The sequence below is a fragment of the Oncorhynchus masou genome, chromosome 30 (assembly GCF_036934945.1).
Source record: "Oncorhynchus masou masou isolate Uvic2021 chromosome 30, UVic_Omas_1.1, whole genome shotgun sequence".
NCBI classification, from domain to species: domain Eukaryota; kingdom Metazoa; phylum Chordata; class Actinopteri; order Salmoniformes; family Salmonidae; genus Oncorhynchus; species Oncorhynchus masou.
The window spans coordinates 54,006,377-54,124,971 of NC_088241.1; the positions used below are offsets into that span (position 1 = coordinate 54,006,377).

Genomic DNA, 118,595 nt, shown 5'->3' on the forward strand with positions numbered 1-118,595 from the left:
ATTTGTATGATAAGGCCATTTTTACATTGTGGATGTGATAACTAGTGGAAACCACGGCTTGTAGACAGTGGAATGGAATCCTATGCAGCGCGAAGCCTGCCAGGGCAAATTATGTTCCATCGTTCTACGATGTTCAGATGACTGGCCTGTTGGAATCGCCAAAAGATCCTAGCTCTTGTAGTGAGATCGAGACAGAATATACGTTTTTTTGTTGCCTCTATTCAGAAACAATGAGAAATGTGTATCCACCAAAGAGAAAGATGGGTGGAGAGAGAGATGCCGCGTTCAAAACAACTGGTAACTCGGAAATCCCCGACTTCAGTGCGTTCAAAACAACTGGGAACTCGGGAAAAACGAGCTCCGATTGGGGAAAATCGATTTGAATGGTCATCCAACTCGGAATTCCATTTTGGGCACTCGGGTCTCATACTGGAGCTCCGACTTTCCGACCTGAAGATCACTGACGTCATGATTTGATCACGTATTTTATTCCGATTGCCCAGTTGTTTTGAACACGTCAAAAGAGGGAATGGGGCGGGGGACCACACATAATTTGTGTGCAGTCCTCCTGCACTGTGCGTGGTGCTGTGCTGTCTCGCCCCTCTCTCTCTGTCTGAGCGTCACAGTTCTACGCTACAGTAGGTTGCTCTCTCTCCATTCCTCCCATCTGGCGGACTGACTGGCCCATCGCAGTTGTCTCTCTGGTCGCCCTGAGCAGTCTGCCGACACACAGACCCCTGGCAGGTATGAAGGGATGGAGGTAGTGAAGGGAGCACAGGGGGGGGGGACCCTATGGTTCGTAAGTTATTTATATTAAACATAAACTCACATAAGCGTCTCTGGAATATTCGTAGCATATGTTTCACACTCGTGTTTGAACCATCCGCGTTTGACTAAGATACGGTACTTTCTTTAGCAGGTTTATCACCAGCGAGGCAAAGGCATGCATAGAATTTATCGGGGCTGATGTTATGACGCGCTTCTGTACAATACACTTTCTGCGCTCTCTCATACCAGGAAGTGGAGCGCGCAAGGTGTCTCGGGCACGCCCCCTTTACCCTACTGACTCATTTGCAATGTTGTCCTGAAACGCAGATCAGCCTTCCTTCTGTGACAGAAGGAGGAGCCTATAGATAAACTAACATGCGTTTTCTCTTCGCTGATGGACAGAGAGAATAGATTTGGCTACATGCGTCACAGCTGGTTTGGGGTAGGCCTCGGTATGTAGGCTACTCTTGGTGGTTTTGGATAGAACATTTCACCACAGCCACATTTTTAATAGGTTGGAATTTTCTTGGCAGGATTATTTGTTGACAAAATAGGCTATGCATCATCATCATCATAAACATGATTAAAGGCAAGGCACAATAGTCTCCAGCAGCTTGAGAAGCACTCTCAAGTCTAGACCCAGATGTTTGCATCTGTCGTGCTTAGGTGACACCTGCTGATGAGATGGTCCCCATATATCTCCATTATAAATGAAGTCTTAGGATTAGTGAGTTTTACCATTACTTTGGTACAACAACTTGAAGTGCATATGTCTAATGTTTAACGGTCTGTGGAAAGATTTTGACAACGGTACCTGATTTCTCTAACGGTGGTTAACTACTTACAATGTGGTCAATCATCAACTACATTGTAAAACAGAGACAGCGGTCTGATACTGTGTGTGTGTGTCCTCCTGCAGTGTGCTGAAACCTAGAGGGATGGAGACAGACCCTGCCTTGGAGACATGCACTGAGAGCAGAGCAGAGACAGGGGGAGAGGAGACACGAGAGGGACCTATCACGAGGCCCAGCCCCCTGTCCTCCAATAGGTCTACAGCTGCTCACACTCCTACAGCACTCACCTCTACTCCCCCTCAGCTTACTTCCTCCTGCCCTCCTAAACTCACCCCTGCCCCCAATCCCTCTTCTAGTACACTCATCCTCACCCCTACATTCACACCCTTTTCTTCCTCTACACTCACCCCCAATCCACCTAAACTGACCCCCACCCCCTCACCCCCACCCACACTCACCCATAAAACACTCCCTACCCTCACCTCTACAGTCCTCAACCCCACCCCAACATTTACACCTACTTCTCCCTCACTTACTCCCAACCCCCTCACCTCTAAAATACTCACCCCCAGACCTACTCTCCCCACACTCACACCCACTCTACCTACACTCAAGCATTCCTCGTCTCCCTCCCCTACTAAACTCACTCACAAATCTGCTCCTCTCCCCCTCACTCCCCCCACCCTCACCCCTAATGCCCCTCTACTCACCCCCTCTCCCTCCCCTCCCTCCCCCACTGTATCTGCCATCCCTTCTCTGCCCCCCTCTGTAACCCATGGCAAAATGTCCTTTGCTCCTGGGCCTTCCTTCTTCCTGACCAATGGGAATGCAAGGCCACCCACCACGCCCACCTCTCCACCAATCACGCCTTTCCATACCCCAGCCAGCAGACAGGTAACTGACCAAATAGAAAATGAAACAAAAGCAGCACACTATGTAACCAGCCACACACACTCTCACATACTCACACAGACAACCACGTCCCTTCCTGGATCAATTGGTTTACATTCCTTTAACCAAGAGTACAGTATTCAAAATACCCCCCTAAAAATACCTCTCCCTTTTTCAGGTCCCTCTTCCTCGCCCCCTGGGTACGCCCACTCTGGTGCAAGCAAACCAGAGCATCTCGCCTGTTAGACCGAGGGTATCCCAGCAGGCCTTGCTCCTGGGTCGGAGTCCTTGTTCGAGCCGAGACCAGATGCTGCTCAGGGCCCAGATGGTAACAACACACACACCAACAACTCTCAGTCCTACTTCTACCAACTTCAAACTCCTGAAGCTTAACCCTGAGACTGGCCTTTTTCAAGCTTCCTCAGTTCAACATTCCTATCGTTCTCTCTCTTTCTCTCTCTCTTTTTATGTCTGTATTCTGTCTGTCTATCTGTCTGTATCTCTCTCATTCTTAGCTGATTTTCACCTCTACGGTACAGCCTGTCTCTTCCTCATCCTCTCACCCTGCCTCCGCTCAGGTGAGCAGTTCAGCAGGTGTGTGTTAGGTGTGTGAGAGGCCACTAGTGTAGATTGTGATTGTCTCACAAGTTTAACTACACTCCCTCTCCCTCTCAAACCCCACTCTCTCCCTCTTTCTTTTCCTCCTCTCTCCTCCTCTCTCCCCCTCTCTCCTTCCCTCCCTCCTCCTTAGCTCCAGAGTCTAACCCTGCGCCCCTCTGCTCCCGGCACTCTCACAATCCCCCTCTTTACGTCTCAAACCTCCCTCCCCCTCCCTCTCTACTATCTCTCGTCCCCTTACACCCCTTTTCCCCCCTCTCCGGCCACGCACCCAGCCCAGTTCCATGGCAACAGACAGACAGACCCCAACTACCCGGCGCCTCTCAGTCCCGCCTCCAAGTGAGTCATAAACATGTGATAAGAGTAGAATGTTCAGGGAGACTGAGGTGTGATTTATAGTGTGTCCAATAAAACCATTCAATCCCTCGCTCTTTTTCTCTTCTCTCCAGCTCTCTACACTTCTGTGCGTTCTGTCCCTCTGAGACCCAGACTTCATTCTCCAAACGGCCACAGAGTGTTGCCCCCGAGACACAGCCCCGTCATGCGACCATTTGCTGCTGCTGCTGCCCATCAGGCCCTACCCATCAGACAGTGTACAGTACCAGCCACCAGTCTGTCATCTCAAAGCCCGCCCACACAGTCCACCCCTGGCCAATCGCAGCTCAACTCAGGCTCTAGGCCCCTTCCCTTGGGTTCTTCCTGTTTTGATCGGTTACCGCCGGCATCAAGGCAGCTGCAAATGATTGCCCTCTCCTCTGGCTCCACCAGCCGCTTCAGCAGCCAAACACGGCCCGCGGCCAACACACACACCCCAGCTTCTGTCCAATCAAAGTGTCTGGTTCTTGAGTCCCCACCTCCTCAGCTCGATGCCCAACCACAGAGGACTTCTGACCATGCCTCTCCCCCTCCCCCCTCCTCCATCCACAAAGCCAACTCACCCCTACCATACCCCCATTATCAGGCCAGACACATTCAGTCAAAAGCAGAAGTGGGTAGACAGGGAGTAAGGGAGGAGAGAGAGCGGGTGGGGGGAGAGGAAGAAAAGATGGGGGAAATTGAAGCGGGGCAGAGGGATAAAGAGAGGGTGGCAGGAGAGAGAAAGGTAACAGGAGAGAAAAAAGGTATTGTTGAGAAGAGAGTGGAGATGGAGGGAGAGAAGGAGGACCAGAGAGATAAAGAGGAGGACCAGAGAGATAGAGAGAAGGAGGAACAGAGAGATAGAGAGAAGGAGGACCAGAGAGATAGAGAGAAGGAGGACCAGAGAGATAGAGAGAGGGTGGGAGAGAAGGGATTGCTGACAAGAAAGGAGAAAGGAGAGGCTGGAGGAGAGGAGGAATGGATGGAGAGAGGTAAACAATATGAGAGACTGAGACAGATGACAGGAATAGAGGAGGAGGGGGAGGAAAGGATGAAGATAGAGGGAGAGGAGCAGAGAGAAAGGATGGATGTAGAGGAGGAGGAGCCGGGACAGAAAGGAGAGAAGGAGGTGGGGACTACCACTGACGAGGACAGTCCGATAGACCCTCACCCCAATGCAGACCCGGCTACTCAGAATCACATACACTTTGATGCCCCCTCACACACACCTCATAACCCCACCACTCAGAACGACCACCCCCCCCCCCCAGGTTACCCCATAGACCTCCAGAGACCATTGGACTGTCCCATAGAGCGACCCCCAGACCTACTCCACAAGGACCAAGAGGACTTCTGTGACAACATATCCACTCAGTCTGACAACCACTCAGGTACCAGGGTCTCTCTGCTGTCCTCCTGTCCCGCACACCATTTCCTTTAGCCTTGGCCTATTAATGAACTCGAAACTAACTTTTGAAACACTAATGTAACAAGTGTTGTGAACTCTTGCTCCTCTCTCTTCCTCCCCCCAGTCTTGTCCAGTCTCTCCTCCCAGTCTCCCCCTGCCTCACCCTGCCTCACCCCTCCATCTGACTTCCCTCCTCCTCTCCTGCCTGTTAGCCCCTCCCGCTCAGAGACCCTCAGCCTATCACAGAGCCGCTCTGACACCCTTAGCCTATCAGAGCGCGAGCCTTGGACACAGAGGGTGTGGCCAGAGGGCGGAAGGCGTGTCTTAACTCACCTGGTGGAGGGCTTCATCATACAGGAGGGGCTGCAGGCGTTCCCGGTAAACACACACACACACACATTTTAGAGTAAAGTATATGGTGTCATATACTTATACATTAACAGTATATATAACCTGTGTGCATGCGTGTGTGTACCTGTGCAGGTGAACCGCTCATCTCTGTTGTTGGGAGGACAGGAGGGTGTCTCCCAGAATGGGAACACAGAGGGGGCGGAGTTATTACCATTGACAGACACACCAGAGCCACCGGAACATTCCAGTGAATCAGAACGAGTGGGTGTGGCCACAGATGCCCCGCTGACAGGTAAGCCACCTTAATCTCCTGTTTCTGAATCAATATTTGATTCAATATTCAGTTAAATTCTCCCTCTGAATCCAAACTTCACTAGGTACCAGAGAGAGACAGAGGGGGGTGTTACAGTGTGAGTCTTGTGGGAAGAGAGGCCATGCCCACTCCTTCCACCGCTCCAAAAGATACTGCTCCACTTCCTGTGCCCGCAGGTGAGTCACACTCCCATAGGCCGAACACAGAAACAAGACCATGACAGATGAGGTATTCTCTCTGTCGAGACACAGCATAGTCTATTTACTAAAGGTGTACAGTACACGCATTCATAAACACATCCTCATACACAGGATGTGGTCAGGTGTTGGTGCTCAGACAGGATGTGAGATATGAGAAAATTTTAACCCCAGAGTGCTCAGAGAAAGGACACATCATCTCTCTCGCTCTCTCTCGCTCTCACTCTCTCCTCTCTCTCTCTCTCTCTCCTATCTCTCCTCTCTCTCTCTCTCTCTCTCTCTCTCTCTCTCTCTCTCTCTAGGCTTAATTTAGGGATGTCTAAACGTTTGCGTGCTCTGAGTGCAGGCAGCCAGCCAGAGGGGCGGCGCTCTGAGATAAACAAGGAGGAGTCTGTTCCTGGGAAGCCCCTCTTACTGCGACTGGTCAGTTACAGTTACAACTCAGACATTGCTTTTAACAAATAGGTCACTCACTCCACAGTGATACAGGTTTGATGCTTGTTATAACATGTTATAACATGTTATAACCATTTATACGCCTTTATAAATCAAACCTAGCTGTTCACACATGTTCCATCTCCTGTAACATTATCTATTTTAGCCCCGCGAAATATGGAGCGCCCATCGCCGTGACTACGAAGGGGAAGAAGGGCATGCTGTTCCCATAACAACCAGGCTGGAGCGCAGAGCTGCACGGAGGGCAAGGAGGGCATCAGAGCCAGCGATGACCCCTAGTAACCCCACCGTGACCTCTACTGAACCCACACCTGCACAGTGGAGTGTAGAGCAAGTCTGGGACTTTATACACACACTGCCAGGTAAAACACATATACAAAAGGATACACATTCACCCATCTCCCTGCTGTAGGTTGTTGGCAGGTTATAACCTGTGTGTGTGTGTGTTTGTTTTAAATTGTGGAGAGGTTATAACCTATAAGTGTGTTGTTTTTAGGTTGTGGGGAGGTTATAGCATGTGTGTGTATATGTTGTGGAGAGGTTGTAACGTGTGTATGTTGTTCTTAGGTTGTGGGGAGGTTACAATCTGTGTGTGTATGTTGCCTTTAGGTTGTGGGGAGGTTATAACCTGTGTGTGTATGTTGTCTTTAGGTTGTGTGGATGTTGCAGAGGCATTCCGTGTTCAGGAGATAGACGGCCAGGCCCTGCTGCTGCTCACTGAGGACCACCTGATGACCAGCATGAACATCAAACTGGGACCAGCGCTCAAGATCTGTGCCCACATCAACACACTCAGACACACATAGAGAGGGAAAAAGGGAGGGGTGGGGGGACGGTCTAAGGCACTGCATCACAGTGCTTGAGGCGTCACGACAGACCCGGGTTCGTTCCCAGGCTGTGTCACAACAGGCCTTTGACCGGAAGTCCAATAGGGTAGCAAACAATTGGCCCAGCATTGTCCGGGTTAGGGGAGGGTTTGGCCGGCGGGGCTTTACTTGGCTCATCCTGCTCTAGGGACTCCTTGTGGCGGGCCGAGCGCCTGCAAGCTGACATCGGTAGTCAGTTGAACGGTGTTTCCCCGACACATTGGTGGGTGTTAATAAGAAACACGGTTTGGTGGGTCATGTTTCGGATGACGCATGACTTGACCTTCGCCTCTCCCGAGCCCTTTTTGGACTTGCAGCAATGTGACAAGATCGTAATTGGATATCACGAAATTGGGAAGAAAAGGGGGTAAAAAAAAACAAAAGAAAAAGTGAGGGAAAATAGTGATTGATAGATGGGAGAAGAGAGAGAGGGGAGCGGAGAAGGGGGGAAAACAAGAGATCAATTCAAGAGATTATCAACTGAGAGCAATCAGTGAGAGAGGTAGGGGGATTTTCTTATATTCTGTTGTGTCTATGTATATATTTTACAATGCAGTCTATTGGTTGTAAATCTTAAACATTTTCATGAAGGATTGTAATATACAGTATGTATTTGTCTGTTTGATCATTATTTTAGAATGTGGTGTCAAATCTGTTTTGATTTTACACAGCTGATACACAGATTTTTTTGTATCACTGTGTGGAAAATAAGGTCTTAACTAAAGAAATGATTACGTTTTATATATGATCTGAGAAAAAAGTTAGGTCTTGTTTGTCTCATAACCATGTCGTTTTGTGAGATTTCTTAATTTTTTTCTCTTATCCTTCCTATTCAAACTCTGTAATAAATGAAATTAACTTATGCACATTGTTTTATTGCCTGGGTATTGGTATTGTGATATTTTGTAGTCACAAATTACCCATCTCACTACTAACTTCGGCCACTAGATGGAGTTGATCATTCAGGTTTGCTAGTCGATAGACTGCATTATTCGTGTGGAAACAATGATCAAGATAAATGAAATATGAATTAAATAAAAAACTATGCAAAATATTAATATCACTGATGCTTCTCTGGAGGACCATGTCTAAGTTCAGACATGACAACAATTCTGAAGCAGCACGGCCGTATTATTGCTAAATCAACCCGTGTTTATGCCAAATCAATCAGGAGCCAGAGGGAATTTCAACACTGCTGAAGTTTGTTTTTAAGACTTAAACTGCATCATAAATCCTGAAGAACCCCCCCCCAGAAACACACAGCAGTTTACCATCTTAGCACCCATCGGTCTCTGGTTTACATTAGCCACCCCATACCTTCTTCTGATTGGCTGAAAGTTTGGTGTTTGAGACTTTTTTCCTGTACTATAAAACTCAATCTGCACATTTCTCTGAAGTTCCCTCTCGCACTGTTGGACCCAGGTGGAACTATAGAACTTAGAACCTCTCCGGAATGTATTAGTCATTTAATTAGTGATGAATTGGTTTTAATGTATTTATTCTCTCACATTTTACTTGGTTCATTTATTAGTTCATATTTTTCGACATTTTTCACAGACCTATATTTTGGGTTAGTTCAGTTTTTTCCCCTGGATTTAAAAAAATAATTATCTTCTTTAAAAAGAAAGTGATTTATTTTTGATTGCGCATCCCTGTGATAGTGTGTTTCATGGCACATGTGTGCAGACAGCTGAGTGGGAGCGGGGCCAGCTTTGCAGGCTGGGTAGGTATCATCATCGCCACGGCCACCAACGACTGGGTGCGCACCTGCGACTACACTGTCACCACCTGTGTGCGCATGGACGAGCTGGGCGCGCGAGGCCTCTGGGCAGAGTGTGTCATCTCTCCCTCACTCTACCACTGTGTGACGCTCAACCATATCCTCACACTGCCAGGTGAGAGAGAGAGAGTGCACGTGTGTGTGTGTGTGTGTGCAGATGGGCCACATCTGTAGCCAACCTGCAGACCTCAATAAAAGTAAGTCAATAAAGGCTTACTGAAAACTGCATATCTCTTATGTTATTTCTGTGTTTTCAACAATTTATGAATGCAAAAGTCAACATTTTAAAAATGTTTACCGGCAGGTATTGCTGTGATCTCTCTCTACCTCTCCCTTCCCCCTCCAGCATACATCCAGACATGCCGTGCTTTGATGGTGTGTGCGTGCCTAATGGGGCTTCCTGCGATGGGGCTGGTGCTGATGGCCATGCCCTGTGTCAGACTCGGAGATGAGATCCCAGCTACCAAACTACGCCACGGCATGGTCGGGGGTGCTCTCACCTTTATCGTGGGTGAGTGAGACACAAAGACACACACATTCCACATGCACATATACACAACCTAATGTTATCCTATATGGATTAATTATGCTGTGTGAGGCTATGGGATGATTTGGGACCGGATCATGGTTGTCAGTAGTTACCACAGCCACAAAGTCAACATTGGCTAAGGTTTAAAATCAGATTTTAAGAAGAGAAATTTAAGAAATAGGCTTATGACTTTGTTGCTGTGGTAACTAGTAACGACCTCAGATCACCCTCTCTCTTCCTGCTTCCTGTGTCGGACAGGAAGTCCCAGTCAGCAGCCTTGTGACTGACAGACTCCGTTGGGGGACAAAAGCTGACTCAACTCTCTTTCTCTCCTTCCTCTCCCTCTTCCTCCTGCACTCTCTCTCCCCAGCTCTCTGTGGATTGGTGTCGACCATCTGGTTTCCTATTGGTGCTCACGCTGAGGAGGGTCTAATGTCATTCGGCATCTCACTGTACACCGGATGGGTCGGCTCCGCCCTCTGCCTCCTGGGGAGCTTCATGATTTTGTGTTGCTGCGGTGACGACCCCTCGGCAACCCCCCAAAGGCAGCAGAACAGCTACTATTACTCCAGACAGGCAGGGGGTGCCGACACGCCCATCAACCTTGACACTACCGCCGTAGTCACAGGCAACCACGCCAAGAGCGCACATGTGTAAGAATGTGCATTTGTGAGAGTTGGAGTTCTAGGCCAACTACATTGAAGACATATGCCAGATCTAACAACGCCTGCATAGTTATTTAACATACACTATATATACAAAAGTCTGTTAACCCCCCTTCAATTTAGTGGATTCGGCAATTTCAGCCACACCCGTTGCTAACAGGTGTGTATAAAATTGAGTACACAGCCATGCAATCTCCATAGACAAACATTGGCAGTAGAATGGCCTTACTGAAGAGCTCAGTGACTTTCAACGTGGCACCGCCATAGGATGCCCCCTTTCCAACAAGTCAGTTCATCAAATTTCTGTCCTACTAGAGCTGCCCCGGGCAACTGTAAGTGCAGTTATTGTGAAGTGGAAATGTCTAGGAGTAACAATGGCTCAGTCGCGAAGTGGTAGGCCACACAAGCTCACAGAACGGGACTGCCAAGTGCTGAAGCGGTTAAAAATCATCTGTCCTCGGTTGCAACACTCACTACCGAGTTCCAAACTGCCTCTGGAAGCAACGTCAGTACAAGAACTGTTAGTCTGGGAGCTTCCTGAAATGGGTTTCCATGGCCAAGCAGCCGCACACAATCCTAAGATCACCATGTGCAATGCCAAGCGTCGGCTGGAGTGGTGTAAAGCTCGCCGCCATTGGACTCTGGAGCAGTGGAAACTCGTTCTCTGGAGTGATGAATCACGCTTCACCATCTGGCAGTCCAATGGACAAATCAGGGTTTGGCTGATGCCAGGAGAACACTACATGCCCGAACGCCTAGTGCCAACTGTAAAGTTTGGTGGAGGAGGAATAATGGTATGGGGCTGTTTTTCATGGTTTGGTCTAGGCCCTTTAGTTCCAAAGAAAGGAAATCTTAATGCTGCAGCATACACTGACATTCTAGACGATTCTGTGCTTCCAACTTTGTGGCAACAGTTTGGGGAAGGTCCTTTCCTGTGACAGCATGACAATGCCCCCATGCACAAAGCGAGGTCCATACAGAAATGGTTGGTCGAGTTCAGTGTGGAAGAACTTAACTGACCTGCACAGAGCCCTGAACTCAACCCCATCGAACACCTTCGGGATGAATTGGAACGCAGACTGCAAGCTAGACCTAATCACCCAACAACAGTGCCCGACCTAACTAATGCTCTTGTGGCTGAATGGAAGCAAGTCCCCACAGCAATGTTCCAACATCTAATGAATAGCCTTCCCAGAAGAGCGGAGGCTATTATATCAGCGGTTAGAGGGAGAGAGGGGGATGGAGGGAGAGAGGGGGAATGTAGGGAGAGAGGGGATGTAGGGAGAGAGGGGGATGGAGGAAGAGAGGGAGGATGTAGGGTAGCCTAGTGGTTAGAGCATTGGACTAGTAACCGGAAGGTTGCAAATTCAAGCCCCCAAGCTGACAAGGTACTAATCTGTCGTTCTGCCCCTGAACAGGCAGTTAACCCACTGTTCCTAGGCCGTCATTGAAAATAAGAATTTGTTCTTAACTGACTTGCCTGGTTAAATAAAGGTAAAAAAAAAAGGGGGGACCAACTCCATATTAATGCCCATGATTTTGGAAGGAAATGTTTGACGAGCAGGTGTCCACATATGTTTGGTCATGTAGTGTATCAGCTAACCACATCATATGATATTGCAATCTGGTGCCCAACTGCGCAGTCGATGACATGGCACCTAACTATTGGTTGAATTCAATGTAGTCGGGCAGGAACTCGAATAGAAGGTAACGAAGGGTGTAAACTGCAGAGAATTTATAATCCACCATCTGGACATTCACATGTCTGGCCTGACATTGACCTCATCCTGTCGATGGAGACTTCACATCCTCTCAGACAGGAATCTGTCCAGGTTGCACCGTCCTCCTCACCTTTTCCCTTCCTGTTCACTAGAATTCCACTCTTCATCTCCACTACTGATGTTCTGTGTTCTAGTGTTCCAGTGTTGTAGTGTGGTGAGGGACAACAGACAGGCGTTCTCTCCGAATGATTCACTTTATTCAATGTTTTACTGACAGTTTATCAGGCAACAGCAAAACACAGATCACTGTCACTCTTTCTTCAGACATTACACTCTTCGACAATAAATATTTTCATTTTTGAATTATCATCTTATCAAACTCTAAAACTATTTTCAACCAACTCATCCATGCAACACCAGAGGTGTCAGAATATGAGGTATTATGAGAGCAGGCTTCCTCTAGTATAATTGATTGGTTGATTGATTTTATGCAAAGCCTGTTGGATGTTAATAATGCAGTTTTAAATAAACAAATCTGTATGTTTGTGATAGTTACACTTTCCAACCAGAAAACTCAATATGTAAGAGTAATCTCTGTAAACGGGAATAAAGTTTATTCATTCACTCCCTCATTAATGAATCATCTCATCTGTCCATCCCCTGCATGATGAGGGGGTTTCTCTTCTCTCGTCCCGCTCTCGCTTCCCCTGAAATCGACCCTCTAGGCATTACTGTAGATCTAAGAGGATTGGATAGGTATAATATTTTGCCCTTTGATAGTCCAGGTGGAACCATGGCCATATTGATCACCTGTCCTCTCAGGTCTACTCTAGTGCCTTTGGTGTACATTGTAAGGGGCGGGGCTAGGGGTTGATGAGGGATTCAGGAGCCCTTCCTCTCCTCTACACTCTTTCAAAAAAAGGTTCCAAAGGGTTCTTCGGCTGTCCCCATAGGAGAACCCTTTTTGGCTCCAGGTTGAACTCTTGCGTGTTCCATGTAGAACCCTCTGTGGAAAGGGTTTTACATGGAACTCAAAAGAGTTCTACCTGGAACCAAAAGGGGTTCTTCAAATTGTTCTCCTACTGTATGGGGACAGCCGAATAACCGTTTTAGGTTCTAGATAGCACTTTCCTTTCTAAGAATGTAGTACCAAGGAAGTGGGTGTGTTCCATTGCAGCAGTCACTCATAAGAGGAGCCCTCAGTTTCCTGTGGATCTGTGTAGCCCTGATTGGTTTGTCCCTGGAACTATGTAGCCTTGATTGGTTTGTCCCCTGGGTCCCCTAGTGGAGCTCTGAGGGCCAGAGTAGTAACCTGATTGATTCTGATACTGGGAGCAATCTTCATACTGGTTTTTGTCCTGGTACTGGGATCTTGGCCATCTTGGTTCCCATCTTGATACTGGTTCTGATCCTGGTTTTGCTGTTGGTAGTGGTAGCCTTTCTCCACTTACAGTCCTGGTAGCACCCCTCTTCCTGGTTGCCCTGGAGGTTAAGGTTGTTGTCAGGGGAAAAGGTGTCATTGAGGTGATCATCATAGCGCTGGTAGGTGCTAGCATGAGCCAGTCCCTCTCTGGTGCTGATCTCCAAGGAGCTGTTCCATATCCTATAGCAACCGTATAGCAGGATACCAAGAGAGACAGCCCATAATAATATCACATCCTATAGAAACTGTAGATTAGAGCAGCTAAAAAGAGGAGGGGGAAGGAAGAAGAGGAGCAGAGGATGGATAGAAAAATAAGGGGAAAGAGATGCATGTGGGTGGAGGGAGAGAGGGGGGATGTAGGGAGAGAGGGGGGATGTAGGGAGAGAGGGGGGATTTAGGGAGAGAGGGGGATGGAGGGAGAGCGGGATGGAGGGAGAGAGGGGGATGTAGGGACAGAGGGGGATGGAGGGAGAGTGGGGGATGGAGGGAGGAGGGGGGATGGAGGGAGAGAGGGGGATGGAGGGAGAGAGGGGTGATAGAGGGAGAGAGGGGGATAGAGAGAGAGAGGGGGAATGGAGGGAGAGAGGGGTGGTGATGGAGAGAGAGGGGGGATAGAGAGAGAGAGAGGGGAGATGGAGGGAGAGAGGGGCGATGGAGGGAGAGAGGGGGTGGAGGGAGAGAGGGGGATAGAGGGGAGAGAGGGGGGATGGAGGGAGAGATGGTGATAGTGGGAGAGAGGGGGAGAGAGGGAGAGAGGGGGAGAGAGGGAGAGAGGGAGAGAGGGGGGTGGAGGGAGAGAGGGGGATAGAGAGAGAGAGGGGGATGGAGGGAGAGAGGGGTTATAGAGGGAGAGAGGGGGGATGGAGGGAGAGAGGGGGGATAAAGGGAGAGAGAGGGGGTGGAGGGAGAGAGGGGGGGATAGAGGGAGAGAGGGGGATAGAGGGAGAGAGGGGGATGGAGGGAGAGATGAGGATAGAGGGAGAGATGGGGATAGAGGGAGAGAGGGGGTGGAGGGAGAGAGGGGGATAGAGAGAGAGAGGGGGATAGAGAGAGAGAGGGGGGATGGGGGAGAATGGGGTTATAGAGGGAGAGAGGGGGGATGGAGGGAGAGGGGGAGATGGAGGGAGAGAGGGGGATGGAGGGGGCAGTGTGTGTGTGTGTGTGTGTGTGTGTGTGTGTGTGTGTGTGTGTGTGTGTGTGTGTGTGTGTGTGTGTGTGTGTGTGTGTGTGTGTGTGTGTGTGTGTGTGTGTGTGTGTGTCTGACCTGACAGTATAGAAGCCACAGCAGCAATGATGAAGGACAGGATCACTCCCAGCCCTGTCATCTCCTTGGCAACCAGCCCAGCAGGACCCTACCCAGCCCACCCACCTATGTGATATCATCGCTGAACTCTGACCCTGACCCATGGAGGGGGCAGTGTGTGTGTGTGTGTGTGTGTGTGTGTGTGTGTGTGTGTGTGTGTGTGTGTGTGTGTGTGTGTGTGTGTGTGTGTGTGTGTGTGTGTGTGTGTGTGTGTGTGTGTGTGTGTGTGTGTGTGTGTGTGTGTGCATGTCTGACCTGACAGTATAGAAGCCACAGCAGCAATGATGAAGGACAGGATCACTCCCAGCCCTTGTCATCTCCTTGGCAACCAGCCCAGCAACCACGTACATCCCCGTGCCAATGCAACTCCCCACCCCTACCGACACCAGGTCAGCTGTCGTCAGGACCCTACCCAGCCCACCCACCTATGTGATATCATCGCTGAACTCTGACCCTGACCCATCCTGCCAACAGGTTTGGTCCTGAGCAGGCGGGAGTACAGGCTGTAAGGCACTGCCTAATGACACACACCTCAGCCATTCTGACATAGCGGTGGGAACAGGGGAGGGGTATGTGTGTGTTTCCTCCTTAATCATTATTTCCCTCTCATTTAGGGATCTCTCTCTGTCAGTGGTGGAAAGTACTGAAGTAAAAATATTTTAAAGTTCTACTTAAGTCTTTTTTGGGGCATCTGTACTTTACTCCATACATTTTCCCTGACACCCAAAAGTACCCATTACATTTTTTATGTTTAACAGGACAGGAAAATGGTCCAATTCACACACTTATCAAGATAACATTGTTTATTATTTCTCCAAAACACCGTTATTTTATAACAAGCCATAGAATGTTGGTTGCAATTTCAGTTAAATCCACCAGAAATGACAGAACAAACAATACAACAAATATTATGGTTAAACTCAAATATACTAATTGGTTAAAAAAAACATAATTTAAAAAAAAGTCTAATCTTTGTAAATGATATCATAAATAGGACTGGTGTTGTCACACATGGAGCTAACAAACATATATGGAAATGTCTGCTCTACCCAAAATTACAACCAGAATGCCAAGAGTGTGCAAAGCTGTCATCAAGGTAAAGGGTGGCTACCTTGAAGAATCTCAAATATAACATATATTTTGATTTGTTTAACACCTTTTTGGTTACTACATGATTCCATGTATTTTTTCATAGTTTTGATGTCTTCACTATTATTATACAATGTAGAAAATAGTCAAATAAAGAAACACCCTGGAAAAAGTAGGTGTGTCCAAACCTTTGACTGGTACTGTATATAAATATATATTTACAAAAAAATACAGTGCATTCGGAAAGTATTTTTTCCACATTTTTCCACATTTTGTTACGTTACAGCCTTATTCTAAAATAGATCAAATAATTATTTTCCTTTGTCAATCTACACACAATACCCCATAACAGGCTTTTAGAAATGTTTGCAAATGTATTCAAAATAAAAAACAGAAATACCTTATTTACATAAATATTCAGACCCTTCGTTATGAGACTAAATTGAGCTCAGGTGCACCCTGTTTCCATTGATCATCCAAGAGATGTTTCTACAACTTGGAGTCCACCTGAAGTAAATTAAACTGGACATGACTTGGAAAGGCTCCACAGTTGACAGTGCATGTCAGAGCAAAATCCAAGCCATGAGGTCGAAAGAATTGTCCATAGAGCTCCGAGACACAATTGTATGGAGGCACAGATCTGGGGAAGGGTACCAAAACACTTCTGCAGCACTGAAGGTCCCCAAGAACACAGTAGCCTCCATCATTCTTAAATGGAAGACATTTGGAACCACCAAGACTCTTCCTAGAGCTGGCCACCCATCAAACTGAGCAATCAGGGGAGAAGGGTCTTGGTCAGAGAGGTAAGCAAGAACCCAATGGTCATTCAGACAGAGCTCCAGAGTTCCTCTGTGGAGCCTCCTGAGTATCGCTGTGGTCTAAGGCACTGCATTGTAGTGCTAGCTGTGCCACTAGAGATTCTGGGTTAGAGTCCAGGCTCTGTCGCAGCCGGTCAGAGAGGGAGACCCATGGGCGGCGCACAATTGGACCAGCGTTGTCCGGGTTAAGGGGAGGGTTTGGCCGGCAGGGATGTCCTTGTCCCATCGCACCCTAGCAACTCCTGTGGCGTCCGGGCGCAGTGCACGCTGACACAGTCGCCAGGTGTACGATGTTTCCTCCGACACATTAGTGTGGCTGTCTTCCGGGTTAAGTGGGCATTGTGTCAAGAAGCAGTGCAGCTTGGTTGGGTTGTGTTTTGGAGGACACACGGCTCTCGACCTTCGCCTCCCCTGAGTCTGTACCGGAGTTGCAGCAATGAGACAAGACTGTAACTACTAATTGGATATCACGACATTGGGGAGAAAAAGGGGTAATTATAAATCAAATAAGTGGAGATGGGAGAACCATCCAGGATGACAACCATCTCTGTAGCTCTCCACCAATCAGGCCTTTGTGGTAGAGTGGCCAGACAGAAGCCGCCCCTCAGTAAAAGGCACATGACAGCCCGAGAGCCACCTGAAGGACTCTTAAACCATGAGAAACAAGATTCTCTGCTCTGATGCAACCAAGATGGAACCTTTTGGCCTGAATGCCAAGCGGCAGTGACTGGGAGACTAGTCAGGATTGAGGGAAAGATGAACAGAGAAAAGTACAGAGAGGTCCTTGACAAAAACCTGCTCCAGAGCACTCAGGACCTCAGACTGGAGCGTAGGTTCACCTTCCAACAGAACAACGACCCTAAGCACAGCCAAGACAATGCAGAAGTGGCTTCGGGACAAGTCTCTGAATGTCCTTGTGTGGCCCCGCCAGAGCCCAAACTTGAACTCGATCAAACATCTCGGGAGAGACCTGAATATAACTGTGCAGCGATGCTCCCCATACAACCTGACAGAGCTTGATCTGCGGAGAATAATGGGAGAAACTCCCCAAACACAGGTGTGCCGAGCCTGTAGCGACAAAGGTGCTTCAACAAAGTACTGAGTAAAGGTTCTGAATACGTGTGTAAATGTAATATTTTAGTTTATTATTATTTATTTTTTTACCCCTTTTTCTCCCCAATTTCGTGGTATCCAATTGTTTTTAGTAGCTACTATCTTTTCTCATCGCTACAACTCCCATATGGGCTCGGGAGAGACGAAGGTTGAAAGTCATGCATCCTCCGATACACAACCCAACCACGCCGCACTGCTTCTTAACACAGCGCCATCCAACCAGGAAGCCAGCCGCACCAATGTGTGAAACACCGTGCACCTGGCAACCTTGGTTAGCGCGCACTGCACCCAGCCCGCCACAGGAGTCGCTGGTGCGCGATGAGACAAGGATTTCCCTACGGGCCAAACCCTTCCTAACCCGGACGACGCTAGGCCAATTGTGCGTCGCCCCACGGACCTCCAGGTCGCAGCCGGTTCCGACAGAGCTTGGGGGCCAACCCAGAGTCTCTGGTGGCACAGCTGGCGCTGCAGTACAGCGACCATAACCATTGCGCCACCCGGGAGGCGAGTTTAGTTTTTTTTATATACAATACCGTTCAAAAGTTTTGGATCACTTAGAAATATCCTTCTTTTTTTGAAAGAAAAGCAACATTTTTGTCCAACAAAATAACATCAAATTGATCAGAAATACAGTGTACATTGTTAATGTTGTAAATGAATATTGTAGCTGGAAACGGCAGATTATTTTATGGAATATCTACATATAGAATATCTACAGAGGCCCATTTTCAGCAACCATCACTCCTATGTTCCAATAGCACGTTGTGTTAGCTAATCCAAGTTTTTAATTTTAAAAGGTTAGTTTATCATTCGAAAACCCTTTTACAATTATGTTAGCACAGCTGAAAACTTTTGTACTGATTAAAGTAGCAATAAAACTGGCCTTCTTTAGACTAGTTGAGTATTTTTTTTTTATTTCACCTTTATTTAACCAGGTAGGCCAGTTGAGAACCAGTTCTCATTTACAACTGCAACCTGGCCAATATAAAGCAAAGCAGTGCGACACAAACAACTACACAGAGTTACACATGGAATAAACAACTGCACAGTCAATAACACAATAGAAAAAATCTATATACAGTGTGTGCAAATGAGGTAAGATTATGTAGGTAAGGAAATAAATAGGCCGTAGTGGTGAAGTAATTACAATTTAGCAATTAAACACTGGAGTGATAGATGTGCAGAGGATGAATGTGCAAGAAGAGATACTGGGTGCAAAGGAGCAAAAAAAAAACAATAAAATAAAATAACAATATGGGGATGAGGTAGTTGGATGGGCTATTTACAGATGGGCTGTGTACAGGTGCAATGATCTGTGAGTATCTGGAGCATCAGCTTTTGTGGGTTCGATGACAGGCTCAAAATGGCCAGAAACAAAGAACTTTCTTCTGAAACTCGACAGTCTATTCTGGTTCTGAGAAATGAAGGCTATTCCATGCGGGAAATTGCCAAGAAACTGAAGATCTCTTACAACGCTGTGTACTACTCCGTTCACAGAACAGCGCAAACTCTCTCTAACCAGAATATAAAGAGAAGTGGGAGGCCCCGGTGCACAACTGAGCAAGAGGACAAGTACATTAGAGTGTCTAGTTTGAGAAACAGATGAATCACAAGTCCTCAACTGGCAGCTTCATTAAATAGTACCCGCAAAACACCCGTCTCAATGTCAACAGTGAAGAGGCGACTCTGGGATGCAAAAATGTTTAAAAACCTGTTTTGTTTTCTGTGTAGATTGATGAGGGAAAATCGGGGTGGATGTCCCTAAACCGAGGGCTAATGTGACTAGAATGATGTTGTATACAACAGGTTAAATTCTTGTGAATCTAACTGCAGTGTCCAATTAACAGTAGCTATTAAAGTGAAAAAATACCATGTTATTGTTTGAGGAGAGTGCACAACAACAAAAACCTTTTATCACGGTTACTGGTTTGATACATTCACCTCTGAAGGTAAATAATGTACTTATATTCAGTAATCTTGCTCTTATTTGTCATCCTGGGGGTCCCAGAGATAAAAAGTAGCATAGTTTTGTGTGATAAAATCCATTTTTTTGTTCAAATGTAGGAACTGGGGTCTACAGTTTGACCCCACTGCTGTCTCTGGCTCCACACCCACCCCGCCCGGCCATCTAGATGTGTGAAAGTTAGTGCATGAGGTAATGATCCATCATGTATGACATTCCTGGGAGAGTGTAAACTTACATTTTTATTACCATAGCATTTTTGTATGTTCTCTATAGTTATGTACTTAAAAATGTATCAATTGACCAATTCGGCACATTTGGGCAAACTCCTGGCAGACCTGATACAAAATATTGTGCAGTAATGGAATTCTTCACTGGACTGGTCCGAAACTTTGCACACACACTGCTGCCATCTGTTGGCCAAAATCTAAATTACACCTAGACTCCGACCTGAAAGTACGGCCTTTCTCTTGCATTTCAAAGAAAGAAAAAAACCTGCATGTTTTTTGTTTGTTTTTTCTTTTAATAGATCTGTTTTTCTCCTACATTTATTTCACATTTCCACAAACTTCAAAGTGCTCCTTTTCAAATGGGGTCAAGAATATGCATATCCGTGCTTCAGGTCCTTCAGGTCCTGAGCTAATTTTGTCAAATTGAAAAAAATTGTACGATCCCGAAGCAAATCAATTTTAGAATAAAGCTGTAACCTAACAAAATGTGGAACAAGTCAAGGGGTCTGAATAATTTCTGAATGCACTGTATAAAGGGGTTGGAAATTTTGCAGACAATTACTTTGATGGAAAAAAGTAACATCCCTGGTCATCCATACTGCCTCTGATCTGGCGAACTCCTTAAACACACAAGCTTCGTTTGTAAATGATGTCTGAGTGTTGGAGTGTGCCCCTGGCTAGCCGTAAATGATGTTGGAGTGTGACCCTGACCAGCCGTAAAAAATAATTAAATGCTGCTGTCTGGTTTGCTTAATATAAGGAATTTCTTGTCTGTTTTGGGCACTAATACGTGTCACATATCAGTTTGCAAACAATGTAAAAAAATAAAAAATAATCATTGAGTTAATAAAACCGCATACAAACACAGTCTCTGTTTTGCTTTCTTGAGTAAAGCAGCTCCAAAATGCAGATGTTTCAGCCTAGCTTAGTGTGTTTCTGTGGTGGTGGGGCAGCAAGCGGAAAATATGGAGCGTAGGGTTAGTAGTGTCCTTTAGTTGCGCCGTGATTGGCTCAGTGTTCTGTCACTCATCGGAACACTATGTCACCTCCAAATCTAAGGGTAGAGCTAAAACATTCAAGCCTCTTGGGTGCTGCCATAGGGTTACATTAAAAGTACCCATCCAATAAGGCTAAGGTCATTGGTCACAGGTACAATTACGTCAAATCATGTTATATCTACAGTAGCTTTGATTGGACTGCTCAAGGACAGTCAACATCATACTTTCAAAATCTTGTCTTGCAGTCATCATCATGAATCAAGTTGACAATCTACTGGCAAATCCTTTTTAATCCTTGTCATATGAAGAGAAATTATGAAGAGAAATTATAAATAAAATGTATTGGTGCTCATCAGCCATTGGACAAAAACATTACACAACAAGTTGGATATCACAAATTCAACAATGAGTGGTTTGGAAGGAATCCATGACAGTGGCTAATCACTAGCCTGCTATTCAGTGGAGTGGTATGTGGTCCCAAATCTGGGATTAAGGGTCTCTTTTCCAAGTTTAAAATGATAAACATTAAACATTTGCCATGCTGTCAATGAAGCATGATTTGTGCCGTGCTCAAAAAACTTAACTAGGAACTGCGAAAACTTGACTTCAGTGAGTTCAAGACAACTGGGAAGTTTCGACTGGGAAAATACGTTTTGAACTGTCATCCAACTCGGAATTGTAAATCCGGCCTATTTCTAGAGCTACAACCTGAAGATCAATGACGTCATTATGATTCGACCTTGTTTTTCCCCTGAGTTCCCAGTTGTTTTGAAAGCACCATAAATCCAGAGAATGCCACTCTGATGACAAAATTTGCCCACGAAGGTCCACCGCAGCACCTTCCTGTTCAAGTGAGCACAGCACAACAAAGTGAGTCCAAAAATGTATTGTATGCTGCTGCATAAATTATGTAATATGCCAGGGAGATATGTATACTGTAGCTAAGAAAGTAACACTAAGTGTATGTTGTGTATTAAGATGTTAGTAGCCCATGTGTCTCACCCTAATAATTTGGTCTATTTTCCCCTCTTAATTTCCCCTACTGTTCTGACTTGGTGGTGCTCATGTAGCCTATTACCTGTTTCAGAGAAATTAAATCATAGAATTTTGTAAGCGCTTTCATTGTCTGCTTATATGTTCGATTTATTTATCCTACGGTTCTGACTTGGTGTACAGGTAGAACACTGTAAGAACGTCCCATGTTCTGAATTATGTCACCTTACATTTCAAAAGTGCAGAACAAATAGTTATTGTGACTATGTCCGTCCTAGCTCGCTCATTAATGTCTTAATAGAAATTACGGATTGACTCTTATCTGCTTGTCGTCCCTTTATGCCATAGTTTGTACATTTAATTTGTTAGTGGAAACCACATTTGTTTAAGCAAGTCAGCCATATCAGCTATGTTTTTCTAAAAGCAGTAAATGAGGCTGAATGAACAGTTTCGCTGCCAGACAAGGCTCCACTGATAGCCTGGTGTAGCAATGGTAAGGTGTTGGGACTGCTGTTGGGACAGCTTTATGAAGGCCCTAACAATTGGTGGGTACAGTTTGTCACCTTTAAAGTTCAATTAATGTATTGTTTAGTGTTGTGTAGTGGCTTTTCTGGCATAATTTTTTTTTTGCCCCGTGCTAAAATTACCACTGTTTCCCTGTCCTCTGTAGAGAGCAGCCAAGGACAAACTAGAAGTTATTCAGAAGCCGGTCCATATGATCAGAAACATATATATTATTTATCACCAAGGAGACAGACAGCCTGGGCATGTGTATCTGCGTGGAGCTGCCCAGGGCCCAGATTCACAAAACCTTTTAAAGAAGAAATTTCTTCTTAACTGCCATTTTTTCCTTAACTGTAGACCTAATTAATTCGCAATTCAACGGCTCAGACACGAGAGGTATGTGGCAGGGTCTACAGTCAATCACGGACTACAAAAAGAAAGCCAGCCTGTCGGGGACCCCAATGTCTTGCTCCCAGACAAACTAAACAACTTCTTTGCTCGCTTTGAGGACAATACAGTGCCACCGACACAGCCCGCTACCAAAACCTGCGGGCTCTCCTTCACTGCAGCCAACATGACTAAAACATTTAAACATGTTAACCCTCGCAAGGCTGCCAGCCCAGACGGCATCCCTAGCCGTGTCCTCAGAGCATGCGCAGACCAGCTGGCTGTTTTGTTTATGGACATATTCAATCAATCCCTATCCCAGTCTGCTGTTCCCACATGCTTCAAGAGGGCCACCATTGTTTCTGTTCCCAAGAAAGCTAAGGTAACTGAGCTAAACGAAACTCACTTCCGTCATCATGAAGTGCTTTGAGAGACTAGTCAAGGATCATATCACCTCCACCCTACCTGACACACTAGACTCACTCCAATTTGCTTACCGCCCCAATAGGTCCACAGACGACGCAATCACAATCACACTGCACTCTGCCCTAACCCATCTGGACAGGAGGAATACCTATGTAAGAATGCTGTTCATCGACTACAGCTCAGCATTTAACACCATAGTACCCTCCAAACTCTTAATTTAGCTCGAGACCCTGGGTCTCGACCCCACCCTGTGCAACTGGGTCCAGGACTTTCTGACGGGACACCCCCAGGTGGTTAGGGTAGGAAACATCTACACCCCACTGATCCTCAACACTGGGGCCTCACAAGGGTGTGTTCTCAGCCCACTCCTGTACTCCCTGTTCACCCATGACTGCGTGGCCATGCATGCCTCCAATTCAATCATCAAGTTTGCAGACGACACTACAGTGGTAGGCTTGATTACCAACAACGACGTGACGGCCTACAGGGAGGAGATGAGGGCCCTCGGAGTGTGGTGTCAGGAAAATAACCTCATACTCAACGTCAACAAAACAAAGGAGATGATTGTGGACTTTAGGAAACAGCAGAAGGAGCAACATCAGCAGAGGGAGCAACATCGCCCTATCCACATCGAGGGGACAGTAGTGAAGAAGGTGGAAAGTTTTAAGTTCCTCTGCGTACACATCGCGACAAACTGAAATAGTCCACCCACACAGACAGCGGGGTGAAGAAGGCGCAACATCGCGTCTTCAACCTCAGGATGCTGAAGAAATTTGGCTTGTCACCAAAAACACTCACAAACCTTTAGAGATGCACAATCGAGAGCATCCTGTCGGGCTGTATCACCGCCTGGTATGGCAACTGCTCCGCCCACAACCATAAGGCTCTCCAGAGGGTAGTGAGGTCTGCACAACGCATCACCGGGGGCAAATTACCTGCCCTCCAGGACACCTACATCACCCGATGTCACAGGAAGGCCAAAAAGATCATCAAGGACAACAGCCACCCGAGCCACTCCCTGTTCACCCCGCTATCATCCAGAAGGCGAGGTCAGTACAGGTGCATCAAAGCAGTGACTGAGAGACTGAAAAACAGCTTCTATCTCAAGGCCATCAGACTGTTAAACAGCCATCACTAACATTGAGTGGCAGCTGCCAACATACTGACTCAAATCTCTAGCCACTTTAATAATTTAAAAAAGGATGTAATAAATGTATCACTAGTCACTTTAAACAATGCCACTTTATATAATGTTTACATTCCCTAAATTACTAATCTCATAGGTATATACTGTACTCTATACCATCTACTGCATCTTGCCTATGGCGTTCGGCCATTGCTCATCCATATATTTATATGTACATATTCATATTTATTCCTTTGTTGTTGTGAAATTGTTAGATTACTTGTTAGATATTACTGCATGGTCGGAACTAGAACCACAAGCATTTTGCTACACTCGCATTAACATCTGCTAACCATGTGTATGTGACCAATAAAATTTGATTTGAGAAGAAAGTTAAGCAAAGTTGTTATCCCTCAAAAAGGTTATTGGAAATGTTCTTGCGTTATTTCTTATGTTTCTCCATAAGCAAAACGTTTTTAAAACATTTATTCTTGAAAATAAAGTTATTGAAAATGTTATTAATTCCAAGACAGCTAAACCCTTGCCTTAAACTAAGGGCAGTGAGAGAAAAAGCCCATGAAAGCAATTGAAAATGTTTAATTCACTGACAAACTTAATCTGAAAGTTTCAATATTGATTATTTTAAACCCAAGAACATGTTTTAGAATTGTAATCTCAGTAAGAAATATTCTAACATGATTGCCATTGATATTTAGAATGGTTGCCTAGCAACACACATCTTAAGAAGTGTAATGGCTCTCGTGGGTTGAAGAAGGAGACCAAGGTGCAGCGTGGTAGGCGTTCATGATTTTTAATCAACTGAACACCGCAACAAAATAACAAAGTAGAAAAAACAAAAGCGCACAGTTCTGTCAGGCAACAAAACAGCTAAACAGAAAATAACTCCCCACAAAACCCAAACGGAAAATCACAATTTATATATGATCCCCAATCAGACAACAATAGACAGCTGCCTCTGATTGGGAACCACACTAGGCAAAAACAACAAAGAAATAGAAAACATAGATTCTCCCACCCGAGTCACACCCTGACCTAACCAAACACAGAGAATGTTTTTATTTTTTTATTTTACCTTTATTTAACTAGTATTTGTGGACTGCCCCCAGAATTAGTTTTTCTCTTCCAGTGACTGTGGCTGAAGCAGAGAGGAGCTTTTCAAAGCTGAAGCTCATCAAATCCTACCTGACCTCCACCATGTCACAGGAAAGCCTTAGTGGCCTTGCAGTGACACGCAGTGTCAACCAATGAACCAAAGATGCGTGAGGGAGAGCCTAAATCCAATGTACACAATTCCAAGCAGGAAAACCCTTTCAAAATCACTTGTTCAACAACTGTACGAGACAGTTATTCTTTACATTAAAAAGTTATACTTTAAATGCAAATGTTTAATAGCATTCTTTTTCATAGCAAACATAAATTTTCATAAATACATTGTGGTTAAGGTAGAGTATTATTTCACTTAATAATTTAATTGGAATTGTTTTAACACCAATTATAGAAAAACTATTGCAAACTGTTTGACTTGAACAAATACAAAACATGTATTTTTTAAAGAGCCATTTGGGAGCCAAAAGTGCAGTCTCTTTTTGGTGAGCTGAGCCGAACGAGCCGGCTAACTGAAAAGAGCCGGAATGCCCATCACTAGTAGTGAATGGAAACACCAACTGATGCTTCTCATTTACAAATCCGTTGAATTATTATTATAATATTTTTTTGTAAATCAATTCAAAATATATCATATACAAAAACAAACAGAGTACACAACAGATTATACAAACAGTATACAAACAGGGGAATAAAGACAATACATTATATAAAGACCTTGTAAAAATATAAAACATTGAAAGTTTTGATTGCTTTTTTGTTATGAGAAGAAATTGTTTATATATTGTTCCATTTCTTTCTCAAAAAAAATAAACAGGTTTATTTCATTTACATTTATAATATGGAATTTAGCTAAAATAACAATGAGATTGATTAAGAAGAAAGGCTTTGCATATACTTAACTATACTTTGTTAAAAAAACAAAACAAACGAATATCACATTTTTCAAGTAGGGAAAAATGTGCATATGTATATGATCTAAAACAATCTACAGATACTGTATCTTGCCACAGCTTCCGGGTATAAGAGCAATACCAAAATAAAAAATAAAAGCAGTCTCCGGTTATTCATTACAGAAGGTACAAGAAACATCAATGTCTATTTTTGTTTGAACTTTTCAAGATAATGTTTAGTATGGTAGCACTTGTGGAATTAATTTATAAGAAACATATTTAAACGTATTAGTTAGAAGAAACCTCAGAGAGAGAGACCAAACGTTTTTCCAATTAATATTACTTAAAAGGCCATTCCAGAAAGACATGACATATGGGACTGAAACAACATCACTTTTATTTTTTTACCTTTATTTTACTAGGCAAGCCAGTTAAGAACAAATTCTTATTTTCAATGACGGCCTAGGAACAGTGGGTTAACTGCCTGTTCAGGGGACGACAGATTTTGTACCTTGTCAGCTTGGGGATTGGAACTTGCAACCTTTCGGTTACTAGTCCAATGCTCTAACCACCACCATAAATAAGGCACATCTGGTGAAATATCTGTCTCATTAGTTGTCTCGTTGTTCTATCTGTGATTCTGAGGTCGTAACAGTAGGTGCGGTAGTGGGAGAGAGCGAGAGAGATACAAAAAATAATGTAAAAATAAGGTATTTGGACTGCAGCCAGTGAGAGAGAGAAACAGGTTGACGGAGAGTCGAAACAGCTGGCCTGGGTCAAGGTAGCACGTCTGGTGAGCAGGAAACATGCTAGCTAACAGTGTACATCGCCCGAAATACTTTTGAAGAGATGGGGAACTCCGCTGGAATCGTATTAACGCCCATTGTGTACGTTGCACATGCTACCTCAATGGGCCACGCGGTGCATTCTGGGCGATTCTGGGACTAGGAGGGCGCAAGATCAAAAACCCAACATTACAATGAATTTCGTCGACAATAAGTACAACATTACTAATATTTTCAAAAAATGTCACATTAACTTTCTATCTTTAATATTGTATGTCTTTGGAATCGTGATATTACGTACATTCGAGTAGAATAGGCAAGTTAATCAACTCGTACCCTGACTTTGAAAATGGATTGCGTAACGCCGAATGACTACGTGAAGGCGATTGGTCGACAGTCTGCTGGGTGGGACGTTATACGTTGTTCCGCCATTAATTTGCAACTGGGATTTATAACTCCTGTCTCTAATATTTCTGACATATCTAACAGGACGAGCGCTAGCATAGCTAACAAGTTAGCATGAAAACACGGTTAAAACCAAAATACACTTTCCCATTATGACAAACTACATGTTAATAGGTTGTACATTTGTTAATACAAATCCTGACAGTTTGGACGGAATTATATATTTTTAAAAATTGCTTTTAACTGGGCAAGGAGTGGAGAAGGACTTCCGATCTACCATTAATTCCAGAAAATGGTGCGCAAAAATAACAGAGAAGATGGGGTGCAATATCGTCAACCAACCACAGGATGTTAGTCAATTACGCATAATTAAACTATAGATATATTTTAACAGGAACTCAGTAACATTAATTGAATTTGTGAAACTAACTAATTTGGGCAATCTTCCACAAATACAACAGATATAGGTTCTTACTCTGTTACACAAGGGGTGTGTAGACTTTCACTATTACAGATGGACACAAGCTAGTGGGAAGTTGCAGGGTGAAATGGGCATTCCTGAGGCAGTGTGTTTTATCCACAGCAGATGAGAGCAGATCAGCGAGGGGAATCAGGACCAGATACACCCATGCATCCACACACACAACTAACCAGGTATCGAACCCAGGTCCCCTCAAAACAAGCTGTTACTGTGAACGGTTCCACACACTAGTTTCCAACACGACAAAGATCACTAACACATGTACACACGCACATATACACACTCTCACAGATGAAAGGGTGGGATCAGTCCCAGGAAAACATTGCTCTGCTCCTGGGAATATAAAGCATTTACTGACATTCTGACACATCAGCCAAGGTAGACGATTATATAACATAACAGCTTAATAAAATTCACTGCCAATCTAACATATCGAACACTATAAAGGATAGAGGAGCTAACTGCTACCACATAGTGAAGAGGAACGGAGAAAGGGAGCTTCTCACCGTTTTGTCCAGATCATAAACTACATGGCCAAAAACCATGGGCATTAATTGGTCGCCCCTTTGCTGTATAACAGCCTCCACTCTTCTGGGAAGGCTTTCCACTAGATGTTGGAACGTTGCTGCCTGGACTTGTTTCCATTCAGCCACAAGAGCATTAGTGAGGTCGGGCACTGATGTTGGGCGATTTGGCCTGGCTCGCAGTTGGCGTTCCAATTCATCCCAAAGATGTTCGATAGGGTTGAGTTTAGGGCTTGTGCAGGCCAATCAAGTTCTTCCACATCGATCTCGACAAACAATTTCTGTATGGACTTCGCTTTGTGGACAGAGACATTGTCATGTTGAAACAGGAAAGGGCCTTCCCAAAACAGGTGCCACAAAGTTGGAAGCACAGATTCTTCTAGAATATCATTGTCTTGTAGGGTTAAGATTTCCCTACACTGGAACCAAGGGGCTTAGCCCGCACCATAAAAAACTGTCCCAGACCATTATTCCTACTCTAAAATTTACAGTTGACACTATGCATGGGGGCACATAGCGTTCTCCTGGCATTAACCAAACCCAGATTCGTCCGTTGGACTGCCAGATGGTGAAGCGTGATTCATCAATCCAGAGAACGCATTTCCACTGCTCCAGAGTCCAAGCGAGCTTTACACCACTCCAGCCGACGCTTGGCATTGCGCATTGTGATCTTAAGCCTCTGTGTAGCTGCTCGGCCATGGAAACCCATTTCATGAAGCTCCGACAAACAGTTATTGTGCTGACATCGCTTCCAGAGGCAGTTTGGAACTCAGTAGTGAGTGTTGCCATTTTTATGCGCTTCGCTCTTCAGCGGTCCCGTTCTGTGAGCTTGTGTGTCCTACCACTTCGCGGCTGAGCCGTTGCTACTCTTATACTTTTCCACGTCATCATAACAGCACTTACAGTTGCCCGGGGCAGCTCTAGCAGGGCTGAAATTGGCAAACTGACTTCTCGGAAAGGTGGCATCCTATGACGGTGCCACGTTGAAAGTCACTGAGCTCTTCAGTAAGGCCATTCTACTGCCAATGTTTGTCTATGGTGACTACATGGCTGTGTGCTAATGTGAAAGGGTGTCTACATACACTATATATACAAAAGTATCTTGGCAGCACAATGGGACAACAGGAAAACCACCTGCGGTTTTGAATCGGACTCAAGCAAAGATGGTATGGTAGGGTTTGTGCTCTGCTTATAGTATGATAATCACATATCTTCATAGAGTAGAGCAGCAGTGAGGTTATTTATTTTACATTGTAAACCTTCCAGTTTAGCCAGCATTGCCATTAGCAGATCTCAGATGACTATAACACTATAACAGCAGGGCAGGATGCAGTAACACAGCGTCTGGTGACATCAGGTGGACATACTGGGAATTACACCTATGATTGTGATCTGAGAAGTTCTGTGACAATCATTTCTCACTGAACTTCATACTTCATTGAAACAGTCATGCACCCACAACATATTCAAGCAGAACACACCAGGGCTGTTTTGTTGATCTAATTTATTCTCCCATCAAAACTAGAGACAAATTGAAGTTTACAGTCTATCCAATGACAAATACAAATGTCTCTCACAGAAGACTTTCCCTCTTTTTTTCCTTTTACCTTTATTTAACTAGGCAAGTCAGTTAAAAACAAATTCTTATTTTCAATGACGGCCTAGGAACAGTGGGTTAACTGCCTGTTCAGGGGCAGAACAACAGATTTGTACCTTGTCAGTTCGGGAAACATGGCTCACTGGGTTTGAACTTGCAACCTTCCGGTTACTAGTCCAACGCTCTAACCACTAGGCTACCCTGCCACCCCGACAAACAAGTGACAAGTGTGATGGACTGGCCAGTCTCCAGTCCTGCATGCTGGGGCAGGTGGGCGGAGCTTGGCTCGACTCGTCATTGTCCTTTTCCTGGCTGATCTGGAAGTATCTCAGCTCTTAAGTCTCCTTGTCTGACAACACGACTCTCAACCAATCACGGAGGTTGTTCTTCTTCAGGTACCTGTGGACCAATGGGAGAGGAGGAGTTTGATGTCAAAGGGGAGGAGTACACCTCAGACCTGTCCTAAAGGGTTGAGGTCAGGGAGTTCCTCAAACCTACTCCTAGTTAAAAAAGGCACACTCAATGGAGTTATTAGTAGTAGTAGACTATCGACACCAATAGCTTACCTCTTGGAAAGCTGGTTCTGTGACGCGGAGCTTGTTTTTCAGAAGGTTGATCTTGACTACATTTGCCAGATTTCCTGTCTTGCCATTGACCTTTACCCTCTCGTTGAGAAAGGTTTCCTGTTGGAAAGAGCAGTGACTAGGGAAGGGAACCCTAGTCAGCTAGGGAATGTTACCATAATCCACACACAGAGTTAGACAAACACTACAGTAGCCCTATGGTGTCTGGTGAAGCGGTGCTGGTAACTTACGAAGTTGGCAGAGTCCAGGATACTGTACTCCACAGGGTGGGTCAGGCCCAGTGTGAACCCCCTTCTTGGCGCTTTTGACCACAGTCTGTATCTCCTGCTTCAGCTAATGATTCTCTCCCTCAACGTCAGCAAGACAAAGGAGCTAATCACGGACTAGAGAAAAAGTAGGGCCGAGCACGCCCTCATTCACGTCGACAAGCTGTAGTGGAGCAGGTCGAGAGTTTAAAGTTCCACGGTGTCCACATCACTAAGGATTGATCACGGTACCCATACACCAACACAGATGTCAAGAGGGCAAAACAAAGCCTTCCCCCTCAGGAGGCTGAAAAGATTTGACATGGGCCCTCGGATCCTCAAAAAGTTAAACAGCTGCACCATTGAGAGCATCTTGACTGCATTATAGGGCTGGGCGATATACACTGCATTCGGAAAGTATTCAGACCCTTGACTTTTTCCACATTTTGTTACGTTACAGCCTTATTCTCAGATGGATTCAATATTTGAATGAATTATCAATCTACACACAATAGCCCATAATGACAAAGCAAAAACAGATTTGACATTTTTGCACATAAAAAAACAAACAGAAATACCTTATTTACACAAGTATTCAGACCCTTTGCTTTGAGACTCAAAATTGAGCTCAGGTGCGTCCTGTTTCCATTGATCGTCCTTGAGATGTTTCTACAACGTGATTGGAGTCCACCTGTGGTAAATTCAATTGATTGGACATGATTTGGAAAGGCACACACGTCTATATAAGGTCCCACAGTTTACATTACATGTCAGAGCAAAAACCAAGCCACGAGGTCGAAGGAATTGTCCGTAGAGCTCCGAGACACGATTGTGTCGAGGCACAGATCTGGGGAAGGGTACTGAAACATTTCTGCAGCATTGAAGGTCCCCACCAACTAAGTGGCATCCATCATTCCTTGAGCTGGCTGCCCGGCCAAACTGAGCAATCGGAGAAGGGCCTTGGTCAGGGAGGTGACCAAGAACCTGATGGTCACTCTGACAGAGTTCCTCTGTGGAGATGGGAGGACAATCATCTCTGCAGCACTCCACCAAATCAGGCCTTCTTGGTAGAGTTGCCAGACGGACGCAACTCCTCAGTAAAAGGCACATGACAGCCTACTTGGAATTTGCCAAAAGGCACCTAAAGGACTCTCAGACCAGAGAAACAAGATTCTCTGGTCTGATGAAACCAAGATTGAACTATTCAGCCTGAATGCTACATCTGGAGGAATCCTGGCACTATCCCTACGGTGAAGCATGCTGTGTGGATGTTTTTCAGCGGCAGGGACTGGGAGACTTGTCAGGATCGAGGGAAAGATGAACGGAGAAATGTAGTGTCCTACCCGAGAAGCGTCAAGGCTGTAATCACTGCCAAAGGTGCTTAAACAAAGTGAGTAAAGGGGATGAATACTTATGGAAATGTGATATTTACGTTTTTTTTTTAAAGTTATACATTTTCACCAATTTCTAAAAAACAGTTTTTGCTTCCTCATTATGGGGTATTGTGTGTAGATTGAGAGGGGAAAAACTACTTCATCAATTTTAAAATAAGGCTGTACCGTAACAACATTTTAAAAAGGGGTCTGAATAGCTTCCCATTTACACCAGAAATCAGTATATAATGCTCAAGTCGTTTTCCCAATGGCGGGAAGGCAGGTGACAAGTTAAGGTTCAAAATAAGCGCATAGTGCTTATTTTGGACAGATTTAAATTTTCCTTTCACCCAAGCCCCTCCCTCTATCACTTACAACAACAAAGATGGGTGATCACTTATTCCTCTATGACAAACGGTTTCAACTCGCTATTCACATTTCAGGTTTGGTCCAACAGAATCGGGCATATGGACTAGAGGTCGACCAATTACGATTTTTCAACGCCGATACCGATACCGGTTATTGTAGGACCAAAAAAAGCTGATACCGATTAAAATCGGCAGATTTTTAAAAATGTATTTGTAATAATGACAATTACAACAATACTGAATGAACACTTATTATAACTTAACATAATACATCAATAAAAATCAATTTAGCCTCAAATATTTATGAATCATGTTCAATTTGGTTTAAATAATGCAAAAACAAAGTGTTGGAGAAGTAAAAGTGCAATATGTGCCATGTAAATGTAAAAAAGCTAACGTTTGAGTTCCTTGCCCAGAACATGAGAACATATGAAAGTTGGTGGTTCATGAGACTTCAATATTCCAAGGTAAGAGGTTTTAAGTTGCAGTTAATATAGTATTTATAGGACTATTTCTCTCTATACCATATGTATTTCATATACCTTTGACTATTGCATGTTCTTATAGGCACTATAGTATTGCCAGTGTAACAGTATAGCTTCCGTCCCTCTCCTCGCCCCTACCTGGGCTTGAACCAGGAACACATCGACAACAACCATACTCGAAGCAGCGTTACCCATCGCTCCACAAAAGCCGCAGCCCTTGCAGAGCAAGGGGAACAACTACTCCAAGTCTCAGAGCGAGTGACATTTGAAACGCTATTAGTGCGCACCCCACTAACTAGCTAGCCATTTCACATCGGTTACACCAGCCATTAGGCTGATAGGCTTGAAGTTATAAACAGCACTGTGCTTGCGAAGAGCTTGCAAAAAACACCTTGAGGATTGATTCTAAACAACGTTTGCCATGTTTCGGTCGATATTATGGAGTCAATTTGGAAAAAGTTTGACGTTTTGGTGACTGAATTTTCGGTTCGTTTCGGTAGCCAAATGTGATGTACAAAACGGAGCGATTTCTCCTACACAAAGATTCTTTCAGGAAAAACTGAACACTTGCTATGTATCTGAGTCTCCTCATTGAAAACATCCGAAGTTCTTCAAAGGTAAATTATTTTATTTATTTGGTTATCTGGTTTTTGTGAAAATGTTGCGTGCTAAATGCTACGCAAAATGCTAAGCTAGCTTGCAATACTCTTACACAAATGCTTGATTTGCTATGGTTCAAAAGCATATTTTGAAAATCTGAGATGACAGTGTTGTTAAGAAAAGGCTAAGCTTGAGAGCAGGCATATTATTTTCATTTCATTTGCGATTTTCAGAAATCGTTAACGTTGCGTTATGCTAATGAGCCTGAGGCTGTATTCACTATCCCGGATACGGGATGGGTAGTATCAAGAAGCCAAGCTAACGTAAACTAGCTAAACCTTGACTACAAATGAATGGGGAGTAGTTTTATACTTTATTTAATAATATAAACACATAAATCACAATGAAATGCATTATATAGCACAATGTAAAGTAATTAACACATTTTGTTAAGTAAAAGTGAAATTAACGATTTTTTAAAAAAGTTCAGAAGAGCTCTTTTCACATACCGGTGCCATGTTGAGTGATAAGAGTATAAAGGTAGTTGCGGTGATCTTACACCTATTTACGCAGGCCCCTTACCTAATATGGTCATCGTTCTGTGAATGGCATTCCAAATTGGAATGTGGGATATTCCACAGCAGGGATCATCAACTAGATTCAGCCACCAGACGATTTTTTCTTGGGCGTATAAATCAGGGGACCGGAACAAAATTACAAATAATTTGTAGACCGCAAATTGACCACAATACGCAAAAACGTGTTTGACTGAAACAATCTGTTTAAACATTGCTTACGTTTGTATATGATCACGTGTCTCTATTAGGTGTGAACAATACTTGGTAACAGATTTATTGAATTAAAATCACTTGGAACTGATTTCCTGGTGGGGTTTTTTCTAAAGTCTTTTATGTCCAACCCAAAATAATCGTAATATTTTTGCGCTCAGAAAGCTTGCGGGGGGGAGAAAACCACCAGCGGGCCATCAGTTGGGGGACCCTGTTATACAATTCCATTTTCACTATTCCGCAGTACACTTATAATGGATGAAATACTATTCCATACATTTCATTTCTTTAGTCATAGATCACTCGTGTTTTATAGTTGTGAAATTGACCATTATCATTTACCATGAATGAGATACTATATTTTAACTTTGCATCTATTGTGACAAATCTACTAATGTACTATTAGTGAGGAAAATAGAGGCTTTCACTGGTTATTGGTTGTGATGGCATTGCCTTTAAAAAGAAAATCCACTCCAAAGGCCAAATTGGGTCCAAAGAGCAGCCAGAGAGTGCTCACCCAGACTGGAGAGAGTGGTCAATCATTGACAGCAGGGCCAGGTTAAGAAATCATAGGCCCCAGGGCTTCATTTTTTACTATTTTGAAATCTTTAAAACACAAAAACAGCTGCAACCTACCATTGAAATATAACCCATAGATGGCAGTTCCCATTCCAAGTCAGGACTGGCATCCATTGCTACTGTACCCCTTGAGTTTAATAGTCAAATTACCAGGGTAAGAGGTTACAAAACCCTTCTATGGATTATGTCTATAGCCACAATACAACTCTAGGCATACCGGTAACTGCCAAAATAAGGTAAATACCTGAGTAAACTAGGGATATAAAGTATATATTATGGCGTGGGGTGCATTTTCCTGGCATGGTTTAGGCCCACATGTAGAATCTATGCCAAGGTGCATTGAAACTGGCAGCTCGTGGTGGCCCAACACCAATTTATGCTGGTGTTTCGTTTATTTTGGCAGATACAGTATATATATATATATACAGTCGTGGCCAAAGGTTTTGAGAATGACAAATGTTAATTTTCAAAGTCTGCTGCCTCAGATTATATTTTGGCAATTTGCATATACTCCAGAATGTTATGAAGAGTGATCAGAAATGCAAATGAACTGAATCCCCAAATAACATTTCCACTACATTTCAGCCCTGCTACAAAAGGACCAGTTGACGTTTTGTCAGTGATTCTCCCGTTAAAACAGGTGTGAGTGTTGACGAGGACAAGGATGGAGATCACTCTGCCATGCTGATTGAGTTCGAATAACAGACTGGAAGCTTCAAAGGGAGGGTGGTGCTTGGAATTATTGTTCTTCCTCTGTCAACCATGGTAACCAACAAGGAAACACGTGCCTTCATCATTGCTTTGCACAAAAAGGGCTTCACAGGCAAGGATATTGCACCTAAAAACAACCATTTATTGGATCATCAAGAACTTTAAGGAATATGGTTCAATTGTTGTGTAGAAGGCTTCAGGGCACCCAAGAAAGTCCAACAAGTGCCAGGACCGTCTCCTAAAGTTGATTCAGCTGCGAGATCGGGGCACCACCAGTACAGAGCTTGCTCAGGAATGGCAGCAGACGGGTGTGAGTGCATCTGCACGCACAGTGAGGCAAAGACTGAGGATGGCCTGGTGTCAAGAAGGTCAGCAAAGAAGCCATGTCTCTCCAGGAACAACATCAGGGACAGACTGATATTCTGCAAAAAAGGATTTGGACTACTGAGGACTGGGGTAGTCATTTCCTTTGATGAATCCCCTTTCCGATTGTTTGGGGCATCCGGAAAAAAGCTTGTCCGGAGAAGACAAGGTGAGCGCTACCATCAGTCCTGTGTCATGCCAACAGTAAAGCATCCTGAGACCATTCCTGTGTGGGGTTGCTTCTCAGCCAAGGGAGTGGGCTCACTTACAATTTTGCCTAAGAACACAGCCATGAATAAAGAATGGAACCAACACATCCTCCGAGAGCAATTTCTCCCAACCATCCAGGAACAGTTTGGTGACGAACAATGCCTTTTCCAGCATGATGGAGCACCCTGCCATAAGGCAAAAGTGATAACTAAGTGGCTCGGGGAACAAAACATCAATATTTTGGGTCTATGGCCAGGAAACTCCCCAGACCTTAATCCCATTGAGAACATATGATCAATCCTCCAGAGGCGGGTGAACAAACAAAACCCCACAAATTCTGACAAACTCCAAGCATTGATTATGCAAGAATGGGCTATCAGGGCCATCAGTCAGGATGTGGCCCAGAAGTGAATTAACAGCATGCCAGGGCGGTTTGCCGAGGTCTTGAAAAAGAAGCGTCAACTCTGCAAATATTGACCCTCTGCATCAACTTCATGTACCGGTCAATAAAAGCCTAAGACACTTATGAAATGCTTGTAAATATACTTCAGCATTCCATACTAACACCTGACAAAAATATCTAAAGACACTCAAGCAGCAAACTTTGTGGAAATTAATATTTGTGTCATTCAAAACTTTTGGCCACGACCGTACACAAATCTGTTGACAACCCTTCAAATGAGTGGATTCGGCTATTTCAGCCACACCCGTTGCTAAGATATATATATATATATAAATCGAACACACTGCCATGCAATCTCCACAGACAAACAGTGACAGTAGGCTGGCCTTAAGAGCTCAGTGACTTTTAACCTGGCACCGTCATACACAGAATTGTATGCTGTAGCATAAGATGCCACCTTTCCAACAAGTCAGTTCGTCAGATTTCTGCCCTGCTAGAGCTGCCCCGGTCAACTGTAAGTGTTATTGTGATGTGGAAACGTCCAGGAGAAACAATATCTCAGTCGCAAAGTAGTAGGCCACACAAACTCACAGAACGGGACCGCTGACGCGCGTAACATGTGAAAATCGTCTGTCCTCGGTTGCAACATTCACTACCGAGTTCCAAACTGCCTCTGGCAATAGGTCTAGCTGATTGAGTTGCGGCTGTCAGTGAAAAGCACCTAGATTCCAGAAGATAATGTGTCTTGAGTATAATATTTAAACGTTGCAACAAGAAAAGGGGAGGAGTGTGGCAAAGATATGGCACAGCTGTCTCCCGCCAATTCTTGTGCATTCATTATTTCATCCCATGATTTTGGAATGATATGTTCAACAAGCAGGTGTCCACAAACTTTTAGTCAGGTAGTGTACACAGTATGTAGTATATTTTGTATTTTTCTGCCCAAAAACCGTATGTGGTCACCTGCTCGTCAAACATCTCATTCCAAAATTACAGATATATGGAGTTGGTCCCCCCTTTGCTGCTATAACAGCCTCCACACATCTGCGAAGGCTTTCTACTAGATGTTGGAACATTACTGCGGAGATTTTCTTCCATTCAGCCATAAGAGCATTAGTTAGGTCGGGCACTGATGTTGGGTGATTAGGCCTGGCTTGCAGACTGCATTCAAATTCATCCCGAAGCTGTTTGATGGGGTTGAGGTCAGAGCTCTGTGCAGGCCAATCAAGTTCTTCCACACCAATAGACAAAGCATTTCTGCATGGTCCTCGCTTCTTGCACGGGGGCATTGTCATGCTGAAACAGGAAAGGGCCTTCCTCAAACTGTTAAGATTGGAAGCACAGAATTGTATGCTGTAGCATTAAGATTTCCTTTCACTGGAACTCAGGGGCCTAGTCCGAACCATGAAAAACAGCACCAGACCATTATTCCTCTTCCACCTAACTTTACAGTTGGCACTACGCATTGGGGTAGGTAGCGTTCTCCTGGCATCAGCCAAACCCAGATTCGTCCGTCAGACTGCCAGATGGTGAAGCGTGATTCGTCACTCCAGAGAACGAGTTTCCACTGCTCCAGAGTCCAATGGCGGCGAGCTTTACACCACTCCAGACGACGCTTGGCATTGTGCGTGGTGATCTTAGGCTTGTGTGCAGCTGCTCGGCCATGGAAACCCCTTTCAAAATACTCCAGTTTTTCTGCTGATATTGCTTCCAAAGGCAGTTTGGAACTCGTTAGTCAGTGTTGCAACAGAACAGTCTTGTGCAACTGAGAACAGCCTTGTTTTATGCGCTACACCATTTAGCGGTCCCCTTCTGTGAGCTTGTGGGGCCTACCACTTCACGGCTGAGCTGTTGTTGCTTCTAGACATTTCCACTTCACAATAACAGCACTTACAGTTGACAAGGGCAGCTCAAGCAGGGTAGAAATTTGACAAACTGACTTGCTGTGAAGGTCGGATCCTATGACGGTGCCACTTTGAAAGTCACAGAGCTCTTCAGTAAGGCCATTCTCCTGCCAATGTTTATCTAATGAGATTGCATGGCTTTGTGCTTGATGTTATACACCTGTCAGCAATGGGTGTGGCTGAAATAGCTGAATCCACATATGTGTCTATATACTACCGGTCAAACGTTTTAGAACACCTACTCATTCAAGTGTTCGTTTATTTATTTATATTTTCTACATTGTAGAATAATAGTGAAAACATCAAACTATGAAATAACACACATAGAATCATGTCTTACCCACCCAAAAAAGTGTTAAACAAATCATAATGCATTTTATATAAGATTCTTCAAAGTAACCACCCTTTGACTTGATGACAGCTTTGCACTCTTGGCATTCACTCAACCAGCTTCATGAGGTAGTCACCTGGAATGCATTTCAATTAACAGGTGTGCCTTGTTAAAAGTAAATCTGTGGAATTTATTTCCATCTTAATGCATTTGAGCCAATCAGTTGTGTTGTGACAAAGTAGTGGGTATACAGAAGATAGCCCTATCTGGTAAAAGACCAAGATGCGGCAGGGTAGCCTAGTGGTTAGAGCGTTGGACTAGTAACCGGAAGGTGACAAGATACAAATCTGTCCTTCTGCCCCTGAACAGGCAGTTAACCCACTGTTCCTAGGCCGTCATTGAAAATAAGAATTTGTTCTTAATTGACTTAACTAGTTAAAAAGGTTAAAAAATAATTTAAAAGTCCGTATTATGGCACGAACCACTCAAATAAGCTAAGGGAAACAGTCCATCATTACTTTAAAACATGGTCAGTCAAAACGGAAAGTTTCATCACGTACAATCGCAAAAATCATCAAACGCTATGATGAAACTGGCTCTCATGAGGACCCCCAAAAGGAATGGAAGACCCAGAGAATAAGTTGAGTTTCCAGCCTCAGAAATCGCAGCCCAAATTAATGCTTCAGAGTTCAGGTAACATCTCAACATCCACTGTCCAGAGACTACGTGAATCAGGCCTTCATGGTTAAATTGCTGCGAAGAAACCACTTCTCAAGGACACCAATAATAAGACTTGCTTGGGCCAAGAAACATGAGCAATGGACATTCTACCTGTGAAAATTCTTTGGTCTGATGAGTCCAAATTGGAGATTTATGGTTCAAACCAGTGTCTTTGTGAGACGCCGTGTGGGTGAACAGATGATCTCCGCATGTGTATTTCCCACCGTAAAGCGTGGTGGTGCTTTGCTGGTGACACTGCTATATTTAGAATTCAAGGTACACTTAACCAGCATGGCTAGAACAGCTCTCCGCAGCGATACACCCTCCCATCTGGTTTGGGCTTAGTGGGACTATCATTTGTTTTTCAACAGGACAATGACCCAACACACCTCCAGGCTGTGTAAGGGCTATTTGACCAAGGAGTGATGCATCTCCCGACCTCAACCAAATTGAGATGTCTTGGGATGAGATGGACCGCAAAGTGAAGGAAAAGCAGCCCAAAAAGTGCTCAGCATATGTGGGAACTCATTCAAGACTGTTGGAAAAGCATTCCAGGTGAAGCTGGTTGAGAGAATGTAAAGTGTGCAAAGCTGTCATCAAGTCAAAGATTGGCTATTTGAAGGATCTCACACAAAATATATTTAAACAAATTTAACACTTCTGGTTACTTAATGATTCCATGTGTGTTATTTCATAGCTTTAATGTCTTCACTATTATTGCACAATATAGAAAATTGTAAAAACCCTTGAATGAGTAGGTGTTAACTAAATACACTACCAGTCAAAAGTTAAGCAATAAGGGTTGTGGTAGGTATTTGGCCAATATACTACGGCTAAGGGCTATTCTTACACGCAATGCAGAGTGCCTGGTTACAGCCATTAGCCGTGGTATATTGGCCATATCACAAACCCCTCAGGTACCTTATTGCGATTATAAACTGGTTACCAATGTAATTAGAATAAAAATAAAAAAGTTGTCATACCCGTGGTGTACGGTCCACAGCTGTCAACCAATCAGTATTCAAGGCTCAAACCACCCAGGCTATAATGCATACTCTATATATTTCCTTTTTTAGCTTCCTATTGGGCCCCCCACAGGCTTGAGCCCTGTTAAGCACCTGCATTCATCCGATTGACACTAAAACAGCAGGGTCATGGTTTTACTGATGTAATGGGTCTGTATGTTGCCAATATGCTTACTGAGTGACCTAAACACACCAACCTTGCATATAGAATAATTTGGTAAAGGAAAAATGTATTAGTCTAGTGTTAGAAACCTGGACAATGAGTCAGATCAGTCTGAGAGCATACAGATGTGTACAATTTTATGCGTGAGTATACATTGTGTGAAGAGAATGAATGAGTTCTCTTCACACTGCAGTGGCAGGCATTCAGGCAGGGTGTGGCCCAACAGCCATACAGGCCCCTGCAGGGACAGGGCTTCATCCTGGCTCAAACCCAGACACTGCTGCTCAGTCATGGAGTCTTAGCTGAGCCCTTAACACTGGTATCTGCAGTGCTTTGCCTCTGTTGCAGTGTACTCTAGTCTGGGCAATGGGCCAGACCAGAGGAAGCAACAGTGTGAGTACTTCACTGTGTGTCAGGTATCAAACCCAGGCTGTACAAGTCCCTCAAAACAGCTTTAGCAAACTGCCCTAAAAGATAAAAGGTCAAGCAGTCAACAGTGAGGCTTCCTCTATCAAAGCCTACAGCATTCTACTTACCAGACCGGGCAAATTGAAGACAAGGCCACATTACAGGATGTGCCAGATGCCAGGGATCAAATTGATACACTGAACAAAAATAAAAACGCAGTCTAACCAAGATTTTACTTAGTTCATAAGGGTTACCGTCAATTAAAATAAATCCATGGATTTCACATGGTCAGATACCTTATAAATAATACTTTTAAAAAAGTAGGAGTATAATATCCCCCACTCCTCTTCAATGACTGTGTGAAGTTTCTGGATATTGATGGGAACACGCTACCGTATGTCGAGCCAGAGAATCCCAATGGGTGACGTCTGGTGAGTTTGTAGGCCATGAGAAACTGGGATATTTTCAGCTTCCAGGAATTGTGTGCAGATCCTTTGCGACACGGGGCCATGCATTATCATGCTAAAACATGGCGGTGGCGGATGAATGGCACGGCAATGGGCCTCAGGATCTCTTCAAACTACCATCGATAAAATTCAATTGTGTCGTTTCTTATGCCTGCCCATAACATTGCCGCAGGGGCACACTGTTCACAACGTTGACATCAGCAAACTGCTCGCCCACATCATACACGACACCTGCCTGGTACAGGTGAAACTTTGAATCATCCGTGATAAGCACAATTGTTCAGCGTGTCAGTGGCCAACTACCAACTTTAGTTAGTTACAACGCAAGTTAGGGCAAGCACGCAGATGAGCTTCCTTGAGACGGTTTGACATTTTGTGATGAAAATTTCAGGTTGTGCAAACCAAGTTTCAGTGGTCCGGTTGGTTGGTCTCAGACGATAATGCAGGTGAAGCAGACGTGGAGGTACTGGGCTGGCGCGGTTCTGCTTATTTTGTTGTTGTGAGGCCGGTACACCATACGACCAAACTCTCAAGTCATTGACTTGGCTTATGGTAGAGAAATGGACAATCAAGTCTCTGGTGGATATTCCTTATCAGCATGCCATTCACAATTTCTGTAGCATGTAACTAAACTGCACATTTTAGTGGCCTTTGTTCCCAGCACAATGTACCCTTGACATGTCACCTGTCAGATGGATGCATTATCTTAACAAAGGAGAAATGCCCACAATTTTAGAGAAGTAAGCTTTGTGCATATGGAACATTTCTGGGATATTTTATTTCAGCTCATGAAACCAACACTTTACATTTTACGTTTATATTTTTGTTCAGTGTACTATGCATATACAGAGTAGCATACCATATGGTTCCAGGCAAATTCGAGTGCAGAGTTCCCAACCAAAGCTCAAACCTATCCATTTCTGTATCATACTTTTTTACTTCAGCCAGGCATTGGGACAGTGGAACATTATAGCGAGAAAACAAACCACAACTAAGAAAACATTCTATTTCTTTTAACTTTATTTTTTGTCATCTCCAGTCAGGTGACAAAGGCCTCGAGTGAACAAAATAAGTTTGCAACTCCACCCCCCCTGCCCTCATACACACCTCACTGCAAACTGCCTTCCAGAACATTCCGGAAGCCCACGCTGCCACACCAACACCTCAGACTCGACTATTATGGGATGCCCAGGGCAGCCGGGGCGGGGCCAGGTTGCCGTGGTGACAATAGAGGTAAGCGCACAGGGCCCTCAGCTTCCTAAACAGACAGAGCGGCATTGACAAGAGAAATCACTGAAGTTTGGTTTCATATTTAGCATCTTCTCTAATGTTCTCTTTCTCGATATCGAAGGTTTATTTAAATGCTAGGGTGGGACTGCCACCATCGTTCGTGGCTTGGGAGAAAAGCATCTGAGTTGTCTGATCTGCCAGAGCAGAGGCCATGCTGGGAAGCAGCAGTAAGGCGGCCAGAGAGGGACAACCCCAACGGAGTTGGACAGTAAAAGGGGCCTCCAGCCCCCTCCTCCCACCAGTCAAAAGCCCCCCCCCAAAAGGCATCAGACCTGTTCTATTCAATCTAAGTAATATAAAAAAATAATCATACAAAAAGCTGGATCCCATCATTATTTTAAACATTCTGGAATGTGTGGCAAGACCAAAACATCTCGAAGGCAAAAATAAACAGGAATGAGGAAGTCAAAAAAGAAAATCTATATTTTGAAAGTATTTTTCTTTATATAGTAGATTATGTATAACTAAACCTCAGTGATCCGGCAGAATGCCACCCAACAGCGAGCAAGCCGCTGTAACGGTGGGACAGTCCGACAGCGTCGGAGAGAAAACCAAAAAACGAGAAAAAAAGGAATCACAACAGAATGATTGAAGTTGTCTGAAGGCCGTCGCTTTGGTGACAGAATAACCAATAAGAATGCTAGACTGGTTGTGGGTGGAGTTTGTTGCCTGGGCAGCCCAGTCTGGTCTTTCTATTTGCCACCGGTCATCTGCTTAACGGCCACAGCACACTCCTCCCCCATAGCGGCCAGCACAGAGACCTGCAGGCAGAGAAATGGTTAATATTCTTCATAGGCACCACTCAAAATAAACTGTCAAACGTTACAACACCCCAGCCAACATTGTGCCAGCCACACTCACCAGGATATCTTCACCAGCAGCAAACTTCTGCTCAATCTCCTTGCCCAGGTCTGAATCAGGCACACGCAGGTCCTCCCTCACATCACCATTGTCACCCATGAGGGACATGAACCCATCAGTGATGTTCAACAGCTGAAAACAAACAGGTTACAGTCAGACAAACGCACACTCCAAGTGGTCTTAATGTCAGCCAGGCTGTGCAGATAAGGAAATAAGCAGAAAACTGCACGACAATGTGTGAGATTAGTATGTTAGAGAAAATGTGCATTTGTTATGTTAGCAATCGCACCAGAGGTTTGTGATGTGATCACTCTGGTGTAACAGCCATCTCCAAGGAGATCTCTGTAGCATGAACCATTCACACTCACGCCACGGGTATTGGCACAGTGCTGGGTGATCGTCATGCATTAACACGGGGCAACACTTCAACACCAAATTCACAGTAAAATGTAATCAAAGTGTTAATAAAAACAAAAAAAGGTGACATTGCAAAGGGGAAAATTACTGTGACCCAATCAAGGGCCAGTGCTGACAGCAGAGGCGCAAGCTGTGGACACATTGTTCCCAGAAAGAGAAAGCCATTGTGATCAGCACAACAGCATTACTCCCAAGGCAGTTGAATAATGTACCAAGAAACTATGAGGTCACCCAATCGACCAGGCGTAAGCCTAACACATACAAGCGCATTTGATTATGCTTTGAGGCCTAAGTCACCCCCCCAGGTAATGTAGCAAAGTACGTAAACACTGTCAACACGTCAATAAACAAAGGGTCGTGAACAGCAACCATCAAGTGCATTAAAGCTCAATAAATACAAGCTCCACGGACTAGGATGACATCATGCCTGGCCGATCAAGACCATATGGCCAATCATATTGCGCCACCTCACAGGTGACAGCAGGCCAGACTGGGAGCGTGTAGAGCCAGTCTCACTACTCCACACTGAAAACTGACCATCTACAGGACTGCCCAGGGAGCCTTCTAGGAAAGTGTCTAGCCTTATGACGGTGGTTGGTTTGACAGCCAATGACTGAATAGTGTTGAATGGATTTGCTAGTCTCTTGGAAAAGTAGTGTCCTGATCATAATGCCTAATTCACATTATGAATTAGTACTGATTCTGGTATCATTCCAACTATGCGGGAACAAGTGACATGGGGCATTTTCCCCCAAATCTGTCCTGGCCACCTCGGTGCGCCATAGCACTACACAGCTGATTAAAAAAATTCAAACTTGATGAGTTGGTGATTTGAGTCAGCTGTCTTGGGAAAACACCAAACTGTACCCCACGTTTGGGGAAACCCTGGCATAGGGGAATGAGCACTGACAGGAAGTGAGGTCACACTAGGCAGGAAATTCACTTTGTTCCACCAGCCACTGTGGCAGGTAGATGTAAAATCTACAAGCCATGCCAATTATTTTATCCATAATAACACCGAAACAGAAGTAGTAATGAAGTATATCGCGCAAGTCAGTTTCATTTTGACCCCAGTCTTATCCAATGCTAAAATAGTAAGAAGTTGAATGATGTTCTACAACTGAACAGCCAAGTGCCTGCCCTGTCACAAAATGCTGCGTGATACAGATTTATTAGTTCAGGTCTCTAACAATGACATTTATTGAAAGAGTACTTAACTTCTTGTTGACTGGGGGGCAGTATTGAGTAGCTTGGATGAATAAGGTGCCCAGAGTAGAGGTTGACCGATTAATTAGGGCCAATTTGAAGTTTATTAACAAACGTAAATCTGTATTTTTGGACACCTTTATTTAACGAGGCAAGTCAGTTAAGAACAAATTCTTATTTTCATTGATGGCCTAGGAACGGTGGGTTAACTGCCTTGCTCAGGGGCAGAACGACAGACTTTCACCTTGTCAGCTCTGGGATTCAATCTTGCAACCTTACAGTTAACTAGTCCAATGCTCTAACCACCTGCCTCTCATTGCACTCCACGAGGGGCCTGCCTGCAAATGCAGTAAGCCAAGGTATGTTGCTAACGCATCTTATAAAAGAAATACCCATAATCACTAGTTAACTACACATGGTTGACAATATTACTAGTTTATCCTGCGTTGCATATAATCGATGCGGTGCGTATTCCCGGAAAAGGACTGTCCTTGCTCCAATGTGTACCTAACCATAAACATCAATGCCTTTCTTAAAATCCATTCACAGAAGTATATATTTTTAAACCTGCACATTTGGCTAAAATAAAGTGTGTCACTTCTCTTGCGTTCATTGCACGCAGAGTCAGGGTATATGCAACAGTTTGGGTCACCTAATTTGCCAGAATTGTGTGTAATTATGACATAACATTGAAGGTTGTGCAATGCAACAGGAATATTTAGACTTTTGGATGCCACCTGTTAGATAAAATACGCAACAGTTCTGTATTTCACTGAAAGAACAAATGTCTTGTTTTCGAGATGATAGTTTCCGGACTCGACCATATTAATGACCTAAGGCTCGTATTTCAGTGTGTTATGTTATAATTAAGTCTCTGATTTGATAGAGCAGTCTGACCGAGCGATTGTAGGCACCAGCAGGCTCGTAAGCATACATTCAAACAGCACCTTCGTGCATTTTTGCCAGCAGCTCTTCATTGTGCTTCAACCAATGCGCTGTTTATGACTTCAAGCCTATCAACTCCCGAGATTAGGCTGGTGTAACTGATGTGAAATGGCTGGCTAGTTAGCGAGGTGGGCACTAATAGCGTTTCAAACATCACTCGCTCTGAGACCTATAGTTATTCCCCTTGCTCTGCAAGGGTAACGATGCTTCGAGGATCGCTGTTGTCGATGTGTTCCTGGTTCGAGCCCAGGTAGGGGCAATACTAAAGTGCCTATAAGAATATTGAATAGTCAAAGGTATATGAAATACAAATGGTATAGAGAGAAATAGTCCTATAATAACCACAACCTAAATCTTCTTACCTGGGAATATTGAAGACTGATGTTAAAAGGAACCTCCAGCTTTCATATGTTCTCATGTTCTGAGCAAGGAACTTAAACGTTAGCTTTCTTACATAGCACATATTGCACTTTCCCTTCTCCAACACTTTGTTTTTGCATTATTTAAACCAAATTGAACATGTTTCATTTTTTATTTGAGGCTAAATTGATTTTTATTGATGTATTACATTAACTTAAAATAAGTGTTCATTCAGTGTTGTATTTGTCATTAAGCACCTCCACAAAAAAGGCTGATTTATCTGTATTGGCTTTTTTTTGGTCCTCCAATAACTGGTATCGGCGCTGAAAAATCATAATCGGTTGACCTCTAGCCCAGAGTAAACTGCCTGCTACTCAGCCATAAAAGCAAGAATATGCATATAATTAGTATATTTGGATAGAAAACACTGAAGTTTATAAAACTGTTTGAATGATGTCTGAGTATAACAGATCTCATATGGCAGACGAAAACCCGAGAAAAAAATCCAACCAGGAAGTGGGAAATCTGAGGTTGGTTGTTTTTCCAACTCATTCCCCATTGAAGATAGTGGGATATCGGTCACGTTGGACTTCAGAGTCTTTAGAACCGGGTTTGATGCTTCTACTGTGAAGTGGGGCCGAATGAGGGGAATGAGTCAGAGGTCTGGTCATGTGAGTTACCTCGCGTTCCATTGCTTTTCTACAGAAAAGGGAATTCTCCAGTTGGAACATTACTGAAGATTTATGATACAAACATCCTAAAAATGTATTCTATACTTAGTTTGACATGTTTCTACGATCTGTAATATAACTTTTTGGACTTGTCGCCCTACCTTTTGGCTAGACTTGCATGCGCGTTTGGATTTGTTTACCAAACCCCCTTACAAAAGAAGCTATTTGGACATAAATTATGAACTTTATCGATGGATTCCTGGGAGTGCATTCTGATGAAGATCAACAGTAAGTGAATATTTATAATTTCTGACTAATGTTGACTACACAACATGGCCGATCTATAGCTGTTTGTCTGAGTGCCGTACTCAGAATATTGCATGGTGTGCTTTAACCGTAAAGTTTTTGAAATCTGACACAGGGGTTGCATTAAGGAGAAGTATAGCTACAATTCCACGCATAGCACTTGTATCTTTTATCAATGTTTATTATGAGTATTTCTGTGAATTGATGTGGCTCTGCTAAATTACCACATGTTTTGGAATTACTGAACATTACGCGCTAATTTAAAATGAGATTTGATATAAATATGCACTTTATCAAATAAAACATACATGTATTGTGTAACATGAAGTCCTATGAGTGTCATCTGATGAAGATCCAAGGTTAGTGATTCATTTTATCTCCATTGTGCTTTTTGTGACATATCTCTTTGGCTGGAAAATGGCTGTGTTTCTCTGTGACCTAACATAATCGTTTGTGGTACGTTAGCTGTAAAGCCTTTCTGAAATCAGGCACCGGCTGGATTAATGAGAATTTTTTCTTTAAAATGGTGTAAAATACTTGTATGCTTGAGGAATTTTAATTACGAGATTTGTTGTTTTGAATTTGGCGCCCTGCACTTTCACTGGCAGTTGGCGGGACATTACCGTCCCGAAAATCCTAGAGAGGTTAAGGTGATATTTAAAACAAATAAAATGTAGGTCAACAATTCAATTGGAGTGTTATAATAAGAAATTACTGAAAGCTAATCAAAACATTTGTGTTCCATGCTCAAAATTCCACTAATACTCTTTCAGGGCATATCGACCAATTTCTACATTTAGGCTTTTAATAAAATGACCAGTCACCAATGTGGCTGGTGAAATAGACATCACAACATTGCCAAAAATCTACCCGCTTTTCACACTGACCTGGAACTCATTCCTCTTGATGTGGGGCACATCCATGTTGTGGGTGGAGGGGCACATGTCCTCATACTTCTTGTTGGTGAAGATGTCAATGCCCACCATGTTAACCTAAAAGAGGGATACACATCAACTTAGAGAACAGAGTTTAACTACACCACTAATAACAGTCATAACAAGTTAAGTAAAACCTAATTTGATGAGTCAAGTTATGCTTGGAAAATTCAGACAAAGCATTTTTGGGTCAATTACTGGACAACGAAAGTACACCAGAAGTCTGTTCCCCACAAACTCCCTAATACTGATGCTGCTGGACATTGCCACAATGTAGCAGAGGCATCCCTAGGGAATGTAGTATTTGTATGCACGTCTAGGCAACCCCCTACCTTGGCGTGTCCGTGCTTTCCGGTCTTGGAGGTGGACATTTCCACAATCTTACATGGGCGTCCCTTTAACACCACGTGACCGTTCTTTCGCAGGGCAGAGCACTGCATAGGAATGGTGGCGGAGGCACCAGACTCTCCGGTGGTGAAGTCAAGTTCGGGATCTGCCATGGTGCGATGGATTAGGGGGTACTGCAGAGGAACACATGTATCCATTATATCAGGCAATTACAGCAACAGCTCTGCCAATTTATTTCCATGTATGAATACTAGGGCTGTCAAAGTCAACGAGTAAAACATTAACGGCATTAAATCTTTGGACGTGGTTAAGCGCATCTCCATTTCTTCAATGTACGGACCCTTTAAAAAAATACCAACCCCCAATATACAGACGGTAAATTTAGTTTATTCTGCCCATTTGGAATTTTGCAAAAGGATTGACTATTCCACATTTAACACTACATGGTGATGATTTAGGGCCACAACATCCGTTTGGTGTGTAGGCACTGGGCTCCCGAGTGGTGCAGAGGTGTAAGGCACTGCATCTCAATGCTAGGAGTCACTACAGACCCTGGTTCGATATCACAATTGACCCAGCGTAGTGCAGGTTAGGGTTCAGCCATCATTGTAAATAAGAATTTGTTCATAATTAACTTGGCAAGTTAAATAATGATTCTGATGTATGTTCTGTCTACAATAAAATAATGTCAGAATATTTTCAGTGTGTTGGGGTTATAGCCTAGCCAATTCTAAATGCCACTAACAGTTCACAAATAACCTACGTGGAACAGACAGGAGGCATTTATTTCTGAACTGCAGCTAGTTGGAACATTTCCCTACTTCAACCAGTCCATTCTGAATTTGGCAAGGAATGTAGCTTGGTTATCTTATCCGTAGGCCTAATGGGAGCAGTTGCAACTGAGCGAGTGACATCAAATGCGTTTTGCAGGATGACCAGCCTACATTTTTTGTACTTGACGCACATGTGAATAACTTTTAACCTAGCTCGTTGGAGTCTGTACCTCTGTACCATTGAACAGCAAATAAAACGGAGCTGAAAATATTGAAGGCATGGGGTACTCGGAGTGCCCAGCATTGCGGACTGCTCCATAGACAATGAATGACTTCCGTCAGAACCCATAGAGTTCACAAATGTGGTGGACATTAGCCGTGAGACGGGGAAATGCTTGTCTATTTCGGTGTGCATCAAAAACACTAGTCAACGCAATGCAAAAATATATGGGGTCAAAATTGTCCTCATTGGTCATGCAACCACAAAGCTATTCCACGAAACAGTTTCACTAGTCTGGTTAAAGATAGTTGACATCAGTTCCCGTACTCATGTCCATTATAACCAAAATCGTGGGAATAATGGACGTCCCAGCACACGTGGACCTCAGTCAAATTTAACAGGCGACTGCCAACCCATTTCACAAACCAGCCCTAAAGACTGGATCAGGGCCCGACCTGGTCATGTTAACGATCATCCCCACGCCCTGTCCACGTGTCCCAGTTTGGCCTGCGCCTCTGTTCGCGAGGCAGAACCGGAGTTTGCCTCACGTCACGATGAACCTGCCGCATTATAGTGCCCCGGTAAATAACGGAGGCCTGGCCCGGGACGCTCGCAGCCGACCTGACAACATTTATTATCCATGTTGGCTAGACAACTTCCTGCGCTAACGTCAGATTGCTAATGTGATTCACACAAGCACCAGCGATACCGTTCAGCCAACTTCACACAAGTTTGGATAGGTTAGCAGAAAGAGGCTAACAATAAGCTAGTTAGCTCCTGGCCCGGCCTACACGCTGTGTATTTTTTGTAACTAGCTTTGAGAATCAACTTTGGGAGAGAAAAAAAAACACCGACTACGGTTTATACAAGACAATGTTAACCACCATACCAAATAGTATTGATTAACGAGAGACACATTGGATTATAAATAGAAGCATTAATGTATTAGCCAGCTAACCAGATGGCTAAATTAGATTGAAAGACGCGATAGTTTGCTAGCTAGCGTTACTAGTATGACGACAATGCCATGCCATAAGCAAGAAGTTAATTGTAAAAACCTTCGGGGTAATTTTAAGTCATCACAACTTCCCAGATTTGTTTTACGAACACATTGCATTACCTAGCCAATTAGCTAACGTTAGCTAGCTAACGTTGCAATTAGCAACCTCATCACAATACTTTGCCTAAACACAAAAATGTTATTTCGAAAGTGATAAAACACTTAATTTAACAAAGATGCCAACTGTTTATTTTATCTCATGTCAATGTAACGTACATTACAACATTGTTAGTTTTCCTAGGGCAGTTAAACATTCGGCTAGTTTAGCAGGCTAGGCTAGCAAGTCATGACTAGCAACAGCCAACAAGCGCGCAGAAGGCCTCATGCCTCTTTTTCCATTAGCGTAAAATCGGTGGATTCAGAAACATGAGACCAACACCCTGTCGCCGAATGCACCTACACTCGTTAGGCAAACTTAAAATTGACCTTTGCTTTCCACTACCAAAACCTAAAAGGAATCTGTCCAGTCAAAAATAAACTGACATAAAACTACTAAAAGTTATCAATTTTCCCCCGTGAACAGAAGCACGCTGCATGCACCACTTACCTTCCAAGAAAAAGAAGAACAGGACTGCGCAAGCGCGACCAATTTAACTGCGGCATACGTAGACAGAGGAACATTTATATGGTTTCCGTTAAAGCGGTAGTCCAAAGATTTTCGTCTGTGTTCTCCCAACATACCCCTATAATAAAACATAATGCTATGGTCCTAATGTAGTGTTCAGCCAATACTGCAACATATATGGTTCCGTAGTGTGGGGTTAACGACAATAAAACAGCAAAGTACCTACAAACTAGGATGACAACTGTTTGCTGAAGACGTTCCTGAGTGGCCTAGTTATACTTAAATAGGCTTGAACATCTATGGCAAGACTTGAGAATGCTTGATAGCCAATGTTATACAACTTGACAGAGCTTGACAATTTTTTTAAAGAATATTGTGAAAAAAATTGTACAATCCAGGTGTGTAAAGCTCTTAGAAACCTACCCAGAAAGGCACAGCTGTAATCACTGCCAAAGGGGATTCTAACATGCATTGACTCAGAGGGTTGAATACTTATCAAATCAAGATATATATATATTTTCTTAAATATATATATATATGTTCACATTACAGATTATTTTGTGTAGATCGTTGACAGAAAATTACAATTACATCAATTTTAATCCCACTTTGTAACACAACAACATTTGGAAAATGTCAAGGGGAAAACTTTCTGAAGGCACTGCATGAATCTAGATGAAAGGGAGTATAGGCTCCAGGGTTGGGGTTAATTCCATTTAAATTCCAATGAATTCAGAAAGTGAACCAAACTCCAATTTAAAAAAATTAAATACTAATTGAAAAGCATTAAAGAGAATTGGAATTTTAGAGTACTTTCAGAATTGACCACAGCCCTGGTAGGCTCATAATAACAAAATAATTTTATGATGAGAGAGAGAGAGGAGTACAGACAAGATATTTCACACACAGCTCATGTTTAACTTATTTTATTTAAGAAAAAACAGCACATTTCTAATGCATGTTGTCATTTGGAAACATGAAGTGTGTGAATAGGTTACATGGAAAAGTCAAACAAAATGGCTCCAGTCACATTAATTAATCACCATCAATAATCACATGTATCCATGCTCATCACCCATACATCCTCCCTCTGTACCTGTGTGTCTGTCATGGTGACACAGAGAAGTAACAGCAGAAGACTAAAGAAGTCAGTAGCTAGTGCTCTTTATTGCTAAACACTCTAAGGAAGCTAGGATCCAGTGTACAGATACCATCCCAACATTGTTCCCTTATAATCAATGTTTAATCCAATTCTACTCACTTATATTTAAAACATACATATTTGTGATGCACCAAACTAGGAGGCCCAAAGTCTAAAGAACCTGTAAGTAGGCCTACTGCAGTGTGCCCCGCATCCCTCTCCCCACACCTCCACATGCAGACAGACAGAAAAGAACGCTAGAAAAGTGCTCTCAGACCAGTGGGTCGGTCCTGATCGGTACGGAGAACAGCCTCCTCTGATATGCTACTGCTTGAGTACTGGCACCTCTTACAGAACATTGGCTCTAAAATATGTACTATAGTCTCTTGTGACAGCCTTAAAAGCTGAGATTTGGTTCTGGGTGTCGAGATTACCTGTACTGAAGAATTTAAATAAGTACTGGTACCCATTTCATTCCACTTCAAGCACTTTGTCACAAAAACACAGATCATGGAGGTGAAGCACCTTGGGTAGTTTACCATACACAGCTAATCCCATGGAGCCAAAGACAGAGCCCTCTATGACTCCAGATCTACGTACAGCAGTATTGACATAGGTTCTAATTCAAGAAAAAAAACATGAAAATCACAACTGAGAATAGCTCTCAAACAAGGAAATCATATGGATCCTCAACAGAGCAGGACATCATCCCAATATTTAGTATGTCACAGGTGCTTGTTTCTTTGTGTGTTGTGTGTGTGTGTGTGCTATGGAGCTGAACATGGGGGACAAAGGGGCAGGGGGAAATCATGTGGCCAACAGTGTGAGATAGGACTGCCATGTACTTTACATGTCAGACACAGACATCCAGACACAGAGTGAGAAGTAAAGCAGCGGAGGACGTCTATGTAAAATCATAATCATGTCTCTGTACAAGGACAGTTACGCTTAAACAACACATACAGTGGGGAGAACAAGTATTTGATACACTGACGATTTTGCAGGTTTTCCTACTTACAAAGCATGTAGAAGTCTGTAATTTCTTATCATAGGTACACATCAACTGTGAGAGACGGAATCTAAAACAAAAATCCAGAAAATCACATTGTATGATTTTTAAGTAATTAATTTGCATTTTATTGCATGACATAAGTATTTGATCACCTACCAACCAGTTAGAATTCCAGCTCCCACAGACCTGTTAGTTTTTATTTAAGAAGCCCTCCTTTTCTCCACTCATTACCTGTATTAACTGCACCCGTTTGAACTCATTACCTGTATAAAAGACACCTGTCCACACACTCAATCAAACAGACTCCAACCTCTCCACAATGGCCAAGACCAGAGAGCTGTGTAAGGACATCAGGGATAAAATTGTAGACCTGCACAAGGCTGGGATGGGTTACAGGACAATAGGCATGCAGCTTGATGAGAAGGCAACAACTGTTGGCGCAATTATTAGAAAATGGAAGAAGTTCAAGATGACGGTCAATCACCCTCGGTCTGGGGCTCCATGCAAAATCTCACCTCATGGGGAATCAATGATCATGAGGAAGATGAGGGATCAGCCAAGAACTACACGGCAGGACCTGGTCAATGACCTGAAGAGAGCTGGGACCACAGTCTCAAAGAAAACCATTAGTAACACACTACGTGGTCATGGATTAAAATCCTGCAGCGCATGCAAGGTCCCCCTGCTCAAGCCAGCGCATGTCCAGGCCCGTCTGAAGTTTGCCAATGACCATCTGGATGATCCAGAGGAGGAATGGGAGAAGGTCATGTGGTCTGATAAGACAAAAATAGAGCTTTTTGGTCTAAACTCCACTCGCCGTGTTTGGAGGAAGAAGAAGGATGATTACAACCCCAAGAACACCATCCCAACCGTGAAGCATGGAGGTGGAAACATCATTCTTTGGGGATGCTTTTCTGCAAAGGGGACAGGATGACTGCACCGTATTGAGGGGAGGATGGATGGAACCATGTATCGCGAGATCTTGGCCAACAACCTCCTTCCCTCAGTAAGAGCATTGAAGATGGGTTGTGGCTGGGTCTTCCAGCATGACAACGACCCGAAACACACTGCCAGGGCAACTAAGGAGTGGCTCCGTAAGAAGCATCTCAAGGTCCTGGAGTGGCCTAGCCGGTCTCCAGACCTGAACCCAATAGAAAATCTTTGGAGGGAGCTGAAAGTCCGTATTGCCCAGCAACAGACCCGAAACCTGAAGGATCTGGAGAAGGTCTGTATGGAGGAGTGGGCCAAAATCCCTGCTGCAGTGTGTGCAAACCTGGTCAAGAACTACAGAAAACGTATGATCTCTGTAATTGCAACCAAAGTTTTCTGTACCAATTATTAAGTTCTGCTTTTCTGATGTATCAAATACTTATGGTCATGCAATAAAATGCAAATTAATTACTTAAATCCAGAAAATCACATTGTATGATTTTTTTGTTTTAGATTCCGTCTCTCACAGTTGAAGTGTGCATATGATAAAAATGACAGACCTCTACATGCTTTGTAAGTAGGAAACACTGCCGATTTTGCAGGTTCAAATACTTGTTCTCCCCACTGTAGTTGACTGGAGTACCAGTCTAGAGGGGGCGGGTTATTGATTCCAGTGATTCAGACGAGGTGAACACACACACACCTAACAGTGGCAGTTTAATTCTGTACTGTTAGCAGGGAAGACAAGTCACACATGCACGCGCACACTTTCATTCTTGCACACATGTTCAAAGTCTGATACTTCACACTAAACACGATAAAAACATTGTAGAAACCATTTTCTCTACTCTGTAGAAAGCCTTATAGTATGAACATGATGGTCTTTCTCTAAATTATCCATTAGATATCATAATCAAATGCTTTATCATATTTACCCTACGGTTTCTTGGAAACAACCCTCTTTTCCTCTAACCTATACCCCCTGCAGTATTCAAAGATCTGACAGGACTAGATAGGAGAAAGCAAGATGGCTGCCGACCCAGGTTCAAACACCAGTCGGTCACACTTATATTTAAACGGTCATTTCAGATCTATGACTGAAGAGGTAAGGAATTAGTGGATGGAGTAGGCTCATTGCTATTACATACCCACATCAGTAGTCTCATCATTGGTTCAGTAAACACAGACACCCTCCTCAACTCTCTACTACCTTTGCAGGTAGTGTCAGACACAGTATCCTAGGAGACTAAATGTGATTAAAGTTAACGGTTTGAGATTCATGTGGTCATTCCACCTGGCCATCTAAAGCTATTTTGAGTACATTTACACCCCCACCCCCAGTTTAAGGTATTGACTGACTATAACATGGTAGGTCTCATTTTGGAAAGTTAAATCTTTCCAACCACGCATTTGTCCAGTCAGACTACACCTGTGTATTGCCTTAGTTTAGAAGTCAAAAGTGATGGCAACAAGTGGAATAGGTGTCACTATGCAAATGTAGAGGAGCAGGTCAACGAATGGAAGGGGGGAAGAGATGAGAGAAGAGGTGGTGTAGGAGGAAGCCTGACAACTAACCAACCCAATCGTCTGTCTCTCCATCACTCCTCCCTCTCTTGCAGTCTTTAATATGAAGAAGCATGTCACATTTTTTTATGAAATTTCTACAGGAGGAAGATGAACTTAAACTCAGACTGCTCTCATCATTCTCTCCATCTCCTCCTTTTCTCTGTCCTCCATTGTTCCGTCTCAGTGTAAGAGTGTCTGATAGGGAAGCAGCTCCGTTTCAGATCATAGAATGTGTATTTACAGATGTGAAACACACAGAATATAAATATGCCAAATAGATTGAATGTAAAATAGAAGTCACAGAGAAAGAGGGGAGCACAGGTGAACTAGAACAAGAATGACAAGAGTATATATATTTTCTGTGACCACCGGTGACAATATTTGTATTTTTTCAAGTGTTCCTGCAGTCAAGAATCTACACTCAGGCCCACCTCGTATATACGCACACAGGTCAGGGGTCATGACAACACCATCAGTCACTGACCCCTGACCCCATGAGGGAGACTACACCAGCACCTCTTGTCACCACCTCCCAAAAACAAAACACTGAGGCTACATCCAAAACGGCACGCTATTCCCTACTCTGGCCAAAAGTATTGCACTCTATAGGGAATATGGGCCATCTTGGACGGTGCCTGAGAGAAACTAAACGCACCACAGATAGAGTGTTGTCTGAGCGTATCTGGAAAGTTGTTGGAGAGCTCCTCTCTAGTTCCTCTGGTGGAGGGAGGTTACTGCAGACGTCTGGCTGGCTGGCGATGAGAGTTGGACGGAAGACGGTTTTTCTCTTCCTCCCGTCTCCACTGAGCTGCCGCCACTCTGTGTTCACTCATCTGTCTCAGTTCTCTCTTTTCATCCCTCCATCCTGTCCTCTGGTTAGGCATGTACAGTATGGAGGGAGGATGTAAGGAGGGGTTGCCAGGGTTACCAGTTCATCATAGAGCTCCGGTTCAGGGTCATGAAGAAGACTTGGCTGCTGCCGCCGGAACGCACAGAGGCGAAAAACACCTGCACGCAGCACAAAGCATCATGGGAAGTGAGGAGAGTAAGCATGTGTGTTGGCTTATAAATTTAGGTTTTGCAGCATGTGTGTGTGCTCTTGTGCTTGTATACATGTACATGTGTTCGTGCTAACACACACCTTGTCGTTCCTCTCCGACAGGAACTTCAGTCGCTGAGCTCGCTTGTGCATGAAAACTCCGTCGAGGTGTCCCGTCTCCACGGAGCGGATCTCAATGGCCTTCTCTCCCCAGCCCATGATCTGGTTGGAGTGGATGTAGGCTGGGGGAAGGACAGGGACACACAGACAGGGGAATGGACAGGAGAGCACTCACTCAAACCAGTCACAGATCACACCCCTAGGCCACGCCTCCGGGAGGAAATCATTGCAGCAGTTTCTGTATCTCATTCTGAACGACGGATAAAACTCAAACACCTGAGCTGTCCACCCCGAGGGGGGATGGGGAGGGAAGTTTCATACAGACCCAGGGATAACACTAATAAGAGAGATGCCCAGATTTATGGGGGCATAGTCAAAGTCAACCGTAGAGCGCTACTGGGAGAGAAGGTCATCTGAGGGTCATCTATGATGACTCTGGTATAGTGGTTTGACGTGGACGGTAACCCTGCCCTGGGTTTACCCCTGGGTGGTTGTACTGTAGCAGATATTCTGCAGGTGACTGATGACTATGCTGTGAGGATGGTTACAGTAGTAGCAGCATGATGATGATTGGGTGATTTTACCTCCCAGTTCTGTCATCCAGCTCCTTTGTGCTCAGGGAGTGAGCTGGCCAACGGACTGGATTGTTAGTGTGTGGGTGTGTGTGCCAGTCCGTGTGTGAATGTGTATGTGTGTACTGGTTTGTATTGGGTGGCTTGGGGCTGTATGTGTTTATATAGTGAGTGGGTTGGGGCCGGGGTGGAGATGCCTTTAAAAGAACGAGACAAACTCAGGGGTAGAAGTTCCTTGGAACTGAGTGCAGTCTCAAAATACAACAACACAAACACAGTGTTTCAGACAAAGACAGAACGAGCCAAATGAAAACAGAACTAGTCAACCAGACAGACATGATAAACTGAGGCTTGGTATTAAGTGTGGAGAGACAGAAGAGAAGCGGAGCTGATCTGAAGGGATCAGAGGGATCTATCAATACCCATTCTAGATCTAGTGGGATTAAAGCAATAAGATCCTTGTTACTGACCCTGAGCTTTATAATTAGTTGAGATGTGATGTGCGTCGTTAATAGATCTGGGTCAAATACTTGAGGTGAGCTTGATTTAGCTTGGACCTTACGCCGTTGGAGCTAGTCCATGGCACAGAGGAAATGTAATCAAGCGCATCTCATGTACTTGAAAGTATTTGTCGTATGTACCCTGAGCGTACAAAACATTAAAGACACCTTCCTAATATTGAGTTGCATGCCCCGCCCCCCTTTCCCACAGAACAGCCTCAATTCGTCTTAATGGACACCACAAGGTTTCGAAAGCGTTCCACATGGATGCTGACCCATGTTGACTCCAATACTTCCCACAGTTCTTTCAAGTTGGCTGGATTTCCTATGGGTGGTGGACCATTGATACACATGGGAAACTGTTGAGCGTGAAAAACTCAGCAGCGTTGCAGTTATTGACACAAACCAGTGCGCCTGGCACCTACTACCATAGGTACTTAAATAGATGACTTGCCTATTCACCCTCAATGACACACATACACAAACGTCTCAAGGCTAAAAATACATTTTGAAATCTTTATTCTGTCTCCTTGCCTTCATCTACACTGGTTGAAGTGGACTTAACAAGAGACATTAGTAAGGGGTCATAGCTTTCACCTGGATTCACTTGGTCAGTCTGTCATGGAAAGAGCAGGTGTTCCTAATGTTTTGTACTCAGTAAATAAAGAAATGTATTTGACATGCATACATAAAAACAAACAGAAAATGTCTCCATCCAAAGAGAGGCAGGTAGACGTATCCTAGACCCAGAAAGACAGATAGATAGATCCTACCTGGATATACAGGTAGATACAGTTGAAGTCGGAAGTTTATATACACCTTAGCCAAATACATTAAACAATTATTTTTTTATTTTATTTTTTTACAATTCCTGACATTTAATCAGTAACAATTCCCTGTCTTAGGTCAGTTAGGATCACCACTTTATTTAATGTCAAAATAATAGTCGAGAGAATGATTTATTTCAGCTTTTATGTCTTTCATCACATTCCCATTGGGTCAGAAGTTCACATACACTCAATTTGTATTTGGTAGCATTGCCTTTAATTTTTTTTAACTTGGGCCAAATGTTTCAGGTAGCCTTCCACAAGCTTCCCACAATAAGTTGGGCGCATTTTGGCCCATTCCTCCTGACAGAGCTGGTGTAACTGAGTCAGGTTGTAGGCCTCCATCCTCGCACACACTTTTTCAGTTCTGCCCACAAATTTTCTATGGGATTAAGGTCAGGGCTTTGTGATGGCCACTCCAATACTTTGACTTTGTTGTCCTTAAGCCATTTTGCCACAACTTTGGAAGTATGCTTGGGGTCATTGTCCATTTGGAAGACCCATTTGCGACTAAGTTTTAACTTCCTGACTGATGTTCTGAGATGTTGCTTCAATATATCCACATAATTTTCCTCCTCATGATGTCATCTATTTTGTGAAGTGCACCAGTCCCTCCTGCAGCAAGGAACCCCCACAACATAATGCTGCCACCCCCGTGCTTCACGGTTGGGATTTTTGTTCTTCGGCTTGCAAGCCTCCCTCTTTTTCCTCCACACATAACAATGGTCATTATGGCCAAACAGTTCTATTTTTGTTTCATCAGACACGAGGATATTTCTCCAAAAACTACCGTCTTTGTCCCCATGTGCAGTTGCAAACCACAATCTGGCTTTCTTATGGCGGTTGTGGAGCAGTGGCTTCTTCCTTGCTGAGCGGCCTTTCAGGTTATGTCGAAATCAGACTCATTTTACTGTGGATATAGATACTTTTGTACCCGTTTCCTCCAACGTCTTCACAAGGTCCTTTGCTGTTGTTCTGGGATTGATTTGCACTTTTCGCACCAAAGTACGTTCATCTCTAGGAGACAGAACGCATCTCATTCCTGAGCGGTATGACAGCTACGTGGTCCCATGATGTTTATAATTGCATACTATTGTTTGTACAGATGAACATTGTACCTTCAGGCATTTGGAAATTTCTTCCAAGGATGAAACAGACTTGTGGAGGTCTTTAATTGTTTTCTGAGGTCTTTGCTGAATTCTTTATATTTTTCCATGATGTCAAGCAAAGAGGCACTGAGTTTGAAGGAAGGCCTTGAAATACATCCACAGGTATACCTCCAACTGACTCATTTGATGTCAATTAGCCTATCAGAAGCTTCTAAAGCCATGACATAATTTTCTGAAATTTTCCAAGCTGTTTAAAAGGCAGTCAACTTAGTGTATGTAAACTTCTGACCCACTGGAATTGTGATACAGTGAATTATAAGTGAAATAATCAGTCTGTAAACAACTGTTGGAAAAATTACTTGTGTCATGCTCAAAGTAGATGTCCTAACCAACTTGCCAAAACTATAGTTTGTTAACAAGAAATTTGTGGAGTGGTTGAAAAACAAGTTTTAATGACTCCAACTTAAGTGTATATAAACTTCCGACTTCAACTTTAGATCCTCGACCTGGAGAGACAGATCATAGACCCAGAGAGACAGGTAGACAGATCCTAGAGCCGGAGAGACAGGTAGACAGATCATAGACCCAGAGAGACGGGTAGACAGATCATAGACCCAGAGAGACAGGTAGACAGATCCTAGAGCCGGAGAGACAGGTAGACAGATTATAGACCCAGAGAGACGGGTAGATAGATCCCAGACCCAGAGAGACAGGTAGACAGATCCTAGATCCGGAGAGACAGGTAGACAGATTATAGACCCAGAGACGGGTAGACAGATCATAGACCCAGAGAGACGGGTAGACAGATCATAGACCCAGAGAGACAGGTAGACAGATCCTAGAGCCGGAGAGACAGGTAGACAGATTATAGACCCAGAGAGACGGGTAGACAGATCCCAGACCCAGAGAGACAGGTAGACAGATCCCAGACCCAGAGAGACAGGTAGATAGATCATAGACCCAAAGAGACAGGTAGACAGATCCCAGACCCACAGAGACAGGTAGACAGATCCCAGACCCAGAGAGACAGGTAGATAGATCATAGACCCAAAGAGACAGGTAGACAGATCCCAGACCCACAGAGACAGGTAGACAGATTCATGTACAGGTAGATATCCATTAGATTTCAGTATCATCTGGTTGTCAATCAAACAACACAAAAACAACATGAATAACATAAAGTAGCAGACAAACAGACACAGAAACATTCCTCCCTGTGCTGAGGAGGGGCAGTACTCTAGGGGTAAGGAGTGTGAGAAGTCCAGGTCGAGGGGCATCACTTGTAGGAGCATGCAGAGTGTCTGTAACTGTCAATCTATGGGTTGCAATTGTGTGTGTTATTATATTGCATTTGGAAGGGGATTGCTACATGTAAAACTACTATGAGGTATTTGGTTGGGGGTTGGAGAAGAGCAGGGGTTGGTGTGCAGGGGTTGGAGTGCAGGGGTTGGAGTGCAGGGGTTGGAGTGCAGGTCTGGCGTTATGGGCGGGCCTTAGGGGGCCTGGCCCACCCTACCGCATCTCCTTGCCCGTCCAAATAAAATATTGAAATATTAATAATTTATTTCACAGAGACGCGCACCGACAGAAAGACATTAATTCAGTCCAATTGTGCATCACCTCATGGGTCTCCCGGTCAAAGCCGCCTACGACACAGCCCGGGATCGAACCTGGATATGTACTAACGCCTCAAGCACTGCAGTGCCTTAGACCGCTGATTGTTTATTTTTTGAGTAATTCTCCATAACACATCAGCAGGTCTAGTAGATGTACCGTTAATCCCCTGTCATTTGGTTACATGAATTTCTGTTAATGTATTAATTACAGTCATTTACCATAATCATTATCAGACAGGAAACGTTGTTTGCAGAGTTCACAACCTGCTACACTTGTGAGAAACAAGTTTTGGTTTATTTAATAACAATTACCAGATTTGTCAATTGTTTTTGTTTGGAGTGCTCCATGTGAGCAATGAGCATGTGTCTGGTTTCTATTTCCTGATAAAGTTGAGGGAGCGCACGTGCCTGAGCACACTCAGAAGTAGGCCTACCTGGCCTGCTGCGTGCAAAAGTAGTTAAGTATATACCCATTTGGCATTGTCTGATTTCTGATTGTCTTCACTCACCACGTCCACCACTAATAAACAGCTTCTCAGTCATTTTTTCTTCATCTCACACAGTAAGTCAACAAAGTCTGTTTTTGTGAATGACAGTTTCTCAGTATTTGAAAAATCTTTCCAACACTCCCGGCCTTGATAATCACTTGATAATCTGTGTAAAAGAACAGAATATATTGATCTGATTACTCCATATTATCCATGGGATCCCGAGTGGCCCAGCGGTCTAAGGCATTGCAACTCAGTGCAAGAGGCGTCACTACAGTCCTTGGCTTGATTCCAGGCTGTATCACATCCGGCCGTGATTGGGAGTCCCATAGTGCGGTGCACAATTGGCCCAGCGTCGTCCGGGTTTGGCCGGTGTAGGCCGTCATTATAAATAAGAATTTGTCCTTAACTGACTTGCCTAGTTAAATAAAGGTTAAATAATGAAAAATATATATAATAATATATCCAGTGGAAATGTCATTAAAAAAATAGCTGTCTGTCCCGAGCTCAATGGCACAGGAAACTCTGAAGACCTGGAATAGGTTAGTTGATATAATGTTGCACCATTCCCTAGAGACAGCTTGGGGCTGGATCCAGTTGATGATTTGATACAATGTTGCACTTCACCAGCAATAGCTCAAGTCAAGACAGATTAAAAAGGGAGGCAGAGAGGCGGAGTAGAGAGATGTTTAATAGTCGACTTTAGGCCAATGTATTTTACTTAGTTGACGATTAAGTTATAGGCTTATTGCATTGGCCTGAAGACGATATCTGAGTTCAATGCTCTCATTTCTTTAGCCGCCAGTGTATCAACGTGTCCATATGGCAGAGGCTGCTGCTCTCGCCTTTTTGAGTTTTTACTTGTAGCTTTTTATTCTTTTACTTCAGATTCATGATTGACCCTGTAACACTGATTTTGAGAGACAAAAACGTTGTTATTGAAATGAAACTATTCCACGAAAATGCGCATATAAAAAGAATCATAACTGGCATGCAGATCGGTAGAGATGGTAGGATAAACTCGAAACTCACAAGCTGCCTATGGTTTTCACTATAACACTCCTAAAACAAATGGTGAATATGCAAGCGCATGCACATATAGGAGGTCCAGTGAAGAAATGTGCCCGCCATTAGAAACTCATTCGTTCTGGCCCTGGTTGGGGAGCAGGGGCTGGAGCTGGCCCTGGTTGGGAAGCAGGGGCTGGAGCTGGCCCTGGTTGGGGAGCAGGGGCTGGAGCTGGCCCTGGTTGGGGAGCAGGGGCTGGAGCTGGCCCTGGTTGGGGAGCAGGGGCTGGAGCTGGCCCTGGTTGGGGAGCAGGGGCTGGAGCTGGCCCTGGTTGGGAAGCAGGGGCAGGAGCTGGCCCTGGTTGGGGAGCAGGGGCTGGAGTTGGGGAGCAGGGGCTGGAGTTGGGGAGCAGGGGCTGGAGTTGGGGAGCAGGGGCTGGCCCTGGTTGGGGAGCAGGCGCTGGAGATGGCCCTGGTTGGGGAGCAGGGGCTGGAGCTGGGGAGCAGGGGCTGGGGAGCAGGGGCTGGGAGCAGGGGCTGGGGAGCAGGGGCTGGGGAGCAGGGGCTGGGGAGCAGGGGCTGGGGAGCAGGGGCTGGGGAGCAGGGGCTGGAGCTGGAGTTGAGTCTGGGGTTGTAAACTGAAAAGACTAGGAGTCCTAGCCATACAAGTGGATCAGTGGGGGATAGAGAGGGAGTATAGAGGGGTAGTGCATGGTTGTGCGGAATAGTGAGGGAGAGGGGTAGTCAAGGTAAAGAGACGGACTAGTGAGAGGTATTGAGGGGTGTATTTTATGAACCAGTGAGAGGCATAGAAGTGTTTGTGAGGGTGGCAGTGAGAGTTTTGTATATAGTGTGTGTGTGACCTACCAACAGATGTAGGCATCTCTCCCCACTGCAGCACCACGTCTTTAGTGATGCGTCCGTAGGTGTTGACATAGACGCCCTCGTCCTCGTAACACAGCAGCATCTCCATCCCGTCGGTCCGCGGCAGCACCACAATGGCATGGGGCGTCACCTGACTCTGAATCTGCCAGGGGCGATAGATACCACACAGTGGAGGGGTGGGGGGCTGGTGTCAGCCTGGCTGGCACAGAACATGACCCCCGCAACTCCTCTACCTCCAAATCTCTCTTTCTAGCCCTTCTTTCCCTCCCTCCTTGTCTTGTGGCCAGCTCCCCACCCCCCTGTGCGATGAGAAACTGCTGCAACAATGGAATCTCCCACTCCATCAGTCACACAATCACCATGGTAACACACAATGTCAACAAAACAGCCTTGTCATGGTTTCAACAACATAAATGGTAACCGTCATGGTATTTGAGCCCTGAAACCAGAACCGCCACACAGTAGGTACGGTTACCATTTAAAAGGTAGTAGTTCAGAGGGAAACCATCTTCTCACCACCAGTACAGAAATCAGATGTTACCTGGTTCAGTAGTCCTTCTCTGACCACGCACGCACACACATACACACGCATGCACACGCAGCCTTACGTGGGAGGGGATGTAGATGTCATACGGGTTGCCAGAGTCGACATCGATTACATGAAACCCAACGCTGGAGCCATAGATGACCTTTAACCTCTGACCTTCCTCCACTGTCAGGTCAACCAGCTGGGGGCGGTGCTGTAGGTCAGTGAACGACTGACAGACAGAGAGAGAAAGACAGTGGGGAACAGAGAGAAAGATAGACATTATTGAGAGAGATACTGTGGAGAGCATTCAGCTACAAAATGTCTGCTGTGGCATCACCCAGGTGAGAGTAGGTAGGAGCTACAAACTGGTAGGGGAGGAATTAAGATAATAAGACAATATTTCTGTGTGTTACCTTGAAGGCCATGAACTTGTGGTAGGGTTTGGGTGCCCAGGCGTAGATCTCCACTGAGTTCTTCAGGGCGATCACCAGAAACTTGATCCTCTCATACTTCACTGGAAACACACACACAGGAGAGTCAATCACTTGTGTTAGTACCCGGTGATAATGCCTTGGCTTTAGCTTAATGGGCTAATGCAACACACAGACACCCAGGGTTAAACGTCATGCCCCCAGTTCACACACATACCGACTTTGTAGTGTACGCAGCCCTCCAGCTCTCCTACAGTGACCCAGCCCTGCTTCTTCTCCACCTCGGGGTCATTGTGTAATATCCTGTTCCTCAGCCAGGACAGGTAGTACACACGCAGCTTATTCTTCTTCCCTGGAGGAGGAGAGAGAGGTTAGAGGAGAGAGAGGGGAAAGGAGAAGGGAGAGAGAAGGAGGGGAGAGGAGAGAGAAGGGAAAGGAGAAGGGAGAATGAGGGGAATGGAGGAGAGAGGGGAGGGGAGAGGAGAGAGAGAGGGGAAAGGAGAAGGGAGAGAGAAGGGAAAGGGGAGAGGAGAGAGAGGGGAAAGGAGGAGAGAGAGAGAGAGAGAGAGAGAGAGAGAGAGAGGGAAAAGGAGAAGGGAGAGAGAGAGAGAGGAAAGGAGAGGAAAGGGGGAGGAAGGGAAAGGTCTTAAACCTGTTGGCTATTCGAGAGTGATCATAGAATCTGAACAAAGCAATGCTACAGGCCTCCAGCTCTTTAGGAAACACAAGTCTGCCTTTTGGGGCCAGACAGTTAAAAACCACAAAGTCAAAAACAGAAGAACACCATAAATCTTACTCGATGGGGCCACAGAACCCTTTGTTAAAGTCTAACTGTGTTCAAGTAGCTGTCTTGCTGCAGTCAGCCCTACCAGATATGGTGACCAGGACGTTGAGGCCCTCCAGAACGTCCATCTGTTGGAAGCGTCGGCGGTTGATCAGGTTATACACCTTCCCCTGACCACTGCGGTCCAGCAACATCAGACCGTTCTCTGTCCCCACCAGCAGGTTCACACCTAGACACACACATTTTAAATACTTTATTTGAATCCACAAATCACATTACAGTCAAGAACAATTCCAAGATTTCATAGGTCATGGATATATGGACACTTATAGATACAAAAGTCATGGACACAGAAAGCACCTTCCAACACACACACACACACACACACACACACACGTGTGTAAACATATATAACGTACATTTCAAGTGTCTTACCCCAGAGAGCAGCACACAGTATCTCAGAGTTGAAGCGCTTCTTGTATTTGCGTATCTCAGGCGTGTCGCTATGAGGTCGTATGTTGGTCGGGTTCACGTTGACCACACTGATCTTTCTGGCCTCGTTCAGTCTGGCCTGCTCCTGCTCCTGAAGCAGCAGCTCATTTGTAAAGAGAGCTGCAACCACAGGATAACATTATACTAATGTTCACAAAACCTTTCAAACAGGACACCCTGTACAGTATGTTCACACAACATTACAACCTTAGAGCAACATTCATAACCTCCTCCTTCCTAAGCAATTTACTGGCAACAAGAGCTCGAGCAAGGATGACAGAAGATTGACAAGATAACTGACTCACCAGAGGCAGAGTTTTCATCATCATCATCGGTGGGGGAGGTTCCGTAGACTCGTGGATCAACGAATGGCGTGAAGGAGGAGGACTTGGAGCCACTCCCACTGCCCATGCCATACTGCAAATCAGAGAGAGAGGGGGTGGGATCAGGATCTCAGAGCATTATAGGTAGGGTTCAGAGTTTTCCCTGAACATCTAAACAAGAAAAACTCCAGGCCCTAATTTCTGTCCTGAGGTAACAGGGTGCCAGGTGGTGAGAGTTTTCAGCATACACTTATGGGTTGCCAGAGCAGAAATTGTGTTGAGCAACATTAGGCTTGGTTTGCCATGCAAACACACAGCATGCAGAGAGAGCAGAGAATGTGTCCAGCAAAAAAGGAAGAGAACATATGGAAGAAATGGTTATGGACTGGGTTAAACTAGGTTAGAGTGGGTTTAATCGCGAGCCAGACAGACTCAGCGTCTAGGTCTAAGTCAGACTTGACAGAGGGTGAGTTTTTTTGTTTGTTTTAGTACAGGATGCAGAGCGAGCACAAGGGCACAAAGCCACAGGGCTAGGTAGCCAGCAGATCCGACCCGCTTGCTTACAGCTGCATTAAGGTTGGACAGGCTTCCTGTGTAGATTAAGACACCACAGAGCTGGTGCGAGATATGGCTCGGACAGTGCCTGAATTCAGGGACGAGAAATGCGTTGTCCTCCGAATTGTCCCATTATCCCAAATGTTACTCCGAGAAGATTGAACGACTGCTACTGTGACTGGCACCTGTTGTCTTTCTCTCCTCCGTGCTGCAGCGACCACGACAGAACGTCAACGTGTTTATTGCGCTGTCCGTGTTCGCAATGGACTAGTATTATCAGAGAACCTTGGAGTTTGCCAAAAAACAATAGGTTATTCTGGTTGGAAATTTTACTCTCCTGCTAGGTAAAAATTAGTGCCACGGCAGATTAGGACAAGATGTGGTGTTTTGTGCTCGTGCACATAAGTACATAACCCGACTCCCCCCGCCATTAAAATTAATTCCATCTGAACATTCCAGGGCCGGTCTTTGCCGTTCTGCCGGCATAGGCGAGCCCAAAAGATGAAACCCCCTGCAAAACTAGACTCGTCCCAGTAAGCAAAATTAAGTTGAAAATACTTTTAAAATAAGTATTTCCCAGACTTTGAACTTACATGGAACCCAAACCGGCTACGCGCGAGTGCTATCGTGCATACATTTATGTTGTCCCACTACACCAAACGTGATCACTACACGCAGGTTAAAATATCAAAACAAACTCAGAACCAATGACATTAATTTGGGGACAGGTCAAAAAGCATTAAACATGTATGGTAATTTAGCTTGTACTTGCTAATTTGTCCTATTTAGCTAGCTTGCTGTTGCTAGCTAATTTGCCCTGGGATATAAACATTGAGTTGTTATTTTACCTGAAATGCAAAAGCTCCTCTAGTCCGACAATTAATCGACACATAAAACAGCCAACCGAATCGTTTCTAGTCAACTCTCCTCCTTCCAGGCTTTTTCATCTTTGAACTTATATGGTGATCAGCATATAAACTTTCATAGTATTACCACGATGACCGGCAAAACAGTTCGTCTTTCAATCACCCACGTGAGTATAACCAATTAGGAGATGGCACGTGGGTACCTGCTTCTATAAACCAATGAGGAGATAGGAGAGGCAGGACTTTCAGCGCGATCTGCGTCAGAAATAGAAAGGAGTTCTATTTTAGCCCTTGACATGGCGCGTGCGAGCAGTGTGGGTGAATTAATTGAATAACATGGATTTCTAAATTCATTTTGCGACGCGCACGCGACGTGTCTGGTCTGGTCTGGTCTGGTCAGCATGTTAGGTTAAATTTAGGTTCTGAATGAAAGGTGAAAAGGTATTTTCTGTATGTTTAAAATACATATTTTCCAGGATGCTGAAAATGTATCTTTTCCGGACGTTGAAATCAGTTTAATTTTTGGTTCTGAATGAAAGTTGAAAATCCTTATTTTCCTGATGTTGAATTCCCTGCCCTTGACTAAGTGGGCAATGCTTATCAAAGATCGGCATCAGCCCTCACCAAAAGAGCCCACAGGTCACTGGTTGAGAGAAAGTGTCATTGTTTTGGGGCAGAATTTGAGGTTTTGTGTTGTTGTTGGATGTGTTGTTGCTGCCTAATGAGTGGGCAGGCCGTGCCTATAGCATATCCTAATCACATCAATAAATTGGTTATAACAAACTCTGAACACCGTAACACATATGAACTCAAAATGGATGCAGAGGACGTGACAAATAAACTTGAAACTGGGGAATATTTTCCAGGTTGCTCAGGAGGTAAAGGGGAAGTCCGATGAGTGGAATAAATGTGACTAGAAATGTGACAAGCCCTGCGTGCATATTATGTGTGACTAACACGTGTTGTATAGATTACAATAGAATTTGTCTGACCATTTGGAACAATGTAAACACTAAATAAAGTATAAGCGTACCAGAGAGTCTGTTAAAATGTTGTTGTTTTGTTAAGCCTTTATTACAGCAAAGACTAAACAGTCGCATTCATTCATGAATGCAATTTCCGAAATGGAACAGGTTTATTTATTGTTTAAGCTAATTATTCAAGGAGATCAAGAAAAATATGAGTTTTTATTATTATAAATATTATTTTTCAAACAATTTGAAACAGTGTAAACACAAAATAAATTAGAAATAATTCCAGAGAGGCTGTTCTAACAAAGTAAAGCCTTTATTACAGAGAAGATTTAAAAACAGCCAAATTTGTGAAATTGCTGTGTGAAGCGTGGTGCTCATGGAATCAGTAGGCTATTAAACACACACTCAAACAGGCAAGATAAACAGGATCTGTCTTACTTCTGTAGATATATTGATGATTTATTAAGACAGGCACATTTAACAGTTAGGCTATTGATTATAGACCTACTTAAGTTCTGGTTTCCTCTCTCCTCACTTTTCTTAGGCAAAAAGGCAAGGGCTGTATTGTCATCTCCTCATTCTGCTGCTGCCTCCGGCATTGTTCTCAACACTGATATGCTGGTTAACTTTGCTATTATGCACATAGCAAAATGGGCTAGGAAAAGGCACCAATTCAACAGAGCACTGATGTGTTTCATAACCGCTGCCGGAGACCACTATCCAACATGGGAGAAAGCGCATTTGTTATAAAATAATGTTATTTTTTTATTAGTGTTGCACCATTGTTTATGTAATATAACCATATACAATTTCAGTAGCACATGTCTTAAAGCGATGGACTTTGCCATCCCCACGGCCTCCACAATGGATCAGTCCACACAGAGCGAATCAGACAGGTGTCTTGTACACCATGATCATTATTATATATTTTTTCTGCTCGACTAAAGAAATCTTGGTCAGCCAACAGCCTATCGACCAAATAATCGACCAGTCGACTAAAAGGGGTCGTCCCTAGTTGGGATAATGGGACAATTTGGAGTACAACGCATTTCTCATCCCTGGATTTGGTTACGTTTCTGAGCCATATCTCACACTGGCTCCATCCATGGTTTCTTAATCTACACAGGAAGCCTGTCCGACCTTAATGCAGCTGTAAGCAAGAGGGTCGGATCTGCTGGCTAGGGAGTAGGGAGCTTGTGTGTACAGGGCTAGAATGTAGGGGGCTTGTGTGTAGAGGGCTAGCAAATAAGGGTGTAGGGTGCAAGGGCATAAGCAGTTAGGGTGTAGGGGTCTAGTGAACCTACTTTGGGGTGGCTGCGCCCAGAGCCATCGCCAGGGGAGACCATGGGGGAGGGGCTTTGCTGCACCAGATCGGGCAGATTGGCGTTTCCGGGGAAACCGTTGCTGTCGGCGAGAGCGGAGTTCCGCCTCCTGTCCCCATAGGTCTGGAACAGAGAGAGAGTGAGGGCCACTCTACACACTGATCTGTGTTCAGATGAATCTATTTCCTTGTGATGGATTTGTGATTAAGGTAAGGTTGGAATCTAATGGTTAAGGTGAGGTTTAGGGTTTGGAGGTTCATCTGGGTCTGTCGTTAAGGTGGATGTTCTGCCGTTGATGTGGAAGGTGGGTAAACCCAAAGGATTGAAGAAGCTGAGCGACGGCTGGTGACAATGCAGAGACTCATTCTACACAGACAGACACACGCAGAGCCGAGTGCATGCCAGGATGCTGAGTTGTGTATTAAGCAAGCAGAGCGGAGCCCAGGGGTCAGGGGTTAAAAGTGAAAGGCGACTGACCTCTCTCATCATCAGGGTGCTGTCTTGGGAACGGTTGCCGTAGGAATCATTATGTCCTCCCATCACACCGTACACCTCACCACTACTCTGCCCCGCAGCCGGCCTGACAACACACACACACGTTTAAAAAACTAAAAGATGCCCTATGCAGACATCGCTCTGCCATTTCCTGGTTGCTAAAATTCTAATAGTAATTTAAGTTTGTGTAGAAAATCATTGTCACATTTAAACCACTGAAATATGGTTTCCAGAACCAACAAAATTGTATTTTCAACTGTTTGAAACTGGTGTACAAAACCCAAAGTAAAAGAAGCAAATAGTGCACATACTGTAGAAAAGATCTACAGCTTTTTAGACTTGCTTTCAATGGAATTACAGATCTATAACTCACATTTCTATGTGGATTTGGTCTGGTTGCCAAAAAGTTACATATTACAGATTTAAGATACATAGCTACAATAAAATAAATGCATGTATTAAAATGCAAATACACACACACACACACACACACACACTCACATGATGCGTGGGATGTCGCTGACAGACACAGAGCCGTCGTTACTTCCTCCCTCTCCCTCCTCGTCACTCTGTGACTCGTCACTGGATGAGGAGTAGTCCGTCACCTTGACGGGCGGGCGATTAGGCTCCTCCCCCTGACGCAGCTCCCTCAGCTCCTTGGCTAGAGCCGTCAGGTCCTGGAGGTGGAGGTCAAAGGTCAGTAGAGGATATTATAAAAGGTCAGCACTCATGTCGTGGGTGCAGTTACAGTTGCTTTGATTTATGGGGAACATTCTATTGGCACAACATTTTAAACATTTTTCAGCGGCTAACTCCTTCCTCAGAGTGTGAGTGAGGAACAATGAGGATTCAGTCAGGATGGAGTCAAGAAAGGTCACTAACAGAAGGGTTAGGGTCCTGGGAACTCAACCCTTATGGTCAGTGGTTAGAGGTTATTTGTTATCTGTTTAAGGGGAAACACAGCTCCAATGCTCCCCAGTCTGCCTGTCACACGGAACAGGTAGGGCAAAACAGGTGAGCTAGAGGAGAGAGGGGCGTGCACAGGGCCGGATTAATGTAGGGGCTTACCGGGGATGAAGCCCCTTGGCTCAGGCCCGCGGGGGCCCAAGAGGGAAATTACGTTGTTTTTATTATTATAATTTTATCCAACCAAAGAAGTCCGCTCTCAATGTTCAAAATACATCAGAAAGCATCATTTAGCCAACAGAAGATTCTTTATTGTTTTTTAATAATGGTGGTTAACTTTATCACAAGCACATATAGGTATTGGTCAAAATTAAGGAAAAACCAACACAAAGTGTATTAACATAAAGTGTCTTAAAAGGGTGTTGCGTCACCACGAGCTGCTAGAACAGCTTCAGCATAGATTCTACATGTGGACCTAAACCATAACAGGAACATGCCCCCCACACCATAACATATACCTTGTATACTTTGTTTACACAAGTGTTGTTTTCTTTATTTTAACAGATACCAGTACGCCAACAGTCGGCAAGGCTACAGTTTGGGCAGCATGCACACCATATATAGGTTACAGCTTGTTGCGTTGTGGCCATAGACATATAATTCATAGAAGGGTATTGTAACCCCTTACCCTGGCAATTTGACTGTTAAACTCATTGGTACAATAGCAATGGATACCAGTCCTGACTTGAATGGGAACTGCCATCTATGGATTATATTTCTATGGTTGATTACAGCTGTCAGTTTGCCTTTTTCAGATTTCAAAATAAAATGTCAGGAAAAATGTACAGTTTGGAAAGAAAATGCCCGCTGCTGAAAAAAGATGACTAGTCTGTCTGTAGAACCAATATAAACATTAGCTAACAGCAGCACTGGTTCTCAAAGTAGCTTATCTTGAGATAGGCTACTGCCACCCCTACCATGTCACAACACAGCATTAAGGAAAGAAATTCCACAAATTCACTTTTAACAAAGCACACCTGTTAATTGAAATGCATTCCAGGTGACTACCTTGTGAAGCTGGTTGAGAGAATGCCAAGAGTGTGCAAAGCTGTCATCAAGGCAAAGGGTGGCTACTTTGAAGAATCTCAAATATAAAACATATTTAGATTTGTTTAACACTTTTTTGGTTACTAAATTAATTCATATGTGTTATTTCATAGTTTTGATGTATTCACTATTATTCAACAATGTAGAAAATAGTAAAAATAAAGAAAAACTCTTGAATGAGTAGGTGTGCCCAAACTTTTGACTGGTAATGTATATTGCCTCCTAATATTGTACAATCTGTGTGTTGCTTCATTGACCTGGGCTATTGTTTGTCTAAATTAAAGACCAGATTGATCTCAGTTTGTTAGTGTCGGAGAAGCCACTCATTTCTGTCATTTGTGTGGTATTAAAAAATGTTCAGTCAATGTCTTCTGTCATGAAAATGACGAATTGCATGAAGTACGTTTTTAATTAAAATGCCAATTTTTTGGTGCACATGCAACAACAAAAATAATCTTGTGAGAAAATGCCTCTGCTCAATTAATAGCCAATGCCACATGGCAAACATTAGTATGGCTTTATTTATAAAGGGTATTTTTCTTCAACAGTAAATTCAACACACATCGAATTGCATCTTGGTGCACAGACTTGTTTACACCAAATGATGTGTGTGCCGGGAAGGGGAAAAAAGCCTCAGGGCCTATGATTTCTTCATCCGGCCCTGGGCGTGCATGTGAAAAGAGGGGACAGTGTGGATATGAGCGTGCACATGGGGATCAATAGATATCTTACCAACTCCTCCTGGATGATAGAGGTGGAGAGAAAATAGAGAAAGACAGAGAGTGAGATAGAGAGGCAATAAGAGAGAGAAAAGGGGAGAGAGATGTAAGAATGAAGCTATAACTACTGCATGGATACACAAACCTTTGTACTCCAAGAGAAAGATTGAGAGAGAGAGAGAGAGAGAGAGAGAGAGAGAGAGAGAGAGAAGGCTGTGGCGGTTATGACATTTTGTCAGCCGTTTGTCATGCAAAAGACTGCCAGTCTTATGTTAATTGACTGTTATTTAACAAACATGTTTAGCATTTCCAGGCCTTCACTTATACAAGCTACCGATGTGTGCCTTTGGAATATCTACATTTTTAAAAAGGCTAATAAATGCACAAATTTGTTTACATCCCTATTAGTGAGCATTTCTCCTTTGCCAAGATATTCCATCTACATGACAGGTGATGCATATCAAGAAGCTGATTAAACAGCATGGTCATTACACAGGTGCACTTTGACTGGGAATACAGATAAACTCAGCAACAAAAAAAAGAAACGTCCTCTCACTGTCAACTGCATTTATTTTCAGCAAACTTAACATGTGGTAAATATTTGTATGAACATAAGATTCAAGAGAATCTGAGACATAAACTGAACAAGCTCCACAGACATGTGACTAACAGAAATGGAATAATGTCTCCCTGAACACAGGGGGGGGGGGTCAAAATGGACAATTTCGGGAATCTTTTATCAGCTCATGAAACAGACATGTTACATGTTGCGTCCATATTTCTGTTCAGTGTATTTCAGAAAAACAGAATATGAGTTGGCCTACTGTATGTTATCTGGCTATGCACCATGCCATAGGCTGTAGACAAGATATGCTTATAAGTCCCGTGCCATTATTATATATTATATGATTTTATAGTAAGTAATATAATAACTTAGCTAAATAAAATAGAAAGTATGTTTTCCCATTCCGGAGCGAGTGTGCATATGAAGTGGCTATGTTGAGCGTAAAAGTGATCATTTGAAACAGGTCCTATATGTTTTTTAGAGTTATTTGCCAACTTTATTTGTGAATGATACAAGCCATAGAATATCTTATGAATCAAAACATATATGGGCTGCATGACGCGTCTGGCTATTGATGATTTGAGAAAGTTACAAAATAAAAAAGCTTTCCTTCCATTCCTTGCCTCCGGCTGCTCACGCTGTTCTCTCATCAAGTGATCATATTTTCACCCATCAGACTATTCTCAATTAAAATTTGTCTCCACTAATATGTAAAAGTGGTTTCGATTTAGAATGGCCCATTATGAAATGGGCAGGAACAAAGACAGGGGGGAAAAGGACGACAACAGTATGCACTCGAATAGCGAGGCCGATTTATCGCTTGTTCGTTTTTCAATCATGCAGGCTCTTCTGGTTATTTCACTCCAGGCATCAACCACTGTTTGAGGAGCAGCCTCTCGCTGGGCGACAAGTGATATTCATCCCAAACTGTATGCCATGGGCTCTCCAACCCTGTTCCTGCAGCTATCTAGTGTTCTGTATGCCATGGGCTCTCCAACCCTGTTCCTGCAGCTATCTAGTGTTCTGTATGCCATGGGCTCTCCAAACATGTTCCTGCAGCTATCTAGTGTTCTGTATGCCATGGGCTCTCCAACCCTGTTCCTGCAACTATCTAGTGTTCTGTATGCCATGGGCTCTCCAACCCTGTTCCTGCGGCTATCTAGTGTTCTGTATGCCATGGGCTCTCCAACCCTGTTCCTGCGGCTATCTAGTGTTCTGTATGCCATGGGCTCTCCAACCCTGTTCCTGCAGCTATCTAGTGTTCTGTATGCCATGGGCTCTCCAACCCTGTTCCTGCAGCTATCTAGTGTTCTGTATGCCATGGGCTCTCCAACCCTGTTCCTGCAGCTATCTAGTGTTCTGTATGCCATGGGCTCTCCAACCCTGTTCCTGCAACTATCTAGTGTTCTGTATGCCATGGGCTCTCCAAACATGTTCCTGCAGCTATCTAGTGTTCTGTATGCCATGGGCTCTCCAACCATGTTCCTGCAGCTATCTAGTGTTCTGTATGCCATGGGCTCTCCTGTTCCTGCAGCTATCTAGTGTTCTGTATGCCATGGGCTCTCCAAACATGTTCCATGTTCCTGCAGCTATCTAGTGTTCTGTATGCCATGGGCTCTCCAACCATGTTCCTGCAGCTATCTAGTGTTCTGTATGCCATGGGCTCTCCAACCCTGTTCCTGCAGCTATCTAGTGTTCTGTATGCCATGGGCTCTCCAAACATGTTCCTGCAGCTATCTAGTGTTCTGTATGCCATGGGCTCTCCAACCCTGTTCCTGCGGCTATCTAGTGTTCTGTATGCCATGGGCTCTCCAACCCTGTTCCTGCAGCTATCTAGTGTTCTGTATGCCATGGGCTCTCCAACCCTGTTCCTGCAACTATCTAGTGTTCTGTATGCCATGGGCTCTCCAAACCTGTTCCTGCAGCTATCTAGTGTTCTGTATGCCATGGGCTCTCCAACCCTGTTCCTGCAGCTATCTAGTGCTTCTTTTGGGAAACCACGTGAAATCTGTTGGGGAACATCAATAGTGGCATGTTTCACAAAAAAAAATATTTGATTAAACTGTTGACAGTCCCTCTCTCTGCACACTAGAGAACGGAATGAAGGAGAGAGGGGAGGAGATGGAAACGCATGGTGAGATATTTCGTAGTTAACGGTAATGGGTCAATCTATTATGAAAATACCTTATTACTAGGCTATTAAAAATTAAATACATATTCACTATAGGCTGAAAGCTGCAAGCTACTGTAAGCTGCCCTGCACAATCAATGAACTAAAAGCATTGTCTAGGCCTATACGTTCTCTCCCAGACTCATGGATAGAAAGTTTGGAGCGTAGCACAAGGTAACCAAAGGTAACTCAAAGCCGATAACTAGAATATGTTCAATTTAGGAGTATAGGCTCGACCAATAATGCACCAAAGACATCTTAAATCAGTAATTAAAATAAAATTCTGCCGTGCGTAATATGCGACAGACTAGGGTTCTCCAACCTTTTGTAGCATGAGAGCTACTTCTAAAAAATTGAACATGTTGCGAGCTACTTATTTTTTTCTAGCTTTCAAATAGGCACTCTTCTCCCCTGCACATCTTATTCAGCTCCTTAGTGCGCTACATTCTCTTGTACACTGTTTTCTGTCAATAGACCTGGTAAAATAATGGTTATTAAACAACTCTAAGGGGGGGGCCTATAAAATCTGTTTTATATTTTCCCAAATTATGTTTTTGGTTATATTTTTCCTGGTTTTATATTTTTATTTTATTCTCAAAATTACAATTTCTCGCAGAGAAACAATGAAATTGGATGTTCCGAGGCCATAACAACACTTAAATCACATCAGAAGACCATTTATTGGGTGTCTGAAAGAACAGATTTAGATTGAGTATAATCCCCCTTTAATTGCACATCTGGCCCTTTATTTGTGCATCTAGCCTTTGAGGAATGTGCCATCTAATGTGCTGGTCTATCGATGGTCCTGTACTGCTGCTGCTCATTTCATGGTAAAGTTTGCAAATAACATATTATATACTTATGATATACTTCCTCCAATTAAGCCTACTTTACAGTTAACCTTTAATTGAGAAGGTTTTGGGGAAAAGTATTTCTGTCAAACCACAAGAAGGTTATCACATCAACTGGCTACATTCTTCAAAGTTGACATGATGACAACTTAACACACTCTTAGCATTATCTCAACCAGCTACAGCTACTGGAATGCTTTTCCCAACAGTCTTGAATGAGTTTCAACATATGCTGATCACTTGATTGTGATTGTCTTGTTCAAAAACAAATTATAGTCCCACTAAGCACAAATCAGAAGAGATGGTATATCGGTGCATAATGCTGTAGTAGCCATGTTGTTTAATTGTGCCTTGAATTCTAAATAAAATCACTGACAGTGTCACCAGCAAAGCAACATCACACCTCTTCCTCCATGCTTTACGGTGAGAAACACAAATGCTGAGATCATCCGTTCACCTACTCAGCGTCTCACAAAGACACAACGGTTGGAACCAAAAATCTCCCATTTGGACTCCAGACCAAAGGACAGATTTCCACCGGTCTAATGTCCATTGCTCATGTTTCTTGGCCCAAGCAAGTCTCTTCTTATTATTGGTGTCCTTTAGTAGTGGTTTCTTTGCAGCAATTCAACCATGAAGGCCTGATTCACAGTCTCCTCTGAACAGTTGATTGTTGACATGTGTCTGAACTTGAAGCATTTATTTGGGCTGCAATTTCTGAGTCTGGTAACTCTAATGAACTTATAGTCTGCAGCAGAAGTAACTCTGGGTCTTCCATTCCTGTGGCGGTCCTAATGAGAGCCAGTTTCATCCTAGCGCTTTATGGTTTTTGCAAGTGCAATAGGGCTGGCTATCTTCTGTATAGCACCCCTACCTTGTCAAAACACAACTGACTGGCTCAAACGCATTAAGGAAAGAAATTCCACAAAATAACTTTTAACAAGGCACACCTGTTAATTGAAATGCATTCCAGTTGACTACCTCATGAAGCTGGTTGAGAGAATACAAAGAGTGTGCAACGCTGTCATCAAGGCAAAGGGTGGCTATTTGAAGAATCTGTCATTATTTCATAGTTTTGACGTCTTCACTATTATTCTACAATGTAGAAAATCGTTAAAAAAAAGAAAAACCCTGGAATGAGTAGGTGTCCACACTTTTGACTGGTACTGTATATACAGTGCCTTGCGAAAGTATTTGGCCCCCTTGAACTTTGCTACCTTTTGCCACATTTCAGGCTTCAAACATAAAGATATAAAACTGTATTTTTTTGTGAAGAATCAACAACAAGTGGGACACAATCATGAAGTGGAATGACATTTATTGGATATTTCAAACTTTTTTAACAAATCAAAAACTGAAAAATTGGGCGTGCAAAATTATTCAGCCCCTTTACTTTCAGTGCAGCAAACTCTCTCCAGAAGTTCAGTGAGGATATCTGAATGATCCAATGTTGACCTAAATGACTAATGATGATAAATACAATCCACCTGTGTGTAATCAAGTCTCCGTATAAATGCACGTGCACTGTGATAGTCTCAGAGGTCCGTTAAAAGCGCAGAGAGCATCATGAAGAACAAGGAACACACCAGGCAGGTCATAGATACTGTTGTGAAGAAGTTTAAAGCCGGATTTGGATACAAAAAGATTTCCCAAGCTTTAAACATCCCAAGGAGCACTGTGCAAGCGATAATATTGAAATGGAAGGAGTATCAGACCACTGCAAATCTACCAAGACCTGGCCGTCCCTCTAAACATTCAGTTCATACAAGGAGAAGACTGATCAGAGATGCAGCCAAGAGGCCCATGATCACTCTGGATGAACTGCAGAGATCTACAGCTGAGGTGGGAGACTCTGTCCATAGGAAAACAATCAGTCGTATATTGCACAAATCTGGCCTTTATGGAAGAGTGGCAAGAAGAAAGCCATTTCTTAAAGATATCCATAAAAAAGTGTTGTTTAAAGTTTGCCACAAGCCACCTGGGAGACACACCAAACATGTGGAAGAAGGTGCTCTGGTCAGATGAAACCAAAATTGAACTTTTTGGCAACAATGCAAAACGTTATGTTTGGCGTAAAAGCAACACAGCTCATCACCCTGAACACACCATACCCACTGTCAAACATGGTGGTGGCATCATCATGGTTTGGGCCTGCTTTTCCTCAGCAGGGACAGGGAAGATGGTTAAAATTGATGGGAAGATGGATGGAGCCAAATACAGGACCATTCTGGAAGAAAACCTGATGGAGTCTGCAAAAGACCTGAGACTGTTATGGAGATTTGTCTTCCAACAAGACAATGATCCAAAACATAAAGCAAAATCTACAATGGAATGGTTCAAAAATAAACATATCCAGGTGTTAGAATGGCCAAGTCAAAGTCCAGACCTGAATCCAATCGAGAATCTGTGGAAAGAACTGAAAACTGCGGTTCACAAATGCTCTCCATCCAACCTCACTGAGCTCGAGCTGTTTTGCAAGGAGGAATGGGAAAAAATGTCAGTCTCTCGATGTGCAAAACTGATAGAGACATACCCCAAGCGACTTACAGCTGTAATCGCAGCAAAAGGTGGCGCTACAAAGTATTAACTTAAGGGGGCTGAATAATTTTTTGTGATATCCAATTGCGATCGAATTACGATCTTGTCTCATCGCTGCAACTTCCCAATGGGTTTGGGAGAGGCGAAGGTCGAGTCATCCGTCCTCCGATACATGACCCACCAAACCTGCCCACTTAACCCGGGAAGCCAGCTGCACGAATGTGCTGTTCAACTGATGACCGAAGTCAGCCTGCAGGCGCCCGCCCCGCCACAAGGAGTTGTTAGAACGCGGTGAGCCAAGTAAAGCCCCCCAAGGCCAAACCCTCCCCTAGCCCAGATGTCACTGGGCCAATTGTGCGCCACCCTATGGGACTCCCGGTCACGGACGGTTGTGACATAGCCTGGGATCGAACCCGGGTCTGTAGTGACGCCTCAAGCCCTGCGATGCAGTGCCTTAGACCGCTGCACCACTCGGGAGGCACCATGAAGTGAGTTTTAAAAGGACAATGCTGTTTTGATGCTAAGTATTTTTGATGTGTTTTTCGATTGCATTAGCATTGCTGTCAGAGTGGTTAGATGGACAACAGAGCCCTGAGAACCAGACCATTAGGACCTGATGGTCGTTAGTGAGTTGAGTACTAACAACGCATGTCCTGAGCGCACAAGAGGAGATTACCGTGACTCAATTTTACTGCCGGTATGGTGGTAATATGGTCACCGCAACAGCCTTAGATGGGGGGGTGGAGAGTAAGTAAATATCTGAGTGGGTGAATGAGTGAAAGAGCTAGGAAGTGAACAGGGGAGAGATGGAGAAAGGGGGAGGAGAAATGCCACTAACCTCATCTACAGCTCTCTTATAGCTCTAAAGAAGTTGGAGAAAAACGCAGAGAGGAAAGAGGGAGAAAATAAAAAAGGAATGTGGGAGGGACAGAGACGAGAGAAGATGAAAGAGAGATGAGACATGTATTGGTTAGTTCAGAGAAGAGAATGGGTTGTGTTTTTCTCTGTGTGTCTGTACTTACCGCAGGCCTGCTAGGTCGTGTCAGCGTCACATCTCTGTTTTCTTCTTTGGTCTCCTGGGCCGATGCCCCAGAACCCTCCGCTTGATTTGCCCCTGTCAACCAATCACATTCTGCTCACTAAATAGTCAACCAATCACATCTTCTCTCTGACTGTATAGAGTGTTAAGGGTTGAAACATTTACAGTAACACACATGGGAATCTGTGTGGTGGTGTGTGTGTGTACCTCTTTCGTTGCTGCCCCCCTTGGAGGAAGGGGTAGAGGAGCTGGAGGAGCTGCCACTGCTCTTCTTCTTCAGGGGAGTTTCCATTGGGACATCAGTCCTCCGCAGGTCTGGGTTACTACAGCAACACACACAAACAACATTAAACTGCCTGATTCACAAAGGAACATGGAGTGTGTGTATAGTATATGTGTGTGTGTGTACCTGGCCCGTATCAGGTGTGCTCCAGCTTTAGGAGCAAGGCCCGCAGGTCCGTTCCCAGGAGAGTTCTTCCTGACCAGGGCTGGAGAGATCGACGTGGTCCTCTGGGGCACCTACACACACACACACACAGGTTTGTTTTAATATCCTTGTGAATACCAAAAAATTGATTCCCCTTCAAAACCCTGTTTTCTTTAACCACTAACCCTGAACCGAATTCTAAAATAGTATTTTTCTTGTGGGGACTGGCGAATTGCCCCCACTTGTCTGAATGTTACTTGTTTTACCATCCCTGTGAGGACTTCTAAGTCCCCACAAGGATAGTAAAAAAACAAACAACACACACACAGAGAGAGAGAACCAATAACAATCAGTTAGAAAAGGTCTAAGTGGGACACAGAGTGTCTGAGTAAATCATATACTGTATTCTCAATCGCAAACTAAGTTTGCTAAACTAACAGTTGAAGTCGGAAGTTCACATACACCTTGGCCAAATACATTTAAACTCAGTTTTTCACAATTCCTGACATTTAATCAGAGTAAAAATTCCCTGTCTTAGGTCAGTTTGGATCACCACTTTATTTTAACTTCTTATGGCTGCAGGGGCAGAATTGAGTAGCTTGGATGAAAGGTGCCCAGAGTAAACAGCCTGCTGCTCAGTCCCAGTTGCTAATATATGCATATTATTATTAGTATTGGATAGAAAACACTCTGAAGTTTCTAAAACTGTTTGAATGATGTCTTGAGTATAACAGAACTCATGTGGCAGGCAAAAACCTGAGAAGAAATCCAAACAGGAAGTGGGAAATCTGAGGTTGGTCAATTTTCAACCCAGCCCCTATTTAATACACAGTGGGATATTGGTTATGTTGCAATTCCTAAGGCTTCCACTAGATGTCAACCGTCTTTAGAAACTTGAATGAGGCTTCTACTGTGGTGTGAGGCCGGATGAGAGCTCTTTGAGTCAGTGGTCTGGCAGAGAGCCAGGTCCTGGTCATGCGCATTTCACATAATAGCGACCTGCGTTCCATGGCTTTTCTACAGACAATGGAATTCTCCGGTTGGAACGTTATTGAAGATTTATGATAAAAACACCCTAAAGATTGATTCTATAATTAGTTTGAAATGTTTCAGCGACTGTAATATAACTTTTTGAAGTTTTCGTCTGACGTTCGGCTAGACCTGTACGAGCGCTTGGATTTGTGTACTAAACACCCTAACAAAAGTAGCTACTTGGACATAAATAATGGACATTATTGAACAAATCAGACATTTGTGGAACTAGGATTCCTGGGAGTGTATTCTGATGAAGATCATCAAAGGTAAGGAAATATCTATAATGTTATTTCTGATTTCTGTTGACTCCAACATGGTGGATAATTTTGTTTTTTTTCTGAGCGCCGTTCTCTGATTATTGTATGGTTTGCTTTTTCCGTAAAGTTTTATTGAAATCTGACACAGTGGTTGCATTAAGGAGAGGCATATCTATATTTCCATGTCTAACAATTGTATTTTCATCGACATTTATAATGAGTATTTCTGTAAAATTATGTGGCTCTCTGCAATATCACCGGATGTTTTTGGAACTAGTGAATGTAACAAACCAATGTATACTGAGATTTGTTTATATAAATATGCACTTTATCAAACAAAACATACATGTATTGTGTAACATGAAGTCCTATGAGTGTCATCTGATGAAGATCATCAACGGTTAGTGATTAATTTTCTCTCTATTTGTGCTTTTTGTGACTCCTCTCTTTGGCTGGAAAAATGGCTGTGTTTTTCTGTGAGTTGGTGGTGACCTAACATAATCGTTTGTGGTGCTTTCGCTGTAAAGCCTATTTGAAATAGGACACTGTGGTGGGATTAACAACAAGATTACCTTTAAAACGGTATAAGATACATGTATGTATTTAAGGAATTTTAATTATGAGATTTCTGTTGTTTTGAATTTGGCGCCCTGCACTTTCACTGGCTGTTGTCATATCGATCCCGTTAAGAAGTTTACATCCACTCAAATAGTATTTGGTAGCATTGCCTTAAATTATTTAACTTGAGTCAAACGTTTCAGGTAGCCTTCCACAAGCTTCCCACAATAAGTTGGGTGAATGTTGGCCCATTCCTCCTGACAGAGCTGGTTAACTGAGCCAGGTTTGTAGGCCTTCTTGCTGCTTGCTCGCACACGCCATTTCAGTTCTGCCCATACATTTTCTATAGGATTGAGGTCAGGGCATTGTGATAGCCACTCCAATGCCTTGACTGTGGTCCTTAAGCCATTTTGCCACAACTTTGGAAGTATGCTTGGGGTCATTGTTCATTTGGAAGACCCATTTGCGACCAAGCTTTAACTTCCGGACTGATATCTTGAGATGTTGCTTCAATATATCCACATAATTTTCCTATCTCATGATGCCATATACTTTGTGTAGTCCATCAGTCCCTCCTGCAGCAAAGCAGCCCCACAACATGATGTTGCCACCCCCGTGCTTCACGGTTGGGATGGTGTTCTTCAGCTTGCAAGCCTCCCCCTTTTTCATCCAAACATAACAATGGTCATTATGGCCAAACAGTTCTATTTTTGTTTCAACAGACAAGAGGACATTTCTCCAAAAAGTACAATCTTTGTCCCCATGTGCTGTTGCAAACCATAGTCTGGCTTTTCTATGGCGGTTGTGGAGCAGTGGCTTCTTCCTTGCTGAGCGGCCTTTCAGGTTATGTCGATATAGGACTCATTTTACTGTGGATATAGATACTTTTGTACCGGTTTCCTCCAACATCTTCACAGGGCCCTTTGCTGTTGTTCTGGGATTTATTTGCACTTTTCACACCAAAGTACGTTCATCTTTAGGAGACAGAACCCGTCTCCTTCCTGAGCGGTATGACGGCTGCGTGGTGATAATGTTTATACTTGCGCACTATTGTTTTTACAGATGAACGTGGTACCTTCAGCCATTTGGAAATTGCTCCCAAGGATGAACCAGACTTGTGGAGGTCTACAATTTTTTTTCTGAGGTCTTGGCTGATTTTTTACAATTTTCCCCATGATGTCAAGCAAAGAGGCACTGAGTTTGAAGGTAGGCCTTGAAATACATCCACAGGTACACCTCCAATTGACTCAAATTATGTCAATTAGCCTATCAGAAGTTTCTAAAGCCATGACATTATTTCCTGGAATTTTCAAGCTGTTTAAAGGCACAGTCAACTTAGTGTATGTAAACCTCTGACCCACTGGAATTGTGATACAGTGAATTCTAAGTGAAATAATCTGTATGTAAACAATTGTTGGACAAATTACTTGTGTCATTCACAAAGTAGATGTCCTAACCAACTTGCCAAAACTATAGTTTGTTGAAAAATGAGTTTTAATGACTCCAACTTAAGTGTATATAAACTTCCGACATCAACTGTACATAGTGATTTGAGATAAACAAAGGTAAGGGTCCACAAAAGTTCTGAGACATTGTATTCCAGCCAAAAACAAACAGACATTGTCATGCAGACCTTAGGAGGTAGGTCTAGGTCTGTTCGTAGCCAGGAGCTGCGGTCCAGTTTGTCGAGGGGGGGAGCGAGGCGGGGAAGAGGTATAGAAGGAGGGGTGTCTGAGGTAGGGTCAGAGTTCTGGCGGGGCATGGGGGGACGGCCGGAGGAAGGGGAGGGAGACAGGCCTGTGACCCCTGCAGGGTCGTGGAGAGACTGGGACCCAGATAGACCATGGGACTTCACTTGCACCAGGTGGGCCATCTGACAAGACCAGACCAGGACCAGACCATAACAGACCAGAGGAGCAGGATCATACATCAGCACCAGGCAGGTAGAGGAGCAGGATCATACATCAGCACCAGGCAGGTAGAGGAGCAGGATCATACATCAGCACCAGGCAGGTAGAGGAGCAGGATCATACATCAGCACCAGGCAGGTAGAGGAGCAGGATCATACATCAGCACCAGGCAGGTAGAGGAGCAGGATCATACATCAGCACCAGGCAGGTAGAGGAGCAGGTGTAGAGGAGGAAGAGAGGAGGAGCCGGAGGAGAGGAGAGGGGAAAGAGGTGGGAAAAGTAGAGGGGGAGGGGAGTGGGGAAGGAGGTGAGGAAAGTAGAGGGGGAGGTGAGAGGGGAAGGAGGTAAGGAAAGTATTGGGGGAGATGAGAGGGGAGGGAAGTGAGGAAAGTAGAGGCAGAGGGGAGAGGGGAAGGAGGTGAAGAAAGTAGAGGGGGAAGGAGGTAAGGAAAGTAGAAGGGGAGGGGGAGGGGAGAAGAGAAGGAGGTGAGGAAAGTAGAGGGGGAGGGGAAGGAAAAATGAAAGGAGGAGAAACAAACATCATAAAGGGTAAACGTGCACCTACATATACTGTACACATGCACCCACACACTTCCACTCCCCCACACACACACACCTGTGGTTCTACGGGGCGGTGCATGGGGGGTGTTCGGGCCTGCTGTATGCCCCCACTGCTGAACGACTCTGAGCGGGGGGGCAGGGATGGATCAGAGATACGGTTGGACACTTTATGTTGCAGTGCTGGAGAACTCTGTCTGTTCAGCTTGGAACGCTCTTCCACCTGCCACACACACACCCACACAAAGTTAGAGCACAATCATTTATATTGGCCGTCAGTGACAGATTTATCATTGTATGTTTGTGTGTCTTGGGTGACGTGTGTCAAACCTCCAGTTTCCCTCAGAGCCGTTACCATGGAGGAGAAGCCCAGAGACAAACCTGGCTACAGTGTGCATGTGTGTGTGTACATGCCGGTGTGTGTATGTGTACCGGTGTATGTACTGGTGTATGGGCATCCAGAGGGAAGCAGATACACCCATGTGTGTTGAGACAGATATAGCCACGGTTGGCCTACATCAGCCCACAGTGGCCACTGGGGGGCAAGCCTGGTGGTGTGTGTGGCCTGGATCTAGGCTAAATCAGGAGCTGCAGTGTGTCCCTGAGAGAAGCCTGGTGCCTGAACATGAAGCAGACTAAAACACTCAGTTTGAAGAGCTGAGATTCTGAAGGAGACTGATCAGTCGGGTGTAAAGACTAGAGGAAGAGAGAGATGGGAGGAAGGGGTTCATGGCACACTTACAGACCATAATCTAGAAATGACAAGTCTGTTAGTCTCTGAAAGTACATCTATGACCATTCTAAAAGATGCCAGGCACCAGAACTTAGAGAGGGAAAGAAGTTGTTGTAGAAAACACCAGCCACCATTCTAGAACATAGAACATTCCAGGCAGGGTTTTTTCAGGAGTCCGTCTCCTGGTGCAAGGGAAGAGAAACTGGTTAATAGGGACAGGAGAGTCATGTCCAGAAGAAAGGAGGTTAGGAAAAGAGAGCTTCCCCAGACACACCAGTCGAGTAATGTTAGTCCACCTCTGGAGAGAGAGAGGGGAAGGAAGTGTGTTAGACAAACAGGAAGTGGGTATGTCTCCCTGACTGACCAGTCGACCTGGACTCCTCCCCCTAGACTCCTGGACTCTTCCCTCAGGGCTCCTCCTTCTGGCCTCGGGATGAAGCAGGATTGGATAAGAGGGGGCAGGATCAGAGGTGCAGGACACACGTATACACGGAACAGTCACATTATGGCCTTCAGATTGGGGGAGCCTCTCCCTGGAGTGACTTGATTGGGCGGGGTAGGAGGGGGGGCGGGAGCGGGGGTTGTAACCAGGGAGCAGGAGGAGGTGTGATAGGCTGGCGTCTCCAGGCAGGTTAAAGGAGTGGTGCTTCTTGGGAGGTATACGGGGGGAGTTACTCTGGGCTCGACGCATCACCTAGAGACAGGGGGCATCATACAGAACATCACACACACACACACACACACACATACATACATACATACATACATACAGGTGGACATACTGTCAGTTCACACACACATTACCATGGCAGAACCTGAACAAAACTTTTCAAACACATAAACCAGTAGAGGATCTGTCCATGACGGAGACGCTGTGTGTGCCTGAGTAAGAGAGAGACATAGCAACGCTACAGGGCTCCAATTCTTCAGAAAACATCAACCCTGCTTTTGGAAGCGAGAAAGAGAAAGACAGATCATTGTAGGAGACGATGTCAATGTTTCAAACTATACTACTGGTGTAACCACATGAACTGAACCCATGTACAAGTGCTGAGTGTATCAACAGTACCTCCTTGGCCCAGGCAGGTTTGTCGTTATTGGGGGCTGTGTCTTTGTAGTGGTACAGCTGTTTGTTGTCTTGTGGCCGTGGCTCCTGCTGCTGCTGCTGTAAGGACACTAGGTAGGCTCTCTCCTGCTGCAGCTGTCTCTGGAGACGCTCTGCCTGCCGCTGCTCCTCCATCTGCTTACGCTTGTACTCCTGTAGTTACACACACACACACACACACACACGCTCACGGTTTACAAGGGGAGGAACGCAACGGCACAATGTTTATGCTGGCGCCACAATAGAATTATGGGGTTGTTGTGGAGGCTCTACTGAGATGTGGAGTAGGAGTAGAGAGCTATGGGGTTGTTGTGGAGGCTCTACTGAGATGTGGAGTAGGAGTAGAGAGCTATGGGGTTGTTGTGGAGGCTCTACTGAGATGTGGAGTAGGAGTAGAGCGCTATGGGATTGTTGTGGAGGCTACACAGAGATGTGGAGTAGGAGTAGAGGGCTATGGGGTTGTTGTGGAGGCTACACAGAGATGTGGAGTAGGAGTAGAGAGCTATGGGGCTGTTGTGGAGGCTCTACTGAGATGTGGAGTAGGAGTAGAGAGCTATGGGGTTGTTGTGGAGGCTCTACTGATATGTGGAGTAGAGAGCTATGGGCTTGTTGTGGAGGCTCTACTGAGATGTGGAGTAGGAGTAGAGAGCTATGGGGTTGTTGTGGAGGCTCTACTGATATGTGGAGTAGAGAGCTATGGGGTTGTTGTGGAGGCTCTACTGATATGTGGAGTAGAGAGCTATGGGGTTGTTGTGGAGGCTCTACTGAGATGTGGAGTAGGAGTAGAGAGCTATGGGGTTGTTGTGGAGGCTCTACTGAGATGTGGAGTAGGAGTAGAGAGCTATGGGGTTGTTGTGGAGGCTCTACTGAGATGTGGAGTAGGAGTAGAGAGCTGTGGGGTTGTTGTGGAGGCTCTACTGAGATGTGGAGTAGAAGTAGAGAGCTATGGGGTTGTTGTGGAGGCTACACAGAGATGTGGAGTAGGAGTAGAGAGCTATGGGGTTGTTGTGGAGGCTCTACTGAGATGTGGAGTAGGAGTAGAGAGCTATGGGGTTGTTGTGGAGGCTCTACTGAGATGTGGAGTAGGAGTAGAGAGCTATAGGGTTGTTGTGGAGGCTACACAGAGATGTGGAGTAGGAGTAGAGAGCTATGGGGTTGTTGTGGAGGCTCAACTGAGATGTGGAGTAGGAGTAGAGAGCTATAGGGTTGTTGTGGAGGCTACACAGAGATGTGGAGTAGGAGTAGAGAGCAACAGGGTTGTTGTGGAGGCTCTACTAAGATGTGGAGTAGGAGTAGAGAGCTATGGGGTTGTTGTGGAGGCTCTACTGAGATGTGGAGTAGAAGTAGAGCGCTATAGGGTTGTTGTGGAGGCTCTACTGAAATGTGGAGTAGGAGTAGAGAGCTATGGGGTTGTTGTGGAGGCTCTACTGAGATGTGGAGTAGAAGTAGAGAGCTATAGGTTTGTTGTGGAGGCTCTACTGAAATGTGGAGTAGGGGTAGAGAGCTATGGGGTTGTTGTGGAGGCTCAACTGAGATGTGGAGTAGCAGTAGAGAGCTAGATAGCCATGGTGAAGAAGTGGCATGTCTCGAGGGAGGCCCACAGCCCTGTCATAAGTGGAAGAGTTGAGCTCGTCTTCTCATCACCGTCCATGATGAGCCTGTCCTGCACTGCTACTCCCTCGACAAACTTTCCTAATCCCATTCCCCATAATATTTTACTAGAAATGCTGTTAATAAATGTTGTAGGTTAAAACTATGTCTTAGACAGTCAAGCTTTGCAAACAAGCTTTGCAATCTGTGCGTCCTGCTCAATTATTCAAGTCACCAGCCTCGACTGGTGTTGAACCATGTTATGGTCCCCCTAAACTGGGTCCGTGCCCCACCTTGGCCACCCCATTTAAAATGGTATGGCCCCCCTAAACTGGGTCCGTGCCCCACCTTGGCCACCCCATTTAAAATGGTATGGCCCCTCTAAACTGGGTCCGTGCCCCACCTTGGCCACCCCATTTAAAATGGTATGGCCCCCCTAAACTGGGTCCGTGCCCCACCTTGGCCACCCCATTTAAAATGGTATGGCCCCCCTAAACTGGGTCTGTGCCCCCTTGGCCACCCCCACCTTGGCCACCCCATTTAAAATGGTATTAAACTGGGTGGTCCACCTTGGCCACCCCATTTAAAATGGTATGGCCCCCCCTAAACTGGGTCTGTGCCCCACCTTGGCCACCCCATTTAAAATGTTATGGCCCCTCTAAACTGGATCTGTGCCCCACCTTGTCCACCCTATTTAAAATGGTCTGGACACACCACTGAGTAAAGAGTTAGCAGTGATAGGCTGAGGACTCAGGGATGATTGGTCAAGGGTGAGAGGTTACCATCAGTAGAGCCTGCTCCTGGAGTAGTTGTTGCTGTAGAATCTCCAGCTGTCTTTGCTCCTCCTCCAGCTGCCTACGGATATACTCCTAACCAATCACAGGCCAGATAGCCAGGATATCAGCCAATCAGAGCAGTAGGAGAGCAGCCATGTGAGTCATCAGAGCAGTCGGAGGAGGCAGAAATAGAGTGACGCGGAGAGAGGAGGAGAAAGGAGAGAAAAGAAGAAGGACAAAGAAAGAGTGAGAGGTTGTACACAGACAGATTAAGGATAAGTTATGCTGAAAGAGAGAAAGAACCAGAAGTAAAGATTAAATCCAACATAGAAGAGAGGAGACGTGGTAAGAGGGATAAAAGGGAGAAGAGAGAGAGAGGGTGAGAGAGAGTCTTAGTATTGAATCAAGTGTGTAAGATTAAAAAAACAAGATGTTTTAGAGACTGAAAATTACACGGAGAGAAAGAGAAGCGTTAGTGAAACAGAACCATCCGGATCCTTGACCCAGACCCTTACTACACCTGGCCTGGGACATGTAGCTTCATAACACCTAAATGTCAGCCCCATGACTGGTCTATGTTAAGTCTATATCTGGACTGCAAAATAGCTCTGACAGAATGGGGTGAATCCTAGTTGATGTGAGTGAGAGAGTGTGAGAGAGAAGAGAACAGGAGAGGAGAGGAGAGAGAGGCGAGAGAGTGTGTGCACACTTGAGTGTTACCTGTGTGTGTACCTGTTCTCTTTCTGCGTGCCTCCTCTCCTCATCTCTCCGTAGTTGTTCCATCTCTTCATAGCGTCTCCTCTGCTCTCTCTCCTGTTGCTTCCTCATCTCACGTTCCCTACGCTGTTGCTGTTGGAGAAAGAGAGAGATGGAGGGAGTGAGAGAGAGAAAGAGAGAGACAGAGAATGAATGTTGTAGGGTGAGCATCTTTTTATATAGGTTTTCAAAGCTGGCACCAGATATGTTATCAAGCTGAGCTGTGCTGGAAAATGCAACGTGAACAGAAAGGATCTGAGACAGCAGAGTAGGGTTCAGGTGTGCATCATAGATCATGCTGCTCTTCCCAACAGCGCTCTACCTCCTCCAGTCTCCTCCTCTGCTCTTTCTGCTCCTCTATGCGTTTCTGTCGCTCTGCCAACAGGAGGCGTTTGTGTTCTTCATTCTGCTGTTGCTCCAACTGCTGCCTCCTCAGAGCCTCAGAACGCTCCTTATTGGCCAGCTGCAGCCGCAGGAAGTCCCGCCTCAACGTCGACTCCCCAGGGATGTTGATGATGGAGCTGGACAAGGACGAATGAGAGAAGGGATAGGAGAAGGAAGGTTGATGAGCGTAAATCTCATTTGGAAGCAAATACGCATGCACACACCAGCGCATGTATGCACAAGCACAGAAAAAAACCACAAGCACCCAACCTTGGCTCCCCCATGTCCCGTTCCTCCTCCTCTTCCTCACTCCCACTGTACTCATACTCGGTCTCATCTGTAACACACGGTTAGAAACACACACATTAAGCAGTTACAAACACACGTCAATAGCCAACACAGTGGGATCTGAGCCCTCTGTTGTATGTCTCACCCCTCTCTCCGCGTTTCTTCTTGGTTCTGTCGATGTGGTCCTTCAGTTGGATGCGGACCTGTCGTTCGTTGGGCAGCTCTCTGATGAAGGGGTGCTTCAACAGCTGCTCTGTGTTGGGTCTCTGACCATGACTCTTCACCAAGCAACTCTCAATGAACGACTGGAACTTCTTAGACCTGAACGCACACAGTGATAACATAGTGAATGCTTGTGTGAATGTGTGTGTGTGTTTTTGGTAACTCACCACTTCTTGGACTTGAGTCTGGGGGCGGGGTTCCTGGGGATCAGGAAGAGAGCCCTCATTGGGTGCATGTCACACAGTGCTGCAGAGAGGAAAAGAAAGGGTTAACACCAGAGCCTTGACACAAACACACACAATACCCATCTCAAGATACCCCCAATAACAAACCACAACACCTCCAACCAAGGCATACAACGTCTGATCGTGTCTAATGTCACAGTGTGGTGCCAGCCTGTGTTGTGGTTGGCGCTGGTACTTACGCGGTGCTCCTTCTGCCATCTCTATAGCCGTAATACCCAGAGACCATAGATCACTCTGAGAGAGAGAGAGAGAGAGAGAGAGAGAGAGAGAGAGAGAGAAAGAGCAAGAAGTTAGGAGGGATGGAGGAGATGACATGGGAAAATACCCCTGAAACAAGCACACTTATATACACACAGTCTGCTAAGGTACCTTGAAGTCGTAGGTGGCCTCAGGGTTTTCGTCGCAGGCGATGACTTCAGGAGCCATCCAATAGGGCGTTCCTATAAACGTGTTCCTCCTCCCCACAGTACGGTCCAACTGAGCACTCACACCGAAGTCCACTGGAACACACACAAGTTTAAACAGTTTGCTTGCTGTCTGCCTGTCTGTCTGTCTGCCTGCCTGTCTGCCTGCCTGTCTGCCTGCCTGTCTGCCTGCCTGTCTGCCTGCCTGTCTGTCTGCCTGTCTGTCTGCCTGTCTGTCTGCCTGTCTGTCTGCCTGTGTCTGTCTGTCTGCCTGCATGGCTGCCTGCATGGCTGCATGGCTGCCTGCATGTCTGTCTCACCCAATTTGACCTCTGCGTTCTCTGTCAGCAGGACGTTCTGACCCTTGATGTCTCTGTGGATGACCTTGTGTTGGTGGAGATGGGTCAGACCCTAGCAATAGCGAGAGAGATAGAGGTTGGTAATTAGAAGACATTATTTCAGTAGGTCTCATTCCAAATGTGTTGATTGCATTAGTTCTAGATAGAGGGTGGTACCCTGAGGATCTCTCGGCAGATGTAGGCAGTCCACTCCTCCTTCAGAGAGTTCCCCTTGGTGTTCTTAATCAGATCTGTCACCGAGCCTGCCCCACAGAACTCCATCACCAACTACAGAGAGACAGAGAGAGACACGGAAAGAGACACAGAGAGATGAACACACACCAAACTGAACAGAACTGACAGTCATGCACACATGCAAACACGTACATACCCATAGCTGGTCGTCGATACCAGGCGGGTTCTTCTTGACGAAGGCACCGTAATAGGTAGCAATGTTCCGATGGTGGCTGTACTTCTTCAACATGTTGATCTCTGCTTTAATCTCCTCTTCCTCATCCTGGAACACACACACACCTTATAGTGATACAAACACAGTTGAGAACAATTTGGGATAGCTTTCTTTATATTTATGTGTGTGTGCGCGCACGTGCGTGCATGTGACTTACGCCAGTGACGTCCATAACTTTGATGGCCGCAAGCTGGCCTGTTTTGACATGCCGACCCTGAAGAAAAGAGAGAGAGAGAGCGAGAGAATCTGAAATAAATCAGTTTTGCCAACATTAATTGCCATTGCCAACATATAATCTGTGTGTTTTGGTCCCAGAGCCACAGGCTGTCGCCCAGCTCTCAGCCTGACCAAGATGGCTGACCGGCCAGCCGGCCAACACAAACGAGCATTGACAAGGCTCCATCTAGATCTGCTGTATATCAGCTGCCAGCAGAGGCAGCTACTTTACACTAGGGAAGTTAAATAATACAGAAAACATCACGTAAGATAAGATGCGGATTGAGTGTTTGACTTTTATAGAGAGGAACAATTCCCACATCACTGCCGAAACACATAGAAACACTTCCTCATGGTAGCCTAGCAACAGGCCTGGCACGTTGTTAAGTCACAGGGATTTTTACACTGTGGTCCAGACAGGCAGACATGTGAGCTGGGGTTACAACACACACAAACACCATATCTGTTTCCTAGTATTGCATCAGACACACTGAATGTATTTGACAGGCAGAGAAGCTGAACCAAACTGTTAAAAGTCACTCTTCTGTTCTCGACAAGGTGTTGAAAGTGTTCCACAGAGATGCTGACCCATGTTGACTTCCACAGTTGTGTCAAGTTGGCTGGATGTCATTTGGGTGGTGGACCAATCTTGATACACATGGGGAACTGTAGAGTGTGAAAAATCCAACAACCGGTGCGCCTAGCACCTATTTCCATACCCCCGTTCAAAGGCACAATCTTTTGTCTTGCCCATTCGCCTTCTGAATGGCACCCATACACAATCCATGTCTGAATGTCTCAAGGCTTAAAAATCCTTCTTTAACCTGTCTCCTCCCCTTCATCTACACTGATTGAAGTGGATATTACAAGTGAAATGAATAAGGTATTACCTGGATTTACCTGGTCAGTCAATGTCATGGAAAGAGCATGTGTTCCTAATGTTTTGTACACTCAGTGTATAACATAAAATAATACTTGAATCAATAGACATCGAAATGGATAAAACAGAATTGAACTGGATAGAGCGGTAATGTGTGTGTGTGGAGAGAAAAGGACAGAATACTCCCTTTATAGGTGTCCTGAGGCATAAAAACACTCATTGGTTCAGACATGCCTGACATTCCTGATCTGTTGGAGTACTTTAACTCTACTGATTAGACCCAACACACGAGAGAGAGAGAGACACAGACAGAGACACAGACAGAGACACAGACAGAGACACAGACAGAGACACAGACAGAGACACAGACAGAGACACAGACACAGACACAGACACAGACAGACAAAAACAGAGACAAAAACAGACATGGAGAGATAGAGGAAGAGAAGGACTGAAGGGGCTATGAGACCGACCAATTTGTCTTCCAGTGAAAAGATAGATAACATGGAAACAAACAGGCCTACAGCTTCACACAAACCTACCCATCTCTGCCTGACAAACAGTGTGCAACTGACTCCCTGTACAGCCAACCCTGGCTGCAATCTCACAAGTTAGCTTACAACAAGTGCATCAGAGCGATCCGACCTAAAACATTACATTTACATTTAAGTCATTTAGCAGACGCTCTTATCCAGAGCGACTTACAAATTGGTGAATTCACCTTCTGACATCCAGTGGAACAGCCACTTTACAATAGTGCATCTAAATCATTTAAGGGGGGGGGGGGGGTGAGAAGGATTACTTTATCCTATCCTAGGTATTCCTTGAAGAGGTGGGGTTTCACATCACTGGCAGAGAAAGCAAGTGCTTTTGGGGCAGCAGGTAACCTAGTGGTTAGAGCGTTGGGCCAGTAACCAGCAGGTAGCCTTGTGGTTAGAGCGTTGGGCCAGTAACTAGCAGGTAGCCTTGTGGTTAGAGCGTTGGGCCAGTAACCAGCAGGTAGCCTTATGGTTAGAGCGTTGGGCTAGTAACCAGCAGGTAGCCTTGTGGTTAGAGCATTGGGCCAGTAACCGAAAGGTTGCAAGATCGAATCCCCGAGCTAACAAGGTAAAAAACAGTTGTTCTGCCCCTGAACAAGGCAGTTAGCCCACTGTTCCTAGGCCAGTTAACCCACTGTTCCTAGGCCAGTTAACCCACTGTTCCTAGGCCAGTTAACCCACTGTTCCTAGGCCAGTTAACCCACTGTTCCTAGGCCAGTTAACCCACTGTTCCTAGGCCAGTTAGCCCACTGTTCCTAGGCCAGTTAGCCCACTGTTCCTAGGCCAGTTAGCCCACTGTTCCTAGGCCAGTTAGCCCACTGTTCCTAGGCCAGTTAGCCCACTGTTCCTAGGCCAGTTAACCCACTGTTCCTAGGCCAGTTAACCCACTGTTCCTAGGCCAGTTAATCCACTGTTCCTAGGCCAGTTAACCCACTGTTCCTAGGCCAGTTAACCCACTGTTCCTAGGCCAGTTAGGCCAGTTAGGCCACCCACTGTTCCTAGGCCAGTTAACCCACTGTTCCTAGGCCAGTTAACCCACTGTTCCTAGGCCAGTTAACCCACTGTTCCTAGGCCAGTTAACCCACTGTTCCTAGGCCAGTTAACCCACTGTTCCTAGGCCAGTTAACCCACTGTTCCTAGGCCAGTTAACCCACTGTTCTTAGGCCAGTTAACCCACTGTTCCTAGGCCAGTTAACCCACTGTTCCTAGGCCAGTTAACCCACTGTTCCTAGGCCAGTTAACCCACTGTTCCTAGGCCATCATTGTAAATAAGAATTTGTTCTTAACTGACTTGCCTAGTTAAATAAAGGTACACATTTTTTTAAAGTGCAACCGAGTGCATCGATACCCGGGCCCTGTCCAAAAACAACCCCTAGCACCAAACCCATTGTTTCTTGGAGATTGAAGAGGTAAGAAATACCAGCTACACTTTGTGTTTTCAGATCTACACAAGTGCTTGGGTTTAGGGGCCAGGAGTTGATTCTCAACTGGGCCCTGAAGTGAAAAACATGTCGCCAAATAAAACTCATCAGCTCCTCGCTGTTAAGCTCTAACAGGTCAGTGGAAGGTGGCACCACAAAGTGGAATCCACAGGTGCAACATCGCAACACTTCCGGGAATGCTTGGAAAGCAGACAAAACAGTGGTTTGGGGTTTGAGAAGTCAATAAGAGAAGTGAAAAATTCTTCGTTAGTTACTCATTTTCTCGATTGCCACACTCCAAAAGATACAGCAAATTTGTATGTACACTACTGGTCAAAAGTGTTACACTTTTTTGGTTAATACATGATTCCATGTGTTTTTTAATAGTTTTGATGTCTTCACTATTATTCTACAATGGAGAAAATAGTAAAAATAAAGGAAAACCCTTGAATGAGTAGGTGTCCTAAAACTTTTGACCAGTAGTGTACACGTGTGTGGGTTTGCATAGTACGTGCATCATTGACGATATGAGGAATATGAGGAATCTGAGGAAAATGCAAGCAAACACACATACAGACACACACAGCACTGCCATGGTCATGTTGGGGCTTGATCCAGGTACTGCAGGTAAGATCATGTTGTAACGACCTGCCTGTAATGAGCCTCTCATCTCACCCAGCAAGACTAAAGGCTGTCAAAACACACACACAAGAAATGGCAGAACCAGCTTCTGCTGTTAACTCTTATATTATTCAACCGTGTGTGTGCATGCTGTGTGTGTCAGTATAAGGCTGCAGGACAGACAGCTTAACATGTTGACGTGAGACAACCGTTAGACCAGATAACGTGCTTCTACTAGAGGTCAGCATGGCCGATTAATTAGAGCCAATGAATTAGGGCCGATTTCAAGTTTTCATAACAATCGCTAATCTACATTTCTGGATGCCAATTATGGCCGATTACATTGCACTCCACGAGGAGACCACCTGTTACAAGAGTGCAGAAAGGAGCCATGGTAAGTTGCTAGCTAGCATGAAACTCACCTTATAAAAAACAATCAAACTTAACATAATCTCTAGTTAACTACACATGGTTGATGATAGTACTAGTTTAACTAGCTTGTTCTGCGTTGCAAATAATCAATGCGGTGCCTGTTAATTTATCATTGAATCCCAGCTTACTTCGCCAAACAGGTGATGATTTAACAAGCGCATTCCTGAAAAAAGCACAATCGTTGCACCAATGTACCTAAACATAAACATCAATGCCTTTATACTACTTCTGGCGCCGACAGAGACGGCCACCTCGCTTCGCGTTCCTAGGAAACTATGCAGTTTTTTGTTTTTTTACGTGTTATTTCTTACATTAGTACCCCAGGTCATCTTAGGTTTCATTACATACAGTCGAGAAGAACTACTGTATATAAGATCAGCGTCAACTCACCATCAGTACGACCAAGAATATGTTTTTCGCGACGCGGATCCTGTGTTCTGCCTTACAAACAGGACAACGGAATGGATCGCATGCAGCGACCCAAAAACGACTCCGAAAAAGAGGGAAACGAGGCGGTCTTCTGGTCAGACTCCGGAGACGGGCACACCGTGCACCACTCCCTAGCATTCTTCTTGCCAATGTCCAGTCTCTTGACAACAAGGTTGATGAAATCCGAGCAAGGGTAGCATTCCAGAGGGACATCAGAGACTGTAACGTTCTGTGCTTCACGGAAACATGGCTCACTGGAGAGACGCTATCCGAAGCGGTGCAGCCAACGGGTTTCTCCACGCATCGCGCCGACAGAAACAAACACCTTTCTGGTAAGAAGAGGGGTGGGGGCGTATGCCTTATGGCTAACGAGGCATGGTGCGATGAAAGAAACATACATGAACTCAAATCCTTCTGTTCACCTGATTTAGAATTCCTCACAATCAAATGTAGACCGCATTATCTACCAAGAGAATTCTCTTCGATTATAATCACAGCCGTATATATCCCCCCAAGCAGACACATCGATGGCTCTGAACGAACTTTATTTAACTCTTTGCAAACTGGAAACCATTTATCCGGAGGCTGCATTCACTGTTGCTGGGGATTTTAACAAGGCTAATCTGAAAACAAGACTCCCTAAATTTTATCAGCATATCGATTGCGCAACCAGGGGTGGAAAAACCTTGGATCACTGTTACTCTAACTTCCGCGATGCATATAAGGCCCTGCCCCGCCCCCCATTTCGGAAAAGCTGACCACGACTCCATTTTGCTGATACCGGCCTACAGACAAAAGCTAAAACAAGAAGCTCCCACGCTGAGGTCTGTCCAACGCTGGTCCGACCAAGCTGACTCCACACTCCAAGACTGCTTCCATCACGTGGACTGGGACATGTTTCGTATTGTGTCAGATAACAACATTGACGAATACGCTGATTCGGTGTGCGAGTTCATTAGAACGTGCGTTGAAGATGTCGTTCCCATAGCAACGATTAAAACATTCCCTAACCAGAAACCGTGGATTGATGGCAGCATTCGCGTGAAACTGAAAGCGCGAACCACTGCTTTTAATCAGAGCAAGGTGTCTGGTAACATGACTGATTACAAACAGTGCAGCTATTCCCTCCGTAAGGCTATCAAACAAGCTAAGTGTCAGTACAGAGACAAAGTAGAATCTCAATTCAACGGCTCAGACACAAGAGGCATGTGGCAGGGTCTACAGTCAATCACGGACTACAGGAAGAAATCCAGCCCAGTCACGGACCAGGATGTCTTGCTCCCAGGCAGACTAAATAACTTTTTTGCCCGCTTTGGGGACAATACAGTGCCACTGACACGGCCTGCAACGGAAACATGCGGTCTCTCCTTCACTGCAGCCGAGGTGAGTAAAACATTTAAACGTGTTAACCCTCGCAAGGCTGCAGGCTCAGACGGCATCCCCAGCCGCGCCCTCAGAGCATGCGCAGACCAGCTGGCTGGTGTGTTTACGGACATATTCAATCAATCCCTATACCAGTCTGCTGTTCCCACATGCTTCAAGAGGGCCACCATTGTTCCTGTTCCCAAGAAAGCTAAGGTAACTGAGCTAAACGATTACCGCCCCGTAGCACTCACTTCCGTTCTTCATGAAGTGCTTTGAGAGGCTAGTCAAGAACCATATCACCTCCACCCTACCTGACACCCTAGACCCACTCCAATTTGCTTACCGCCCAAATAGGTCCACAGACGATGCAATCTCAACCACACTGCACACTGCCCTAACCCATCTGGACAAGAGGAATACCTATGTGAGGATGCTGTTCATCGACTACAGCTCGGCATTCAACACCATAGTACCCTCCAAGCTCGTCATCAAGCTCGAGACCCTGGGTCTCGACCCCGCCCTGTGCAACTGGGTACTGGACTTCCTGACGGGCCGCCCCCAGGTGGTGAGGGTAGGTAACAACATCTCCTCCCCGCTGATCCTCAACACTGGGGCCCCACAAGAGTGCGTTCTGAGCCCTCTCCTGTACTCCCTGTTCCCCCACGACTGCGTGGCCACGCACGCCTCCAACTCAATCATCAAGTTTGCGGACGACACAACAGTGGTAGGCTTGATTACCAACAACGACGAGACGGCCTACAGGGAGGAGGTGAGGGCCCTCGGAGTGTGGTGTCAGGAAAATAACCTCACACTCAACGTCAACAAAACTAAGGAGATGATTGTGGACTTCAGGAAACAGCAGAGGGAACACCCCCCTATCCACATCGATGGAACAGTAGTGGAGAGAGTAGCAAGTTTTAAGTTCCTCGGCATACACATCACAGACAAACTGAATCGGTCCACTCACACAGACAGCATCGTGAAGAAGGCGCAGCAGCGCCTCTTCAACCTCAGGAGGCTGAAGAAATTCGGCTTGTCACCAAAAGCACTCACAAACTTCTACAGATGCACAATCGAGAGCATCCTGGCGGGCTGTATCACCGCCTGGTACGGCAACTGCTCCGCCCTCAACCGTAAGGCTCTCCAGAGGGTAGTGAGGTCTGCACAACGCATCACCGGGGGCAAACTACCTGCCCTCCAGGACACCTACACCACCCGATGTTACAGGAAGGCCATAAAGATCATCAAGGACATCAGCCACCCGAGCCACTGCCTGTTCACCCCGCTATCATCCAGAAGGCGAGGTCAGTACAGGTGCATCAAAGCTGGGACCGAGAGACTGAAAAACAGCTTCTATCTCAAGGCCATCAGACTGTTAAACAGCCACCACTAACATTGAGTGGCTGCTGCCAACACACTGACACTGACTCAACTCCAGCCACTTTAATAATGGGAATTGATGGGAAATGATGTAAATAGATCACTAGCCACTTTAAACAATGCTACCTTATATAATGTTACTTACCCTATATTATTCATCTCATATGCATACGTACACAAATATACTGTACTCTATATCATCGACTGCATCCTTATGTAATACATGTATCACTAGCCACTTTAACTATGCCACTTTGTTTACATACTCATCTCATATGTATATACTGTACTCGATACCATCTACTGTATCTTGCCTATGCTGCTCTGTACCATCACTCATTCATATATCCTTATGTACATATTCTTTATCCCCTTACACTGTGTATAAGACAGTAGTTTAGGAATTGTTAGTTAGATTACTTGTTGGTTATTACTGCATTGTCGGAACTAGAAGCACAAGCATTTCGCTACACTCGCATTAACATCTGCTAACCATGTGTATGTGACAAATAAAATTTGATTTGATTTGATTTAAAATCAATACAGAAGTATATATTTTTAAACCTGCATGTTTAGTTAAAATAAATTCATGTTAGCAGGCAATATTAACTCGGGAAATTGTGTCACTTCTCTTGCGTTCAGTGCAAGCAGAGTCAGGGTATATGCAGCAGTTTGGGCTGCCTGGCTCGTTGCGAACTGCGTGAAGACCATTTCTTCCTAAAAAAAGACTAATTAATTTGCCAGAATATTACATAATTATGACATAACATTGAAGGTTGTGCAATGTAACAGCAATATTTAGACTTAAAATATGGAACAGTTCCGTATTTCACTGAAAGAATAAACGTTTTGTTTTCGAAATGATAGTTTCCGGATTTTACCATATTAATGACCTTAGGCTCGCATTTGTGTGTGTTTATTATAATTAAGTCTATGATTTGATATTTGATAGAGCAGTTTGACTGAGCGGTGGTAGACAGCAGCAGGCTTGTAAGCATTCATTCAAACAGCACTTTCCTGCATTTGCCAACAGATCTTGTATTGCTTGAAGCACAGCGCTGTTTATGACTTCAAGCCTATCAAGCCTAATGCCCAAGATCTGGCTGGCAATACTAAAGTGCCTATTAGAACATTCAGTATTCAAAGGTATATGAAATACAAATGGTAAAGAGAGAAATAGTCCTATAATTCCTATAATAACTACAACCTAAAACTTCTTACCTGGGAATATTGAAGACTGATGTTAAAAGGAACCACCAGCTTTCATATGTTCTCATGTTTTGAGCAAGGAACTTAAACGTTAGCTTTTTTACATGGAACATATTGCACTTTTACTTTCTTCTCCAACACTGTTTTTTTGCATTATTTAAACCAAATTGAACATGTTTTATTATTTATTTGAGACTAAATTGATTTTTATTTATGTATCATATTAAGTTAAAATAAGTGTTCATTCAGTATTGTTGTAATTGTCATTATTACAAATATATATATATAAAAATCAACCGATTCATCGCTATTGGTTTTTTTTGGTCCTCCAATACTCGGTATCGGCTTTGAAAAATCTTAAATCAGTCGACATCTAGTTTCTACGGACGAGCTTAGCTAGCCAACATTGCCATAACGTCGCCTACAAATGGGATCAGGGATTTCTATTGGAAAGCAGTTTGTGCCCATCTTCATACTATACTGTCTTTGGTGACAGAGCCCAAGTGGGAGGAGTCCTCAGGCACGCTGTAGGTTGAGAGTGTGGTGAGGGGTGTGTCTTACCTTGTAGACCTGCCCGTAGGTTCCATTTCCCACCAACTCCACTAGCTCAAATATACCAGCAGGGTCCTGCAGGGAGCAGAGAGCGGGAGAGTAGGAGAGAGGGAAGAGAGAAGAGAGAATAGTTAGTCAAGCATTGAAACTCTTTACTCAAGAATTCAGATTCTGTGGAATCTGACCACCCACACACACACACACAGTCGGACCTGAGATCTATAGCGCTACACTGTGACTACATAGACTCATAGAGAGTGTGTGTATGTGAAAGCGAGAGAGGGGAAGAGAGCAAGAGAGAGAGATTGAGAGAGATAGGGGCAGAGCAGGGGATAGTGGAGCTGAAAATCAGCCACATACTCCCAGATGGGATTTGCAAAAAAAAAGGGACATTATTTTTTATTCAAGGTCAAACAGAAGCACTTCTAAACCTAGAACACTGCTCTAGAGACAGATTGACATCTACACACAACCTCTCTGTCTTTTAACTAGCACCACCACACACAGATGTCTCCTCACACGTGTGTGTGTGAGAAAGGAGAAAGCATTGGAGTCATGGCTTGGCGTGAGTGTGTGTGTATGTGTGCATTAATAGCAATGTCAATATGAATATTGTGCAAATTTTCTTGCTTCATACCACTCAAGTTATGAGGGTGTCTGGAAGTTGATTCATGTATTAGTCTCCTCATTTAATCTTTGATCTCTAAATGGCCCTTGATATAAACAACTCTCAGGGAGTGAAGCCACTAACCCCCTAGTCACTAACCCTCTAGATGAGAGCATTAGATAGAGATTATGGGTGCTATTAACGGCTGGCGTCTAGCCCCATGCCAGGTTTGTTAATTTACCTGTCTTATATCAGCTCGCTTACGCTCAGATGGGAGGGGCGGAAATATTTGGGGTGTATCCTTAAAAACATGAGGCAGTGCTGATGGGGATGTTTAAGACCAACCAAAACTGGTTTTAGCGGTAACACAGTTGGTTATGGCATGAATTTTGACAGAGAAACGCAGCCTATCCCGCTGTGACGTCCATATAACTATAGTAGCCTGATGTAAATGGTATTTTATTTGATTATTTGATTACAAATCAAGCATAGCCTCCCCTCTCCCCACATTATTTTAGCCAGCAAGGTCCCGTTTCGGATATGCATAAATCCCCCCAAACCATGGTGTAGGTTACGTGTCAATGCCCATCATGAAAGGAGAGAGAACCTTAACCTTATTTATAAATTATCTATAACGTAAAAAATGGCTTGTTTTCCGTTTCATATGTTCAAAACCCTCCCTTAGGGCTGCTATAAAGATGGCTGGTTCAACAGCAGTGACTGTCTTTTTTTATCCTGGTGGTTTTATGATGTCATTACATTTTACATTTATTTATTGTTGTTGAAAACTAAAAAATAAAAAGACTTGTTTTTGTTTAATTTTATTACAACCAAACTTATTAGAATGATTCCCCGTCCTGGTATTATGGTGACAACGTCCGCAGCACTCTTGCAATGCAACTTCTGGAGATGTGTGAACGTGATCTGATCTGTAATATGGTTCAGATTATGTTAATAAACATAGGCCTATTTGCAAGCAGTATAACGGTGTGTGGGCATTCTCCCATTTTATTTATATTGGATCTTTGTCCAGCTACTGTGAAAGTTTGGATGTGTGTAAAATCTTCCATAGTCATGCGTTGTTTTAATATTATATGCCCATGGGGAGAAACTATGGCGCCTGTAAGTGTGACATAGCCTACTTTGTTTAGAATTTAATTATAATTATTTGTTCTCTTTTTAGGCCTTATTAATGAATTGAATCTTGCTGATTGACAATGTTTGACATGTCCATGCTCAGCCATAATGTAATTTACAGTAGGCCTAGCCCCTATATCAGTGCTAATACTATTGAAGCCATGAAATTACTTAGACTGCAAATGGGTTCAAGTTAACATATTTAGCAAAGATAGGTCTAAATTTTGATACTTAATTTCTGTAAACTATAACGGACTAAACTTAGAATTGAAGTTGATTCCAAGGCAATACATAAAAGACTGTAAATACACAACTTAAAGAAACCACACTTGGCCATGGGGCACGTTCTGATTGGGCAGTGAGGGGCCAAAGTCGACACACCCAGAAATGGCTTATTCATGAAAACACATTGCAACGCAATGTGCTTCACAGGAAAAAAAATAAAAAACTATAAATAAAAATATTTACTTCACAACAAACATAATAGGACAAAATACTAAAGAATAACAATATAAACTGAATGACTAAAATACACCCTAAGGAAAACCAAGCTAAAAAGGTGTGTTCTAAGATCTCTTTTAAATATGTCCAGTTTCGGCCTCCCTCAGGTTCACTGGCAGGTTATTACAGAGGCTGGGGGCATAGTAACTAAAGGCTGTCTCTCCATGCCTCTTGGTCCTCGGCTTTGGGAAAGTTAAAAGGCCAATGTCAGAAGTCCTGAGTGACCTACTGTGTACATAACTCAAAAGTATGTCTGATATGTATTGGGGTGCACAATCGTGGATTGGTTTAAAAACCAATTGAGGAAACTTAAAATCAATTCTAAAACTAACAGATAGCCAGTCAGAGCCCTTAAAACCGGTGTAATGTGTGCTCTCCCTCTGGTCTTGGTCAGTACCCGTGCTGCAACATTGGGTATGTTTTGCAGTTGACCAATGGCTTTCCTGGGCAGACCAGACAGGGGAGCAATACAGTAGTCAAGCCTGCTTGTAATAAAAGCATGGATGAGTCTCTCTGTATCAGCCTGAGAGACAAACAGATGCACCTTGGCAATGCACCTCAGGTGGTAAAAAGCTATTTTTGAAAAATTCCTAATGTGTGATTTGAAATTGAGTTCAGAATCTGAAATGACACCTAGGTTTTTTACTTGGCGTTTTATCTTTATTGCCCATAAATTAACATTTAAGTCATTTAGCAGACGCTCTTATCCAGAGAGACAGCCTTTAGTTACTATGCCCCCAGCCTCTGTAATAACCTGCCAGTGAACCTGAGGGAGGCCGAAACTGGACATATTTAAAAGAGATCTTAGAAAGAACCTTTTTAGCTTGGTTTTCCCTTATCCAAATTAAAATGTGCGGCCAGAATCTCTCTCTGTGCTTTCACTCCAACAATAAGTATCTCGGGCTTGTTTGGATTTAGCTGAAGTTGTGAGCCATCTAAGTATTTAAATCCCGAATACAGTCTAATTTATCAATGGTGACATAGAAATGTAAAGTTGTGTATCATCTGCGAACAGTGATAATTAATTCTGTGTTTATTTTTATTTTTTTACCCCTTTTTCTCCCCAATTTTGTGATATCCAATTGTGATCTAATTACAATATTGCTTCATCGCTGTAACTCCTCCAGAGCATGACCTGACAAACCGCGCTTCTTAAAACTTCTTCAGGATCAGCGTCCCTTCAGTGCGTTATGTCAAGATCGCAGATTTTAGAGAAACAACAAATATCGGTACATATAAGTGTCTTATATCGGCTGAAAGCTTAAATTCTTGTTAATTTAACTGCACTGTCCAATTTACAGTAGCTATTACTGTGGAAAAAGTCCATGCTATTGTGAGGAGAGCTCCTAACAACAAAACACTTTATTCACCGCGATAAGTTTAATAATTCACCTCTGAAGGTGAAATGGATACTTACAGTTGAAGTCGGAGGTTTACATACACTTAGGTTAGAGTCAATAAAACTTGTTTTTCAACCACTCCACAAATTTCTTGTTAACAAACTATAGTTTTGGCAAGTCAGATAGGACATCTATTTTGTACATGACACAAGTAATTTTTCCAACAATTGTTTACAGACAGATTGTTTCACTTAATCACAATTCCAGTGGGTGAGAAGTTTACATACACTAAGTTGACTGTGCCTTTAAAAAGCTTGGAAAATGTCAGAACATTGTGTCATGGCTATAGAAGCTTCTGATAGTCCAATTGACATAATTTGAGTCAATTGGGGGTGTACTTGTTTATGTATGTCAAGGCCTACCTTCAAAACTCAGTACCTCTTTGCTTGACATCATGGGAAAATCAAAAGAAATCAGCCAAGACCATGGGACCACGCAGCCGTCATACCGCTCAGAAAGGAGATGCGTTCTGTCTCCTGTGAAAAGTGCAAATCAATCCCAGAACAACAGCAAAGGACCTTGTGAAGATGTTGGAGGAAACGGGTAAAAAAGTATCTACATCCACAGTAAAAGGAGTCCTATATCGACATAACCTGAAAGGCCGCTCAGCAAGGAAGAAGCCACTGCTCCAAAACCGTCATAAAAAAGCCAGACTATGGTTTAGTCTGGGGACAGATTGTACATTTTGGAGAAATATCCTCTGGTCTGGTGAAACAAAAATAGAACTGTTTGGCCATAATGACCATCGTTATGTTTGGAGAAAAAAGGGGGAGGCTTGCAAGCCGAAGAACATCATCCCAACTGTGAAGCACGGGGGTGGCAGCATCATGTTGTGGGGGTGCTTTGCTGCAGTAGGGACTGGTGCACTTCACAAAATAGATGGCATCATGAGGTAGGGAAATTATGTGGATATACTGAAACAACATCTCTCAAGACATCCGTCAGGGAAGTTAAAGCTTGGTTCCAAATGGACAAGCATACTTCCAAAGTTGTGGCAAAATGGCTTAAGGTCAACAAAGTCAATGTTTTGGAGTGGCCATCACAAAGCCCTGACCTCAATCCTAAAGAAAATTTGTGGGCAGAACTGAAAAAGCGTGTGCGAGCAAGGAGGCCTGCAAACCTGACTCAGTTACACCAGCTCTGTCAGGAGGAATGGGCCAACATTCACCCAACTTATTGTGGGAAGCTTGTGGAAGGCTACCAGAAACGTTTGACCCAAGTTAAACCATTTAAAGGCAATGCTAACAAATACTAATTGAGTGTATGTAAACTTCTGACCCACTGGGAATGTGATGAAAGAAATAAAAGCTGAAATAAATAATTCTCTCTACTATTATTCTGACATTTTACATTATTAAAATAAAGTGGTGATCCTAACTGACCTAAGACAGGGAATTTTTACTTTGATTAAATGTCGGGAATTGTGGAAAAACTGAGTTTAAATGTATTTGGCTAAGGTTTATGTAAAATTCCGACTTCAACTGTACATTCTGAATTATTATCATCCAAAGGGTCCCAGAGAAAAATGACACTTCATTTTTCATATGCTAAAAGGGTCCAAATAGCATGCACGATCGATTTTGTATTTCCACTCGTTCAATTTGCAAAGAAAGTGTATTAAAGTAAATTAATATTAGCAGGCAATATTAACTAGGGAAATTCTCTTGCGTTCATTGCACGCAGAGTTGGGGTATATGTATGCAACAGTTTGGGCCGCCTGCCTTGTTGCAAACTAATTTGCCAGAATTTTACATAATGATGACATAGCATTGAAGGTTGTGCAATGTAACAGCAATATTTAGACCTAGGTTTGCCGCCCGTTCAATAAAATATGGAACGGTTCTGTATTTCACTGAAAGAATAAACGTTTTGTTTTCGAAATGATAGTTTCCAGATTTGACCATATTAATGACCAAAGGCTGGTATTTCTTTGTTTATGATATTATAATTAAGTCTAAGTTTTTGATATTTGATAGATCAGTCTGACTGACCGGTGGTAGGCGGCAGCAGGTTCGTAAGCATTCATTCAAACTTTACTGTGTTTGCCAGCAGCTCTTAGCAAAGCTTGCTTCACAGCGCTGTTTTTTACTTCAAGCCTATCAACTCCTGAGATTAGGCTGGCAATACTAAAGTGCCTATTAGAACATCCAATAGTCAAAGGTATATGAAATACAAACAGTATAGAGAGAAATAGTTGGCGCACCATAATTCCTATAATAACTACAACCTAAAACTTCTTCACTGGGATTATTTAAGAACTGGGAATATTGAACCACCAGCTTTCATATGTTCTCATGTTCTGAGCAAGGAAATTAAACGTTATCTTTTTTTTACATGGCACATATTGCACTTTTACTTTCTACTCCAACACTTTGTTTTTGCATTATTAAACCAAATTGAGCATGTTTCATTATTTATTTGAGACTAAATAGATTTTATTGATGTTTTATATTAAGTTAAAATAAAAGTGTACATTGTTCATTCAGTATTGTTGTAATTGTCATTATTACAAATATATATGCCATACAACACTCCTTCTGTGGCCTCCAACTGCTTTTAAACGCTAGTAAAACCAAATGCATGCTTTTCAACCGTTCGCTGCCCGCACCCGCCCGACTAGCATCACCACCCTGGACGGTTCCGACCTAGAATATGTGGACAACTATAAATACCTAGGTGTCTGGCTAGACTGTAAACTCTCCTTCCAGACTCATATTAAACATATCCAATCAAAAATCAAATCTAGAATCGGCTTTCTATTTCACAACAAAGCCTCCTTCACTCACGCCGCCAAACATACCCTAGTAAAACTGACTATCCTACCGATCCTCGCCTTCGGATATGTCATCTACATAATAGCTTCCAACACTCTACTCAGAAAACTGGATGCAGTCTATCACAGTGCCATCCGTTTTGTTACCAAATCACCTTATACCACCCACCACTGCGACCTGTATGCTCTAGTCGGCTGGCCCTCGCTACATATTCGTCGCCAGACCCACTGGCTCCAGGTCATCTATAAGTTTATGCTAGGTAAAGCTCCGCCTTCTCAGTTCACTGGTCACGATAACCACACCCACCCGTAGCACACGTACCAGCAGGTATATCTCACTGATCATCCCCAAAGCCAACACCTAATTTGGCCGCCTTTCCTTCCAGTTCTCTGCTGCCAGTGACTGGAACGAATTGCAAAAATTGCTGAAGTTGGAGACTTATTTCCCTCACCAACTTCAAACATCAACTATCTGAGCAGCTAACCGATCGCTGCAGCTGTACATAGTCCATCTGTAAATAGCCCACCCAATCTATCTACTTCATCCCCATACTGTTTTTATTTTATTTACTTTTCTGCTATTTTGCACACCAGTATCTCTACTTGCACATCATCATCTGCTCATTTATCACTCCAGTGTTAATCTGCTAAATTGTAACTATTCGCTCCTATGGCCTATTTATTGCATACCTCCTCATGCCTTTCGCACACACTGTATATAGAGTTTATGTTTTCTACTGTGTCATTGATTTGTTTATTGTGTTGTTGGCTCGTTTATTGTTTACTCCATGTGTAACTCTGTGTTGTTGTCTGTGTCACACTGCTTTGCTATATCTTGGCCAGGTCGCAGTTGCAAATGAGAACTTGTTCTCAACTAGCCTACATGGTTAAATAAAGGTGAAATTGAAAAAATATATATAAATAAAATCGTCCGATTAATTGGTATCGGCCTTTTTTGGTCCTCCAATAATCGGTGTCGGTGTTGAAAAATCATAATCGGTCGACCTCTAATTAGAGTTATGAAGTTATGAAAACTGGTTGTTTTGCAAATGTTGAACTTATAATATGGCTACGAATACTTAGAAAGCTAAATCAAGTCCAAGTATACAGATTTGACGATATTCTTGCAGAAAAATGTAATAAGAATGTCTCCTTCACGATTTGACCAAATGTACCTGAGGACTTATAGTATTGTAGTTCACTCATACTTCAAATTATCCATCTGAAACTTTACACATACACCGCTGCCATCTTGTGGACACTATCGGAATTACAATCAGAGTGCTGGATAGCATTTCAAAGATGGTGGTAGAAAAAGACAAGTTGTTTTTTTCTTTGTATTTTCTTCTACCAGATCTATTGTGTTATATTCTCCTACATTCAATTCACATTTCCACAAACTTCAAAGTGTTTTCTTTCAAATGGTACCAAGAATATGCATATCCTTGCTTCAGGGCCTGAACTACAGGCAGTTAGATTTGGGTATGTCATTTAGGCAAAAATTGGGGGAAAAAGGGGCTATAGCTAAGAAGTTGTAACACCTGCCCGCTTAACCCGGAAGCCAGCTGCATCAATGTGTTGAAGAAAACCCTGTTTAACTGCCGACCAAAGTCAGCCTGCAGGCACCCGGCCCGCCACAAGGACTCGCTAGAGCGCAATGAGCCAAGTGAAGCCCCACCGGCCAAACCCTCCCCTAACCCGGACGACGCTGGGCCAATTGTGTGCCGCCCTATGGGACTCCCGGTCATGGCCAGTTGTGAACCAGCCTGGTATCAAACCCGGGTCTGTATTGACACCTCAAGTACTGCGATGCAGTGCTTTAGACAGGCCGGCCACTCGGGAGGCCAATGCTGTGCTTTCTGATAATGCTACTAAGGGGTAATATATATCAACTGAACTGGTTGAATGGCGATTGGCCGGAAATTGCTAAGATCTGAAATAACTTTTCTTCAGAACAGGTTTCATCATAGCTGTTTTCAGTGCAGAGGGGAAAGTGCCTGTGAAAAGTGATTAATTAACAATCAAATGTATTTATATATCCCTTTTAACATCAGCCAATGTCACAAAGTGCTGTACAGAAACCCAGCCTAAAACCCAAACAACAACAACGCAGATGTAGAAGCACGATGGCTAGGAAAAACTCCCTAGAAAGGCCAGAACCTAGGAAGAAACCTAGAGAGGAACCAGGCTGTGAGGGGTGGCCAGTCCTCTTCTGGCTGTGCCGGGTGGAGATTATAGCAGTACATGGCCAAGATGTTCAAACGTAAATTTGACAACCAGCAAGGTCAGATAATAATAATAGCATGCACTTCTTCAGATATGCAATTAAAAACAGTTTTGAAGGAGGTGGTGGGGATAGGATTGAGAAGGCAGGTAGAAGGCTTAAGTTGTGAAATCACTTTCTTGAACATGTCTGTGTCAACCAGGGAAAGTAACTCCATAGTGCCTTTGCGTGGTTGTCTAGGGCTTCTCATCAGGTCTTGCTTAACATCCCTGGTCTAGGGGAAGTGAGACCGACCAGGAAAAGTAAATGCCCATCTATCATGGGTAGTGTGCACAACACGGAAATCCTCCCCAGCTTTCTGCCTCTCTGTGACCTCATTTCCAGTCGCACCGCAGACTCTGGACATGAGCTCAGAGAGAGAGGCCCGTGTGTGTGTGTGTGTAATAACTGTCCCACATCTATCAGAGGTAGATGGAGAAGATAGAGTGATAACTCGTGAGGGAGACAGGCTGGGAGAAAGAGAGAGCTCTGCAAATTGTTTGCCTACATTTCTCAAGAGAGAGGATGAATGAGTCGATGTGCTGTTGGATGTGCCAGATTTCCACAGTCCAAAGATTCCGCAAATGTGTATGTATTTGCATAGTATGTGCATCATTCACAGCCATTTCCATATTAGGGAAAATGCAAGCAAGCAAGCAAGCAAGCAAACACACATACAGACACACACACAGCATTGTTGGGTCATGTTGGGGCTTGATCCAGGTACTGCAGGTAAGATCATGTTGTGTAACGACCTGCCTGTAATGAGCCTCTCATCTCACCCAGCAAGACTAAAGGTTGTCAACAGACACTAGTGCTATGAGGCCGCTGTCACGGACTCCCCACAATGCCACGAAATGGCGGAAACCGCTTCTGCTGCTATCTCTAATATTATTCAACCGTGTGTGTGTGTGTGTGTGTGTCAGGGGCGGTGTGAGGCTGCACGACTGACAGTTTAACATCTGCCCCAAATACAGAGGGTGCTATACTACAGTACACAGGCCCAGGGCTCCATTACATCACGTTCCAATTGTTGAGAAGAAAAAGCTTTCCGATGTTCTAAAGCGCGTGGGAGGGAGTTGCCATTACCGAGGAGAGACGAGGATCAAATCATCAACTCATTTTCTATACCCCTGTACCCCCCTCCCCTCGTTATGTCACATCGCTGTTATGTCGCATCGGTGTAGTAGGCTAAAGCAGACTTCAGTTGATCCAAATTAATTATATCTGATCAGCGGATGTTGTCGCGTGCATGGCCGTTAACGATGGTTCGAGGACGCCAACCACACACAGACATACACACAGTCGGTAAGGTGAAGAGAGACTATCGTTAACGGGGGATGGGTCAGGTGCTCGAGACGCCGTGTCTCATTCATACAGTCTCCATTTTATCACGAACACACACTCAATCAACACACACACACACACACACACACTCTTTACCCGTAGCGCTGACAGGTCTATCTCATCCAGGCTCCGGGCAGGGGAGTCGCTCGCCATGATTCTCTCTCAAAATGGAAGCTTCCTCTCCGATCATTTACCGAGAAGAGAAACCCTCTCTCTCTCCCTCCAGCCGTTATAGTCCCCCGTTAGGCGTCCATTAATACTATTCCACAATGGGTAATATAATCCGTTTTTCCGTTTGATCCCGGTGGGAATACGGCTCGAGACCCCGAGGTGATCCAGGTACTACATGCTTTATACCGGCCCCTGCACGGGTGAATGGTGAAAACTCACACACACTCCACGAGAGAGCAGTGAGCACATTCACATACACACTCAGAGAGCAAAGCAAAGCGCCCGAAACAGTGTAGTCTCGCGCTCCCCGGGAGTGGCCAAGCAGCACGAGCGGCGGGCGGTTCTCCTGGAAACAGGGACGCCCACAATGTCACACACGCGCACGCACACTTGGTGTGAGTGAGAGAGAAAAAATACTCAATCCAAGGTTAGGTTAAGTGTTATTGTATCTTCAGGCTAATGTGCCATAAAACGAAGAATGTCTTTATGTTCTATAAGTACTTAATGACCTGCTGCATCTCTTCACATGGTAGCCTAGGGCATCATCATCACTGTGTATCATCATCACCATCACACCCACCATCTTCATCAAGATCATCCTAAATAGTAGTAACAGCATCACAATCTTTACCATCATCATCAATCAAATGTGTCTTGTTTGCTGAAGTCTGTATTCTCAATTCCTGACTGTAAAATGAATTCTAGTCCTAAATAACCACAATAATGCTTGGCCAAAAACACTTTGTTCATCGCTGTGCAGGAATAAAGCAGCATTAACTGTGAGCAGGTCTTTCTTTATGCAAAATTACTTTCCTATGAAAGATGATAAACTGAATGGAATATCCTGCTACATGAACTAGATAGATGTTCACTGGCATCCTCTGGTGGAGAGAAGAACAGCAGGAGAGGAAAGTGGGACAAGAGAGAATGGAGAGTGAGAGAGAGAGAGAGAGAGAGAGAGAGAGAGAGAGATGGAGAGAGGGAGGGAGAGAGAGAAAGAGAGGCAAAGAGAGAGAGAGAGAGAGAGAGAGAGAGAAAGAAAGGCAGAGAGGAGAGAGAGAAAGAGAGAGAGAGAGAGAGAGGCAGAGAGAGAGAAAGAGAGGAGAGAGAGAGGGAGAGAGAGCAGGCAGAGAGAGAGAGAGAGAGGAGGCCACAAATAGAGATGATAGTAAGAGGATGAAATAGAGAGTGAAGTTGAGTGGATGAGTGAGAAATGTTGGGACTTAGATGCAAAGCAGAGATAAGATGTTAAAGAGAGAGGTTGAACAAGATCCTCCTGAGAGGAACAGTCAGTACACTGTCAGTTTTCAGTCACACACACACACACACGGAGATAAATATTTCCAGCATTCCAGAGGAGTGACTGTATCAGGTGTGTCTGTGAGTGTGTGTACAGTGCCTTGCGAAAGTATTCGGCCCCCTTGAACTTTGCAACCTTTTGCCACATTTCAGGCTTCAAACATAAAGATATAAAACTGTATTTTTTTGTGAAGAATCAACAACAAGTGGGACACAATCATGAAGTGGAACGACATTTATTGGATATTTCAAACTTTTTTAACAAATCAAAAACTGAAAAATTGGGCGTGCAAAATTATTCAGCCCCTTTACTTTCAGTGCAGGAAACTCTCCAGAAGTTCAGTGAGGATCTCTGAATGATCCAATGTTGACCTAAATGACTAATGATGATAAATACAATCCACCTGTGTGTAATCAAGTCTCCGTATAAATGCACCTGCACTGTGATAGTCTCAGAGGTCCGTTAAAAGCGCAGAGAGCATCAGGAAGAACAAGGAACACACCAGGCAGGTCCGAGATACTGTTATGAAGAAGTTTAAAGCCGGATTTGGATACAAAAAGATTTCCCAAGCTTTAAACATCCCAAGGAGCACTGTGCAAGCAATAATATTGAAATGGAAGTAGTATCAGACCACTGCAAATCTACCAAGACCTGGCCGTCCCTCTAAACTTTCAGCTCATACAAGGAGAAGACTGATCAGAAATGCAGCCAAGAGGCCCATGATCACTCTGGATGAACTGCAGAGATCTACAGCTGATGTGGGAGACTGTCCATAGGACAACAATCAGTCGTATATTGCAGAAATCTGGCCTTTATGGAAGAGTGGCAAGAAGAAAGCCATTTCTTAAAGATATCACATAAAAAGTGTTGTTTAAAGTTTGCCACAAGCCACCTGGGAGACACACCAAACATGTGGAAGAAGGTGCTCTGGTCAGATGAAACCAAAATTGAACTTTTTGGCAGCAATGCAAAACGTTATGTTTGGCGTAAAAGCAACACAGCTCATCACCCTGAACACATCATACCCACTGTCAAACATGGTGGTGGCAGCATCATGGTTTGGGTCTGCTTTTCTTCAGCAGGGACAGGGAAGATGGTTAAAATTGATAGGAAGATGGATGGAGCCAAATACAGGACCATTCTGGAAGAAAACCTGATGGAGTCTGCAAAAGACCTGAGACTGGGATGGAGATTTGTCTTCCAACAAGACAATGATGCAAAACATAAAGCAAAATCTACAATGGAATGGTTCAAAAATAAACATATCCAGGTGTTAGAATGGCCAAGTCAAAGTCCAGACTTGAATCCAATCGAGAATCTGTGGAAAGAACTGAAAACTGCTGTTCACAAATGCTCTCCATCCAACCTCACTGAGCTCGAGCTGTTTTGCAAGGAGGAATGGGAAAAAAAATTCAGTCTCTCGATGTGCAAAACTGATAGAGACATAACCCAAGCAACTTACAGCTGTAATCGCAGCAAAAGGTGGCGCTACAAAGTATTAACTTAAGGGGGCTGAATAATTTTGCACGCCCAATTTTTCAGTTTTTGATTTGTTAAAAAAGTTTGAAATATCCAATAAATGTCGTTCCACTTCATGATTGTGTCCCACTTGTTGTTGATTCTTCACAAAAAAATACAGTTTTATATCTTTATGTTTGAAGCCTGAAATGTGGCAAAAGCTCGCAAAGTTCAAGGGGGCCGAATACTTTCGCAAAGCACTGTATGTATGAGTCAATTTCTGTGTCTTTAATCTGGCAGGAGCTGCAAATATGGGCATAGCTGGGTCATGTAGAATTCTTGTTGGAGTGAGGGCTTAGCAGGAAATCCATATGGGCATAGTAATTAGGGGGAGGGAGAGAGGGGTATATAAGGAAATTTAAAGGGTGTTTCAGGTACACAATATCAATGTCTACCGCTATAGAGTAAATTGTTACAGTTTGCTCTGGAGTCCATTATCATGTTCTTTTATTTATTTATTTAGGTTCTGTATACCTGTGTAATAAATAAAATGTATAAACAATAAATAATTAGTAGAGCAAGAAACAGATGAAGGACAGGAGGAGAACAAGAGGGAAGAATAGAGAAAGAGACAGGGTATGGAATTTGAAGCCGTGCTTGGCTAGCAATCACCCCACACAGCAGATCAGAAGTCCAATTGATCACCTCCCATGATTAGAAATGACAGTAAAACCTGACCCTAGATCTGTGGCTGTTAAGGGTACATGTGTCTGTGTGACATCTTTTATACTGTATATTCATTTCTAGTCAGAGTTATGTAATCCAGAGCATTAATTCAGAAACCAATGCTTAATCTGTCAAACTGGGCCAGCTAGCCCAGAGGGGGAGAGGGACCGTGAAAGAGATGAGAGCTGATTGCCTATTAGCACCTGTGAAGAATAACGCCAAATAATCTAAAATAGAGCGGCTCTCCAGTTGGGCTGGTCTGTGACTCACCGACAACTTTCCCAGTCAGAGGAACAAGGCAACCTCACAGAGAAATTACACACAAGAAGGAACTTTATTTCCAGAGGGCATATGAGATGGACGTGGTTCGCATGTTGACGTTTATTGTCATGAATCTTGCACTGGAGGCAGAACTGGGCGATTTCTGCTAGCTGGGCCAGCTGCAAAGTCAAAATTGAAGGTTAATGTTAGCAGTGTGGTTAAGAATATGGTTAAGTTTAAAATCAGATTTTATGACTGTGGCTGTGCCAGCTAGTGACCACTCTGCAGAGCTGCCTCCAGAACAAGATTCATGACAAAGAGTGATATGAATGAAAATACTATACATAATAAACATAGCATGGCAATGCATGGTTAACCAGATACGATAGTGGAAGAGCAATAATAATATGGACTGTATAAAGTGATAGTGGCATAAGCAAAGGGCTGTATAAGACAAAGCCCAACGACTATGAACAATAACACAGAGATTGTAACTGTACAAAGTAAATGCACAAGTTACAAAAGTAGCACCAACTCACTTCTGTCCACTCACCCCATCACACATGTCCACTTGGAGAGAGACTGAGGCAGATCTGACCTGAGCAGGCAAGAGGACTATCAGGTGTCCAGCCCCCTACCAACCACCTGACCCCAGCAACCTATCAGTGGCATGGTCACAGAGGTCTGAGTTTGGGGAGACAGTTTATGACCCACTAGTCTCTCGAGCCCTGTAAGGGGATTTTTTATTTTTTTATAAAAAAATCACCAGTGTTTAACCAGGTAGACTAGTTGAGAACAAGTTCTCGTTTACAACTACGACATGGCCAAGTTAAAGCAAAGCAGTTTGACACAAACAACAACACAGAGTTAAACAAGGAATAAACAAACATACAGTCAATAATACAGTAGAAAACGTCTATATACAGCATGTGCAAACAAGGTAAGATTAGGGAGGTAAGGCAATAAATAAGCCATGATGGCAAAGTAACTACAATATACCAATTATACACTTGAGTGATAGATGTGCAGAAGATGAATGTGCAAGTAGAGATACTGGGGTGCAAAGGAGCAAGATAAATAAATAAATACAATATGGGGATGAGGTAGTTGGATGGGCAATTTACAGATGGGCTATGTACAGGTGCAGTGATCTGTGAGCTGCTCTGACAGCTGGGGCTTAAAGATAATGAGGGAGATATGTCTCCAGCTTCACTGATTTTTGCAGTTCATTCCAGATTGGCAGCAGAGAACTGCAAGGAAAGGTGGCCAAATCAGGAATGGGCTTTGGGGGTGACCAGTGAGATATACAGTGCCTTGCGAAAGTATTCGGCCCCCTTGAACTTTGCGACCTTTTGCCACATTTCAGGCTTCAAACATAAAGATATAAAACTGTATTTTTTGTGAAGAATCAACAACAAGTGGGACACAATCATGAAGTGGAACGACATTTATTGGATATTTCAAACTTTTTTAACAAATCAAAAACTGAAAAATTGGGCGTGCAAAATTATTCAGCCCCCTTACGTTAATACTTTGTAGCGCCACCTTTTGCTGCGATTACAGCTGTAAGTCGCTTGGGGTATGTCTCTATCAGTTTTGCACATCGAGAGACTGACATTTTTTCCCATTCTTCCTTGCAAAACAGCTCGAGCTCAGTGAGGTTGGATGGAGAGCATTTGTGAACAGCAGTTTTCAGTTCTTTCCACAGGTTCTCGATTGAATTCAGGTCTGGACTTTGACTTGGCCATTCTAACACCTGGATATGTTTATTTTTGAACCATTCCATTGTAGATTTTGCTTTATGTTTTGGATCATTGTCTTGTTGGAAGACAAATCTCCGTCCCAGTCTCAGGTCTTTTGCAGACTCCAGCAGGTTTTCTTCCAGAATGGTCCTGTATTTGGCTCCATCCATCTTCCCATCAATTTTAACCATCTTCCCTGTCCCTGCTGAAGAAAAGCAGGCCCAAACCATGATGCTGCCTCCACCATGTTTGACAGTGGGTATGGTGTGTTCAGGGTGATGAGCTGTGTTGCTTTTACGCCAAACATAACGTTTTGCATTGTTGCCAAAAAGTTCAATTTTGGTTTCATCTGACCAGAGCACCTTCTTCCACATGTTTGGTGTGTCTCCCAGGTGGCTTGTGGCAAACTTTAAACGCCACTTTTTATGGATATCTTTAAGAAATGGCTTTCTTCTTGCCATTCTTTCATAAAGGCCAGATTTGTGCAATATACGACTGATTGTTGTCCTATGGACAGAGTCTCCCACATCAGCTGTAGATCTCTGCAGTTCATCCAGAGTGATCATGGGCCTCTTGGCTGCATCTCTGATCAGTCTTCTCCTTGTATGAGCTGAAAGTTTAGAGGGACGGCCAGGTCTTGGTAGATTTGCAGTGGTCTGATACTCCTTCCATTTCAATATTATCGCTTGCACAGTGCTCCTTGGGATGTTTAAAGCTTGGGAAATCTTTTTGTATCCAAATCCGGCTTTAAAC

The 118,595-nt window shown here is 44.1% G+C and overlaps 4 protein-coding genes and 1 pseudogene across 16 annotated transcripts; 2 read left to right on the forward strand and 3 right to left on the reverse strand.

Moving 5' to 3' along the window:
• Positions 1-608: 608 nt before the first annotated feature.
• Positions 609-7,881, forward strand: LOC135522769 (mucin-2-like). 2 transcript variants are annotated; one of them, XM_064949337.1, is made up of 11 exons: positions 610-744; positions 1,688-2,456; positions 2,632-2,781; positions 3,347-3,410; positions 3,521-4,819; positions 4,961-5,214; positions 5,320-5,479; positions 5,565-5,676; positions 6,000-6,120; positions 6,299-6,515; positions 6,805-7,881. In XM_064949337.1, exons 2-11 carry the CDS (start codon positions 1,707-1,709, stop codon positions 6,957-6,959), a joined length of 3,282 nt encoding a protein of 1,093 aa, XP_064805409.1. In that variant the 5' UTR covers positions 610-744; positions 1,688-1,706; the 3' UTR covers positions 6,960-7,881. The 2 variants fall into 2 exon arrangements, with proteins under 2 accessions (XP_064805410.1, XP_064805409.1); XM_064949338.1 differs by lacking the exon at positions 6,805-7,881 and having other exon boundaries at positions 609-744; positions 6,044-6,120; positions 6,299-6,389.
• Positions 7,882-8,424: 543 nt separating this feature from the next.
• LOC135522770 (claudin-11-like) lies at positions 8,425-12,346 on the forward strand. The gene is made up of 4 exons (XM_064949339.1): positions 8,425-8,589; positions 8,681-8,914; positions 9,146-9,310; positions 9,699-12,346. Exons 2-4 carry the CDS (start codon positions 8,689-8,691, stop codon positions 9,983-9,985), a joined length of 678 nt encoding a protein of 225 aa, XP_064805411.1. The 5' UTR covers positions 8,425-8,589; positions 8,681-8,688; the 3' UTR covers positions 9,986-12,346.
• A 16,987-nt stretch (positions 12,347-29,333) lies between these two features.
• On the reverse strand, positions 29,334-41,041 carry LOC135521663 (ribosomal protein eL22-like 1; annotated as a pseudogene).
• Positions 41,042-42,382: 1,341 nt separating this feature from the next.
• LOC135522771 (eukaryotic translation initiation factor 5A-1-like) lies at positions 42,383-49,165 on the reverse strand. Its single transcript, XM_064949340.1, has 4 exons — positions 48,948-49,165; positions 48,568-48,672; positions 43,776-43,907; positions 42,383-43,675 (listed from the first exon to the last, which is right to left on the reverse strand). The coding sequence occupies exons 1-4, from the start codon at positions 49,158-49,160 to the stop codon at positions 43,607-43,609; spliced, it is 519 nt and encodes a 172-aa protein (XP_064805412.1). The 5' UTR covers positions 49,161-49,165; the 3' UTR covers positions 42,383-43,606.
• Positions 49,166-52,491: 3,326 nt separating this feature from the next.
• LOC135522772 (TRAF2 and NCK-interacting protein kinase-like) lies at positions 52,492-112,650 on the reverse strand. 12 transcript variants are annotated; one of them, XM_064949342.1, is made up of 33 exons: positions 112,281-112,650; positions 102,166-102,231; positions 93,270-93,326; positions 93,035-93,160; positions 92,821-92,931; positions 92,626-92,716; positions 92,271-92,401; positions 92,081-92,135; positions 91,824-91,902; positions 91,580-91,755; positions 91,417-91,483; positions 91,085-91,283; positions 90,739-90,855; positions 90,013-90,099; positions 87,605-87,793; positions 86,900-87,229; positions 85,861-86,025; positions 84,968-85,207; positions 81,467-81,576; positions 81,265-81,380; positions 81,041-81,132; positions 71,664-71,839; positions 71,145-71,247; positions 70,650-70,790; positions 66,933-67,044; positions 66,571-66,747; positions 66,221-66,364; positions 65,569-65,703; positions 65,334-65,434; positions 65,000-65,149; positions 64,374-64,533; positions 57,372-57,511; positions 52,492-57,238 (listed from the first exon to the last, which is right to left on the reverse strand). In XM_064949342.1, the coding sequence occupies exons 1-33, from the start codon at positions 112,335-112,337 to the stop codon at positions 57,155-57,157; spliced, it is 4,284 nt and encodes a 1,427-aa protein (XP_064805414.1). In that variant the 5' UTR covers positions 112,338-112,650; the 3' UTR covers positions 52,492-57,154. The 12 variants fall into 12 exon arrangements, with proteins under 12 accessions (XP_064805414.1, XP_064805413.1, XP_064805416.1 ...); XM_064949341.1 differs by having other exon boundaries at positions 90,727-90,855; XM_064949344.1 differs by lacking the exon at positions 90,013-90,099.
• Between the last annotated feature and the right edge of the window lie 5,945 nt (positions 112,651-118,595).

Excerpts from the sequence above, each read along its gene's own strand:
- LOC135522769 (XM_064949337.1), top strand. The coding sequence starts at position 1,707 with ATGGAGACAGACCCTGCCTTGGAGACATGCACTGAGAGCAGAGCAGAG. Across the intron at positions 5,480-5,564 it reads CACAGATGCCCCGCTGACAG|GTACCAGAGAGAGACAGAGG; the intron begins GTAAGCCACCTT and ends AAACTTCACTAG. Across the intron at positions 5,677-5,999 it reads TCCACTTCCTGTGCCCGCAG|GCTTAATTTAGGGATGTCTA; the intron begins GTGAGTCACACT and ends CTCTCTCTCTAG.
- LOC135522770 (XM_064949339.1), top strand. The coding sequence starts at position 8,689 with ATGGCACATGTGTGCAGACAGCTGAGTGGGAGCGGGGCCAGCTTTGCA. Across the intron at positions 8,915-9,145 it reads CCATATCCTCACACTGCCAG|CATACATCCAGACATGCCGT; the intron begins GTGAGAGAGAGA and ends TTCCCCCTCCAG. Across the intron at positions 9,311-9,698 it reads TGCTCTCACCTTTATCGTGG|CTCTCTGTGGATTGGTGTCG; the intron begins GTGAGTGAGACA and ends CTCTCTCCCCAG.
- LOC135522771 (XM_064949340.1), bottom strand. The coding sequence starts at position 49,160 with ATGGATACATGTGTTCCTCTGCAGTACCCCCTAATCCATCGCACCATG. Across the intron at positions 48,673-48,947 it reads GAAAGCACGGACACGCCAAG|GTTAACATGGTGGGCATTGA; the intron begins GTAGGGGGTTGC and ends TCCCTCTTTTAG. Across the intron at positions 43,908-48,567 it reads TCAAGAGGAATGAGTTCCAG|CTGTTGAACATCACTGATGG; the intron begins GTCAGTGTGAAA and ends GTTTGTTTTCAG.
- LOC135522772 (XM_064949341.1), bottom strand. The coding sequence starts at position 112,337 with ATGGCGAGCGACTCCCCTGCCCGGAGCCTGGATGAGATAGACCTGTCA. Across the intron at positions 81,381-81,466 it reads GCACACCTGATACGGGCCAG|TAACCCAGACCTGCGGAGGA; the intron begins GTACACACACAC and ends GTGTTGCTGTAG. Across the intron at positions 57,239-57,371 it reads TGTCGGAGAGGAACGACAAG|GTGTTTTTCGCCTCTGTGCG; the intron begins GTGTGTGTTAGC and ends TGCTGCGTGCAG.